Source organism: Aotus nancymaae, unplaced genomic scaffold (genome assembly GCF_030222135.1).
Source record: "Aotus nancymaae isolate 86718 unplaced genomic scaffold, 86718_ANA_hifiasm-v0.15.2.pri h1tg000108l, whole genome shotgun sequence".
In the NCBI taxonomy this organism is placed as follows: domain Eukaryota; kingdom Metazoa; phylum Chordata; class Mammalia; order Primates; family Aotidae; genus Aotus; species Aotus nancymaae.
In genome coordinates, this window is record NW_026988523.1 from 22,932,378 (window position 1) to 23,076,556 (window position 144,179).

Sequence of the window (144,179 nt, forward strand, 5' to 3'; positions counted from 1 at the left end):
AAATTTGGGGAAAAAAGCATGTAACATAATCTTCCTGAATACACACGCCATAATCCACACATTAAATTCTGTATGAATTTCTGCCAATAAAATCATTACATTTAGACAAAATATAACGTTTTGTTTCCTTCATATAAAAACCTGTGATCTCTTTTTAATTACCTAATTTTCCAAAATTTAGTCGTTCAACATAATTTATTGTAGATCAAAAAGATGAAAGCTCAGTGACATAGTTAACAAATAACTTAAAATTTTATGTACTATGTACATTTAGAAGAAAAGCCACTTATGGCTGTACTATATTGAAATACTATTTGTTCTAATTGTTGTTTCTATATATTTCTGCATAAATTTACTTGCATAAATGTAATGCTCTTTAAGTTATGCAGTGTCTTTCAATGAAAACTATTGTAATGCAAATTATTAGGATTCCATAGTTTAAACTGGTCAATTCTTACATATGTTTTGTTTTTACCATAATAGGCACTGATGCAATCACATAGTTAAACAGTAACATTTTTCTGAAGAAACTTTTCAAAGCATTACTACATGACAAAACAAATTTCACTAGAAAGTAACCAACTAACCCAAATGGTGTTTTTAACTTTTTAAAAAGTCATTAGTGATTCTTTCCCCAAAAAGAACATTTCTCTTAAAAGTAATTTTGATTCAGTGATTAAAATCAAAATATTAAACATTCTGGTGGATACGGAACTAGTACTGTATAGTTTAGCACTTTTTGAATTTAAATACAGTATAAAAGTAAGATGTAAATTAAAGTTTTCATGGTGCATTTAATTTAGCTTTAATAAGATATTTGGATCAGGAGTGGTAGCTCATGCCTGTAATCACAGTACTTCAGGAGGCCAAGGCTGGAGGATTGCTTGAGCTCAAGAGTTCGAAACTAGCCTGGGCAACATAGTGAGACCTCATCTCTACTAAAAACACAAAAGAACAAATTAACTGTGTGTGGTGGTTCATACCTGCAGTTTCAGCTACTCAGGAGGCTGAGGTGAAAAGATCATTTGAGCCTGGGAGGTTGAGGCGGTAATGAACCCTGATCATGATCATGCCACTAGCCTGGGTGACAAAACAGGATCCCATCTCTAAAAAAAATAAAATAAAATAAAATGTCATACCAATAAATAGCAAAAAACATATCTAAATATGATAGCAGCCGTGTTTAAGTACTAGGTAAAAGCATTTGACGTTTCTAATGACTGTTACAAAATTTAGAATTTTCTGAATTTTTCAGTCAATATAATGTAGTACAGGGAACACAGGAATAAAACTCGAGACTTCTGGTTGACTTGGCCAGTTCAGAGGTTACCTTATTCTGGAGTAAGAACACCAAATTACTGAAATAACTCTTAGATTTCTAAATTCAAGAAAAATAAAAGTATTGGCAAATTTAAAGACAGATATTAAAAATAGCTACCAATTTCTGATGACTATGAAATTTCTGAAATCCATTCTCATTTCTCTCAAGATATTCTCAATACTCCATTCTAGGTCAAAATGGAGAAAGGCACTGAAGATAGCATCTCTCTCTCATTCCTTGGCCTTGCTAGGCCAGACTGTTTTGTAGCAGCAAATGTGCTTCTGCTTTTAAAATAAGCTCCAAGCATGCATCTTGAACAGTGAGTCGTTATTAGTGGGACGCTATGGCTAAATGTTCAGCATCACAAATAATTCAGTAACTTGATCCCATCAGAAAATATACTACACACTAAATGGCACAATTTTCAAATTTCTGTGGAAATGTAAATGTGGCAGTTTGATTTTCATGAAGGTACATATGACCACAAGAATCATCAAATTGACTGTCATTAAGCTACACACAAACAGAACTGATAATATAATAGAAAATCATGATCCTCATTCCTGAAGAACACGTATCTTTAGAAAATTCAAGAAAGCTTCATGTCCACACACACATACACAAATACACACACACACACACACACACACACATTCTCACATGCAAAGATGCAGTTCACCAATATAGGAATGATGGAGTAAGGCTGTTTTGGGGGATTCAGACTTACCAAGCTTCTTTGACCTCCTACAAGAAGAAGTGATTTCTATGTAACGCTCTTGAAACATGTCATTTCCTTTTCTGGGCTTATTCTCCTCATCTCTCATTATGCTAAAACTCCCCAAATATGCCACTTTTTAAGTTAGAAAATCTCAATTTATCCTTATGCTTCCATTTTGGATATTACTGCTTCTAGACAGCCTTTTTCAAACCCTCAAATCCCCTGTGTGTATGCAGAGCACTAGACAATCCCTTAACATAGCAGTGATTACTTACATTTTAATGTCCTGCTTCCCACTGTGTTCTAGTACTGTGTCTTGAACACTAGACTGTAAGTGCTATAAAGGGTACAGTCCTGTATGCTTTGTTTATGTGCATATCAACAATGCCTAGTTTTATACCCAAGGAATAAATGACTGAAAAATCTCACTGAATACATTAGAAAGTCCAAGGCTAAAGCAACAGCAGGATAATGGTGAGTGAAACCAGTCTATCTAACGCTGTTAGCTAACCTAAAGCCTAAGACTTCTTATGAAGCTTATAAAACTAAATTTTTTAAAAGGTGAGGATAATCTGGATACTTTTAAAAGTTTCATTAAGTTTTGCACACAAAGAAACTGTATTACTCACATTTTATCAAGTAAAGAAATTAACCATTGAAAAGCGGTAAGTTCCAGTATCTTCACTTACGATAATGAAAATTTTTGTGTGCAATTTCCACACTGGGCCACTTAAAGGTCAAATAATATTTTTAAGAAGTGATTCAATGTTTTAAAACACAGGCTAGAAGGATTGTAAATCTACTTAAAATAAAAAAATATGTGCATGTGTATACATATGTGTTTATATATGTGGGTGGGGTTATTTATATATTTATGTTTTGTGAAAAATTAATTACATTAAGATGTAACTAATGAAAAACTGACTCTGAGTGTTTGAAGAGTTGATGTAGAAAATCTTAGTTCATATTCCAATATATTGACCACTGCTTTGCATATAATTTTACGGTAATGTTGACTCTGTTTAATGAATTATAAATCTTGGAAAATGTGCTGAGTCCTGCTGCTATTTAACCCTCTCCATGTTGCTAATAAACTTGACCTTCAATTTTAATCATGTAATTTACTACTGATTTTCACTTTTTGTTTAGGTATTTTATCTGTTTTTTAGTTTACACTTTTTTAGTTCATTTATATTTTAAAATATTTTTTACAGAGGAGCAAAAAGGCCACATCAATTATTTTTTAAAAGCTTATTTCCAAAAGTCACCTGAGATGTGCTAAATAATTTTACATATTTTACTATATTGACATGTAAAAGATAAAATTATCGTTCAGAAATTTCTGTTTTAAAACTATATTTTTGAAATACTTGAGATGTTTGACACTTCTTTTGACATTTTAAAGGATAGCAAATATCTAGTTATTGAAAATAATTTAAATTTTTTTGAAAAGTCACATAAAGTTAAGATTGTGAGTAACATAATAATTTAAAATCCCTTCCTTGACTGTCTCAAACACATTTGTATACACACATAAAAACACTTACATGCTCATACTTACACACCATCAACCACATCAAATATGTTATGACTATAAATAAATAATTTTAACAGATATCAAACTCTAAAAGTGATAACGAAAGAAATAACAAAATGTTTAAGCAAATGTAACACCATTTGATCATGCATCTTATGTTAATTACTTTTTGTGGTAATTATATGCATATATATTTTTAATCTAAAAAACAAAAGCAAACTTCTATTTTTTAGCATACACAATATATTTACTCATTTTTAACTTTGATTTTCTTGGGCATTTAAATGCATAGAAGTCCACCTCGGTTAAACTCTAAGAACTCATTTTAATTATTTTTTTAGGTAAATTGCCCGTTTTTCATCTTTCATCTGTTTAACTCAATTATGGTTAGCTAAGTTCAGTTGGCTAACTGAACTTAGCCTAACAACAGGCATTAAGTAGATTTTTTCAGGCCACTACCATGGTAAAGCTGACTTTGTCCTTTGAATTAATATTCATACTAAACAGATGATTTTATTTAATGCAGTGGTGCCGTAAGGAAGGTTGCTTGTCCTTCATTGTAAAGAGAAGAGAGAGAGAAAGAGAGAAATGAGGAGAATAAAGAAAGCTGAAAATACCTATAACACCATCACATTAGTAACATCATCACTTAAAGTTATCCAGAACTCACTTTGAAATACTTGGCAGTAGAATATTTGAAGGTAACAAGCTTCTGAAAGTTTCTTGAAGTACGTAAAATTTGAATGTAGATTCCTTATTCCTTACTTTTCCTACAGTAATTTCAAAAGCAACAGGTAAAATATTCCTGACCACTCAAAAGATACTTCTATTGCATAACGTCAACTTAGAATTCAACAGTAGGTAAAATTAAATTAAATTTTACAGTATCGAGATCATCCAAAACTATAAAAAGTCATACCCAAAGGCTTTCTGAAATAAAAATAGGCATAAAGACTATTAAAAATAAAAATCCTTTTAACATCATACCAGAAAGTAGGGTGTTCCATATTTTAAGTCCTCAAAGTTAAATTTAAACATGACTGCCACTGCTAGAAATTATGTTCTAGGAATTATGTCTGTGAACTATGGAGAAACTGGACACTGACAAAAATTTGCTTTCCTGGGTTATCCAGTAAATTATACTTAAAATTATTTTAAGGTGTTATTTGCTAATACCTGTATTTATTAACAGTCAAATTAATTTAGTACCTCATACATTTCAGGGATTATGACAAACACTGAAGAGAAACAGATGAGCAAGAAACTCATAGAATTTAAAAAGAACAAAAAAGAGATGCTTAAGCGAATTATACATGCAACAAAATAAAACTTCGGGATAATGGAAGTACCTAAACGGGTTTGCAAGTGAGGCATGAAGAAGCAATGAATAAATGTAAAGAGTTTTGAAAAAATAAAACAGTTCTTTTCAGGAACTGAAATATAATCTGTATGATTAAAGCATAAAAAAAGAGAAAATGCTGTACAGGAAGAAGCTGTAGACTTAAATTGTACTCAGATAATACAGAACTTGCTAAAGTTTGGTGGTGTTTTTAGGTTGATTGTTTTTTCATTCTGAGATTCAGGACAAGTCACTGAAGAGTATTTTAGCAGAGCATGATAGTAAGATTTATGTTTAATCTCTAACTCTCTGTGGTATAGGAACTGGGGTAAAAGGTAGATGTCCAAGACCAGCCAGAAATGATATACTGGAGAAATCAAAAGTATCAAGACACGGGAAGTAATACTGGTAGATTCACAGTTTGGATAGATTGGTGATATGGTCTGGCTCTGTGTACCCACTCAATTCTCATCTCATATTATAATTTTCATAATCCCCATGGGAGGAGCCCGTCCAGGGAGGAGCCCCTCAGGAGGTGATTGGATCATGGGGGCAGTTTACCCCATGCTGTTCTTAGGATAGTGAGTGAGTTCTCATGAGATCTGATGGTTTATAAAGGGCTCTTCACACTGCGCTCTTCACACCTCTCTCTCCTGGCACCATGTGGAGAAGGTCCTTACTTCTACTTCACCTTCAGCCATGATTGCAAATTCTGGTGTTATCTGCTTATAGGTGTTTTTCAAAAGCATGGATGTGGATGAGAAAACCTGTGAGAAGAATATAGTGTGAGAACAAAGGAGAAATACATGGAACTCAAAAAAAAAAAAAAAAAAAAAGGAAAGAGAAAAACAGGACAACTAACAAAGGGAGAAAATTAAAATTAACCCTGTAAATGAGAAAAAGCTAAATTGCCTTAGAGTTTAAAAAAGAATTAGCCTTTAAATCCAAGAAAGTTACAAAAAACATTTAGTCAATTGTGTCATTGTGATAGGTTTGCAAAAATGTCTGCAATTATTCCCTTTTCATATCCAGAATTCTTTTCCATATAATTTTTGCAGCTTCTCCCATCAAGAGGTGGATTCTACATTTTCACTCCTTGAATATGGGCTTTCTGACTTGCTTGACCAATAGAACACGGAAAAACACCAGCATGCCAGTTCTAAGACCAGACCTCAAAAGCTGTGCTTCTTTCCTTCCTTCTTTCTCTTCTGCCTACACCCTAAGAACAAGCCCAATCAACCCAACTCCAAATAATTGAGCTATCTTAAATTGGAACTGACCATAAATACCTGTAAATGAGTGCTTGGATTAACCATAAACAAGAAGAACCACCCAGTTGACATGAAGATGTGTAAGAAGTAATAAATAACTGCTGCTCTACTTTTGATAATAGTTACAATATTGTACTTTATTGAGCTTCAGGATGATGAGGAAGAAAATTGGCCATTTAAAATATAATTTTTAGCATTTTTGCTAACATACAAAAAGAATATTCTGGTGCTAACAAAAAAGAGATTGCTTTTGTAAATTTCGGCTTTTTCCACATGCCTGAGTAACATCCAAGCGAAAATGTCAAATATGAAGTGTGATATATGTTCTAGATTCTGCAGGATAGCTCTGTTGAGATCTGCTTATAGGTGTTTTGCAAATGCATGGATGTGGATGAGAAAATCTATAAGGAGAACATAGGGTGAGAAAGATGTAATGTTATTCATTAGCATTTTATTACTGTGGTATAAATGGAAGTCAGATTGTAATAGATTGGGATGAAAACGGGGGTTGGATAAATGCATGTAGGACAGAGCTGGGGCTTCTGAAGCACTCTTTAGAGAAAAAAACTTGAATCAGTGGAGATTTAGGAAGATTTTCTAGCAGTAAGAGTTCACTCTATGCTGTTTGCAGTGACTATAGAACCACCCCTATTGATGGATGGCAGATGCCAAGTTGGATGAGAGAAATGTGGTTTTATTTAGTTGATCAATAAAAATGTAACCTGCAAGTGCAGGATGAAAGGAGTTATTCACAAAGAATGGGTGTAGACGGAGAACTTAGCTTAAAGAAAGGGAGGAAGACAGATGACTTGAAATATTCACATAGTTATCAATAATTAAAAACAAAATCAAGATTCAGAACAGAATAAATAGGTCCCGGGATAAATCAGTTAGCAAATCCTTGTGCAAATATTCTGAAACAGGCACTCACTTAATCCTCTTAGCAAGATGAGAAATTGAGGCTCAGCTCTGTCAGTTATCTTTCCAAAGTTTGTACAACTAGGCAAAAGCTAGGATAACAACATAGAGAGTTTGTCTTACTCAAAATTCATTGGCAAGTTTGAAACCGTAATCTGTTTCTACCCAAGAGGTATATCACCAGTGCTTGTTATTATAAAATTTTTACTAAAACCAATTGAGTTCACTAATAAATGTTACTTCTCTGAACTTTTTTTCATATTATAAAGAACAATTTTAAGTGAATCTCCATAATTTTAACATTGAGCAGGCTGAATAACATTAATGAAATATATTATATATTGAAGTTTATGTATGTTTGTAATAGGAATTATACTTACATTCAATGGCAATATGGTTATTCATATTTAATTCGAACCCAATTTAAAATTGAATTTTTTGCCAAACTTACAACTTACAAAATTTTTCAGCCAATTAATTTTTCCAAACTCTACATGTTAGAAATGCCTTTCTTTTCTTTTCTGTCATTAGAGATTTCAGCTCTCATTGTATTCAGTTGACAGAACTAAAACTTTGCATGAGACTACCACCCTGATTAGAGGTGAAGTGACACTTCCAACTAGGGAGAAGATGACACTGATGTTTTCCTTCTATTTGCATTTTATTCAGAAAATCTCAGGACAGAGAAAAGACAACTCTGATTCAGGAAAGGGTTCAGACTGATTGAGTATTAGAATAAGTTTGCTCAACATCTCCTCCAGAGACGTAAGTTAGGTCATGAACCTTACTCATAAAGTAACAAAGAGTCCACGTTGTGCACCCCTAATATACAAGTGCAGCGGTTGTTCGTCTTAATAATGACGCTTCCTTAAAGGCCAAAAAGAGGCTGTATGTCAGGCAATGTTATGTGTCATTCATTCACGCCTTCGCAAATGCAATTGTGTAGGGCAAAATGGGTATAGAATTCTTCAGTCTTGTTTTAATGTGGAAATAGAAAGAGATTGACTTTCAGATAAAATATTTTGAGCCAAAAGCAAAGCATAGAGTATTGCATAGCAAATACAAATATTAAATCATGAAATAAGAAAAGAATGTTCAAAAAGAAATTAGAGTGTATGTGTTACAAAGTTTTCTTTAACTATAATCACTGGATTCTTCTGCTTATTAATCTCATATGGTTATTATGTGGTGTACAATTTTGTTTATTTCTTTAAAGGAAACTGGGGTATTAGAAATTTCAGGAAGAACTCTCTTTTATATGTCTGTTCCCATAGGGGTGATGCTTCTCAAAATCATTACAATTTCCTAATTGCTTTGTTTTATTACATTTTTAGTGCCTGGTACTTTCATATAGTTTCCTTGTTGTCATTTAGCAAAATTTTATCTTAGAGATTTCATTTCTTTTATCTCATGAATGTATATAAGTTACTGATAATAGATTATAGGAGAATAGTATTTTTGAGAAGTATTAGTGGATGTTTTATCGTAAAGAAACCAATGTGTATATATGTGACACCTCTATCTGGAATAAATAATGCATAATACCTCTGACAATTAGTTCATTAAGGAATCCTATTTAACTTGCTTAATCAATTTTTTCAAAATATTTAATCACGAAACCTCCATCTCCTCCACTGCCACAAGTTAACAACTTTCTGAAGGATATTTATCATGATATTATCGCAGGAAAAACCTAGTTAAAGGTATTCTTGCATCTAGAAATGATAGCTTAAAATGACGAGAATACTTCAAAATTCAGTGAATAGGAAAGGAATTTATAATTACTGACCCCTGCTATGTGCCAGATGCTGTGATGAGCATGTTTTATGCTATCATAATTAAGAAAAGGATGCTTTAAAAATCAATTCTGTCTTAGAATATATCAACTGGGAAAGAGTGCTACTCCCATTTATAAAACAAAAGAAAGCCTAGAAAAGCTGAAAACAACTTTTCTTAAGCCCATCAGAGAACTGAGGTCACAGGACAAACTGCCTTCCCAAAATATGGAGTGATGTTTTTAACTGTGGGTAGTAACAGGATCCGAGCATTTACTTACCTGGAAAATACATCATGAAATGCTATAAAAGCCAACAAGAATTGCCAAAGATATATTACCGGCTAATGTACAAGTGTGAAGCATCTGGCGCTGTGGATTGGGGGAGGGGCTTTCACACTGTCTGTCAGGGGTTTCCTTCAGGACCTCTGCTCAGTGCTTACATGAAACATGACATAGATTTCTGAGAATGCTTTCCCAAGGTGCTAGCTGGGGATAAGGAACAGCAGCCACTCCCCAAATCCTCCCAGACCTATCTCTGTGATTCCTCTGAAATCATTCGAATGGAGAAGGACAATTAAAAAGTACTTCATGAGCTCTGGTAGAAATTCATTGTATCTGATGAAGAAAAACAACAAAGTAAGTAAGTAAACAAACAAACGGTCTCTGCTCTGTAAAAGGAGCAGGATCTCCACCTTCAGGAAAAGAACCAGGCCAGCATTGCATCCGGAGGAGACGTGGAAATGCTGTGAAGGCCGAGGCCCTGAGATCCAGGCTCACAACCAGCCAAAAACTAAGGTTCCATCAGGTCACCAGGGAACATCCAAACCCCACCCCTTCATTACCACACCGATAAGCATCACCTGAAGTAGTAGTGGAATACATCCGGGAGGACTGCAAAATACATATCATTGTAAACAGTGCAAAGTGAAGACCACAAGGAAAGAGGGAAGACTCCAGGACAACTGGGATTAGACTCTGGGACAAACTCTTAAAAAATTATCTAATACTGTAAACCCAAGGTGTAACCAGGAGAATAGAGGCCTCTTAGGAACCACATCTATAAAAACTTTAAACACAGAACAACTCTGGCCAACACGAACCCTCACATCAAAGGCCTTGCAAAAGAAAAAGAGGCCGTGAATTTGAAGACATGTTCATAGACGTTGACTAAACTGAAATACAAATAGAAATCACATACACACAAACACACATACACACACGCACACGTGCACAGAAACACTATTGCTTTTGTACTACTTTGGCCAACCTGCTGAGGAAACTGTCAGACAAATCCAGAACTGAAATACTCTAAGAAAACGAATTTGGGCTTTTGAAAAATGTCATGTTGGGGAACTGTTTTAGATGGATGAACAACAGATTAAATAACCAAATGCAATAGATGAACTTTGATCATTGCATCCTGTTAGAAAGATTAGAGCGAGAGAAAAAGAAAGACAATGAAAAAAGAAAGAAGCTTGAAATTAACCAAATGCTATATGGGTATTGTATAATCTTAAAGTTTTTCTGTAAGGTTGATAATTCTTTAAATATAAAGAGAAGAGTGATTTATTTTCTTTTGTGTGTCATTCCTATACAACTTTTAGCAATATGTCAGTCTCACAGAATATCATAAATTATTGCTAAATGGATAAATGGATATTTGAGTGAATAATATAAAATACAGTTTGCTTCTGGGATCCCGTTCTAAAGAAGAAAAAAATGTTATACTGGATCATTCTTTTTCTATGCTGTCAAAAAATAACAGCATAATTTTTGAGAACACTTTTTCAATGAATGCCCAGATATTTCAAAATTTCAAAACTCAGTGTCATCTCAAATGACATAAACAAACCGATATCTTCTGGCTTTTAAGTCCAGAAACCATTATCTTTCTTTTCAGGTTTTCAGTAAAAGTGGACAATCATTAGCTGGAAATAATATTCAGGATATTTTTATATATACAATATTACGTAGAATTGGAAATGAACAAATGAACGATGGATTAATTAATACAGATTAGGACTAAGGAAGCGTTATTTTCAGTAAAATTTATACACCAAAAAAGAATGTAAAGATAATTATATACATTTCTCCTCTGGAAATCTAAACTAGTGTTTTAAAGAACCTGGATAGTTTTAGGTATTGGTTGGAGGCAAGCCCAAACCAGAAGTGGAGAAGGAGGGAGGACAAATGTGAACATGTTGAGTAGGAGGCGAAGGAGAGTGGGTGAAACCTAAAAGTGAGAAACAGAAGAAAATACTGTCAAAAGAGGAAAACAGATTTGTGTCTATTTTCCCCAGAATAGTCTTGTTCAAAGAAAGCCCCTTTAACTTCAATTATACTACTAGGATACTTACTACTTTCTAGAAAGTTATAAGAATTTTCAAAATGGTTGTCTAACTTATTCACCGTAAGAGATGAGACAATTTCAATGAACTTGATTAGATGCTACTCATTACACATATATTTTACAAAGTTCAGCTCATGTATGATTTTGTGCATAATAGAAAGGCTCCAGTATTTGTCATTCATTTTCAAGTATGACTTTTTCTTCCTTTTCTTAACCTTTTTGTTTAGCCTTCTCAATATCCTTTCTAAATTTTTTTTTTCCTTATTTGTGCATGTTTTGATTTTTCTGTCAGATTGCATGCAGTTAATCAGCTCTGATATCAATCAACCATTTACACATTAATATGTAATTTCATATTACATATAAATTTGATAGAGGGTTATGTGGTTGGGCAATTAAACTTGTTTAATGTGTTGAAATGGAACAGAATGTAATTTCTATATATACATATTCATTGTAAAGAATTATTGTAACTAAATAGTGATACAGTTCGTCCATGTCCCTATCCAAATCTCACTTTGAATTGTAGTTCCCATAATCCCCAAGCGTTGCCAGAAGAACCTCACAGGAGGTGATTAGATCATGAGAACAACATAGTTCTCCTGTGCTGTTCTTATGATAGGAATGTGTTCTCACGAGATCTGGTGGTTTTAAAAGGGGATTTTCCCCACTTACCTCTTCCCTTCTTTTTCTTGCTGCCATGTGAAGAAAGATAGGTTTGCCTCCCCTTCTTCCACGACTGTAAGTTTTCTGAGGCCTTCCCAGCCATGTGGAACTATGAGTCAATTAAACCTCTTTCCTTTATAAATTACCCACTCTCAGGGGGTTATTTATGGCAGTGTGACAACAGACTAATACAAATACCATTTATTTTGAAATGATATTTTAATGATATCAATAGCAACACAGTAAGCATGTTTATTTTACTTATTTTTTTCAATTTGGAAGGAGTTAATTTTATTTGAGTTTTTATTTGTGCCAACATCCTCATAACACTTTATAAATACATGCCCTCTACCTGCAGTTTTTAATGAGGACTGATTCTTTTTACAGCAATCACCTCAGAACATCAGTCCAAGGGATTGCATTTGGCACAACAAGCTGTTAAATTTTCCTATCATTTATATGTGTTTTTTAAAGCACTGCCTGTGGCTTTACTCTTCATTATTAAAAAGAAAGCACTCTCAGAATTTCAATTGGTTTCTTCTGCCTGAATACCAATTAAAACCTCTTTAATACAACAAAGGAAATGTACTTCGATTCATCACTCTTTTTTGTAACAATGTCTTGGTTCTAGTAAGTTTGTTTTTATAAACTAAAATATTTATTAGCGTATTATTCAATTGTGTAGAATTATATCTGGTCAGGAGGAAAAAATATTAGTCAAGCTATAGAAATTAGCTGTCCAACCAAGAAAGAATTCAGCAGCAAGTCCACCCTTTGTTCTAATTAGAATTGTATAAGCTGGCAGTGAGTCATGAACTTGAGCCTAAAGACATGGGGAAAATGCATTAGAACATGATTCTGTGTTGAAAAAGGGAGATAACAGGAAGGGCCTTGATCAGGAGCTCCATTGAAACACATCAAAATGTGGCAATTAAATAAGAAAGTAATAAAATAACAACAAAATAATGTTAGAAAAATGCTATTACCTTTGCCTTTAAAAAGTAGATCATGTTTTTAGGAAAACTGAAAAATAATAATGCCTAGCTAGTAATAGTTCAACTCAAAAACATTACTGAAAATCTTACATAATACTTAATGCAATATAAAAAATGAAAAACATATCAACATGTTTTTTAACACAATGATATACCTGATTGAATAAAAATGATATAATACAATTGTGTTATATGTATGGAGAAGATATAAACAAGTTTTTAAAAACCTCAGAAACAGCAATGAAAAGCTCTTTTATTTTAAATTTTCTAGACTCAAAAACTCTTAAAATCATTCTATATAAAGGTTAAATTTTCTAAAAATAATCCAAGAAAATGACTGTAATTCATATGTAAATAAGCATATCTTGCAGCAAAATCTATCAATGTAAAAAGCAAAAACTTTTTTCTCAGTGTCTGTAATTACTGGACTTTCGTGAATAATAGATGTTATAGATATTAAAAAACAAACTCTATATTAACTTGGAAAAATCTTTTAAACACAGCTATCTAGATTTTAACTTAAGCAAATAAATAGCACCATTTGTTGAGATCAGAAATCTTGGGAGAGAAACAGGTTTTGGAGCAGGTTTGAGGGGCATGAATATTTTGTTTTAGACATGCTACATTGTATTGCCCTTTAAACATGTAATAGAAGACCTGCAATAGGCTGATGAACATAAACTATAGAGCTCTGAGGAGAGGTCAGGTTTGAAGACACCTGTGTGGGATGCAACACTAGATACCAGGAATCAACAGCTATGAGACTGGACTCCATTTTCTAGAAAGTAGAGGAGATAATACAGAAAAGAAACTGATGGCTGAGGGATGAGCTCGGGCTATTCCACCATTTGTCAGGAAGTGGAGGAAGAGCCAGCAAAAGACACAGAACAAGGTGGAAAAGAATAGAACCATAAGGAAAACAAGACATGAAAAGGCTTTAAGAAAGAAGACAGCGTTAACTTTGTTAACTGCTGCTAAGATCTGTGGTAAGGACAAAATAGCAGAATGCTGCATTTGGAACATAAATGGTGGTGGCTTGACAAGAAGAAACTGCAGAGTGATGAGTACTGAAGCCAAACTGGAATGAGATGGAGCAAGATTAGTAGAAAAAAATGGAGTCTGTAGCTATGCTAAACTCATTAGAGTCACTTGTTTTGAAGGACAGTAGAAAAAAGAAGCAATGGCTGAAGGGTAATTTGAGATAAATTGAAAATTATTTAGATATGAGATAAGAAAGTAGGTTTCTGTGCTAACAAGAATGTTCCAAGTCCAAATAGGACAAGTTATGGTATTTTCAAAAGGAGTGAGAGAATTAATAAACACAGAAGAGAAGCCTGCTTATTAGAAAATATTTAGAGCTATATAAAGGTAGGTCATATTCTGTAAAGATAACTGTAACACTTACACAAATGGTCCTAGCTTTGGTACAAAAAAATCACGAGTTTCAATTGGAATAGCATGGACTTAGACCATTAGGTCTCAGGAGCAAAGTCTTACTACTGAAAACCAGCACAATCACCTATAACTAGCTCTCCAGCTAATCCACTCACAACTTCATCAAAACCTTAGGGGCAATTTGTAATAAACTACACTCTTTTCATTGTACTGTGAGTTATGTGTATGCAACTTGATAATGTAGATGTCATGAATTCCAACATATCTATTCAGGGAGGCTGTCATTATTTATTCTTTTGCTACTTTTTTAAATGAATCACAAAAAAAAATCCTTCATGATATTTTAAGGAAAGGTACCTAAACTGGCAGTCACAATTTGTTTGTTACTGATATTTTTCTTGGTTTCAAGAAGTACCTCAGTTGCCTCATTGAAAATTTCTCTTCCTGTTTGTAGTTTGTCAGTTAAAATACGATCACAATGCTTTCTAGAGAGTACAATAATTCTTTTAAAAACTGGAGGCTGAGGAGAGTGGATCATTTGAGCTCAGGAGTTTGAAACCAGCCTAGGCAACATGATGAAACTCAGTCTCTACAAATTAAAAAGAAAAATAGCTGGGGATGCTGGCCTGCACCCATAGTCCCAGCTATTCCAGAGGCTGAGGTGAAAGGATTAGCTGAGCATGGGAGGCCAAGGGTGCAGTGAGCAAAGACTGCTCCACTGCACTCCAGCCTGGGTGACAGAGTGAGACACGGTCTCAAAAAAAAAAAAAAAATTCCTGGATATTCAAACTCGATGCAGACACTTTTTTCATCTTTTACCCATCAATTCCTTTTGTGGTCCATAGTGTTCATCTTCTGCAACTAAACTTCTTTCTGTCTCATCATCCTCCGCATAGCAACCTGAACCCAGACATGTTCCTGGTGTCTTACAGGTACTTCCTAGAGATATTTGATGGGATAGTCTTAAAAATGAACAAGTAGGAAAATAAAAGCATAATACATGAACACATTTTATTTTTGCTGTTCACTGGGTCTTACTTTCCTGCCTTTGTTTGACATTTTGGAACACACCACAAGTTTTCTTATTACATTTAAGTATTAAAGAGCATTCTTATTTTTCAAGGATTAAGAATTCAAATTCAGTTTAATAAAAATTCAAGCCTTACTGACACCACCAAATGCTGGCAAGGATATGAAGCAACAGGAGCTCTTACTTACTGTTGGTGGGAATGCAAAATGGTACTCTCTTTGGGAGAAAGCTGGAAGTTTCTTACAAAATTAAACATACTCTATCATACAATGCACAAGTTGTAATCCTTGGTATTTACTCAAGTAAATGGAAATCTCAGGTCTACACAAAAATCTGTTTTTAGCAGCTTCATTCATAGTTGTCAAATTACAGAGGCAGTTCCTTGGTAAGTGAAAGGATGAATAAGCTCTGGTGTGTCCGGACCAAGGAATACTATTCCACACTAAAAACGAATGAGCTATCAAACCACAAAAGACATGAAGAAAACCTAAAAGCTATTATTCAGTGAAAGAAGTCCATCTGAATAAACTACTTACTGTATGATTTCAACTGTATGACATTCTTAAAAAATAAAACTATTGGGAGAATAAAAAGATCAGTGTTTGCCAGGACTAGGGATGAACAGGCATAGAGGATTATCAGGGCAATGAAATTACGGTAGTTCCTCTTTAAATGTGATTTTAGTTTCTACTGTTTCAGATACTCATGATCAACTACAGTCCAAAATTATTAAAAGAAAATTCCAGTAATAAGCAATTCATGAATTTTAAATGGCATATCATTCAGAGAAGCATGATAAAATCTCATGTCCTCCCCCTTCATCTTGCCCAGTCCTCCCTCTGTCCAGGGTATCCACGCTGTGTATGCTGCTGGCCTGTGCGTCACTTCGTAACCTACTCAGTTATCAGATGGACTATCGTGGTATCACCATGTTTGTGTTCAAGTAACCCTATTTTACTTAATAATGGCCCCAAAGCACAACAGCACTGTAACTTTATAAATTAAACTTTGTCATGATATATATGTGCAGAATAAAACACAGTATACATAGGTTTACACATAGTACACATATCTGTGGTTTCAAACATTCGCTGGGGATCTTAGAATGTATCTTGTGTGAATAAAGGGGGACTGTGCTACTCTGACACTAGAATGATGAATATATATCACTGCATGTTTGTTAAAACCAACAGAATGTGCAACAAAAGTGAGCCCTAATGTAAGCTATGAACTTTGGATGATAATGACATGTCAGTGTAGGTTTATCAGTTGTAACAAGTGTAACACTCTAGTTTGAAATTTTGATACTGGGTGAGGCTGCAGGGAGTGGGGGCAGTATATGTAGGAAATATATTATACTATAAATCTCGATAAAACATAAACATATTTTTTAAGAGGCTTATTTGGTTCATGGTTCTCTCTCTTTTTCCTAAAGATGGGGTCTCACTATATTGCCCAGGCTGGTCTGATCCTGAATTTCTGGACTCAAGGGATCTTCGTGCCTCAGCCTTCCAAAGTGCCAGGATTACAGGAAAGCCATCTCACCCGGCCCAGAAAACATTTTTAATTAAACTTTGAGGTAACTTTAAATTCACAAGGTGTTGTCAGAAATAGTTGAGATTCTCTGCATCTCCTGCTCAGTTTTTTCTAATGGTAGTAAGCTTTTAGAACTGTAGTTCCATGTTACAACCAGGATATCAATATTTATATTGCCAAACTTAAAACATTTCCATCATAAGTATTATTTGTAGATTATTAAAGGTTAGGAAATTTGTTCTTAGGTGAGATTAAATGGAAGTTCTTTCCATGATATTCTTAAGGATGTCACCTGCCCTGTTAGAGCCATGCCCACTCCTTTCCCATGTCTACCACCTCCTTAGCCCCTCACAACTACGAATCTATTCTTTATTTCTATTATTTTAAAACTTCAAGAATGTTAATGTAGATAGGTTCATATAGCATATAGACTTTTGAGACTGATTTTTATTTTATTCAGCATAATGTCCTTGAGATCTGTTCAAGTTGTTGTGTGTATCAATCACCATCCTTTTTGTTGTGGAGTAGTGTTCCATGGCATAGACGTACCAGTTGGTTTAGCCATTCAGCTGTTGGAGGACATTTGGGTTGCTTCCAGTTCGAGACTATTGAGAATAAAGCTATTATAAATATCAACAAATTTTAAGCCTTTACCCAAATTAAAAATTATTGTCCCGTAGCTCAGGTCCAATCTGGGAGCAGAAACCTACAGTGAGAAGGGGCTGTGGTCAATTTCCGTTGACTTTGTAGTTATGCTCCCTGTTTCACTTAGCCAGGAATCTTGGGTGGGGGCAATTAAAGAAGGGATAATAGAGACTGGAGGACACATTCTTATAGGTCACATAGTCTCTATAATCTGCTTTTGTATATTCTGCAGGGCAAATGCTGGGCTTCCTCAGGGTAGAAGAAACTCGGAGTCTTCAGAAAATTCCCAAGGTGGAGTCCCCAACTTGAATTTTTTTGATTTCAGAGATTAACTCCCCAGGAACTTTGCTTCAGACCGTACACCTGACACAGACCATCTCTGTGAGGGCCACATTCTCAGGGCATGCTGCTTTATGAGTAGTGTCCTTTCATGTTGATTCAAGGTCAGTTATCTATTGTTTGCTTTGGAACATGGGGAAAATTCATTTCTTCTATAAGACATTGGAAATAGTTGTCCATGTGCTAAAACTGTCTCTTCCTGTTTGTTAATAGAAGCAGTTATAGCCAGCCAGCCTGGGTATAACTTTTTTTTTTTTTTTAATGAGAGATGGCATAAATCTCAGTGCACACTCAGCTCCAGAGACATGTGTTAAGTCCTCCAAGTGATTCTTTGGAAGTCTACTGACCATCAGTAAGCCCAAGTTAGGCAGAAGAACACCCACTGTGCGGAAACAGAATTCGAACAACTTGCTTTAAAGGAATTATCTATGAAAGATTTATTATTTTGGTCCCCTACTTATCCTACACATAGAATGGTTTAAGTGACAGGCTACCGTTGACAGAAATAGATTTGTGAAACCCAATTTACAAGTCCTGAATCGATCATCTGGAATGTAGGATGCAGTGGTTGGCAACTATTATCCCCAGTTTTAGTGCTTCAAAGGTTTAAAGAAGAAAAGTTTTATTTAACAACCTATTTCATTAACATGCCTGATTTTACTTTTTCACCATATACTCTAAAAGTTATAGTTAAATGTCATTCTTCAGAATATAGCACCTTGTCCAGAAGGAGAGATTAGAAATTTGCTATCTTATTCAATGCATTACATACAGTTTGTTCAATGTTTAAAAAAGTTTCTCTCTAACTGAATTTCCCCTTACATAATTGAATAGTATTTTGTTTATATTTACCTTTGGTAAAGTTATAATTTAAAATAAATAATTGTATATATTCTGTCATGCTGGACATGCTATTAAAAACCTCCCAAATGGATTTGTGATAAAATTGACTTAATTTCTATATACAAAATGATATAATTACTTTCTATATATATGTGCATACTTTTTATATATTTAAACAGTAAAAGAATATAGGTATGCATAGTCAAATAATTGTATTTCTTTTTTTGAACACCCACATTATGATAGGTGAGAGCTAATTTTAAAAATATGATAAATAATCTACTGTCTGCATTTGCTGTCTGAAAGTCTGAGCTATTCTATTGAAATCATAGGAATTCACAGCAACCCGAGGTAGTCTTATATGGAATATAAAAATCTAAAAAGAAAGGTATTGGAATGTCAGTAGATGAGACGCAGGTGTTAGTGTTTTCTAATGACAGAGGGTTTTATTTTAATAGAATACTAAATAAAGTACAATTGCCTTCTTTTCTAGGTTATAGTCATGCCACAGATAATTTCTTTGTGTAAGAAAGTAGATAGAATTTGACCATTACTTTCCACCATATGTAGTAACATGGCCTGGGTGTGGTGGCTCACACCTGTAATCCCAGAACTTTGGGAAGCTGAGGCAGGCAGATCATGAGATTGAGACCATGCTGGCTAACATGGTAAAACCCCATCTCTATTAAAAATACAAAAATTAGCCAGGTATGGTGGCGGGTGCCTGTAGTCCCAGCTACAAGGGAAGCAGAGGCAGAAGAATCTCTCGAAACCGGGAGGCAGAGGTTGCAGTAAGCCGAGATAGTGCCACTGCACTCCAGCCTGGACAACAGAGTGAGACTCCATCTCAGAAAAAAAAAAAAATAGTCAGAAATGAATTTTTGATATCAGTGGAAGTTAATTTAGAAAAAGTGACTGTATATTTTTTAATACAGACACATTTGTTCAAATCATGAATAACCTCGAATTTATGACAAAGTAATAATTTCCCCTCAGTACTGTACAATACTCTTATGGTAGTCAAATCAGCTTTGATAGTGATGCTAAAATAATAGAGGTCATGGGGCTATAATTTTATCATTATGTTTACTAGAGCTGTGAATCTGTAAACAATCAACAGCTCTTTCTAGAAATTGTGTTTGTTCTCTTCTTGTAAATCTTACTTAAACTGACAGACATGTTTTTTACATTTTTTATTTGATTGTAAAACATCTTTATCCTGTCTCTTATTTGATGACTCTGTGCCCTAAAACAAGACTGAAAACTTTGAATAAAGTGTTGATGGTGCATAAACACTGTATTAGAGTTCTTCCAAGACACAGAATCTAGAGAAGATAGATAGATAGATAGATAGATAGATAGATAGATAGATAGATAGATATAGACAGACAGACAGACAGGTAGATAGATGATTAATAGATAGACAGACAGATAGATAGATAGATAGACAGACAGACAGACTGATTGACTAGATGATAGATGATTGATAGAAGACAGATAGATGATAGAAAGAAGATAGGTAGGTAGGTAGGTAGGTAGATAGATATGAGAGGGGATTTACTAGAGCAGTTGGCTCACATGTGATTATGGAGGCTGTCTGCGATCTGGAAACTTTGAAATGCTGGTAGCATGGCTCATTCAAAACCCAAATGCTTGCAAACCCAAGCAGCTGCTGGAGTAAGTCCTGGACTGCAAAGCCTAGACATCCTGGAGCTCTGATTTCCAAGGGCAAATGAAGGAGACTGTATCTTAGCTCCAGAAGAAAGACCAGTTTGACTTTTCTCTATTTGTGTTCTATCCAGGCCTCCAACCAAATGGATGTTGCTTGTCTGTACTGAGGGTGGATCTCTTTCACTTAGTGCACTCAGACTCACACTGCAATCTTCTCTGGAAACATCTTCATTATCCAATCAAATAATGAGAATATGTTTTACTTGTTCTCTAAGTATTCCTCAATCCAGTCACATTGACATCTAAAATTAACTACCACAGGTAATATAAAAGGTAAATATGGGTAATAGGTAAATATGTTGATTGAAGATGTCACAGGAAGTTGTAGTCCTAAGATAATATGATTTTTATCTATGTAGTATTTAAATAAATCTATTTGCCATTTCAATCTTAAGCAAATTTGCATTTCCAAAATTATTTTTAAAAAAACATACAGTCTCTCTGTATTTATGTCTTGTGAAATTTTTATGGTAGAATATAAATCAATATATGATTTTTACATCTATAAAGAGGAGATATATATAAGTTATCCCTTGGTATCCATGGAAGACTGGGAGTTCTGGGATCTCCCTTGGATACCAAAATCGGCGGGTACTAAAGTTCCTTATATAATAAAATGGCATAGCATTTGCACATAACCTATGCACATCCTTCTATATATTTTAAATAACCTCTAGATTACTTATAATACCTCATACAATTGAAATGTTATATAAATATGTGACATATTGTTTTTTATTTATATTATTTTTATTGTTGTATTGCTAGTTATCCTTTTTCAAATATTTTTAGTCTGTAGTTGGTTGAATCTGCAGACAGAGGACCCATGCATATGGAGGGTGGACTGTGTGTGTGTGTGTATGCGTGTACACACACACATAAAAAACATGGTCATACATGGTCAGAAAATGCAGGTGTGCATGTACGTACATATATATATATATATATATATATATACTTACTAATTCTGTGCCTTAATTTTTTTTCTTAGAGATGAGGGTCTCACTTTGTTTTCTAAGCTGGTCTCATGCCCTTGGCCTCTAGCTATTCTACTGCCAGGGATTTCAAAGTGCTGGGATAACAGACGTGAGATACTACATCCAGACTCACCTGTGACATTTTAATGATACTTCAGATTATCCATGCTTTCTTAACACAGAAATTTCTGTATTAAATAGTCAATCCTACAGTAGATGAGTCATCTAAATCCTGTTATCATAGATACTATGCAATCAAAGTTAACTTGCTTACATAATAATCAAATAATGAAAGCAAAATGAATTTAGCTATGTAACTGAATTTCCAAAAAACAAAAATAAAGATTCTCAAAATTAAAGCAAAAAAAAGAAACTAAAGAGAACTATTACATATTGATTTTAAAAAGTCAAATTATTAAGATTGCTCATTAGAAATATGTGTGCACTTAAAAACAGAGGCTCAAAAACTGATAAAAAATAATGTAAAAAAAGGCAAATCCACAATTATGGTGAGAAATTTCACAAATTTCTCTCAGTAAATGATAGATTAAGAAAACAAGACAAGTAAATATGAAGATAAGCCCCATAAAATCAATAAACATTTTGTGTGAGCCTTACTTAAAAGACTGCATCAAAAGCTTCAGAATACAAATATTTTTCAAATTCATACAGAATATATATTGAAAAATGAAATAGAAAATGAGACTTATTTTACCTAATAAAGTATATCTATCATCCCATAAAATACAACCAACAGGACTCTTAATGGTAAAAAATGGTGAGTATTTTATATAAGAACAGGAGCCATATGTGAGTTCCCATTTTTCTTGAATGTTTTAGAATAGTAAAAGGTTAGAATACTAAGGCAAGCTCTAAAACAAAACAAAACAAAAAGCTTTCTCAGTATTGAGGGAAAAATACAGTTGTTAATAGATAAAAATGTTTTATAGTCTACATAAAATCTACAAATAATTAAAATACATGAGGTTAGCAAACTTGTTAATTGTAAACTCTGCATAGATATCAATTATATTTCTTCACAGCAATGATAAACATTTCAAAATTGAAACTTTAGGAAGGACATTTATGAAACATCAAAATATAAAAGCACATAGGAATAAACTAAATGAAACCGTGTGTCTTGAAAAAAAGATAAATTGTTTTTCAGCATACTAACGAAGGCAAATGTAAAAGAAGAAACAGTCAGTGTTCATGATATGAAAGACTAAATCATAAACATGCAAATTTCCCAAAATTTATCAAATTTCACCTACTACTTATTCTCTTTTTTTAAATTTTATTTGGTTTGGAAACTAGACAGGCTTATCATAGATTGTATATAAAAGTACAAACTTTCAAGAATAGGCATGACACACTTGAAGACTAAGAGGGGAGAACTGCCATATTATATAAAAAGATACAGTTGAAAATTACAGAATTTGATATAACATTGTATTGCCACAAGATACATAGAAAAAGGAAACATAATAGAGAGCCCCCAAACAGCCATGCATGTATCAATACCAGATAAATGAGAACAATCACAGGTTGTTATGAGAAGCATTAAGACTGCTATGACAACTAGCTTCTACATTTTTAAAAATTGACCCTGTTGGTTATTTTTCTCTTTGTACTCTCCTAACAGTTCTCTGGCCTTCTCTACCTTTTGGTCTTCTGGGAAAGCTAACTTTATCAACTATCTTACATAGGCTTCCTTGCCCTTTGACTTCTGATTTGGTTCAGCTAGTGACAAGCACCAGCAGAAGATCAAAAGGTAAGAGACAAAGGCCTAAATATATTATCCTGGGCAGCAATAGCTTCATTGCCTCAGCAACGTCTGCCTCTCTGAGAACACAGTGTCTGTTCTGTGACCCTTTTTGTTTTACTCAAGTGAATACCCACCTCTTTCAGATTACAGGTGGCAATACTTCACACAAACTGCTGAAATCTGCCTGCCTGGATCTTCCTTATTTCTTTCTTTAACTCTATTCACATTTGCGGAAAAAGAATCTTAAAACCTTTCCCAAATCTACAACCTGACTGCATTTTTTTTTTTAATTTGACAGCTGAAAGATGTAAACCTCACTTCTTCTCTTTCTCTTGTGTCTCTTACTTGGAAAAGCTAATAAGAAAACCTAGGTGCTTCCTCCTTCGCTACTGGCAAGAATTCAAGCCATAAAAGACTGGCCCATGTGTGAAAAATCTTATTCCAGCTCCACCTCGACCACAGTAGAAACTCCAAACCTGTCTTTTTTTCCTACTTTCTGAGGTCATTTGAGACCTTTTAAGATACCTCTCTCGGTCTCTCCACAAACCTCATTGTGCAAGTCAGATATTTTTACACCCTCTTGGTATATATGTGGCATCATCAGGCTCAAATTCTAAACCACATTGTTGGTTAGGGTTTATCCTGACTTGGCAAAGTTGTCACAAGCAGAGGCACTGTGAACAGAATTCCTAGATAATGGTCGCCATCACTGAGGATGTTATTTTCTTGCTTTGACTTGCTGACGGGATCTTCTACCTGACGGCAAACATGTGCTTGGAGCTGCTACCTGCTGGCTAGCTTGTCTTTTGAGCTGTGCTGCTTTGTGTTTTGTTGTTGAGTCCTACTGAGCCTCTGTTATAGATTTAACTGACCTAAGTCAGAAATTTCTATATTTGGTATTTAAAGATAAATAGGATTAGAGCCCTTCTTAAAGTGACTTTGGGTCATGTGTCTCAGTCTGGACCTATCTCCGTATTTTAAAGGTTGTGACTGATACAATGCTCAGGAGAATGACTGTGTTCAATTGATTATATATCTTAACCAAGCGTTGACCCTTGATCTACAAAGCACTGAAAGGAAAGAAACTCGGTGGGAGATATGGACCCATCAGGTTGTTGCTTCTGAAAGAGATCTCATTAGGAAGTTAACAACAACAACAACAAAAAGAACAAGAGAAAAGGAAAATAAAGAAGCTATTATGTGGTGTGCTAAAGTCCACACTTTTGAGACCAAGGGGCTCACCAGGATTCTTAAATATCTGCGGATACTGCCATCCTTCTGCTGCAAGAAACATCCTGACACTCTCAGTTACAGAAAAGAAAACATGCATAGCATCCCCACGGCACAGCAAAGGAGATGACCCAGACCCAGTTACAGTTCAGGACCATTAAACTCTATAAAGCAATCATTTTCACGGAGGAGTTTGTTAACCTGATGGTATGAATTTCTCATTTTCAGGAGGAAGAAATTTATAAATATGAGCATGGTGGAGTACCCCTCCACACCGAAATACATCCAGTGACTAAAAATAAATAAATATTTAAAAAGAAAGACAAAAAGGAAACAGATACAGGGGAAAGAAACAAAATTTTTAAAAACTGAAATCGAGGTCCACAATATGATCCAATTAGAAATCCAACATTTATTACAACAATTTATACAACAGAGATGATGGGATAGAAGTCATTTGTTTATATCCCCTCACAACAAGAAGAATTCTTTATGTATCCACCAAAAAAAAAAAAAAAAAAAAAAAAATAGAATCTCTTTCTAGAAGCCTCAGGACTCAGGTAGGAGGCCGTGGAACCCAGGGGTAGTCCAAGACCTAAGAGGGTCATTTTGAGAGTGAAGACCTGCACCCAGGTGGCAGACCTGCAAATTGTGCTACTAGCTCAAGCCTGGAAATGACTCCATTCCCCAAAGGCTTGCCTCCAGCCATTTCTGACCTTGAAGCTGCAACTAAAACCATCTGCCAAGGGGCTGAGGAGAAATCATGCATACGAGTGCCTTGGTGGACAGGATTGTCTGCTCGATGACATTTGTCTTGGCAGTGTACCTGAAGTCACCCTGTGGCTTAGCTCAAGTCCCCTTGGCTATTGTACCAGGCTAGTATTGCTTGCACAAAAACTCAGAGGAAGACTTTCCTATATCTTGCAACCTGAGAGTTACCCATTTGTCTGAGCCCCAATGATGGGCTTGCCAAACCTCATCTCACAGTAAATCCTGAGGGGACCTAGTTTCAGCTCAGGTCCTTCTTGCTGCAGTCAGAAAACTGTGCAGGAAACTTCTGGGAGATGTGTCCCTATCGGAGCCATGAGGGCAGACTTGGTAGTCTTCATCCCACAGAAGATACTGCAGGGTCAGCCCAGGGTGCAGCTCCTCTCAATGAACTCTAGAAACTGTCCCACCTGTGCAGGGAACTGACAGGAGGCAGGACTATCAGAGCCACTGGGTCCCTGCCTGGATTTCCCACATAGCGTGGGTACCCCTCCCCTTGGGTCTTCTCCACCTCCATCAGGGATGAGGCATCATGACAACTTAAGCACTCTTGAAAGACTCATGGCAAACCTGGGCTTAGGACACCCTCTTGTGTTAAAACAACTGTAGTGGTCATGGGCTTAAGGAACGTATTCTGCTGAGAATTTCTGGGCAGGCCTGCTGAGGAAAGACAGGCACAAACAAAGCTAGACTGAGAAGACTGAAATAAAAACTCAACACCTTAACATGAAGACACTGACATATGTCCATAGGCATCAAAAACAAACAGGAAAATATGACTCAACAAAAGAAAAATATAAGGTATCAGTGACTGACCCTAAAGGGATAGAGATTTGTAATTTGCCAAAGAATTCAAAATATTTCTTTTAAAGAAGCTCAGTGAACTTCACAGAAACACAAAGAAACAACTGAAGTTTATCAGATAAATTAATCAGAAAGATTGAAATGATATAAAAAATAGCAATCCTAGAACTGAAAAATACAATGAATGAAATGAAGAAATGCAATTGGGAACAACAGCAGAATTAAGCAGAGGAAATTATCTGTGAACTCAAGAGAGGTTATTTGGAATTATACCGTAAAAGAGAGAAAAACAGAACAAAGGGAAATGGCAAAGCTTATGGGATTAATAAGATAATGTCAAAAGAGCAAGTGAATGTGTTAATGGAGTTCAAGAGGGAATAGAGAAAGAAAAAGGAGTAGTGAAGGAGTAGAAATTCATTTATTTTCTTTTTGTTTTTCCTAATAGAAGAAATTGTTACAGAATGGGAAAGAAATAGAAATATTCAGGTACAGGAAGGTCAAAAATCACCCATCAGATTAAATCCAAAACACTACCCCAAGACATATTATAATTAAATTGTCAAAGACAACAGAGGATCGTAAGGGCATCACAAGAAAGGAAGAAAATAACTAATAACAGACTTCCAATATTTCCAATAGTAGCCTTCTCAGCAGAAGCATATAGGGTAGGAAAGAGTGGATAATATATTTAAAGTGGGGGCAGTGGGGGAAGCCAACCAAGGATACTATGCCCAGAGGAACAGCCCTTTAGAAATAAAAAGAGGTACTTTCCCAGAAAAACAAAAAACTGAGGAAATGTGTTACCCCACTAGGACTGCCTTATGAGAGATGCTAAAGGGAGTTCTTTAAGCTGAAGGAAAATGATGCTAATGAGTAATATGAAAACACCTAAAGGTATAAAACTCACTAGTAAAAGTAAATATACAAGCGGAGCACAACTATAATTCCAGCACGTTGGGAGGCCGAGGCGGGTGGATCACTTGAGGTCAGGAGTTTGAGACCAGCTTGGCCAAAAGGATGAAACCCTGTATCTAATAAAAATGCAAAAATTAGCCAGGCATGATGGCGGGCACCTGTAATCCTAGCTACTCAGGAGGCTGAGGCAGGAGAATCACTGGCACCCAGGAGGTGGAGGTTACAGTGACCCGAGATCACACCACCGCACTCCAGTCTGGGTGACAGAATGAGACTCTGTCTCAAAAAAAAAAAAAAAGACACGGAGTGGCAAAATAAATGATAAATAAAAATTATATCCTGTCTACCAGAGATTCATTTCACCTGTATGGACACACGAACACACACAGAATGACAGTAAAGGATCAAAAAATAGATTTAATACAAACCAAAACCGAAAGAGCAGGAGTAGCTATACTCACATAAAATCGAAAAATGTTAATGCAAAAGTTGTAACTTAAAAAGACAAAGAAGGTCATTATATAATAAGAAAGGAATAAAATTTGCAGGAGGATTTACAGTATCAGTAAGAGCATGTTGTAAATATATATGCACCCAAAGAGCATCTGATATACGAGCAACTATATGAAGCAAATATTAGTAAATATGAAGGAGAGAAAGACTTAGACTACAATGAAATAATAGGAGACTTCAACATCCCACTTTCAGCAATAAACAGATTATTTAGACAGAAAATAATAAAAAATAAAAATCATGGGATTTAAATTGTACTCTAGACTAAGTAAACCTAACAGACAGTTACAGAATATTCCACCAAAGAACTGCTTATTACACTTTCTCCTAAGTTTCATAAGGAACATTCTCTAGGATAGATTATATAGTAGGCCACAAAACAGGTTTTAAAAGATTTAAGAAGATTGAAATAATTTCAAGCATTTTTTCTGACCACATTGATATAAATCTAAAAATAAATTAGAAATCTATAACAGGATGAATTTAGGACACTTCACAAATGCCTAGAAATTAAATGGCATTGTTCTTAATGACCACATGGGTTAATAAGGAAATTAAGGGGAAAATTAAGTATTTCTTGAAATAAATGAAAACGGGAGCACAGCATACCAAACCCTATGGAATACATCAAAAGTAAACTATAAGAGAGAAGCTATAGCAGTAAATACTTATGTCAAAAAGAAGATTTCAAATAAATAACCTATTGTTGCATCTCAGGAAATTAATAAGAAACAAGACAGACTAAACACAAAATTGGTAAAAGGAAGGAAACAGTAAAGTTCCTAGCAGAAATAAACAGAGAGTAGAAAAACAACTCAAAATCAACTAAATATTATTTATTTAAATACAAATCTTTTCTCAGATTAAGAAAAAAAAAACAGTAAAATCAAATATATAAAATCAGATATATACAACTAGTACCACAGAAGTACAAAGATTCATAAGAAACTATTCTGAACAATTATACGTGAACAAATTAGATAACCTAGAAGAAATGGATACATTTTTGGACACATACAACTTACCAAGATTGACTATGAGGAAATAGAAAATCTGAACACACTAGTAACAAGCAAGGAGATTGAAGCAGTAGTAATAAATAAACAAACAAATAATAAATGAATAAATAAGATAGTGTTCTATCAAAGAAAATCCCAAGTCCTACTGTGTTCATCTTTAAATTCTACCAAACATTTAAAGAAGAACTAATACAAATCCTGATCAAAGTATTCCAAAGTCAGAGTAGAAGGGAATACTTCTAAACTCTTTCTACCAGGCCACTATTACCCTGATACAAAAGCCAGACAATGACACAACAAAAACAAGGAAACTACAGTTCAATATCCCTAGCAAACACAGATGCAAAAATTCTCAACAAAATATTAGCAAACCTCACTCAATAGCACATCAAAAGATAATTCACCACGACCAAGTGGTATTCATCACAGAGTCATAAGGATGTTTTGACATATACAAATTAATAAATTGATACATCACATTAACAGAATGAAAAACAAAATGGTGTGATCATCTCAATAAACACAGAAAAAGAATTTGACAAAATCCAACATCCCTTGCTGATTGAAAACCTCCCAAAAATTAGGTATAGAAGAAATATATGTCGACACAATAAACTCCATGTGTGACAACCCAACAGCTAACATCATACTGAATAAGTAAAAGTTGAAAGCTTTTCTTTTAAGATCTGGAACAAGATAAGGATGCCCATTTTCACTATTTCTATTCAACCTGCTCCTGGAAGTTCTAGCCAGAGCAAATAAGCAACAGAAAGAAACAGAAGGCATTCAAATTTTTAAAAAGTAATTAAACTGTTCCCATTTGCAAATGACATGATTTTATATATAGGAAACCCTAAAGACCACAAGAGAGCACTGTTAGAACTAACGAACAAATTCAGTAAGGTTGCAGGACAGAAAAAAACAGAAGAATCTGTAGCATTTCTATATGCTAATAGCAAACTCTCTGAAAAATATCAAGAAAACAATTCAATTTAAGATAGATATAAAAATGCAATACTTAAAATGAATTTAACCAAGGAGGGGAAAGATCTCTGCAATGAAAACCAGAAAACATTGATGAAAGAAACTGAAGAAGACACAAATAAAGGTAAAGATATCCTGTGTTCATGAATTGGCAGAATTAATATTGCTAAAATGTATATGCTATCCAAAGCAATCTACAAATTTAATGCAATCCCTATCAACATGTCAAATACATTTATCATGGAAATACAAAGAAAATTCTAAAATTGGCATGGAAACACAAAATACCTCAAGGAACCAGCAATCTTGAGCAAAAAGAACAAAGGTGGAGATGTCACACTACCTGACCTTAAAATATCCTACAAAACTGTAAGTAACCAAATTAGCATGGTACTGGCATAAAAAAGCACACAGACAAATCGAACAAAAGAAAACATCCATAAATAAATCCATGCACTTACAGCTCACTGATTTTCAACAACAGTGCCAAGAACACACATTAGGGAAAGCTGATCTCTTCAATAAATGGTGTTGGAAAAACTGAATATTCACTTGCAGAAGAATGAAATTAGATACATATCTTTTGTCATATAAAAAAATCAACTCTAAATCAATCAAAGAGCTTATATAAGACTGAAACTATAAAGCTACTAGAAAACCTCAGGGAAAAACTTCATGACCTTGGTCTGGGCAAGGACTTCTTTTAATGACACCTCTAAAGCATAGGAAACAAAAGCAAAAATAGACAAATGGGATGGCATCAAACTTAAAATCATTTGCACATCAAAGGAAATTAAGAGTGAAAAAATAACTTGAGAGACTATATTAATATTTACAAGCTATACATCTGATAAAGAGTTCACATCAAAAATATATGAGGAGTTCAACTCACTAACAAAAACAAATAACCTGATTTAAAAATGGGCATAAGGCCTAAGCAGACATTTTTCAAAAAATGACATTACAAATGGCCAAAAGGCATATGAGAAAATGCTGAAAAGCAGCACTCGTTACCAGTGAAGTGCAAATCAAACCCACAGTGAGAAACTATCTCACTCCAGTTAAAATGTCTGTTGTCAAAAATGACAAAAGATAACAAGTGTTTGTGAGGATGTGGAGAAAAGGAGTATGTGGAGAAAAGGCATCCCTGGTACATTGTTGGTGGGAATTTAAATTAGTGAAATCAGTCAGGCACAGAAAGACTAACACTACATGATCTCCCTGTATTAGTCTGCTTTCATGCTGATAAAGTCATACCCAAGACTGGGCAATTTACAGAGTAAAGAGGTTTAACTGAACTCATAGTTCCATGTGGCTGAGGAGGCCTCACAATCATGGCGAAAAGCAAGGAGAAGCAACTCACACCTTAACGTGGATGGCAGCAGGCAAAGAGGAGCTCCTGCAGAGAAACTTCCATTTTAAAACCACCAGATCTCATCAGACTCATTCACTTATCAACAGAGCTGCACAGGAAGGACTCACCTCTATAATCCAATCACCTCCCACTGGGTTCCTCCCATGACATCTGGGAATTGTGGGAGTTACAATTCAAGATGAGATTTGGGTGGGGACACAGCCAAACCATATCACTACCTCATATATGGAATCTAAAAAGGTGATCTCATAGAAGTTGAGAGTAGAATAATGGTTACCAGAGGCTGGATATGGGATAGCGGGGATAAGGGGAGGTTGTTCAATGGATACAATCTACAGTTAGACAGGAGAAGTAACTTCTGGCTTTTTATTCCACAATTGAGTGAGTATATTTACCAATAATGTATTGTATGTTTCAAAATAGAAGAGAGGCTTTTGAATGTTCTCATCACAAAGAAATCATAAATGTTAAATAAATATGTAACGGGTATGTGAATTACTCTAATTATTACACATATTAGACCCCATAAATATGTATAATTATTATGTGTCAATCAGCAATAAAATAAATCTTAAAAGAATTTGTATAACAAAAAGATAAAAGGTTGCTGCTGGTTGCTGGCTTTTTCTCTCTTACAATGTAGGTTGTATATTTAATGTCAAAATCTGCTGAAGTGCATCAGCTTGCAAACCTTCATGGACTTAATCAATATACTTGGATAAGTTATACCTGGGGACTCCATAAACTTAGACAATGTAATGTCTATTAATCTTAGGGGAGTTGCAGCATATAAAATAGAGGACAAATATCTATGCCTTACCTGAACTACTCCCTTGCCTGAGTTCCCCATAGTCATCTCACCCACTGCCCTTAAATATCCCATAGTGGATATCAACACTCTGATCCAATGAGTGATAAAGTGAAAATACATTAAGTCTTTGGATCTTATAAACTGGGATGAGAAAATGGGATCCAGGCATAATTCCCTAAATTAAAAAAGCTAATATGCCCAATGTAAATTAAAACAGGGCTTTTAAGAATTGAATTGTATTATATAAAGCCCAGATAAAGAAGGAGTAATTGTTCCCCACACTCCTCCTCTATTTAACAATCCAGTTGGCCTATTCTTAATCTTGGAAATAATCAATGATACTTCATGGTGGATTACTGAAATCCTAATACTAGTCTTCTATATACTAAGGCCCTCATATCCAATATTGCGAAAATTACTAACTCAATCCACTTGTGAGATATTTTGCTATTATTAGTTTGGCTAATATTTTGTGTTCAGTGTCTGTATCAACAGCCTCTCAGCAGCAGATTGCTTTCACCTCTGACGGGACACAGCACACATTTACTTGAGGTCCTTGAACAACCTTGCCCAACTCACAGTCTTTTCAAGTAAGAACTTAACTACACGCAGTTCTCCCTGGGAGCACAGGTATGACATTACACTGAAGACATCCTCCCCTAGAAACATTCATTTGGCATTTTCATTCAGGACACATACATACTTATAAAGAAGTATGTAAAATGGGGATCAGCCAGTGTCCCACACATAGTGCAAGACCTCTGCCTACGTTAAATTTCTGAAAGTTGTTTGGTAAACTGAGGGTGCCTCCACGCTGACAGTGTCAGGAAGCAGTTATTGATCCTCTTAGCACCCACGATGGTAAAACAGGGTCCTGAATGTTTAAGTTTTTTGGGGTTCTGGAGGCAACATGTTCCTCATTTACACTGTTGCTTGCAAACTGTCCCAACTTGAAGCTTGAATGGGCTCTTTCCAACAAAGGGCTCTAGAATCTGCCTAAATTGTGATACAACAGACCACTCTTCTAGTGCCCCCAAGAGACTTTTTGCCACAGAGGGATAGCACCTGCTGTTATGGATTGTAAATACACATTTATGGCCATAAGTCATTCATACATTTCTTATTCAAGTAACTACCTTCATTGATCCTGCATTATACAGCATTAGAGTGGCAATCACTAGTCACATGCTGAGCTCTCTCCTGGCATAAGAGGATATTACAAGTTTGAGACCATGGCCCTTCATGCTGAGTTACCTATTATGTTTTGATTCATAGAAACAGCACCCTACAAGCTCTACAAACTCAGCATGGCTCCTGAGGCCTCCTTACTACCAGTTGTACCTAATCCTGAGCCTTCCAGCATTTCTCACCTGTAAGAAGGGGTGGCCTCCCCTGTCCTGAGTCTCTTGTTAGATGCCACGGTTCTAGAAAAGGACATCTCTTTCCCAGATTATTTAGCTACTTAGGTAACAGTTTGGGATTAACTGCCTGTACAGCAATAGGATTTTGCATACTTTAAGACTGGAATTGCCATCATGATGGGGTTTGCTGGATAGTTATTGCTTTTCATTTCTTAACAGGGATGTCCCTGAATAAGGACAGCACCCAAGGCTCAGCACAATTGGCCAAATTCAGACAGAAATCTTAGTACTGGATGTCCTGGCCAATTTACGAATCAGTTTCACTCATACGTTGTTACAGAGTAAAAGAGTAAAGAATTTTAGACATTTCTTACCTCATAGATTCTCAAATAATAAATCAAGGTAACATGATTTTGCATATACTAAGAACACAATACAGGCCATCACCAGGACACCCCTTATACACTTTATCGGTTCAGACATTATTAATAGTGGCTATGTCACTCATTTCACTTACCAAAACGTGCCATGCTGGGCTCTTGAACAAGCCATTCAACAGAACTTTCATCTTCCTTATGGGTTTCAGGTTGCAGGCTTTATAGAGCAATAAATTTGCTTATTTAAATAGGTTTAAATTTAATTAAACTATGGCTCACTTTAGTCATCAGTCAGCAATAGGAGAGAATAGTAATAAGGAATCCGACTCAACTTCGTGGTGTTGGCTTGCTGACACATTTCATGCCTCATACCCCTTTTCTTCCCCTTGTGTTTTTCAGATTTCTTAAATGAGTAAATGTGTAAATGGGTTGTAGCAAATGCAACTCAAGTAAATTAATATGCACTGCTTTCAGGGTTAGCGCTGAAAAATCTGTCACTTTTGATCCTCCTTGGTCTTCCCTTTACTTCACCTGATGTGAACAAATATACTGACATTGAAAATAAATTTTGAAGATAGCAGAATAATAAAATTGAAAGTTTCTGGGTTTCATATATAGTTGCTTGGAGGAGAGTCATCACCAATCAGAAACACTTCTAGTTCGTGAGTAGGGAATTAATGTTATAGCTTCTATTCATTAGATAGGTTAGGATTTGCTTGTTATGGCAGCTAGCATCATCTTAAAAATCATTTCATCACTTCATTTATATGAAACTTAAAATCAATCAAATCAAAGTAATTCACAGTTTTTGCAATAATTGTATAGGGGATCAATTATAAAGAAATCAAAGGCATGATTAACCCAAGTGTCAGGTTAACTGTTGCTGCCTACGTCAGGTGGATAAAAGGATATGACTAAAAAATAGCACATAGGCTGTCAATTTATTTCTACTTAAACTGTACATACTTCAAATATACTCTTTTATAAGCATGCCATAGTTCTCAATAAACATTGGTAGTGAATTTATATAAGATATAAATATGTAAGTAAAGTATAAAAGAAAATAGTTGAAAAATTAAAGCATTTGTTTATTAGGAATTTGGCATTGAGATAAAACTATAAATGCAGAAGCATTGTAATATAATGGAAATAACAGCTTCTGAAGGCAAAATATCTCACAGCTGACGATACTGCTACAACACGACCAAAAAGCTGACATCTGTGAGTGGGACCTAAGGCAGTGCAGGATTCCTCAGCAGGTCGAAACTTTGATACTCGTGTCATAAGATACTAGTATTACAATTATCTGTGGTAAGGGAAGATGCTATGTGGAATTCATGACCATGTCATATGGAAAAAAAAAATTGTGGACTCTTGGGACTCTGAAGTAAAATCCTGCAGTTTTTATTGCATAATTATATTTTTTCTTTTTCTACGAGTAACTCCTGGTATGCTATTAGGGTGTGACAGTGATAGATCACCTAAAGATGAAACCACAAGGAAGCATGTAGTCAAAACTGTTCATCGTGAGTTTTGGGAGGACCATCAAATCAAACTAATATGCAGATCCATCAGAAAACCATCATGAGATGGAAAAGATACATCTAGGATCAGACACAAGTGGAGTCAGAAGGCACCAATAAACTGCATGAGCACCTACCCTAGATGCCCAGGTCATCCACCACAGAATAAGCACATAAACAATCAAGTAAAGAAAATGGCTTGGTTATCAACAGCCAGCCTTTGCCAGTAGCTACGTAGTATCTGCACAGTGTGTAGCTAAAGCATAAGGCACCACTCCTAAAAAATGATACACTGAGAAACACCAAACTTGCTAGTAACGGAGACCAAGCTGAGTCTCCAGTATGGCATCAGCCTTTAAGGAGACCAGCCAGACACCTGATGACTATATTTGACAAGCTGACTATATTTGACACCACCAAAGAAGCAAATATTCATTTTACCTTAATTGAAACAGACACATGCTTACGGTATGTGTTTGCTTTTTAAACCCATAGACCCACAGTCAGTACTATTATCTGAGGGCTAACGTGTAATCCATTGACGTGGAATTCTGTATATTCAATATTTCAAAATACTGCATTGGTTTAAGGGAACTACTTTACAATAAAGGAGATACAGTAGTGGATGCACGCTCATGGATTTTACTGTTTTAACTTACACAGTATCACTTGAAAGCTGCTGGCCTCAGGATAACGATGTGGCCTACAGAAGAAACAGTGGATGTGGCAACTCGGAGGTTTTAGCCTCATGAATGGGTCCCCATCATTTAGAACGCAGCACACATTTTACATCAATGACAATACCATGCTGTTATGTACACAAAAGTAGAATATGTGGTGCTTAGAACCTGAGCAGTGTAAGAAGAGTGGCCTAACTTACTATCAGTCTCAAGGACCAACTTAAAGGATTTATACTGCTCATTTTTGGAACTTTGAACTCTCTTTATTTAGAAGTCTTGCCTTGTAGTAGGTGAAACACTGGACTTCTATTGTCAATATGATGTATAGATACCATTATATAATGCAGACAGAAAAGACCTGAATAAGTTATCATGAGTAGGGTTTAGTCATCTGGTCTAATCGGGAGATAGAAGCTACACAGTAAGTTAAGCAGAATAGTTTTAGTATGTGTTATTAACTGTGATAACATAGTAACTACAAGGTATAAAGAAACTATAATAGCCCAGAGTTCCGAGAAAATAATCAAAAAAGGACAAATACAGAAGTGGCTCTTAGCTTACTGTACAGTGTACCAGAGAGCAGAATTTTTCTCTTATTTGATCAGATCAGAGTTGGTCATGAGCTGTACAAGTAACAGGCCACCCTGAACAATGCAAATTGAAGAGCAGCTGATTAACAGCTGGGGGCATGAGTGTACAGCAGAGTCTGGGCGCTGGTGGAGGGAGGAAGCCTTTAGAGCATGCAGGGCACGTGGGGCTTGCAGAAAGCCTTCAGGTGCCGGCCAGGGCAGGAGGCCTTCGGATCACATGGATCACACAGGGACTTTGGTTTCTGTCTCAAGAGAGCTACCTAAAATGTATTGCCAGGCTAAGGCTGCAAGGTTGAAGAGGGAGAATATTCCGTGTTCATTGCTTAAACTTCATCTAAAAAATCCACTTTTCTAAAAATCCCCACAAAATACTGTGATCAAAATTAAGTAAACATTATATAATGAAATAAGACAATGACTACTCCAAGAAACATTAGTGTTAAGGAATGTCACGTGGTTTGAATTCTCTACCAGCACGAAAGGAGTGAGCCCTGAGTTTTCGTCTCAGTTCTCTGGATGTGGGACAGGAAGGCAGGGAAAGTATTGGGGTTTGAAAACCATTGGCAATAATAAAAATGGAGTCACACACTTTAATATTCTCCTCCACCAAATAAAAATTATTATAAATCTTACCAAACTGAAATAATAGCTCTTATAGGCATGCCCTATATAACATATTTACAGGTATGAAATACCTTGTTTATTTCCAATTCCAACAAAATCAAACCTTCCCTAAACTTATTCCTTTTAATGGGAATAATGTCTTCTGCTATGCTTTTATTAATAATAGCTTTATTAGTTTAAAAACATGCACTTAACATTCAACATCTAAGAAAAATTTCATAGGACAATGCTCGATGTAGTTTTCTAAGAAAATAACCTTCTGATAAAAAAGAACTAAGGTTAAAAAATTGAAATCTGAAGCAGTACTCTAGAATCCAATAGTTCAAAATAAATAACCTAAAGATTTATCTGACTTCAACACATTCATGCAGGAGAATGTCAGGGAATATCAGATTCAAAGAAGGTGTATTTCTGGTTATTGATAGAGGATGATGAGTTTACTTTCAAGACTTTAATTCTTTTCTGTGAATCTATACAGATGCGCCCAACCCAATTTAGAGTTCAACACACACAGCATGCAATTACCTTTTGAGCATCAAATCCCAAATAACTTTTGAATTTTATACATGTCAGCATCCTTACTTGGCATTTTATGAGAAACATTAAGATTTTACATTTGAAAAGTGATTCATGTAAGTGATTTTTGAAGATGTTTTATATTTTTAAGTAAAAAGGAAGGAAACTTTCTACTTAGAACTTTTTTTAAAAAGGTAATTATTCTTTGGGAGGCCGAGGCGGGTGGATCACGAGGTCGAGATCGAGACCATCCTGGTCAACATGGTGAAACCCCGTCTCTACTAAAAATACAAAAAATTAGCTGGGCATGGTGGCACGTGCCTGTAATCCCAGCCACTCAGGAGGCTGAGGCAGGAGAATTGCCTGAACCCAGGAGGTGGAGGTTGCAGTGAGCCGAGATCGCGCCATTGCACTCCAGCCTGGGTAACAAGAGCGAAACTCCGTCTCAAAAATAAAAAATAAAAAGGTAATTATTGACTTAGGGTAGAGACTAATTAATGTTTACTTGGTATTTTGGAACTATTCCTCTCACTAAATTAACCCTATATGACTCAACAACAGTATCAGAAATAAAACTTAACTTGGCACTATGTGTTTATATGTATAAAGGATAAAATATATCTGATAAATAATGATCCAAAGCATGTGTCTCCCAATGAAATGAAATAAAACATTTCAAAGGTAAGCAATTGTTTCAAGTGGGATTTCTTTGAAAAGAGCCAAGTAAAGGGAATGTTAAGCTCTCCATAGTATGTAAACTCTAGGAGGAAGTTTCTCTTATATTTATTTCTCCTCCTCATCACCTCATTAGATAGAGCATTGCCAAGTTGGTAATCAATATATATTAACACATGATTAATGAGAAACAGATTATTTCACAAATGAAATCACAATCATCACAATCTCCATTATTGGAAGCTGCAGAGGAAGCAAACAGAATCAACGTGAGTAAGACGAGATGATGACATTTGATATATTTCTGGTCAAAAATTAGCATTCAGTTATTACTTGAAAATACTGGTTCAGAAGATATGTCCAATTAGATATTTATGGAAGGGAGTTTGAATACGAGTCAGGATTAAAATTATTTTACTGAATAGTTAAGAAGGCACAGTTTATTTGCAGATGAAATCATCTAGTGTTGTGTGAAGACGTGGAGTGGTAAACTGGTAACAGGAGAGGTACGGTGACTTAACTGAGTAGTGCAGCTTTTCTGTCCATTTCCATATTATCCTATCACCTAAGCCACACTTACTGAGACTACTGACCATCCCCAAAGTTCATGACTTTGTATTAGAAGCAGCAGTAAAGAAGCAACAATGAAAACCATGTAGTGTCAAAATCACTGGCTTAATAATCTGGTTTAAAGCATAAAACATGTTCACAAACAGCTACAGTAGAAGGCAGAGAAACACTTTCACCTGCAGAGAGAAATCAGTGTCCAAAAGAGATGTAGATCTATACAGAAATACTATTATTCTCAACAATGCTCCAAATTATAAAATACTACTATTTTAAGCGTTAATGTAGTGAGTGTCCTGGAAAATCTTTTAGAGTTCATATTTGTAAAAAGCAGAAAAAGTTTTCCTGTGCAAGAATCCTGTTAAATGGTATTTAATTTTCTGACATCATTTGTAAATTAAGTAGTTGGAATCTTTTTTTCCTTAATAATGGAAAACATAGAAAAAGGTGTTTCTATACAATTTAAGCAAAACAAAAGGTAAAAAAGGATGCATGGATGCATTTGTAATTACATATTATGAATTCTAAGTTTTAAAGATAAGACTTGTACTCAAATATTAGCTATTTGGGTACATAAAAAATAATCAAATAGTATTAATGATGTCATCAATTTCTAGTCATGGTATTTTTATAGAAAAAAATTTCTTCCTTTACTAGAATCCCTGCCATCATCTGGCTTCTAACATTATGTATGTAGCCTCATTTTTCATTACTTTTACTTAATAAAACTATCCTTCATTTAGATTATTGCTGCTCTCCAACATGCCACGTTTATCTGCTTCTGTGCCTTTTTTGGTACATATACTTTTATGTGATTAAAATACTCTGCCTCTTTACAACCTGAAAAATCTTACTTATCCTTTACAAAACCTCACTCAGATGCCATGTATCATATCAGGAGTTCTAAGCCTTCATTAGACAATTCTTCTCGCTGTTCTTTTCTATATAGGCTTTAGTTTAATTCTGCTAGTGTAGCTCTTCATATTTATATTCTTAGACTATTATTGAACCTGAAGTATAATTTATATATTTAGTGAATTTTAGTCATATGTAACTTTTGAAATGTAAACTCATCCTTTGTCCTCTTGGTAAAATACTCTGTCAGGAGGTTGGCTGTGCTGGGAAAAAGATCTGGGCTGCCCGGTGTTAGAGTTAACCAATTAAAACAGCAAAAGCCATAAATGAAATATTTAAGCCTTTAATCACTTTCTGTAATGATATAAACACAAGTCCAATCTGGAGAAAGCACTAACTCCTCATGTTCCATCTCTCACCATGTAACTGCTGCCTGTTGGGGGTGGTCAGGTAGATCAGTGCAGAGTTTGGGGTCATCTGACTGCAGAACAAGGTTGGAACAAAAGGTTCCAATCTCTTTTTGGACCATGAAGTTGGGGGTGGATGGTGAGTGTAATGGAGGAATGTCTATGAGTGGAAAGTGCTGCGTGCTGACTCACTGAGTCAGAGTGGGGAAAGGTGTCTTCAAGATATCCTTCTTTTTTCATAAGGAAGCCCTGGCAGAGGAGCCTGAAGAGACCTCTGTCTAGAACCTCAGATAAAAAGGCTTAGAGATGAAGGCACCAGGGTAGGAATACAAATATAGGGAAGCTGGGCTGGCCTGAGGGCCTGAATCTTTGATTCCAACTTCCTCCAGAGACTAGTATGCATCAGCTGTGCAATAGTTCTGTTGCAGAGAGGGCAGCTTTCCCCTTGAGGCTTGCCAGGTAAAGCTTTAAAATGGACCATGATTGGGCCTGAAAGTTCACATATAGGTCTTTAATCAGGAGCTGAATTTCTATGCTCTTATTAATATATTCTAATGTTATACATGGTAATAAGAGATTTTTTTGCAGTTTTCCTAAGGGGTAATAAACTTTAGTAAAATTTTTTTTAATTTTTAAAAAGAGCTGACAATACTAAGTGTTGGTGACAATGTATGGTAATGGAAACCCTTTCACATACACATTACCTCCATTTTGAAAACTGACAGCTTCTACTAAAGTTGAACAAATGCATATATCATATATGCTTAAATAAAAGCATTTTCTAAAGTATATATTAAATTCAGTCATGATTTTGATTCTTTTCAATGTGAACTGCTACAGAAAAAAGACTAAGTTATTTAGGCAAGATATAGACAATACAGAGATAGAAAATAGCAACAGTAAGAGTATACTGGTGAGAATAACATGCTGTGAGAAGAAATAGGCTATATGCAAGCAGCAAAGAAGAAAAGCATCATAAATGGTTACAAAATATAAACTATTTGGATGAGATAAGAGATGGCAATCACAGATAACAATTGTCTTTGTTGAAAATAGAGACGTATTAATTGGGAGTGGAATGAAAGGAGAAAAAAATGCTACAATTCACCATTTACACATACATCATAATAGCATGTTGGGATTTTATGAGTTTAGAAGGATCTCATTTATTTTTTTATTTATTATTTAGGAAATGGAAAATCACCCAATAAAAACAGTATTTTAAATTATAGTTTTATATATTAAAAATATAATTTGTATAATTTATCAAAATATGTTTTGGTGTGAAAGTAATAAAAAGTTCTAAATAATTGTAATTAATTTTGCTCAACTATTTAAAAAAACATGATTTTGTTGAGAGAGATACATTTTAATGTGATATCAAACTTGGTAACATTGATGCAATAGTCCTGCAATTCCTCACATTTAAGTATAAAGGAATGGGAAAAAGAGGACAGAAAATGACGTTTATATGTCTTTGCCATGTTTCTTACAGATCCTTCCCACAAATTCCAGTATTTGGAATTACTCTAATAAAAATTTGAGGACAGTTTTTTTTTTTTTTGACACGGAGTTTCGCTCTTGTTACCCAGGCTGGAGTGCAATGGCGCAATCTCTGCTCACTGCAACCTCCACCTCCTGGGTTCAGGCAATTCTCCTGCCTCAGTCTCCTGAGTAGCTGGGATTACAGGCATGTGCCACCACGCCTAGCTAATTTTTTGTATTTTTAGTAGAGACAGGGTTTCACCATGTTGACCAGGATGGTCTCGATCTCGACCTCGTGATCCACCCGCCTCAGCCTCCCGAAGTGCTGGGATTACAGGCGTGAGCCACCGTGCCCGGCCGAGGACAATTTTTATAGAGAAAACTGAAAGTATTTTCTACCTTTTTCTATGGAACCGGGCATTTCACTACAGCAACAGAATGATTGTCAAATTGAGGAAAATGTAGAAGAGAAAACTGTTCAATGGAAAATAACCTAATGATTCCTGTACTAATGTGCAAATGCTTTGAGAATAGAAATGCTTTGAGTCCACAGGTCTTATTCTGACTTCTTTTTTAGCTTACTTGGTCAATAAAAGCATCAAAACTGGAATCTTTTGAACTACTACTACAACAGAGGGGATAACCATGCAAATCAAGTAGGAGGTCATAAAATAGCAATATAAGCATAAGAGGCCTTCAACTGTTTCTGAATGTCTTGTCCCACATCCCCTCATTTGCAGTAAGGTCAGAAAGGAAAGACTATTAAATGGTGCAATCTGGCTCTTTATTCTCCCATACATGAACTAGTAGAAAATTGTACTGAAGTTTGTGGGTTAATAATGTGCTGTGGGAATAGTTATTTGTCACACATTTGTCATGGAAGAGTTATTCCTTTAAGAACCATTCAGTTTATAATTGCAACCACATTCAGCTCAATTCCTTCAAAGCAGTGACTGATCACTGGTAATAAGTCAGCACTTCTGGAGTGCCATTAACTCTTTGGCTATCATGGCATTTTATGCATGAGCATTAACAGTTCACTACATAGGACCCCAGTGTTCCAAAAGAAGCAAAGTGGAATACACTGGAAAGAAATAGTTGTCTTAGTTCATTTGGTGCTGCTATAACAGAATACCTGAGGTTGGATAATTTATTTTTAAAAAGAGGTTTATTTGGATAATGATTCTGGCAACTGGAAAATGTTCAAAATTTGGCAGCTGCATTTGGCAAAAGCCTCCAGCTGCTTCAACTCATAATAGAGCGTGGAAAGAGAGAAGCGGGTATGTGCAAAGAAATTACATGGCAAGAGAGGAAATAAGAGAGAGAAACTGAGGAAGCCAGATTTGTAATACCCTGCTCTCATGAGAACTAATTCGTTTTTGCAAGAGTAAGCACTCACTCACCCCTATATATGGGTATTAATCGATTCATACAGGATCTGCCTCCACAACCCAAACACTTCCCGCTAGGTCCCACCTTTCAACACTGCTATGTGGGAGGTCAAATTTCATCACAATTTTCACAGGAACGAATCACATCCAAACGTGACTGGTGCTAATCACATAGCACCAATAATAAATATCTTGTTTTACTTTAACAATATATATATTTGTCAACTGTAATATAAAAATATTTTTCTAAAGAAAATTTTTTAACTTAAAAGAAGCTTTTTATATATACTTTAAGTTCTGAGGTACATGTGCAGAATGTGCAGGTTACACGTGCCATGGTGATATGCTGCACCCATCAACCTGTCGTCTACATTAGGTATTTCTCCTAATGCTATCCCTCCCCTAGCCCCCCACCCACTGACAGGGCATGGTATGTGATGATCCCCTCCCTGTGTCCATGTGTTCTCATTGTTCAACTCCCACTTATCAGTGAGAACATGCAGCGTTTGGTTTTCTGTTCCTGTATTAGTTTGCTGAGAACGATGGTTTCCAGCTTCATTCATGGCCCTGCAAAGGACAGGAAGTCACCATTTTTATGGCTGCATAGTATTCCATGGTGTGTATGTGCCACATTTTCTTTATCCAGTCTATCACTGACAGGCATTTGGGTTGGTTCCAAGTCTTTGTTATTGTCAACAGTGCTGCAATAAATATACGTGTACATGTATCTTTATAGTAGAATGATTTCTAATCCTTTGGGTATATACCCAGTAATGGGATTTCTGGGTCAAATGGTATTTCTAGCTTTAGATCCTTGAGGAATCACCACACTGTCTTTCACAATGATTGAACTAATTTACACTCCCATCAACAGTGTAAAAGCATTCCTATTTCTCCACATCCTCTCCAGCATCTGCTGTCTCCTGAGTTTTTAATGATCACCATTCTAACTGGCATGAGATGGTATCTAAATGTGGTTTTGATTTCCTCTTTTTCAATTGTTTGGAATAGTTTCAGAAAAAATGGTACCAGCTCTTCTTTGTATCTCTAGTACAATTCAGTGGTGAGTCTGTCTGGTCCTGGACTTTTTTTGGTTGGTAGGCTGTTAACTGTTGCCTCAATTTGAGAACTTGTCATTTGTCTATTCAGGGATTTGACTTCTTTCCTGTTCAGTCTTGGGATGGTGTATGTTTCTAGGAATTTATCCATTTCTTCTGGATTTTCTAGTTAACTTGCATAGAGGCGTTTATACTATTTTCTGATGGTAGTTTGTATTTCTGTGAGATTGGTGGTGATATCCCCTTTATCATTTTTATTGGCTCTATTTGATTCTTCTCTGTTTTCTTATTTTTCTGGCTAACAGTTAACCTATTTTGTTGATCTTCTAAAAAAAAACAGCTCCTGGATTTACTGATTTTTTAAAGGGTTTTTTCATGTCTCTATCTCCTTCAGTTCTGCTCTGATCTTAGTTATTTCTCGTCTTCTGTTAGCTCTTGAATTTGTTTGTTCTTGCTTCTCTGGGTCTTTTAATTGTGATGTCAGGGTATCGATTTCAGATCTTGCCTGCTTTCTCTTGTGGGCATTTAGTGCTATAAATTTCTCCTAGACACTGCTTTGAATGAGTCCCAGAGATTCTGGTACATTGTGTCTTCATTCTCATTGGTTTCAAACAACATCTTTATTTCTGCCTTAATTTCGTTATTAACCCCATAGTCATTCAGGAGCAGGTTGTTCAGTTTCCATGCAGTTGTGTGGTTTTGAATGAGTTTCCTAATCCTGAGTTCTAATTTGATTGCACTGTGGTCTGAGAGACTGTTCATTATGATTTCCATTCTATTGCATTTGCTGAGGAGTGTTTTAATTCTAATTCTGTGAATAATTCTAGAATAAGTGTGATGTGGTGCTGAGAAGAATGTATATTCTGTTGATTTGGAGTGGAATGCTCTGTAGATATCTGTTAGGTCTGACTGGTCCAGAACTAAGTTCAAGTCCTGGATATTCTTGTTAATTTTCTGTCTCATTGATCTAATGTTGAAAGTGGGGTGTAAAAGTCTCCAACTATCATTGTGTGGGAGTCTAAGTCTCTTTGTAGATCTCTAAGAACCTGCTTTATGAATCTGGATGCTCCTGTATTGGGTGCATATATATTTAGAATACTTCACTCTTCTTGTTGCATTGATCCTTTTACCATTGTGTAATGCCCTTCTTTGTCTCTTTTGATCTTTGTTGGTTTAAAGTCTATTTTATCAGAGACTAGTATTGCAACAGGAGCTTTTTTTGCTTTTCATTTGCTTGGTAAATATACCTCCATCCCTTTATTTTCAGCCTATGTTTGTCTTTGTATGTGAGATAGGTCTCCTGTATACAGCACACCGATAGGTCCTGACTTTCCAATTTGCCAGTCTGTGTCTTTAAATTGGGGCTTTTAGCCCATTTACATTTAAGGTTAACATTGTGATGTGTGAATTCGATCCTATCATTATGATGCTAGCTGGTTGTTTTGCCCGTTAGTTGATGTAGTTTCTTCCTAGCGTTGATGGCCTTTCCAATTTGATATATTTGTGCATTGACTGATATCATTGCCCGTTAGTTGATGTAGTTTCTTCCTAGCGTTGATGGCCTTTCCAATTTGATATATTTGTGCATTGACTGATATCAGTTGTTCCTTTTCACATTTAGTGCTTCCTTCAGGAGCTCTTGTAGGGCAGCCCTGGTGGTGACAAAATCTCTCAGCATTTGTTTTTGGCTTGATATGAAATTCTGGGTTGAAAATTATTTTCTTTACAAATGTTGAATATTGGTTCCCTTTCTTTTCTGGCTTGTAGGGTTTCCACAGAGAGATCTACTCTTTGTCTGATGGGCTTCCCTTTGTGGGTAACCTGACCTTTCATATTGGCTGCCATTAACATTTTTTCCTTCATTTCAACCTTGATGAATCTGATGATTATGTGTCTTGGGGTTGCTCTTCTCAAGGAATATCTTTGTGGTGTTCTCTGAAATTTTTTGAATTTGAATGTAGGCTTGCATTGCTAGGTTGGGGAAATTCTCCTGGATAACATCGTGAGGAGTGTTTTCCAACTTGGTTCCATTCTCCCTGTCATTTTCAGGAACACCAATCAAACATAGATTTGGTCTTTTCACATACTTCCATATTTCCTAGAGGCTTTGGTCATTTCTTTTCACTAATTTTTCTCTAATCTTGTCTTCTCTCTTTACTTCATTGAGTTGATCTTCAGTCTCTGATATCCTTTGAACAGATATTTCTTCAAGTAAGATATGTAAATGTTCAGCAAACATATTAAAAGATGTTCAACATCACCAATCATTGGGAAAATGCAAATAAAAAACACAAGCAATGCAAATCAAAACCACAATGCGATACCATCTCATCGTACCCATTAGAATGACTACTATTTAAAAAGAGAGAATGGCAACTGCTGGTCAGGATGTGGAGATATTGAAATCCATGTACATTGTTGGTGGGAATGTAAAATGGTGAAACAGTTTGGTAGTTTCTCTAAAAGTTAAAAATAGTATTACCTTCTGATTCAGGAATCCTCTTCTGAGCTTGATTGATTTGGCTATTGATACTTGTGTATGCTTAACAAAGTTCTTGTGCTGTGTTTTCCAACTCCATCAGGTCATTTATATTCTTCTCTAAACTGGTCATTCTAGTTAGCAATTAGTCTGATTGTTTTTCAGGGTTCTTAGCTTCCTTGCATTGGACAGGAACATGCTCCTTTTAAGTCAGAGGAGTTTGTTATTACCCACATTCTGAAGACTACTTCTGTCAACTCATCAAACTCATCTCCATCCAGTTTTGCTCCCTTGCTGATGAGGAGTTGTGATTCTTTGGAGGAGAAGAGGCATTCTGGTTTTTGGAATTTTCAGCCTTTTTGCACTGGTTTCTTCCTATCTTCATGGATTTATTTACCTTTGGTCTTTGATATGGTGACCTTTGGATGAGTTCTGAGTGGACCTTCTTTTTGTTGATGTTAAAGCTATTCCTTAAAAGAAGCATATTGTCTCTATTTTACATGAACATATTTTCTTGGCTCTTACAAATATTTTTATCATGTTTTAAAATTTTTTATTTTCTATTTCTTTAAGACAAACATTAAATTTGAACAGAAATGAAAATCTACAACTATTAAATATATGAACTCTGCATTGATTCATGAACAGATTGCCCGGAATGTGTGATAATCAAATACTTCATACACTTATAAAATATTACATTTTATTGGAAGCCTGAGAGTCTAGGAATACGCTGGTTAAGCAGGTATAGGAAGATTTTCAATGGCAGTTCTTTTCAGGTTTTTTTCCTGGCTCATTACTAGTGAATTCATTTTTTAGGACTTTGTTGTACTAAATTTCAACCCATTGAGAACAACAAGCATGGATTATCAAGTTCTGTTTTTGCCTCTTAGTTAAGCCACTTTTAGATTTTGAACAGATGCCTATGATTATCATTTTCTACCCCTCATCTTTTCAGTAAAATTCTTAGCTGATAATGAATATTTATTAAAATATTTTTACTTTGTTATCTTATTAAATCTCTTAAAATTTTATTTCTCATTCTACCATTTTATCTTTTTTTTTTGTATTTCATATATTTTTGTTTTTGTTCAAACTAGATAGGCATAAAATTTCTGATGTCCTAATTACCTATTTTTATATCTTTCATATGTTTCTTTAAACAAAATTTATTTTTCTCCTAGGTTTTTGGGTATTTAGCATACCTTATTCTAAGACCTTGATTTACATTATTTTAAATATATTTGATATTATTGTAATTTTATTTAACTTTAACCTTTTTTTAATCTTTTATTTTCAATTATGCATTTATTTACAACCAATTCAAAAATGGGAACAGAGCTTTGAATAGATATTTCTCCAAGGAAGATATACAAATGTTCAGCAAACATATTAAAAGATGTTCAACACCACTAATCACTGGGAAAATGCAAATAAAAACATAAGCAATGCAAATCAAAACCACAATGAGCTACCATCTCATACCCATTAGAATGGCTACTATTGAAAAAGAAGGGAGAACTGCAAGCTGCTGGCCAGGATGTGGAGATACTGAAATCCATGTACACTACTGGTGAGAATGTAAAATGGTGAAACGGTTTGGTAGTTTTCCTAAAAATTAAAAATAGATTACCTTCTGTTTCAGCAGCCCTCTTCTGAATTTGTATCTAAATGATTTGCAAGCAGTCTTGAAATGACATTTGTACAACCATGCTCATAACAGCATATTCACCATAGCCAAGAGGTGGAAGGAAAAGTTGTATATACATGCAATGTAATACTATTTGCCTTAAAAGAAACAAAGTTCTGACACATGCTACAACATAGATGAACTTGAGGACACTATATTAAGTAAAATAAGTCAATTACAAAAGAAAAATTCTGCATAATTCACTGACATAAAATATCTAGAGTAGTCAATATCATAGAGACAAAAGTAGAATGGTAGTCACCAGGGGCTGAGAAAAAGGAGTCATGGGAAGCTAGTGTTTAAAAAGCATAGATTTCAGTTTTGTAACATGAAAAAGTTCTGGAGATTGGTTACCAAACTATGTGAATATAAATAGATCTACTGAACTGTATAATTAAAAATGGTTAAGATGATCAATTTTCTGTTATGTGTGTTTTGCCATAATTTTAAAAGTATTTAAATTTTTTTTTAAAATATGGTAAGAATTAATTCAACTATATCAATAATGCTTTTAAACTAGAACAATTTAAATGTAACAGTTAAAAGACACAGATTGTCAGAGTGGCTTAAAAATAAACAAGACAAAAATGTACATTGCTTATAAAAATTCTGCTTTAAGTATAAAGACTCAAATTAAACGTGAAGAGAGAGAAAAGCATACACCATGCTAACACTAATCACAAAATATTGAAGTAGCTATATTAATTTCAGTACTTGAGATCAAGGAAACTACATGAGGCGAAAATGATAGAACTGAAAGTCAAAAGAGATGAATTGACCGATGTAGTTGGAAACTTAAGTTTTGTTGCAATAGTTAATATAGTATTAGCCAACCAATCTAACTGACATTTATAAAATATTTCAACAAGGAAAGAATACAGATTTCAGGATACTGAATATAGTTTCAATATTCTCAAGGTCAGATAAAACATTTACCAATACAGAATATACTAGGCAATTGTACACACCTAGTAGAATTAAAAGAATAGAAATTGGGGAGGATCCAAGATGGCCGCTTAGGAGGAAGTCGGGATTGCAGCTCCGAGAGAAGGTGCAGGGTGTGAGTGGACGCCGCATTTCCAGACGGACTTTTACTGCCCACAGACCAGGAGATACACAGGAGGAAAAGCCCCACGGGTCGCCAGCACCGCTGGTTTGAGCGGAGTGGCCGCTCAGCCTACGCCCTGGGGCGGGGGGCAGTGGCTTCTTGCGCAGAGCGAGAGAGACAGAGTTCCCTCTGAGCCAGAAAGGGGAGCTGAAGCAGGGAACCAAGCCAGGAGACCCCCGGGCAAGGAAGCGCCACGAATCTCAGAGCCGCTGCTTCAGCTGATGCAGCGGCACACAGGGCAGCAGATTTTAACTGCCCACAGACCAGGAGAATCACAGGTGGAGAAGCTCCACGGGTTCCCAGCGCCGCTGGTTGGCCTGGAGCAGCCGCTCGGCCTGCACCGGGGGTGGGGAGCAGCGGCTCCTTGAACAAAGTGAATGAGACTGTGCCCCCTCTGGGCCAGCAAGGGGAGCTGTGGCAAGGAGGCAAGCCAAGAGATTACCGGACAAAGAGGGCCCCTCTGGAAACACGGCTGAACTCGGGACGGTCCAGCTCTGTGGGGGAGGGGCGTCCTCCATCGGGAAACACTCTGCAGCTCCCGGGGAAATTTTCCGTAACCAAGACAACCCGCCACTACAGAGACTCCGTCACTACAGGGGCGGGCCAGCATAGCGGAAGCAGTTCTAGCTACACCCACAGGACTGCAGGGAAGCTCACACGGAAGCTGGGCGGAGCACACAGCAGCTCAGCGAAGCCTCTGCAGGCTGAGTGTGACTAGACTGCCACCTTGTGGGCAGGGAAAACGGTAGCAACACAGCTGAAAAGCATAAACTGCTAACCCCCTGGGACAGAACACCTGGGGAGAAGAAAAGGGGGTTCATGAGTTCAGATGCTGCAGACTTAAAATTACCCAAATCAGAAAGACAGCAACTACAAAATCAATAGGGGGATAAATCCACAAAGATGGGAAGAAACCAGCGCAAAAAGGATGAAAACACCCAAAACCAGAACACCTCTCCCCCTACAAGACAGCATAACTCCTCACCAGCACGGGAACAAGACTGGACGGAGAATGAGTGTGATGAAATGACAGAATCAGCTTTCAGAAAATGGATAATAAGAAACTTCTGTGAGCTAAAAGAACATGTTCTAACCCAATGCAAAGAAACTAAGAACCTTGAAAATAGACTTGATGAAATGCTAACGAGAATGGACAACTTAGAGAGGAATATGAGTGAATTGATGGAGCTGAAAAACACAACACGAGAACTTCGCGAAGCATGTACAAGTTTCAACAGCAGAATTGACCAAGCAGAAGAAAGGATATCAGAAGTTGAAGATCAACTCAATGAAATAAAACGAGAAGGGAAGATTAGAGAAAACAAGGTAAAAAGGAATGAACAGAGTCAACAAGAAATATGGGACTACGTGAAAAGACCTAATCTACGTTTGATAGGTGTACCTGAATGTGACGAAGAGAATGCATCCAAGCTGGAAAATACTCTTCAGGATATTATCCAGGAAAACTTCCCCAACCTAGCAAGGCAGGCCAATATTCAAGTCCAGGAAATACAGAGAACACCACAAAGATATTCCTCTAGAAGAGCAACCCCAAGGCACATAATCATCAGATTCACCAGGGTCGAAATGAAGGAGAAAATACTAAGGGCAGCCAGAGAGAAAGGTCGGGTTACCCACAAAGGGAAACCCATCAGACTCACAGCAGATCTCTCAGCAGAAACCCTACAGGCCAGAAGAGAGTGGGGGCCGATATTCAACATCCTTAAAGAAAAGAACTTTCAACCCAGAATTTCATATCCAGCCAAACTAAGCTTCATAAGTGAAGGAAAAATAAAATCCTTTGTGAACAAGCAAGTACTCACAGATTTCATCACCACCAGACCAGCTTTACAAGAGCTCCTGAAGGAGACACTACACATAGAAAAAAACAAACAGCACCAGCCACTCCAAAAACGCACGAAATGGTAAAGAGCAGCAACACAATGAAGAATCGGCATCAACCAATGGGCAAAACAGCCAGCTAGCTTCAAAATGACAGGACCAAACTCACACATAACAATATTAACCCTAAATGTAAATGGACTAAATGCCCCCATCAAAAGACATAGACTGGCAAATTGGATAAAAAGCCAAAACCCATCAGTGTGCTGTATCCAGGAAACCCACCTCACATGCAAGGATACACAAAGGCTCAAAATAAAGGGATGGAGGAAGATTTATCAAGCAAATGGAGAGCAAAAAAAAGCAGGAGTTGCAATTCTCATCTCTGATAAAATAGACTTTAAAGCAACAAAGATCAAAAGAGACAAAGAAGGACATTACATAATGGTAAAAGGATCAATACAACAAGAAGAGCTAACGATCCTAAATATATATGCACCTAATACAGGAGCACCCAGATACATAAGGCAAGTTCTTAAAGACTTGCAAAGAGACTTAGACTCCCACACATTAATAGTGGGAGACTTCAACACACCATTGTCAATATTAGACAGATCAACGAGACAGAAAATTAATAAGGATATCCAGGACTTGAACTCAGACCTGGAACAAGCAAACCTAATAGACATTTACAGAACTCTCCAGCCCAAATCCACAGAATATACATTCTTCTCAGCACCACATCACACCTACTCTAAAATTGACCACATAATTGGAAGTAAATCACTCCTCAGCAAATGCAAAAGAACGGAGACCATAACAAACAGTCTCTCAGACCACAGTGCAATCAAGTTAGAACTCAGAATTCAGAAGCCAACCCAGAACCGCACATCCTCATGGAAATTGAACAACTTTCTCCTGAATGTTGACTGGATAAACACTGAAATGAAGGCAGAAATAAAGATGTTCTTCGAAACCAACGAGAACGAAGACACCACATACCAGAATCTCTGGGACACATTTAAAGCAGTCTCTAGAGGAAAATATATAGCAATAAGTGCCCACATGAGAAGAAATGAGAGAACTAAAATTGACACCCTATCATCAAAATTGAAAGAGCTAGAGGAGCAAGATAAAAAAAAACTCAAAACCTAGCAGAAGACAAGAAATAACTAAGATCAAAGCAGAAATGAAGGAGATAGAGACATGAAAAACCCTACAAAAAATCAATAAATCCAGAAGCTGGTTTTTTGAAAAGATCAACAAAATAGACAGACCACTAGCCAAACTAATAAAAAAGAAAAGAGAGAATAACCAAATAGATGCAATAAAAAATGATAAAGGGGATATCACCACAGATGCCACAGAAATTCAAACCATCATCAGAGATTATTACAAACAACTCTATGCACATAAATTAGAAAACCTGGAAGAAATGGATAAATTCCTGGATAGTAGCCTCCTCCCATGCCTAAACCAGGAAGAAGTCGAAACCCTGAATAGACCAATAACAAGGTCTGAAGTCAAGGCAGCAATTAAGAGCCTACCACCCAAAAAAAGCCCAGGCCCAGATGGTTTCACAGCCGAATTCTACCAGACATACAAAGAGGAACTGGTACCATTCCTACTGAAACTATTCCAAATAATCCAAAAAGAGGGAATCCTTCCCAAATCATTTTATGAGACCAACATCATCCTAATACCAAAACCTGGCAGAGACTCAACAAGAAAAGAAAACTACAGGCCAATATCCATGATGAACATAGATGCAAAAATCTTCAATAAAATACTGGCAAGCCGACTACAACAGCACATCAAAAAGCTTATCCACCATGATCAAGTAGGATTCATCCCGGGGATGCAAGGCTGGTTCAATATACGCAAGTCTATAAATGTAATTCACCACATAAACAGAACCAAAAACAAAAACCACATGATTATCTCAATTGATGCAGAGAAGGCCTTCGACAAAATTCAACAGCCCTTTATGCTAAAAACTCTCAATAAACTAGGTATCGACGGAACGTATCTCAAAATAATAAAAGCTATTTATGACAAACCGACAGCCAATATCATACTGAATGGGCAAACACTGGAAGCATTCCCTTTGAAATCTGGCACTAGACAAGGATGCCCTCTCTCACCACTCCTATTCAATATAGTACTGGAAGTTCTAGCCAGAGCAATCAGGCAAGAAAAAGAAATAAAGGGTATTCAATTAGGAAAGGAGGAAGTCAAATTGTCACTATTTGCAGACGACATGATTGTATATCTAGAAGACCCTATCACCTCAGCCCAAAATCTCCTGAAACTGATAAGCAACTTCAGCAAAGTCTCAGGATACAAAATCAATGTGCAAAAATCACAAGCATTCCTATACACCAATAACAGACTTAAAGAGAGCCAAATCAAGAATGAACTGCCATTCACAATTGCTACAAAGAGAATAAAATACCTAGGAATACAACTAACAAGGAACGTAAAGGACCTCTTCAAGGAGAACTACAAATCACTGCTAAACGAAATAAGAGAGGACACAAACAGATGGAGAAACATTCCATGTTCATGGTTAGGAAGAATTAATATCGTGAAAATGGCCATACTGCCCAAAGTAATTTACAGATTCAACGCTATCCCCATCAAGCTACCAATGACCTTCCTCACAGAACTGGAATAAACCACCTTAAACTTCATATGGAACCAAAAGAGAGCCCGCATAGCCAAGTCAATTCTAAGCAAAAAGAACAAAGCAGGAGGCATCACACTACCGGACATCAAACTCTACTACAAGGCTACAGTAATCAAAACAGCATGGTACTGGTACCAAAACAGAGATATAGACCAATGGAACAGAACAGAGGCGTCGGAGGCGACACAACATATCTACAACCACTTGATCTTTGACAAACCTGAAAAAAACAATCAATGGGGAAAGGATTCCCTGTTCAATAAGTGGTGTTGGGAAAACTGGCTAGCCATATGCAGAAAGCAGAAACTGGACCCCTTCCTGACACCTTACACTAAAATTGACTCCAGATGGATTAAAGACTTAAACATAAGATGTAACACCATAAAAACACTAGAAGGAAACCTAGGCAAAACCATTCAGGACATAGGCGTAGGCAAGGACTTTATGACCAAAACACCAAAAGCATTGGCAACAAAAGCCAAAATAGACAAATGGGACCTAATCAAACTCCACAGCTTTTGCACGGCAAAAGAAACAGTCAATAGAGTGAATCGGCAACCAACAGAATGGGAAAAAATTTTTGCAGCTTACCCATCTGACAAAGGGCTGATATCCAGAATTTACAATGAACTAAAAAAGATTTACAAGAAAAAAACAAACAAGCCCATTCAAAAATGGGCGAAGGATATGAACAGATGCTTTACAAAAGAAGACATACATGAGGCCAACAAACATATGAAAAAATGCTCATCATCACTGGTCATTAGAGAAATGCAAACCAAAACTACATTGAGATACCATCTCACGCCAGTTAGAATGGCGATCATTAAAAAATCTGGAGACAACAGATGCTGGAGAGGATGTGGAGAAATAGGAACACTTTTACACTGTTGGTGGGAGTGTAAATTAGTTCAACCACTGTGGAAAACAGTGTGGCGATTCCTCAAGGACCTAGAAATAGAAATTCCATTTGACCCAGCAATCCCATTACTGGGCATATATCCAAAGGATTATAAATCGTTCTACTATAAGGACACATGCACACGAATGTTCATTGCAGCACAGTTTACAATAGCAAAGACCTGGAACCAGTCCAAATGCCCATCGATGATAGACTGGACAGGAAAAATGTGGCACATATACACCATGGAATATTATGCAGCCATTAAAAACGAGGAGTTCACATCCTTCGTAGGGACATGGATGAACCTGGAAAACATCATTCTCAGCAAACTGACACAAGAACACAAAATCAAACACCACATGTTCTCACTCATAGGCGGGTGTTGAACAAGGAGAACACATGGACACAGGGAGGGGAGCACTATACACTGGGGTCTGTTGGGGGGGAGGGGGGATAGTGGGGGGGGTGGGGAGTTGGGGAGGGATAGCATGGGGAGAAATGCCAGATATAGGTGAAGGGGAGGGAGGCAGCAAATCATACTGCCACGTGTGCACCTATGCAACAACCTTGCATGTTATTCACATGTACCCCAAAACCTAAAATGCAATTAAAAAAAAAAAAATGCCATAAAAAAAAAATAGAAATTATACAAACTATGTTTTCAAACCACAGTATAATTAAAGTAGGAATCAATAAGAGCTAGAAAATCTCCAAATACATGAAGATTAAATAACACACTCCTAAAATCATGGATTGAAAGGAATTTCCAAGAGAAGGTTAGAATTATTTTGAACCGGCCAGGCATGGTGGCTCACACCTGTAATCCCAGCATTTTGGGAGGCCTCGGAGGGTGGATGACAAGGTCAGAAGTTCAAGACCAGCCTGGCCAATATGGTAAAACCCCATCTCTACTAAAAATACAAACAAATTAACCAGGCATGGTGGTGCACACCTGTAATCCCAGCTACTCGGGAGGCTGAGGCAGGAGAACTGCTTGAAACTGGGAGGCAGAGGTTACAGATCACACCACTGCGCTCCAACCTGGCAACAGACAGAGACTCCATCTGAAAAAAAAAAAAATTACTTTGAACCAATGCAAATAAAAATTCAACTTATGACAACTTGTGGGATGCAGTAAAAACTGCTTAGAGGCAATTTATAGCATTTCATGCATATAACAGAAAAGAAGAAATACGGAATGAATCATGTAGGTGTACACCCTAGGAAACTAGAAAAAAAAGCAATTTTAGATGAAAGCAGATAAAGATTATAGAAAAATAAACTTGAAAACAGAAAAACAACAGAGAAAATTTTAAAAATTCAAAAGCTAGTTCTTTAAAAAATGAATAAACTTAATAAAACTCTAGCCATACAAACTAAGAAAAAAATACAAGTCACAAATTATTAGTGTCAGAAATGAAAAAGGAGTCATTAGGCTTCATGAAAATTAAAATAAGAAAATAATACTATGATAACTGTATGTCCACAAATTTGGATACAGATAAAATGGTACAATTTCTTGAAAGATATAAACTACAAAAACTTACATAAGGACAAATTGACAATCTTACTAGACCTTTTTTTTTTATTAATTGAAGCAATAGTTAATAACATTTTTTTTTTTTTTTTGAGACACAGTCTTGCTCTGTTGCCCAGGCGTCTCCTGATTAGCTGGCACTACAGGCATGTGCCACCACACCCAGCTAATTTTTCTTTTCTTTTCTTTTCTTTTTTGTATTTTTAGTAGAGATGGGGTTTCACCATGTTAGCCAGGATGGTCTCCATCTCCTTACCCCATGGTGATCCGTCAGCCTCAGCCTCCCAAAGTGGAAGGATTACAGGTCTGAGGCACCGCACTCGGCCCTACATTTAAATTCTTTTTTTCTTTGACTCTCCAAAGTGACAATGGAAACCTCTACTTTAAAAAGGAACCAACCAAAATGTCCATCATCGATAAACTGGATAAAGAAAATGTGGCAGATATACACCATAGAATACTACACAGCCATAAAAAACGATGAGTTCGTGTCCTTCATAGGGACATGGATAAATCTGGAAACCATTATTCTCAGCACACTGACACAAGAATAGAAAACCAAACACCATATGTTATCACTCATAGGCGGGTGTTGAACAATTAGAACATGTGGACACAGGGAGGGGAGCATCAGATACTGTGGTCAGTGGCGGGGCTAGAGGAGGGGCAGTGAGGGTGAGGAGGGTGGGGAGGGACAATGAGGGGAAAAATACCAGATATAGGTGATGGAGGGATGAAGGCAACAAACCACCTTGCCATGTATGTACCTATGCAACAATCCTGCATGATCTGCACATGTACCCCAGAACCTAAATTATGATAAAAAGTAAAAAATAAAAAAAAAAATAAATAAATGAAGAAGAAGAAGAGGAAGAACTACTACCCCACAACTCCACTTTTTCAGTTCTTGCTTTTTGATATAATACAGATATTCCTGCATTTTGTATTACTTCGTAACATTTCAGAATGATTCCCTCTGAATGTGTGTAGAGGATAGAATTTAAGAAGCATGAGAACACAGTCTCTTCAATTTATCAACAAATAAAGGTGCTAGCTATTTTCCTCAGAGGATACATAAAGATAATGGGGGCATAATATTCTCCAAGTAGACAAATTATGCATAAGTTAATTGGGCTTTAAATATATTAACATAATGAAAAATTACATGCAGTTTTAAAAGCACGAAAAATCCACTAAAAGCATAATATTTTGTAATAGCGTAGATAAATTCAAGACATGAACACACAAGTTGGAACAGGGATTTTCTGATTTTGTACATCTTTGAGATTCTTTCCAAGATTTCATATTACATGGTATACAGTGTAACTGATGATTGCTCACAAAATAAATTTAGGGAAAAAAAGTAAATTTATCAAGATTTCAGATGAATAATAATGATAATACTGCTTCCTAGGATCAATATTTTCTAGAATTATCCTGCCAAAATTCTACTCTAAGAACTAAATTTGTGGTAAGTACCACATTGTGAAAATAAAACCTCTAAACTAAATAAATATACTTCACTAATGTTTATTCAAAAATAATATTTTGAAATTAAATACTATATTTCAGTTGGTTAAGAGAAAAATACCTGCTTTTAAATGTTTTTACAAGAAGTAATTGAAAGATGTGCCACAAAATTTATAAGGCGACAAATTTGAGATATTATCATATTAATTGGTACTAATTATAAAGAGTTTTACATAGTAATTCAGGAAATAAAACTTTAGAGAATTTCAGAATGGTTAAAAAAATAGGAATTTAAAATGCAAGAAAAAGTAAAGTATGATAAAGGGAAAGCAGCAATCTGTAATTGTTTTTTCCTTCTCTCATTTTAATTTCAACATAATCTAGAAAGAATCAGAGAGAAGTCTGAAATAGAAGAATAAAACCATCTGCTGGAATAAAACTATTCCAGGAGAACATAATTAGCTCCACAAGGGCAGGGGCTTCAACTTATTTTGCTCACTTATGTATCCCATGGGCTGGAGGCATGGTTCTTATATTTATTTTTTGTTTCTGGTCCTGATTAAATTCTTAAACTGTACTGAGAACCAAAACCCCATAATACTTTAGCTTATGCAGTATATATGAATATATGCATTTATAGCTTTACAAAAAAAATTTTATGCATTTAAAAATATCAATTTATTAATTCATTGAAAATAACAATAAACCTATAACATGCTCATATAAACAACATTTTAATGAAATATATTGTAGCTTAGAAAGCCAAACAAACAGTGAGAAGAGTGACATTGTTTTATATTTTCTTAAGTATGTTAGCAACATAGGACTAAATAAAAGATGAAAATACAAACTGTTTCCCTATGTTTTGCTGCTTCTGAATTCAATCTGCCCTGATATATTACTTTGGTAGAAATATACACAAAGAATCTATATTCATACAGATATGTAGCTGGAAAAGGAAGAAGTCCCTAATAAACTTTATAATAATCTTGATAATCATCAATTTGAATTTACAGCAAAATCAGCAAGTATTAGTTCTTAAAAGTTACAATGTGAGAAGTGAAACCATTCTAACTTTCCTTACTATGTTACATTTAAAACTATTAGCATATCTCAAAATTTTATTCATATATAATTTTGACATCATACCTTCATCTTTTAGAAATTGATTCAGTGAATATGAAGATAGTTCAAATGTTGAGATCATTTTCATTATGTAAAATGAAAAAAATCACGTGCTAATATCAACCTCAATCTTATTAGAAAAGTCTTTATTAGGAAGATATCATGCAAATTTTCTAATATTTAAATTTTGTCTTAAAATGCAAATTGTATTATTGACAACAAATACAGTAGGTTGTTTCATTTGGCAGTAACAGGGTCAGATTGTTTATTTTTGAGATTATATCTGCCAAATACCCAAGGTTTAAAAACTATAGTTTTCTTTACCTGTTCTTTGAGGAGGGAACAGTGTTTCATGAACATGGGCTAATCTCCTAACAATAGCAATCACACAAAAGTCCTCTCTGAAGATACTCATCCAACTTTGGTGTTTAGCAGGAGTTCATCATGTTTTTTTCCCCCTTTTATCACCCAGAATATAAAAAGATAAAGTGTTTGTGGGTGGAGCTTTATTAAAATTATTTATTTGTGATTCATCAAACACATTATTTTTAAAAGCTGGGGTTTTCTTTCTGTTTATTTTCTCTTTTTTTTTTTTCTGTGTATGTTCACATAGCAAAGAATATATTGACTCCTAGTATAGTTTGGTGCCATTGAATGATGCCAAACCCCTAACTGCAGCAATTTTACCTACCATCAGTGCAAAAGTCAAAACAGTTGTTCCAGGATAACTTATGAGATTCAAAAAAATTAGTCAAAATTTTTGTGTTTATTTCCAAGCACTTATTAAAAACAAATTTTTAATGGATTAATTGGTGCTAATATTAGATGAATGTAAATATAGCAAGTCCAGCTATGCTTGTAGGTTATTCATTTGTAAGACAAAAATACTACTCTACAGACTGGGTACTAACTCAATCTTCATGTTTACAGTAGATCTTCAATTCCATGAGTTACTGTATTGTTAGAAAGTAGAAGTGCTATGAGTTTGTTCATTCACTTTGCATCTAGCAGGCACTCAAGGTTTTGTATTACAGCTATTCTAAGTGTTCTTCCAGGCAATGCAAGATACTTTTCCCCGTAAGATGCTTCAGTGGATTTTTCATTTTTAGTTTGAAAAGCTATAACAAACAATTTTTGTTTTTAAATAGTTTATCATCTCGACAGTTACAATACTCAATTCTCTTAATTCATGAATTGATGAGATTTATATCAATACGATCTACAAATTAACTTGGCAATATTATTCAAAACTGTTCTTTTGGATAAAACACAATATACTAAATTATTAGCACTCTAAAGCTTAAAAAGATAGCTTTCATCAGTTAACTTTCTTATTTAAAATTCTGCCCAGTATCTTTAGAATAAATTCCAAAAATAGATTGTCTTACATATGTCAGAGAATACTCTGATATGTCAGTTCCTTTGTTTTTCAGTCTCTTTAGGAATAGATAGAACAACTGTGGATTGAAGAAATCAACTCTTCTAATCCCAATTTTAGTCATCAACCAATTCTTAAATATGCAAAATGCATAAATGAAAGTATTTTAATAATAAGCAAATTCCAAAATAACATATGTAGATACATTTTTCAAATTTAGAAAAGTTTTCTACTTTTTAAATAACCTTCTTGTAAAATAAATTAACAAAACTTACTTTCTTGTTTTTTATATAGGGATAAAATCAACTTAATAATTTCAAAATAATTCATGGGAAGATAATGAGGTTACAAAGATTATAGTAGTTACAAAAAAAAGAAAGAACATAGTAAAAGTTCTAAGAACCAATTGAGTTAATTCCAAAAAATGTACAGATTTATACTCTAAAGCTACTACCTTAGAAAACTACAGAAACAAAAAAATACAAAAATACATTCCGTTAGCAGTCAGAGCAATGACATCATTACAGATCATATAGCCTCTGAAAAAAATCTTCTGTACACTTATGATAGCAACAGCAAAGGACAACATATTTGCATTGCTATGGATATAATTGTGACATTACAAATCACTTAAATAGTTTGGGAACCACCAAGGGATTCTTGATAACTTTCGGAAAACCACCAGCCTAAAAATGTGCCAGATAAGTATTTGCACCAAGAAACAATTAAATAAATAAAGAAAAAAATACCTGAGTAGATAGATTTGTGTGTATATTTTGCAATTATATTTGTAATTAGTAGATATATTCGTGTGTATATTTTGCAATTAGTAGATATATTCGTGTGTATATTTTGCAATTATATTTGTGTGCATACTTTGTAATTTTCTTATTTACTTAAATTATGGAGTTTTACATGTACATTTTCAAAATTATATATTTTTATACATTTCTTCTATAGGAGCAACATCTACTATCTTACACTTTCCTTTTGTACCAAATAAAGCATCAATATTATACAGATTTGCTGTCTCTCATTTTCATTTTTTTAAATTTAAAGTCATGTAAGAGAGAAGTAAAATAGTTGTAAACGTAAGTCAGTAGCTTGAATGCATTATTTTTTACTTTCTACAGTCTTAACAGTGAGGAGTAATTCATATCCTTGAGTTTTCAAAGTATTTGCACAGAGCTCCTAAATGTGGTAGGATGAACACATACAGTCATTTATTTGGTGATTTAGTGCTGTTAACACCTAATAAGGGACTTTGGATTCTGATAACTTATTCTTCTATGACAAAATAATCACATGGGTTCTTAATGTGAAAGCATCCACACACACAGTTTGTCTTGACTACTTTGACTGCAGTGAAGGGTCAATTCCATTCAGGAGATTCATGAGGCCAAAGCTCTGTCTAGTTCCAGGAAGCAGCACAGTGCCAGCCACATTACTACTATCAGTCAGTATTTTCACACCAATGTACATATTTTAAACTCATTAAATTACAAAGTAATCGTTCTTCCATAGGATGGGCTAAAGTAGATTACTCCTTACTCCTTTCCTTTTTTGTGTCCATCTCTTTAGATATAGTGTGCTTGATCTTTGGAAAACACTTAAAAGGATGCCATAGAATAATTGCAAGCAACATTGTTAATCAACATATTTAAATCAAAATGGCTTGTATTTTTGTTACTAAAAGAAGAAAAAACATTTTTTGATAAAAAGAGTTTTCTGTTTAGTATTTAACAGCAAAAAATAATTTAGTATTAGACCTGAAAACATATAAGTAATTATATAAAGACAATTTTGTACTTGCTAATCTTTTGTTAGGAGAAAACTAATCATAATATTCTCTAAAGTAGGAGCAAGTGATTTAAATATTGAATTAGTTAATTTTCATGTCAGGAGTTAACATTTAAAAAGTAACATCAGGCAAATATAAAATTAGATGTCTGTGAGACAAAGAATATTGGGTTATCATTTGGGTATTAGTAACTATCTCTGTGACCTTGGGCGTGTTATTTGTGACAGACAGTCTTATGATCAATAACATTTTTGACACAGAGATAAGAAATATTTGTTTCTTATTCACACAGATAATTGGATTTTACTTGATGAGGTTGCATATCCCCTGAAATATTAGGTAAATAAACGTCAGACTGGAATTTAACCTCTGAATGTCATGCTTTAATTGTTTATTAAAGGAGGAAAAAATGACTATTTTTGAAGATTCTCATGATAATCAAAATTGGCTTGTGAATTAATTATATAACACTTAAACATTCTAACATGGTATTAATTACTGAGAAGATATAGAAATATATGGCATGTATCACACATATGACCAAACTCCTGGTTAATTGCCCAACTTTTCAGATTCTAGAAATCAGTTAACCTAATTGACCGAAATAATTAAAGTAAAATATTATTTTGCATAAGCTGTATGCATATTTAAATAATTAAAGTAAAATATTATTTTGCATAAGCTGTATACCGTTTTCCAAAAGCTGTATATAAAACAAAGGGAAATGTTACCCTGTTGCCATTTATCCTATAGTTAGAAACAAAGCTCTTATTTTTGAGAAGACACACTAAGACCTACTTATGTAGATTTTTAAAGTAAAAATTAAACAAGGAAAGAAGAGGTATTCTGTAGATAAAAACAAACTTGGCTAAATAGAACAGAATGTGGCAAGAACCACAGAGAACAACCCCAACAAGCATATCTAATTAATATTTTGAATAATACCCAAATCGGATTATAAAGATATTTAGCATCCAGAATTCCCAAAAGCTATTTGGAAAGGCTTATGATCTACATAGCGTGGCTCGTGAATATTTTCCAAAGTAAGATGTAAAAGAGGAATGTCAGGGGCATCTCTTCACAACCCAGCCTAATCAGTAGTCTCTTACCAGGAGACAACAGTCAATTTCTTTTGCTGAAAAATATTGTGTGTTCAAAAACGTGTGAAATTTTGTGTTTCATTTATGATAATGTATGGAATAATTTCTATTTAATATATGACAGTGAGAAACCATATTATTCTAAACAATAAAGTAATAGATTTGAAATGGCCTTTTATACACAGTGTCTCCCCAACATAACAAAAATATATATAAAACCTGTAGAGATTATATCATCATATAAGACATGATTATTAATGTGTAGAGAGCATTATTTCTAGTCCTTGCAATCAGCTACAAAAAAGCTGCAAGAAAAATATTGCCAGATTTTCTCCACGTCTATACCACCACTTACAATTGCCAATTCATTTTAGTTTTATTCACTCTTGTAGGTGTTAACAGTACCTCACTGTGGATGAAATTTTGCATTTCCATAACAAATAATATTTTGAGCATTTTTAGTATGTTCATGAGAATTTTACATAGTTCATTTAGTGAAATATCTGTTCAAATGCTTTATCCACTTACTATTGGAATGTCTGGCTTATTACTGAGTTGTGAAGTTACTTAGACATTCTGCACACAGCCCATTGTTAGCTCTATGCCTTGTAATGTTTCTTCTCGTGAGCTCTGGGCACCGTCATGCTTCCTCTCGTGAGCTCTGGGCGCCGTCATGCTTCCTCTCGTGAGCTCTGGGGGCCGTGATGCTTCCTCTCGTGAGCTCTGGGCGCCGTGATGCTTCCTCTCGTGAGCTCTGGGCGCCGTGATGCTTCGTCTCGTGAGCTCTGGGCGCCGTGATGCTTCGTCTCGTGAGCTCTGGGCGCCGTGATGCTTCGTCTCGTGAGCTCTGGGCGCCGTGATGCTTCGTCTCGTGAGCTCTGGGCGCCGTGATGCTTCGTCTCGTGAGCTCTGGGCGCCGTGATGCTTCGTCTCGTGAGCTCTGGGCGCCGTGATGCTTCGTCTCGTGAGCTCTGGGCGCCGTGATGCTTCGTCTCGTGAGCTCTGGGCGCCGTGATGCTTCCTCTCGTGAGCTCTGTGCGCCGTGATGCTTCGTCTCGTGAGCTCTGTGCACTGTGATGCTTCCTCTCGTGAGCTCTATGTGCTGTAATGCTTCCTCTTGTGGACTGTACCTTGTTCTTTCCCTCATGGTGACTCTTGAGAATAAATTTTAATTTTGATGAATTTTAAATTATAAAGATTTTGTGATTCAGGTTTTTGTATACTAAGTAAGAATCATTGCCAAACCCAAGGTCACAAATAATTTCTCCATATTCTACAATCTGGTTTGAATTTAGTATATACTGTTATACATATTTTTCTTCTTGTCTAATGTGATTTGAAGCTATAAATTTTCTTCAAAATGCTTGTTTAACTACATTACATGTTGTATTGTGTATTCATTTTCTTTGAGTTCAAAATATTTTAATTGTTCTTATCTTATTTCTATCTAAATATTTGTAGATTTTTAAAATGTATTTTATGTTAATATTTAATAGTTGTATAAATTTATGGGGTATGTGTGATATTTCAATACATGCATACAATGTGTAAAGATCAAATCCAGGTATTTAGGACATCTATCACTTCAAACATTTATCATTTCTCTATGTTGTTCACATTTCAAATCTACTTTTATTTTGAAATATACAATGTATCATTTTTAACTGTAGTCACCCTACTGTACAATTGAACACTAGAACTTATTTCTTCCATCTAACTTTATGTTTCTACTCATTAACCAACCTCTCGTCATTCCCCTACTTCGCCGCCTCTGGTAACCACCATTCTACTCTAGCTCCCTGAAGTCAAGTTTTTTGGTTCTCCTATATGAGTGAGAACACTCAGTATTTTTCTGTCTGCATCTGGCTTATTTCACTTAATAACCTCCAATTTCATCCATGTTGCCGCAAATGACAAGATTTCCTTCTTTTTTATGGCCAAATTGCATTCAATTGTGCATTTTCTTATCCATTTATACATTGATCGAAGCTTATGCTGACCTATAATATCTTCCCTATTGTGAACAGTGTTGCACTAAACATGAATGCTCAGGAATGTCTTTGATATACTGATTTCTTTACTTTTGGATAAATATCCATAGTGAAATTGTTACATTGTTTTATTTTTAGTTTTCTGAGAATTTCTATACTATTTTCCATAATAGCTGTACTAATTTTACATTTCCATGAAGTGTTCTCTTTTCTCCACACCCTCACCACATTTGTTATTTTTTGTGTTTTTGGTAATAGCTATTCTAACAGGGTAAGCTATCTCACTGTGGTTTGATTGATTTGCACTTCCCTGATGATTTGTGAAGTCAAATCTGTGTTTGATATACCTATTACCCATTTGTATGTTTTCTTTTGAGAAATATGTATTTTTGTCCGTGGGGCTCTTGGGATTTAGAGATGGCGGTTCTGGTACGTGGAATCCAACCACTGTATGGATTCCAGGCAGCTCCTTTACTAGTCTCAGGGCCCACAGGGGCCATAGGCCCTCCCTTGTAGCTGAGACTGCAGTAGCCTGTGGTGGAAATGTGTGACTGTGGACCACTGGGGATCTCTCAACATTTCCCTGTACTAAGGAGTTTTCCCTGACTTCAAGCTGATTCCAGCCAGACCAGCTGCTTCTCTTTCCTCTAATTCTGTGCCTAAGAGTTTCCCTGTTGACTTCACTGCTGAATTCGAGCGAACTCTCTTAGACATTCCATCTAACGTGTGATTATCTCCTGACTGTTTTTGTCTTTCTTTGAGGAGAAGGCAAGTAAGTGCTGGGTGCCTCTAATTTGCCCTCTTAAAGACTCTGGTATATATATTTTTAATATATTTTTTCTTTTATTTAATTAAAGTTTAACTCTGTTGTGATTAACAAAATACGTTGCATAGTTTGTTATTATTTAATTTATTCAGAGTTCATATGACATATGTGATATACCATATGGTCTATGTTGCTGAATATTTTGTAAACACTTGAAAAGAACTAAATTCTGCTGATAGTTACAAGACTGCCCTATTATTTGACAGCATTTGAATCTTCTATCCTTACTGAGAGGTGTTTAAATTTGCAACTATAATATTGAATTTATCCATTTTTTTCAATTTTACGAAGGTTTGTTTTATGTGAAGCTATTTGTCTTTACCAGATCTCATACTTCTTATGTATGAAGATTCATGGCCTTTAAAAATTTCTTTATCTCTGCATCTCTTATTAAACAGATGTTGGGTTTCTCATATTTTAAAAAGAATTGTCCTTAATTTTCAAAGCCCCTCCTCACTTTACCATTCTATTTTCCATTTTTGGATAATTTTCTCAGATATTTATTTTAATTTAAACTTGTTTTATTATTTTAGGGGTTATATTTGATTTAATGTTTAACTGCAAATCTTAACTTCCATGATTCTGTATTTTTTCTCTTCTGGTAAGTATGTTTTATTTTTAAATATGCTCATTAATTTTAACTATTTTTTTAGAGATTAAATTGGTATTTGAAAATTTAATTAATTAAACACACTTTTTAAAAAATTCTCACATATAAATATATAAAGGTCTATATCTAGTGTTGTTAGTGGTGGCTATGTTTCACTCATTAAAAATTACATTTTCTGTGTATTTTGCAATAGTTTATTTTTATTTTGATAGCCCCTCAAGGAGTGTTTTTTGTGTTAAATGCTCTTTGTGCTTAATGAAATTCATTGTTCTCTCTTCTTCACCTATTGGTTCAGTAATGCTTTTAAGTTTTGCTGCAGTTTATATAATATTTCTCTTTGTTTATAGTGGGGAAACACTTCATATTAGTAAAACTATTCAAGAAACATATTAGTTACACATCTTTTTCTCTGATATGGTTATAGATTTGAGTAGATTCTAAAATACTAACTACAATTTTAGAAGTAGAAGTGAAAAATGTGCATCTCAAGTTTTGAGAATAAATTTAAATTGTGGGAACAATGCAGTACAGTGTGTCATCAATATGCACACATTTCCTGGAGAACTGACTACTCAAAAATATTTTTATAGTCAATATGGGGCTAAACATTTACGCAAGCTTAATTTAATAAAAGTGTATTTTTTAAACAATAGAGAAAATAAACATTTTGTTCTTTTTGTTCATGTGACTGCTTTATTGTTACTGTTGTTATTTTTTTTCAATAGAGAAGTTCCACTACTAAGTTTGTAATTAAACCAAACCAGAAAACCAAAAAACAAATTACTTTGTAGTAGTGCGTGTGATGACTTGGAGGCTTCAGCATGGCAGAGAGGCTAGATCTAATAAGGTCAATTATTGGATAATTTGAATACATCTAAGGAAATAATTGTACCATGTATACAATTTTAGAATAATTTGATTGGGCCTTGTTGATGTTTTTATTTTAAGACCTAAAATTGTACTTAATTTTTACAGCATATTTATTTATGTCAGACCTGAATCCCAAAGGAAGCATTAAATTACATTAGTCTGACGTAAATAAGGCAGCTTTAAAAGTAAACATACTTAGTTCAGAAAATAATTCAATAAACACAAAACTCACAAATAATTGTAATCTCCTATTCATGATAAATGACACTATTATCTCACTGAAATCTAGGGAATTTACTTCATTTTGAGAATCAAAGGATAATTTAACTTTTATGTATATATGTATGATTTGAATAGTATAAATGAGCCCTCTGATGTTTAGACGATTGGAACCAGTTTTTCCTAGTTAATTTTATTCTAAAACTTCTATCACTGTGTTAAAATTGTCACATAATTTTGTATCTTAAAATTGAGAAATAAAGTTTAATAGTGTAAATATTTCCCTTATGACTTATTATAAGCTCAACATTAGTTCCTTCTACTGAATAATTAGGAGACTTAATCAGTCAAAATTAGTTCAAGGTAATTAATCATTACACAACAGAAGCAATCAGGAGTCAGAATTAGTTTCCAAGCTGGTGAGAAAAAATTTTGATTTGAATTAGGGAACAAATAGATATGAAATACTTGAATCAAGCTCAGGAGCATACAAGATTGAAAGCAAATTTTCAAACCACATCCAAAGAAAAACATAAGAAACAAGTAAACCATTATTATGAGCTCAGTTCAAGGTATTTGTGGAGCAAGAAATGACAGTGGTTCAGATATACAGGCTGGTTGACAGAAAACAATCAACATATAAAGATAACTGATAAAATTGCCTGAAATTAACACGTGTTTGATAGTAACTTTACCTTTCACATCACCAAAAATTACTCTCTATAGAGACAGGCAGGGTGGCTTACGCCTGTAATCCCAGAGTGCTTTGGGATGGCAATGTGGGAGAATCCTTGGAGGCTGGGAGTTTGAGACCATGTTAGTAAACATAATGAGACCCTATCTCTACCAAAATTTTAAAAAAATATTAGACATGCCTGGTGATATGCACCTGTAGTCCTAGCTACTCAGGGAGCTGAAGCAGGAGGATCCCTTAGGCCCGGAATTTCTAGGTTACATTGTGTCACGATTGTGCCACTGCATTCCAGCATAGGTGACAGAGTGAGACTCTTGTGTCTAAAATAAATAAATGAATAACTAAATAAAAATTAAAAGTACTCTTCACGTATCAAGCTTCTTCATAAATTTGTTAAGCAAACTTTTTTTGTTGCCCTTAAATTTGTTACAAGGATACAACACTGAAGATGACTATTATTACTCATTTTTTATTCTGGGCTACAATTAATGTACACAACTCAGACTTCTTGAAATTGTAATCAAATAACTGCTTAATACCTTTAACATTTTAAGATTCCTTATAAGACTACATTGTAAAAAATGAGTTTTAAATAACTTGTGATTCCTTGATCTCAATTCACCATTCAATGGATCATGAATATAAGTTAAACTTCAGCAAATGGAGATCTAAACAAAAATAAAACTTATTCTGTGAGACACAATATAACTGCAACAAGACAAATTTGGGATGAGGCTTGCTGTGTATTTTCTTTAATTAAAAGATTAACTTTGACAGTGGAATCTTTTTCAAAGTAGTTATTACTGTTGTCTGTGAAAGATGTTATATCTGTATACAATGTTTTCTTAAACACTTCATCTCAGCTACATATTTGAAAATTATATGTTTTATGGCCCATAAATATGGCATAATAACAATGCAGCACATGTTACTATAAGGCTTACTGTGCATGAAACACAATTCTAGATACCATACATGTTGTAGCTCACTAAATGCTCTGAACCACTATATGGGTTCTTGTTGTATTAAGTGACAAATAGATATAAACTACTTAGAACAATGGCTGGCAGAAGAAAAGAGAAATAAAGAGGGAGGGAGAAGATGAGAGGGAGAGAGAGAGAGGAGGAAAAAAAATTAGAAGATGGAAAATATGCCATAGACCATAAATCAGTTTTTTTTTAATTTTTATGTTCCCAATTTCTGCTAGTTTCTTAGAGCTTTCCAGTTCATGTTAACCTGTGTTAGCAATTCTCTTACTGGTACTTGACTTATATTTTGTACTTATTTTTATTCTTTACCCGACTCTGCTAATCCTGCTCTACATCAACATAGCAACCAGTCTATTGGCTATAGACTCAAAAAAAGGGGAAGATAATAATCGTGTTTTATAATGTTATTTTCTCAGAAACTTATAAATGAACTTTTTAAGCATTCATATAACCTCGATTGTCAACTCTCCATAAAATTATTGTACACTAAGTGGTAATTCAAAGCCTTCGGTATTCAATATGAAATGTACAGCAGGAGTTGATTTTATGTAATTATTTAAAATGTTTGACTATTGTCTAATATGATGCATTAAATATTCTTATGGTGTATTCTCCCATGGTAATGGCCACTAATTACATTAAGGTATTTTTGTTGAGTGTTTCTATGTTTAATGTATTTTAAACTAGCATATAGCTCGCATGTCTATAGATGTATTGGACTGGCAGTTTAACACATATGGTATTACTGTCATGTGAAAGTATGACACACTTTATTTCTGTTAACAAAGAAGGCCTTAAAAAACAATTTAAATCAAGTTAAAGTATAGATAGAGCAGAAAAATTCTCACATACAGATAATCTATACTCTTGCATAATGTTTAATTTATAAAAGTTATGTTTTAGACAGCTAAGCAGAACAAGAAGCTATCTGACGACAACTAATATTTGATATTTTAAAATAAAACACAAACAATAATAACAAAGCAAAATCCTTGTCTAGCTATTGCTTGTACTGTGACAATAAAAGCAAAAGAAAACAAATGAGAACAAAATAAACCTGGATATATTTTTATCTGTATAATGAATGCATCGCATATATGCTAAAAAAGTAATAACATATCCATTATTTATGAAAGCAGACTAGTGTTACATAACTAGAATGTAAAAAATATATAACTTAACCTAGTACATTATGGAATAATAACTTATTCAATTTCCTACTCTGTTGGAACTAAAATATGTAGCTTAGTAGATAGCAACTTTCAGTTTCCAGCCCTCCTACAAATCCAAAATTTTACCTATTCAATTTATCCTGAAAAGGAATAATATGCTGACTAACATTGCAAGGTGAGATATTATCAATTCCTTTAAAAACTATAATCAATATTCCAAATATTATTTTGTTTTAGAAAAAAATATTGACCATATTTAAACAAGAAAACAAACAACTAAGACCAAAGGCAATTTTATGAAATTTCTACATTATGTGTGGTTATATGCGTGAGATTGAAGGACATCAGCCTGGCCTAAAGTTCTTACACTAGTAGGAGGAAAATACTGGAATTCCATTTTTCTGTCATTGCTGCTAAAGTAAAATCACATTAATTAGAAATGTAGATGGAACATAAATTCTCATTTCTTAAGTGTGGGCTACACACTTAAGACTTTCTTCCAAAGAGTACACTTTGGAAAGGGTTGTAAAGGAGTATCTTTGAAATGGATAAATCTTACAAACACCACCTCAGCCAAAAATTCAAGGTCAATACCGACACGAGTCATGTTGATAACAGGTACTTTTCATACAAAATGATGATGAAAGTGGTACTTGGCTACCGTGGACTTTCTTCTAACACCACATAATTCCACTCTAATTATGAGAAAAGCATCAGATTTATTCCAGTTAAAGGGTATTGTCCAAATTTCTGATGAGTACTCCTCAATACTTGGTATTTGATGACTGTCAAGGTCATCAAATACCAAGAAACTGTCACAATCAGGAGAAACCTAGCGAGACTACATCCAATGTGCTATCTTGGATAGAATCCTAGAACAGAGCAACAACAAAAAATAAGTAAAAGTTAAGAGATCTTAATAAAGTCGGAGCTTAGTATACAGTAATGCATTAGTATTGGTTTCTTAATTATGACCAATGTATCAAACTAATGTAAAATATTAATATTAGGGAAAACTGAGAGTGGGGTATAAGGGAAAATTAATATTTAAAAAAATTTTCTAAACATAAAACTATGTTAAAAGTAATTTAAAAAGTTAATTAAAAGGAAAAAAGAAGAAAACATAGAAAACGTAGTAGAAATTGAAGTATAAAGTGAGATTTTAAAACAACACTAATATTTAAATAATCTAACAAAAATAAACCCCTGCATTATTTTAAAAATAATAAGCAAATGAGGAGTTTTTATTGGAGAGTGAACAGAAGCAAGGACACTTGTTGGGAATATACACAGAGGAGGAGAATTTTCTGGGTTTTTGGTTTTGTTTTTTTGTTTTGTGTTATTTTTGCATCTTTCAAGCATGGGCTTACCAGCAGTTGGCTGTGGCAGATAGCAAAAGTGACACTAGTAAAAAAAAAAATCTTTCTAGCTTGAGGAAAATTAAAATACCTATATAATCCTATAATTTACTAAAAAAAAATATAAAGAAACGAACAAACATAAAAGTAAGTATACAGAAAGAATTAAACATGTTTCTACAAAAATGGTGTTATTATCTTCAAGCAACAAGCCATCTCAATCATCTCAATCGTATTAAACTATCCTAAATAATGGAAAGAAAGAAAAAAAGGCCTACATCCTAGTTCATTCAGCATCGCTCTTATAAGGGCAATATAGTAGAGAAAGGCTATAAGTCCATTTCATTTATTAATAAACAATGTAAAATACTAAACAAAATATTAGCAATGAAATGCAACTTTACAAAAGGTAATAAAAGATACACTGGATTATTTACTTAGAGTATGAGAATATGAGAAAACACCTAAATCTAATTCATTAAAATGTTAGAAATACAATATTAATTTGAGCCTTTCAATAAATATAAAAGAAATACAGAGCTCATTATATATTTATAATAAAAATTAAATAAATTGGAAATAAAAGACAGCCATCTCCTGGAGAATTGTATATATTAGAAAAACTCTACACACACCATCTTAGTTGAGTAGAAAACATTCCTTAAAATTAAGAAACAAGGCAGGAATACCACTATAAGCATATTCCATTGTTGGAGTCAGTCTCATAAGACAACAGTAAGAAATTAAAGTATTTTTAATTGGAATGCAGAGAAACAAAATCTGGAATATTACTCTAAAAACAACAATGGCATTTTTAATATCACAACATAACACTAAAAAATATAATTTAAAAAATTCAATTTGCAATAAAATAGAGCAAGTACCTAGAAATACATTTATAAAAATATGTAAATCTTCCCTATGAAAAATTGTAAAGTTTGATCGTGAGATTTTTTTTTTTTGAGATGGAGTTTCACTCTTGTTACCCAGGCTGGAGTGCAATGGCACAATCTCAGCTCACCGCAACCTCCGCCTCCTGGGTTCAGGCAATTCTCCTGCCTCAGCCTCCTGAGTAGCTGTATTGTGAAATATTTTTAAAAGCCAAACATAGAAAAGCCAAACATGGATACCCAACATTATAGGGGATGAAAGAATAGATTTTGATGCCACAATGCAGATACAGAAAATTAATTTTGGAGTTCCTAAAGTCTGATTTTTTTTTTATTTTTTCTAAGATTTTGTATCTTTTGTTTTCTTTGGTATAAATAAAATCTGCCTTTTGGATTGTGGATTTAATAAAATGATAGTAATGTTTGTAAATCAAAGCTCATTGTTAAATAATGTTGAAGGTTCCTTGGCCACTGACTTGACATGAGTTTCTAATTTATGCTGAAGATATATCTTTGCTAATGTTGAGGTTGTTTTGGTAAACACAAGCCTCAAGTGACTATAAGCATTTCTGTAATGGAAGCACATAGATTTTTGGTAAATTTTTAGATGATGTGCTTAACAAACTAAATACTGAGCTGCTCCAAGTCACTTCCTTACCTTCACTGTCACTAGCAGCAGTGTGTCCTCATGCAGAACCCTGGGAACGTGGAGAATCCATACCAGGACATGCCACATCTCTTCTTGCTCAGCTTGGCTAGCTGGCTTCCATTAAATGTCTCTATTGCTGGCTAAACTATAGTGGAGATAGTGTATGTATATATATGTGATTTCTCTCACCAGAGTAAGACACTGCAAATATTAAATGATAGTGTATTATAATAGGAAATGATACTTACAAAATGATTAAATACAGAGTGGGAATTTTGATCAGTTATGTAATTATGTTTTATGATAATGTTTAAGTGAATTAACTTTTAATAGAAATATGAAGTCAAGTATACTTTTGTTTGAAAACAAACTGTGCCCACTTTTGAATGGGCTATGAACAGACACTTTACAAAAGAAGACATACATGAGGCCAAGAAACATGAAAAAATGCTCATCATCACTGGTCATTAGAGAAATGCAAATCAAAACCACATTGAGATAACATCTCATGCCAGTTAGAATGACAATCATTAAAAAATCTGGAGATAATTGATGCTGGAGAGGATATGGAGAAATAGGAACACTTTTACACTGTTGGCGGGAGTGTAAATTAGTGCAACCATTGTGGAAGACAGTGTGGCCATTCCTCAAGGACCTAGAAATAGAAATTCCATTTGACCCAGCAATCCCATTACTGGGTATATACCCAAAGGATTATAAATCATTCTACTATAAGGACACATGCACACGAATGTTCACTGCAGCACTCTTTACAATAGCAAAGACCTGGAACCAACTCAAATGCCCATTGATGATAGACTGGACAAGGAAAATGTGGCACATATACACCATGGAATATTATGCAGCCATCAAAAACAATGAGTTCATGTCCTTTGTAGGGACATGGATGAACCTGGAAACCATCCTTCTCAGCAAACTGACACAAGAACAGAAAATCAGACACCACATGTTCTCACTCATAGGTGGGTGTTGAACAATGAGAACACATGGACACAGGGAGGGGAGCATCACACTCTGGGATCTGTCGGGGGGAAATAGGGGAGGGAGAGCAGGTGGTGGGGAGTTTGGGAGAGATAGCATGGGGAGAAATGCCAGATATAGGTGATGGGGAGGAAGGCAGCAAATCACACTGCCATGTGTGTACCTATGCAACAATCTTGCATGCTCCTCACATGTAACCCAAAACCTAAAATGCAATTTAAAAAAAGTTCCAAACTCATAAAAAAAAAGAAAGAAAGAAAAAAGAAAACAAACTGTGCCCAAAAGAATTCCTTATGACAATGTAAGTGACTGGTGCAATTTTATCACTCACTGATCTTTCTTGACAAACTATAATTGCCAATCAGCTGCTGATTTTTACATGAGAGCACTGTGTCAGTATAGAACTGTGGTCTCTACAAGGACTGTCGTATTAAGCAACGACAAAATCAGACAAAAGCACCATTAACCCAAGAGGTTTGCTAAGAAACTTTCTGGAGTAGATAATGTAAAACAGCAAGATGAATTTAGAATACAGAATTAAGTTTGTTGTCTTTAAGAACATATAATTTCATTTCCATTTTCATAGGTCTTTTGAAAAGAAGATACCAACAGCTTTCAGTTATCCAGTCTAGGGCATTTTCACTTGGCCGTTTGTATCGGTGCTGGGTATATAAACATATGTTTGCAGGGAGCAAGTCTTGGTTAATTCTGTATCACAGACCAGTGGCTAAGCCTTTGAAAAAAAGAATATAAAACCATTCCTAGCATCTTCATGGATGTTAAATAAAGGAAGACCTCCCACTCACATTATCTACTGCTGAAATCATATAGGCTAGACGTACACTAGGAAGATAGATAAAAGTTCCATTACAACTCAAAATATAGTCTGTGCAACAGCATGAAACTTTTAAGAGAGCTGAGTATAGTGGCAGATTATGTAATAAAATCATTATCACAGTCAAGGTAAAACTATTATGATTATTACTTGAATTTTGCACTCACCACACATAGCTACTTCACCTGGGTCTGGAAGAACCAATACTTTTAAAATTGATTAATGCCTAAAAATTTTAGCATGTAGTAAAAGATGTCCCTGTTTTTGACAGCATTTCTCAATGGATCTACAACTCTAGCCACTAAATTTAAATGTTAAACACTAAATTTAAGTGCTTTTAATCAGGTTTCCCGAATATTCAAAAATGCAGAATTTCTTCCACTTGTAAACTATTTTAAAAAATAAAACAAAATCAAATTAACTCCAGGTACTTTATTTTCACATAAAACTTATATATTTTTAAAATACTGGCTTGAAAATAGTTTAATAGTATCCTAAACTGGGCTCACATAATCACAAATGTATTAAACTTTGGACAAAAAATCATACTGTTTAAATTTAGAAATATTTTATTCATGCATTTATTCATTTTACAAAATGTTAATTGAAAGCCTATTGTTTCATTCATTTATTCATTTTATAAGATATTCATTGAAACTCAGAAATTAAAATAAGTTCCTAAACCCCATACGAATGAACAGACCCTCTCTTGGCCAAGGAAACCTCCAAAGAAAAATTAAAAACTGAGTTCCTGGCCATGATGGAACAAGAGACTGGATACACTTCAGCGTGCCCCTTTCTTAGTAAACTTCAACCAGAATTTTTACCTAAAGAGTAAGCAACTCTTCTTCTGGAGAAGAAGAAACAAACAGGTTATTCTTTTTTTTTATTTTATATATATATACATATATATATATATATATATATAATTGCACTTTAGGTTCTGGGGTACATGTGCAAGACAGGCAGGATTGTTGCATAGGTAAATACATGGCAATGTGGTTTGCTGCCTCCATCCTCCCATCACCTATATCTGGCATTTCTCCCCATGTTATCCCTCCCCAACCTCCCTACACCACGCTGTCTGTCCCCTATTCCCCACCCAACAGACCCCAGTGTGTGATGATCCCCTCCCTCTGCCCATGTGTTCTCATTGTTCAACACCTGCCTATGAATGAGACCATGCGGTGTTTCATTTTCTGTTCTTGTGTCAGTTTGCTGAGAAGGATGGTTTCCAGATTCATCCATGTCCCTACAAAGGACATGAACTCATCATTTTCTGTGGCAGCATAGTATTCCATGGTGTATATGTGCCACATTTTCCTTGTCCAGTCTATCATCGATGGGCATTTGTGTTGGTTCCAGGTCTTTGCTATTGTAAACAGTGCCGCAATGAACATATGTGTGCATGTGTCTTTATAACAGAATGATTTCTAATCCTTCGGATATATACCCAATAATGGGATTGCTGGGTCAAATGGAATTTCTATGTCTAGGTCCTTGAGGAATGGCCACACTGTCTTCCACAATGGTTGAACTAATTTACACTCCCACCAAGAGTGTAAAAGTGTTCCTATTTCTCCACATCCTCTCCAGCATCTGTTGTCTCCAGATTTTTTAATGATTGCCATCCTAACTGGCATGAGATGTTATCTCAATGTGGTTTTGATTTGCATTTCTCTAATGAGCAGAGATGCGCATTTTTTCATACATTTATTGGCCTCATATATATCTTCTTTTGAAAAGTGTCTGTTCATGTCCTTTGCCCACTTTTGAATGGGTTTGTATTTTTTCTTATAAATCTGTTTTAATTCTTTGTAGATTCTGGATATTAGCCCTTTGTCAGATGGGTAGATTGCAAGAACAAGTTATTCTTTTATCACCCTTAGACAATCATCTGAGACTGCCAAGGGGCTCTCCCTTCCTCTTTATAGTCTTGATGTGACAGCTTACCAGTTTCATGATGCATCCCTTCAAAAAACTAGCCACTGTCTCCACTTTCGACCAACTCTCTGGGGATGTACAAGGAGAGTTTATGTGTCTTCTGCTTCACCTGTTCACATCAGAAGACTGAAAACTTCCCTCTTTGATCATGCTAACATTGCCATCTTTGAAAATGTGACTGATGAAGAGGCATGAAGCTCAGTTGCACATGCACATATTTCTTCTTTCATAAGTATTCATAAATCCTATAGCTTATTGAACTTGTATAATGAGCCAACCATTTCAACATAAATTCCTGTTTCTTTTACCCCTCCCTCAAAGTGAATGCTCTTGGCTTCTGCTAGAGGCTGTAATCCCCAGCTTTCAGGATGTCCAGCCTATGGGCTGCAACCCTTTTTGAGAAATAAAGCCTTTTCCCAAATTTGTAAACCTTGAGATTGTTCAATTGACAAGACCTTATTATGTGCTCAGGATTGCATTAGACATCGGTGTTAAAATAATGTCTTATATTGGTGTAGATGATAAGACATTTTATCGCAAATGTCTTTACTTTGTAAGCGAGATGGCTTATATAAAAACAAATACATGGAAAAGCATGTAAATGAATTTTACTGTGTGTGTATATGGGAAATAATGCCTTCACATGGAAACACAGGGCAAAAAGAAGTCCCAGTGGCATTGATCCTTAATTACTTCAGCAGTATAGCAGCATAGCTACTAAAATTAGAAAGAAGTGTGCTAAGAGATTTTAGGCAGAAATATGATTTCGAGGGTTCCGTGTACTATACACAGAATTCAGTATTCATGACTGCTTTTTCTGCATAACATCTTGAGAGTCAAGTGATCCTTAAGTCAATTTCATCTTGGACTAGAGAATTTGAAACACATTAAAGTAACAGACAGCATAACTTAAAATCCTCAAAATCATATGTAAATACAAACACGTATGAGGCTACTGAAGAGTATATATACATGCTATGGAAAATAGAGGAATATTATTGACTATGACATTTTCAAATAAGTACTAGTATACTCAAGCCTTCACAAGTATTTCTTTGTATGTACGATACGGAGTGTGAGCCAAAACAGCAGAGTCCCTGCCTTTGAAAATTAACTTGGAGATGCAACCAAATGATCACACAAATATGCTTAAACTTAAATACAGGTGCCCCTTGAGCAACACTGGTTTGAAATATGTGGTTCCACGTACACGTGGATTTTCTGCTGCCTCTACCATGCCTGACACAGTAAAAGCAACCCCTCCTCCTCCTTCTCCTCCTCAGCATACTCAACGTGAGGATGAGGAAGATGAAGTTCTTATGATAATCTTCCTCCACTTCATGAATAGTAAACATATTTTTTCTTTGCTATGATTTTCTTAATATTTTCTTTAGCATTCTGTATTGTAAGAGTATATTGTATAATACATACACAAAATATGTGTTAATTGACTATGATATTAGTAAGGCTTTGGTTAATAGTGGGCTTTTAGTAATTACGTTTTGAAAAGCTAAAAAATGTAGATTTTCAACTACACAGGGGCTAGCGCCTCTAACTCTGTCATTGTTCAAAGGTCAACTATAACTGAAGTGTTATGTACAAAAAATATTGGCTGTCATGACAAACAATAATAATATGTCTTATTTAGATTAGTCAAATGGAAAGATCTCTTTAAGGAGTAGTAGTTAAAGTGAAAACTAAAGGATAGATAGGAGGTAACCAGAAGAAGTAATAAAGCAAATTATGTCTCAACCTGGCATAAAATGTTATTAAACAGATAACACTAAGAATATATTCAAATTAACCACCTAAAATGAAATTTACATGTAGATTAATGAAAACTATACTTTTGACTTCTATAGAGACCACACATTTCTGGTCAATTAAATTTGAGACTGAATTTCTTAGGTTCAACACCCTGACACAGGACTGAATTTGAGAAGTTCTTCACTAAACAGTATAATAGCTTCTTCCCTTCTGTTGTCTTTCATTAAAGATCTATTAAATTCCTGAAGAGCCAAGGGTATTGCTAAATGTGGAGGAAATGTTCCCTGAATTTATAGACTTCTCACTTTTTAGCACGGGAGACAACCAGAAAAATGTAAGGGTGTTAACTCTGAAGTGCCAATTATATATGGTCAGTAAAATAAGCAAGTCCAAATAAAGTTCTTGGGTTAGCAAGAAAGTTTAGAGCTGAAGTTACAGTTGATAACGAGTATTGCAGTGGAAGACAGGAAAACAAATGCTATGCCCTCTTCAGATGGTGTTAGACAGAGGTATGATATATGGACACAAAAGAAGCCACTTACTGAATCCCTGTTTATTTTCTGGCAAAAATTCTATGCATAATCCTTCAGCCCTGAACATAGCTAATTGCACGAGGCAGGGTTTCTCAGATAAATAAAACCTATATTAGCGAGCGAGAGAGAGAGACTGATTATGAGGGACTGAATTACATGATCGTGGAGACGGAAAAGGTGCACAATCTGCTGCGTGTAAACTGCAGATTCAGTCAGTGGTGTAGTTCCAGCTCAAGCCCCCAGGCCTGTCAACCAGCAGAACCAATGATATAAATCCCAGTCCAAGTCTGAAAGCGCGAGAACCAGAAGCGTTGATGTCCAAGTGCAGGAGAAGACGGATGTTCTGACTCAAACAGAAGGCACACTCACCCTTTCTCCACATTTTTGTTATACTTAGACCCTCAGCAAATTGGATGGAGCTCACCCACCCTGATAGTGACAATCATCTTTATTCAGTTTATGGATTCAAACGCTAATATCTTACTGAAACGTACTCACGGAGATACCCAGAAATCGTTTAGCAGCTCTATGAGCACTTCTTAGCACAGTCAAGTTGACACATAAATTAACCATTCTAGTAATTACAAAAACTTTACCTGTCAGGGCTAATGTGGAAAGCTGTCTCTCCACACTAAACTTGCTGAATAGCCAGTGCATTGCAGTCTCTGAAAGGAATGGCAATCAGCGACTCTGGCTTCCTTGGCCAGCCATGTTTTGATGCTTATCTATATTCCTAACCAAACTACCTTCATTCAGAAGCGTCTTCATCAAAGTGCCTTGGCCTAGTCCTTCCCCAGACCCCTCTGATGAGAATCCTTATGGAAATTCTCATATTGAATTTTGAAGACAATTTTCTCCATCCTGATTCAGTAATCAGTACTTTTCTGCTTCTAGACTTCCCCTTTTCTCTTCTCCGGGCTCCCAAGTCTATCAAATGTCAGGAGACACAAGTCTATCAAATTTTTGGTGCTCTCTCAGCAGTGAGACATTCCGTGCATCTGCACGAATATATCTCAGTATCATCTTATGCATTGCATGTGAATGAGACAAAACATTATGGGAGCTGGTGCTTTCTCCTTCTACTTAGAACATGGATTTAAGCATTTACTCACTGCCTTAATCCACTACTCCAACACCTGGAAGCTCTGCTTTTCCAGGTCACCTCAGTTCTTGATACATAGATAGGTCTATAGATATATTGATGTATCAGAATAGATACATATCATAAATAGGTTTATATCCATATAACTATTTATTGATATATTTATATTGATGTATCTTTCTCTATCTGTATCTATTTATAGATATTTAGAGATAGAAATAGAGATGTATATTGAGATATATAATAGATATCAAAATACAGATATATAGATATATAAGATAAAAATCATCAAATGGATGGTCTGTTGAGTTAACACAGGATCACAGTTTTATTCCAGAGTATTCTGTCTTTGTTTTAGTATTTTAATTATGTATGCTAATTTTATTGTTGACAACTTTAAAAGCAACAATTTAATTATAAAAAATATTAGAATATCTTATCAGGTAAAGATAAATGGTTAATACAAACTGAGACATCATGATGTCAAAAATTTAAGGTAGAGGGTGTGTGTGTGTTCTAGAATAATAAAATAGATTACTTAAGGAAAAAATAATAGCTATAAATAGACATAATTTTACCCATTTCCATTGTAGTTACAAGTGTGAATAGCTTTTAATTCAAGAGGCAAAGAAACTTTACTGAGTTTCTTTGTAAAGTTCCAAACTGAGTAAACTTTGGAAGGCATTTGTATTAATTCAAAGCAGTATCTTCTAAAGTGTGCTCTCTTTCTCTCTATATATTTTAATATAAATGGTGTGTATATAAATGTATGTTATATATAAATATATATATAAATGTATGTTATATATAAATATATATAATATATAAATCATATACACCATTTAATGGTGTATATGATATATATATTATTTATATACACCATTTATATTAAAATATATATAGAGAGAGCATACTTTAATATTCTAAACTATGTTTTAGAATATTGAGAGAGAGAGCTTTCATTTCATTGAGTGATTTGAAGTAGTTTCATGGAGAAGGGTATTTTCATATAAATGGTGTATATTATATATATATACATATATATTTATATGTATAATATATAGTATATAGTATATATACATATAAATGGTGTATATATAATATGTGTATATATAATATATATACACCATTTATATTAAAACATATTTTATTTATATTTATATTAAAATATATATTATATTTTATGTGTATATATTATATACACCATTTATATTAAAATACCCTTCTCCATGAAACTACTTCAAATCCCTCAATGAAATGAAAGCTCTCTCTCTCTCAATATTCTAAAACATAGTTTAGAGTCACCTTTTTATTGTATTTCTCATCCAACAGGAAAATAGCATGTATTATAGACATATATATTGATACACACATATACAGATCATATACATATATAATATCTTGCTAACCCAAGAACTTTATTTGGAACTGCTTATTTTACTGACCATATATAAGCAGCACTTCAGAGTTAACACCCTTACATTTTTCTGGTTGTCTCCCATCCTAAAAAGTGAGAACTCTATAAATTCAGGGAACATTTCCTCCACATTTAGCAATATTCTTGGCTCTTCAGGAATTTAATAGGTCCTTAATGAAAGAAAACAGAAGGGAAGCTATTACATTGTTTAGTGAAGAACTTCTCAAATTTAGTCCTGTGTCAGGGTGTTGAACCTAAGAAATTCAGTCTCAAATTTAATTGACCAGAAATGTGTGGTCTCTATAGAAGTTAAAAGTATTGTTTTCATTAATCTACATGTAAATTTCATTTTAGGTAGTTAATTTGAATATATTCTTAGTGTTATTTATTTAATAACATTTTATGCCAGGTTGAGACATAATTTGCTTTATTACTTCTTCTGGTTACCATATATATGTATATGATCTGTATATGTGAATATGTGACACACATATTCTGTATATGTGTATATGTGTGTTACATATTCAGACACATATATAACATGTATATATATGTATACATGTATTATTTATATACATACACATATAGATTCAGATACATATATAAAGTACATATATTGGGGAAAGAAAGTTTATCTTTTCTCTTAATTTTTATTCATACAATGAGGATAGTAATTTCAAATTAATAGAACCATACAGAGATGAATGAGTAATGTAATGTACTTTGTGCCAAGAACTCATTATCAATATTTAGATAGGTAGTAAGAAAATCAGTATATTGAGAGATGTCTGCACTCCAGGGTTACTGCAGCACTACTGACAACAGCTAAGATATGGGATCAACCTAGGTGTCTGTCGACGGACAAATGGATAAAGAAAATGTAGTATATACAAACAATGCAATATTATTCAACCATAAAAAGGAATGGAATCCTGTCAGTTGCAACAACATGGACGGAACTGCAGAATATTATGTGAAGTGAAATAAGTCAGGCCTAGAAAAACAAATAATGTATGCTCTCACTCATACGCAGAAGCTAAAAATGTTGATCTCATGGAGACAGACAGTAGAATGATGGTTACCAAAGAATGGCAAGGTTAGTGGAGAGGGTGGGGGAATAAAGAGCGTTTGATTAATAAGTACAAAAATATAGTTAGATAGAAATAAGGTCTAGTGTTTGATAGCATAATAGGATAATTATAAATAGCAATAATTTAGTTTACATTTTAGAATAACTAGAAGAATAAAATCGAAATGTTTCTAACACAACGAAATGATAAATGTTTACAGTAATGGATACTGCAATCACCTTGATTTGATTATTACACATCATATGCTTGTTTCAAAGTATCATATGTATAACATAAATATGTGCAACTATTGTGTATCCATAAAAACTAAAAATTAAAAAATATATAGAATGGATAGATATGTATCTGTTTTTATCAATTTATATATATATAATACATGCTATTTTTTATTGGATGAAAAATGCAATAAACAGGTGAAACAAAATTATGTGTTAGAATATTAAGAGAGATTTCATTTCACTGAAAAATTGAGTCATTTCATAAAGAAGAGTATTTTAACATAAACTTTGAAATAAATGAGGCCTTTAACTGCCAAAATACTCAGAAAGGGAACTGATTGATAAGAAAACAGCATGAACAAAGGAATAAATGCTTCTGGTATGATGAAATAATAGCAATGTGGCAATGTTTCCTTGCTTTAAGACTTTTCTTATTAAGTGATTTAATATGGAAACTGCCACATAATTAAATTTAGATAAGTAGTTAAATACATAAATAAATATAAAGTGGAATGATAATCTAGATTTGAGTGGTTATTCCCTTCACTAAATTAGATAGAATAGCAATATACAACTCATATTCAAAGTGTTATTAATTTACATTGTTTTGGTAGCTGTGAAATTTAGCTTAGGGAAAATATATGCCTTAAAAGGTGCTTTTGCTAAATGGAAGTTTTTGCTATGGATGTCAACACTTATTTTTTAAAGAGCAAGTATTTGAATACTCATACAAGTGACTATTAGACACCTGCTTTGTTTCTGTGCTACACTTGTTCTTTGTTTCTCATGTACTTATTTTAACAGTATTTGCTTTCCATTTTACGATATTCATCACTTCATTTATTCTAATCATCAATAACTATTATTTCAAAATGAAAATAAGAAAATGAGTCTTTAAAAAACAAGCACATTTCTATTTATCCAGGTTTGGAAAATCATGGTTATAAAGCATTGCTTGTTATTAAATTGTTATTTTAAAAATATTATTTCATGCCTAGAAGTAATAGCTTTCATTAGCATATGCTTTCTGATGCAGTACAAAATTCAATATTCCAGGAAAATTATATCTTAACAAAATTGGCTGAGTTTCCTATTTCAAAAAATGATTCCTGGTATGTGGCTTTCAACAGTCATTATTTTTTTAGAGGGCTCCTGCCATAAATGTATTGACAATAATCTCAGAACTCAATGTGTGGCAAAGCACATGGTTAAGCATTAGCATTCTATTCAGGAAAGAAAAAAATCCCCCAAAACCTTTCCGAGATACGTGTCAGGGAGTGGTTAGGCAGGACTACCAGCTAGAAATAAAATGACAGCAAATCAATGGCAGGGGAACAACTCTAAAGCAACCATTTCTTTTTAACTTCTAAGTTTAAGCAAAGTATCAGCAAGTTTTAACACTCAAGGCCCTCCTCAGGGAGGACTGGACTGGCACAATTTCTGACCTCAGAAATAAATGTAAACTCACACATCTGTTTTAACATAGGTCTGATTATGAGGAATATAGATACAGCATTTTAAAATGAGGGAGGGTGATATATTTGGGTACCTGTCACCTCTAAATCTCATGTTGACATTTAATCCTCAATGTGGGAGGTGGGTCTCAGTAGGAGGTATTTGGGTCAGAGAGACAGATCACTCATAAAAGACTTGGTGTCATTCTTACGGCCATGGAAGAGTGAGTCTTTACTCCATGAACTTCCAGATCGAACTGTTAAAAACAGCCTGGCACCTTCCTCTCTGCTCTCCTCTTTCCTCTTTTGCCGTGTTATGCCTGTATCCCTTCATTTTCTATTGTGAACAGAAGCTTCTAGAAGCCCTTACCAGAAGAAGATGCTGGTTCCATACTTCTTGTAAACCACATAAAACTCTTCTCTTTATAAATTACCCCGGTTCAGGTATTATTTTATAGCAACACAAAAACAGGAAGATAAGGGAGGGTAATTAGGTAGTTGAGCTCATTATAGAACTGTGGGAATGTAATTACATGTAAGATGTTTTTTACTTTTTCCGGGGGGGGGGGAGGGAGAGAGAGAGGGAGAGAGAGAGAGAGAGAGAGAGAGAGAGAGAGAGAGAGAGAGAGAGAGTGTGTGTGTGTGTGTGTGTGGTGTGAGAGAGAGACAGAGAGAGGGACACAGAGAGAGAAACTGAGCTAGTCCCTTTCCCTGAATGAGTGCCCCTCCACCCCCAACTCCCTTCCCAAACACTACTCTGGGTTTCACTAGTACAAGCCCTTCCAGACCACTTTCCAGTTAATCTGCTTAATCCACTGAGCTCTAGGAAAGTTTGCAGACTGAAGGGAGGAAAGAGAAGAAGGTGTTAATTTTACTCTTATTTCACCTCTAACTCTCTGCTGATTGCTTTTCTAAAGAAGCTATTCCAGCTATTCCAAATGACATCAGTAGAAGGTAAATGCTCTTACAAATATAAAACAAACAAGTCTACCGTGTTGTTAAGGTTTCATAAGGTCTGCTTGCCGTATTAGAACACAGTCTTCTCAGAATGTCAGATCAACTACACTCTCCTTCAGCCAAGTGCATTTCTACTTTCTGGCACCCTGCCACAGCTGAGTTGCTTTTCATTTATCAAACACTGCAGCACAGCACTCTAACCAGGAAACTGCTCCTCATTTCTGCCCAAATCTCTTTATCATGGAATTGGGTTCATTTCAAAAAGTTTATCATTTTGAGAAGGAACTGCAATGCAAGAACAATGCCATTTATCAGCTTAGGCAAGGAGACTGCTAGGAAATGATAAATTTCCTGCATGTGGCTTTAGTTTATCACTAGTTTATTTTAACTTCTTGCACTTGCTGGATACACTTGTATGACAGGTAAACTTTAAGTGCCTCATGCCCTTCTCTCCTGATAAATATGCTTCATAATGTAGATGTGTATTTATAAAGTTGTCTTTCACCAGAGAATGCACAAGAGCCAAACTGTAAGAATTATAGAATGTTTTTAAATACATGATCTTAAGAATCACGTAGTCTAATATTCTAATCTATAAAAAAAAAAACTCCCTGAAACCTTGAGTGGTCAAATAAGTAATGTAAAATCATGGAGCCAGTTTATGACAGAGCCAGGAACTGAACCCAGAATAAGACACTTTCTCTCATTCCATGTAAGTAAATTAATATGGTATGATAGTTTATTAAAATACACTGTATTAGTCAGGGTTCTCTAGAGGGATAGAATATATATATATATGTATATGTATATGTGTATATATATATATAAGTTTATAAGTATTAACTCATATATATGAGTTAATAAGTTAATATATATGTTTATAAGCATTAAACTCATATATATAAATATGAGTTTATATATATATATAAGTTTATAAGTATTAACTCACATGATCACAAGGTCCCACAATAGGCCATCTGCAGGCTGAGGATCAAAGAGAGCCAGTCCGAGTTCCAAAACTAAAGAACATGGGGTCCGATGTTCCAGGGCAGGAAGTATCCAGCATGGGGAAACATGTAGTCTAGGAGCCTACGCCAGCCTCCCTTTTCACATTTTTCTGCCTGCTTATATTCCAGCTGCGCTGGCAGCTGATTAGATTGTGCCCACTCAGATTAAGGCTGAGTCTGCCTTCATCAGCCCACTGACTTGAATGTTAATCACCTTGGCAACACCATTACAGAAACCGAGGATCAATACTTTGCATCCTCCAACCCTGACAATCAAGCTGAAATTCATTGTTACCCATCACAGACATCTACTGAAACTCCACTTGATATCAAACCCTAGTTAGGGAACAAAGGTATATGAATAAGGAAAATAGATTAATGCTTTATGGAGATTTTTGTTGTAGCAAGTAAGATACCAAATAGTTGTAAAAATTGTATTTCTGATAGTCATTTTCAAAGTGCAATGAAAAACCATAATCACGTTCTCTTGGAAAATACGAGGAAGTAGACACTAGTGGCAGGTGGTCAAGGAAAGATTCTTTGAACATGTGATGAGATAAAATTTACACATGACGTTTTTTGAAATGAAAAGTTCTGAGCTATGTGCTCTTAGCCCTCCCATCCTGACAGTGGGATAACTATCCCATGTTAATACTTTATTTGAACATCAATAAGTCAAATACTTTCAAAAACACTGATCTCTAGGATGTTACTTTCTGGCTGTGGACTCTAGTGCCTCCACTGACTTAAAATGTCTTTTTGCTAATAATTCTTGAACATCTCTGGGACCTCCTCTCAAACTTGAAAGGCATAGTTATTGATTGTGCAATATCATCACTTCAATTTCAACAGACTCTTCAACATTTCATATGCCAAACAGATTTTATAATGTATAGTAAATTATAAAGAATCAAGAGAAGAGATTTCTGAAAAAGTGAAACAAAAAGGGAGATACATTTTTACCAGCCATTGGTACTAACAATGAGCTGATACAAGGTGAGCAATGATACAAAGTAGAAGGTTCAGGAACAGCCCAATACCCTTGTGGAACTTTGAATCATGACAGAGGTGAAAAGAAAAATCAGAGAGGACAGGGAAGCCTAGTCAATAAATAATATTTTAAAAATCTTTATCTTTACAGCAGCAATCTAAACTTTAAGTTACTGAAGATAAATCAATAAAAAATGCCATACTGACATTCAAAGAAAAAAAAAAAGAATAAGGAAAAAAAAGCAGGTTAGAACTGTGGGCAATTTCAAAAAGTGTCACGTACAAATAGTTGGATTACCAGAAGAAGAGAAAACTGAGAAAAAATTTTAAAATAATGACTAAGAACTTTCCAAAATTAAGGACAGACATCATAGCATGGATCCATGAAGCTAAGAGAACACCGAGTAAGACAAATTTAAAAACAAACATACAAACAAGAAGATACAACTATACATATTCAAATTTATAATTAATAAAGCTTCTAATTTCATAATTCTTTGATGTTTAACTGGGGACAACTTTTGTGCTTTGCCTTTCTCCTTCATCTGCTGTCTCATATCTGGGTAAGCAAAGAAAGCCTGAGCTCTCCTTTTTTTTAGTGCCAATGGGTGATTCAAATTCCCTGTCTCTTCTCATGCCCTGAACGTTCAAACCACCCCCACACCCTAAGCACCATAAAAACGCTAAATCAGTCTCTTTTTTCCAATTTCTCAAGCCTTTTTAGGACCAGCTCCACCGGCCACTATCTTATCCCGAGAGCGTTCATTACGTTAATAATGATCTTTGTCATACTTTCGTAGTGAGCGTGTGGCATCATCAGTCTTGGTATCTGAACAAAATTTTGGATATGAATTAATCCCATAATTCCTGGGTCACCTTAATAAAAATATAGAAAAGCAAAGACAGAAAAAATCTTGAAAGGAGTTGGAAAGCGAGGTATGGGATAAAGCACCTTATGCTGAAACTTGGATTCTAAATAAGGTGACGTCTTCTCAGAAACTATTCAAAGAAGCAAGGACAGCTTAATACAAAAATGTTGAAAGAAAAAACCACCACCAATCTAGAATTCTACATCCAGTTAAATTATTTCAAAAATTTTTTTTTAAAAACTTACTTTGACAAAGCAAAAATCTAGCAAATGTACCACCAACTGATTTTCCCTGTAGAAAATTTTAAAATATCATCAGTAAGAAGGAAAATGATATATATTAGTAATTCCGATCTACATAAAGCAAGAGCACTGAAGAATGAATAAATGGAGGTAAAATAAAATGTTTTCTTTTTTAAATTGATCTAAAATATAGTTAATTATTTAAAGTAATAATAGTAATAATAAATGAATTGGGTAATATGGTAGCACCAAAAAGTATGAGAAAACTCAAAAGCAAGAAGTAAAAGTAAACACGCACACACACAAAACGAATGAGGTATGCCAAAAGAACCTGAAATAACTTCCATCAACCAAAAGGGGAACAATTTCCTCAAAAGAAAATCAGGTGGTATTGGATTATAACCCAGACTGTAAAATAAATATCTATGAGTTCATATTATCATAAATAAATGATTGAATAAATACTGCAGATGTGTAAGTCCATTTGTGCTGTTATGGCATACTACAACACACTAGATAATTTATAAAGAACAGAAATGCATTTTGTCACCCTTCTGAAGGTTAGAAAGTCCTGGGTCAAAAAGTATCAGCATGTTCACTGTCTGGTAACAGCTCAGTCCCTGCTTCCAAGTTGATACCTTCTTACTGCATCCTCCTAAGGGAAGTAATATTATGTCCTCACATGGCAGAAGGTGGAAGGTTTTATCACCTAAATTTTCACCCTCATGACCGAATCACTTCTCAAAGACCTTACCGCATTGCCCATTAAGATCTAACACCTGAATTTTGGAAGGGACACATTAAAACCGTAGCAGAGGAAAAAGAATCTCCTAGGCAAAGATTTCCAAATAATTTATGTAATACTCTGCTTTCAAGGAGGTGGAGCATAAAGTGTCACCTTTTAAGAGTAGGTTGCATATAGTGACTTCCTTTCAAAAGTAGTTATGGAAAGGAGATAAATAACTTTCCAGTGGAGAAACCCTATTCAGGTGTTAGAACTTAAATCTTAAACAGTTTTTCAAAACAAAAAAATACACAAAACAATACATCATTGCTGTGTTTTGAATCTGTCACCCAGAATTCATGTGCTGAAAACTTAATCTCCAATGAGACAGTGTTGGGAGGAAGGGCCTAATGAAAAGTACTTAGGTCATGAGGGCCATAAAAAAAGGCTTAAAGGAATGGCTGTGTTCTCCTGTGCTTTCTCCTTTCTTTTACTTTCATGTGATGTTGTAGCAAGAAGGTCCTCCCAAGATGCCAGCACTTATCTTGCACTTCCCAGCCTCAAGAACTGTTAAGTATACAGGTGATGAAAATGGCACAGACCTCTGTGGTCTTGCTCACTCAACACCATAAACTCTAATTATGGGGGAAAAAAAACAAACCAGAACAAAATCAAAAAAATGAACACATTTCACTTGAGACAAACTCTACAAAATGCCTAGCCAGTATTCCTTAAAACTGTCAAGGTCATCAAATACAAGGAGAAAGTCTGAGAAATGATCAAAGTTGAGAAAAGCCTGAGAAGCATGGCAACTAAATGTAATCTGGTAAACTGGATGAAATTCTGGAACAGAAAAAAGCCACTAAGTAAAAGGTAAAGGAATCTAAATAAAAACGGACTTCAGTTTATAACAATGTATCAATGTCAGTTACATTATGATGTGGTTTCGCTGTGTCCCCACCCGAGTCTTATCTTGAATTTCCCATAATCCCCATGTCACAGGAGGGACCCAGTGGGGGATGATGCGGATCATGGGGGCAGTTACCTCCATGATGTTCTTATGAGAGAGAGAGAGTGAGTTCTCACAAGATCTGATGGTTTTATAAGGGGCTTTTCCCCTTTTGCCCGGAACTCCTCCCTGCTGCCACCATGTAAAGAAGGATGTGTTTCCCCCTCCACCATGATTATACATTTCCTGAGGCTTCCCCTGCCCTGCAAAACAGCAAGCCAATTAAACTTCTCTATTTGTAAATTGCCCAGTTTCTGGTATGATTTTTTTAGCAGTGTGAGAATGGACTAATACATATTAATAATAACAAGTATACCACACTAATGCAAGATGTTAGTAATAAGGGAAACTATGTGTGCCTAGGGTGGGGGGGGCAGGTAACATGGTGCTCTTGTACTATATTTGCAACTTTTCTGTAAATATAAAACTGTTCTAAAATTTAAAAGTTAGTGTAAAAATAAAAATGTTCTTAAGAAGAACAGGTAAATATATTTTAGTAGATCTCATAAAAAATATTGTATAAAGCAGTGAAAAATAGATGAATAAATGATAGCTACCCTCAACAGAATATATGAAATATATTCTTATGGAAAAATAAGAAACAGTTTTGTACAAAGTTCAAAAATATCTAAAATCAAAAATATATATATTTTAGATATATATACAAAATAAATAGACAAAAATCAGGATAATAATACTCCCAAAATTCTGGTAATGATTATCTCTGATGGAAGGATGCAAGCTTCCACTACAGAGGAAGGAAGACACTTGGATAAAAGCAGTTTTTAATTTTCCTATAATCGATGTTATCATTTAATAAAAGAACACATTATACATATTGACATAAATGAATAAAAGAGGTAATGTATGGAGTTACAATGAAAGCACACTATAAACAAAATTATTATAAATCAGTGTACCTGGGGTCAACAGCAATAACAAAACAAAACCCTAGTTACACTTAAATGAATATTAACTATATTTATCTCAATTCCATACTTTACCTTTAGTTATATTAACACTGGTTTCAGTATATTTCTAATGATGTGCTTATGTCTATTTTTTGCTTTTATTATTAACTGACACACAATGATTGTACATACATATGGGGTACAGTGTGATATATATATACACACACACACACACACTGTATACTAATCAAATCAGAGTAATCAGCATATTCATCACTTCACACGTTTTCAATTATTTGTGTTGGGAACATCAAAATCTGCTCTTCCAAGTATTTCAAAATATATAATAAACTGTTGTTAGTTACAGCCATTCTACAGTCCTGTAGAAGGCTAGAACTTTTTTTCTCCCATCTAGCTGTACTTTTGTATCTTTTGACCAACCTTTAGCTTTCTCTTCCTCCTACTTTTCCTTGCCTCTAATAACCACTCTTTTATTCTCCACTTCTATGAGGTCAAATTCTTTTAGCTTCCACATCTAAATAAGAACATGTTACTTACCTTTCTGTAAATGGCTTATTTCACTTAACCTAATGTCCTCCAGACTCATCCATGTTTCCATGAATGACAGAATTTTCTTACTTTGTATGGTGAAATAGTGTTCCATGGTGTATATATACCATGGACACTTAGGTTGATTTCCATATCTTGGCTCTTGTGAAGAGTATTGTTGCAACAAATGTAGACTTCACATGCTAATGCAGATTCACTTACTAAAGTGCATATAGATTTCACATACAAATGTAGATTCACACACTAAACTGTAGACTTTACATACTAATTTCTTTGACATACTAATTTCCTTTTTTTGGAAGTAGTATGGTATTGGATTCAGTAGTGGTATTGCTGGATTATATATTAGTTCTTCTTTTAGTTTCTTGAGGAAACTTCATTCTGTTTTCTGTAATGACTGTACTAATCACATTCTCACCAACAATGTATACGAATACTTCTTTCGTCACATCCTTGCCAGAACTTGTTAATTTCTGTTTTTGATAACAGTCATTTGAACTGGAAGAAAATACTACTATCTCACTGTGGTTTTGATTTACAATTTTCTGATGATTAGTGATGCTGAATATTTTTATGTATACCTATTGTCTATTTGTATGTCTTCTTTTGAGAGATTTCTATTCAGTTCATTTATTCATTTCCAGTTGGATTATTTATTGTTTTATGTTTTTGCTATTGAGTTGTTTGAGTTTCATGACTATTCTGGGTATTAATTCCTTAAACACTTGCAAGCATTATGTCAGAACAAAAAAGCAAAAATAATATCAAAGAAAATTTGTTTCCAAAATATATTTTTATATCACTGAATGAATTACATTGTTGCAAAATGTTAATAGGATACACCAAAAGTGAAAACAATACTTAGTATTCTCAATGAACCAGCATCTGACTGCAAACAACAGAAACCTACTCTCTTAATAAGAAACAAAAATCATTGTTGCTTGGAAGCTTTCAGAAGTATCAGAGGTATCTTCAGAGGCTGGAGTTCCAGATTATTTCATCAGAACCAGTGTATTTTACGACTGGTCACTGATGGCAACAATAACTCCCCCAATAGGTGTAATCTTTCACTGTGACACTTAAGCCTCAGAAAACTGGATGACCCCAAAAGCTATGTCCCTCCAGGAGAGATTCTGTTTAGTGCCTTCTTTAGTTGGTATCTCTGGTTTCTATATTGAGCTTTAGGTAAAGCCTAGGTTAGCTCTCTGGGGTCAAGAGGCACGGAGACTGGAAAACAGAGCTCTACTTTAGAGAAAAACTGGGAAAGCTTCCAGTTTAGAGATACATGAATTCACATGATAAAAACATCACATCATAAAGATATTCACATCATAAAAATTATGGCTGTGCTTAAAGAAGACTTGAAACCAACAATGAAAAAATAGGTAGTTGGGTATATTCTCATTACAGTGACTCTGGCGAAACTGATATCTCTTTACAGTTGCTTACGTAAACATTGGCATGGTTGAAGACACTTAAATCATGTTATTTGTGTACTTCAGTTAACCCAAATGATATCAGATAATTAAGAAATGAATTCAAAGAATTAGGGCCAGAATCCATTCCTGTGTCATATCATATGGTGAGTGATTTTTCCTAAGAATACTGACTCTAACCAACCATCTTAATGGAGAAGGCTGATGTACTAGAAACTTATACAATTAGTCTTGATTGATTCCAGAAAATAAGTCAAAGTTTCATAAATGCTCAAAACAATTGCATTTCTCATAATAGAGCTCTCCACAGAGTTCTGCCTCTAAAGACTGCTTTTAGAATTTCGCTTGATAACTTTTGTAATCTAATGAGTAATTAAGTGGCAGACAGTATCTTACATAAACACTGCTTGTGCAGATCTGTGTAAGACTGGAGAAAAAAGAAAAGAGTATTTGGATTTGGGTTGTGACTAAAACCAAAACTTAAGATAGTTGTATTGTTGTTTTAGTCTTTTGACACAAAGGAAGCATAAAAGGGGAAAACAGGCTGCCTGGCTGAACCAGGAGACTGTTTGTTAAAACAGTTGCCCAAGTACTATGGTCTGAATATTTGTTTCTCCCCCAAATTCACATGCTGAAATCCTCAGCTCCAAGGTGATAGTATGAGGAAGTGAGGCTTTTGGGAAATGATAAGGTCATGAGGCTGTAGCCCTCATGAATGGGACCAGTACCCTTATAAAACAGACCCTAGAGAAACCTCTAGCCTTTCCGTCATGTGAAGAAACAGTGAGAAGGCACTATCAATGAACTGGAAAGTGGGCTCTCACCAGACACTGAATCTGCTTGTGCCTTGATTTTGGACATTCTAGCCTCTAGAATTGTGAGAAATAAAATTCTCTTGTTTATAAGCCACCCAGTTTATGGTACAGCAGACCCTCCACATCTGCATCCCTAAATTCAACCAACCTCGAATTGAAAATATATTTTTTAAATGTGCCTGTACTGAACATGTATAAACTTTTTTGGTCATTATTATCATAACTATTTACATGGCATTTACATTGTATTAGGTATTATAAGAAATCTAGACATGTTTTAATTTATGTAGGAAGATGTACACAGATCATACAAAATACTCCACCATTTTATATAAGTAACATGAACATCCATAAATTTTGGTATTCATAGATGTTCCTAGAACCATTCCCCCATGGACACCAAGGAACAACTGTATTTTTGTCATAGCATCCGAGATAGAATAAGATACTGAGATAACTTGAAAGGTGTAACACATCTCCCGTGGGCATTTAAATCTAAGTAAAGAGGTAGGAAAACAGAATGTCATTTATAGTATTTTTTATTATCTATGTTGGCAAGATATAATAAAAATGTTTGCCCACTAACAAGCAGAAATGTGAAGAAATAGGATTATTCTGTAAATCTGGGGTCTGGCAGAAACGGAAAACCAGATGCTTTTAGATTCCAAAGAGCTACTGAGAGGCCTGAATAAGATTTTGAAAGACCAAAACACAGAAAATATTTCAATCAAATAATAATTCCTTGCGAAGCTTAAATTAGGTGATTTTCTCAACTAATGTCTTATGATCCTTTAAAATAAATACCATTAAAAGGCAAAAGGAAAAGATGGAGAGGGGGAGAGAAGAGCAATGGTCAGGTGGTCAGGTGAGCAGAAGAAATGGTCAGGTGGTCAGGTGAGCAGAAGAAAAGAGAGAGAAAGACAAAGGCACAATCATAAGAGTAAAACATAATTGAGAAATTTGTAGAAGAAATGTTAATATAGAATATGGGACTGAGAAAAAACGTTATATTTGTTGTAGCTAAAAATCTAAAGCAATCTATATTTCTACCAACTAATTTTGGTTAACTATACAAAGGAATACTATTCAGCAACAGAAAGAAGCAAACAACTGATAGATGCAACTACATTGATGAATCTGAAATATATTATGCTGTTAGTATGCCAGACACAAAAGAGTACATTATATATGATTCCACTTAAATTCTAGAAGGTTATTTAAATATAGTGACAAAAAAATCTATCAGGGACTACTTGTGTTTGGAGTGATGAAATTCTGACTGCACAAAATAAGCGCAAAAATGTTTTGGGGATGTGAAGAGACTATTCTGTATCTAGAGTATGATATTGGCCATGTCAGTTTAAACTTTGATAAAATTTATCGTTTACCTTAAAAAGAGTACATTTTATTTCATCTTTTAAAATGTATTGACTACATTTAAAAAGGCATTTTCTTATTCTGGATATTAAACCTTCTTCAGACTCTGTGCTTACTAAAGCTGAAAGGATGCAGCAATTGTTTCTCTTCTCTGAAGCAAGAACAACTTCTAGTTACCTCTCCAAACCAGGGTTAAGGGAAGTGGAGGAAAAAGAGAGGGTATAATCAGGGAGCAAGGAGAAAAATAAAATTCTTTTTCTTAAAGACAAGAATCAGAGGCTACTCCAGGAATTTCTGCTCCACCAAGGTTGAGGTCTTTACATTGTTTTCCCAGAGAAATTTCACAATGATTTTGGATGAATAACTCTTCTGTGTGTGCTGTATTTTTATTTTTGGAACATTCCACTTTACTTTCTCTTTCTCCGTGTGTGTGTGTGTGTCTGTGCATGCCCGTGTGTGGAGGATTGAGGTCTACTACAAATAACTTGTTATTAATTCATAGCAGCCAGACCTAACCCTAACATAGATGACAGCACAATATCTACAACTTTTGGCCTTTGAGCAAAATGCAAAAATTGGGTGGAACTTTGATTTACCTGCTTTGGTGAGAAAGAGAATGTAATAATATATTTGGGAAGAGAACAAATAATTGGTGAAAGAAAAGCAGTCTGTGGCCAAAAAAAAAAAAAAAAGAAATTGTGCTTATCATTGTCTATCTCCTTTCCTTTCATTTACACAGAGCTAAAATACATTTTTTCAGTTTGTTTTTACTGAGTGGGGCAAAAATAGTTGGTTCTGGACAATGGAAAGTTGGCAGAAATGATATAAGTACATTTTAGTCTTAACTTCAAAAACAACTCATACAATCTTCTATGTATTCTCTTGGAGCCTATCTGTTAACTAAATTTCAACCCAAGATGAAGGAGTTCAAGCAAACTAGACTCTCTGCTCAGAATCTCTTAAGAGTGAAATCTATGGGTCGGCCATGCTGGACCTCTTTCAGGAGCTTGCGGTGCTCTTCTAAACTCAAGTATTTATCAGCAAAACTCAGCTTCTTACAGGCTCCTCAGGTCCCAGTAGCTCCCATTCTTGCCATGTGGGGCTCTTTAAATACGGGAGTTTGCATCTTTAAAGTTTGTGGAAGATGATCAGCTGCTTATTGCCTCTGACTTATAGACCCCCTTTGACAGAGTCACCTAATTAGGTCAGGTACACTCAGGGTGGTCTCCAATTTGATTAACGCCAAGTAAATAGATTAATGACCTTAATTACATTGGAAAAACTCCTTCTTGTTTTCCATATGAAATGGAAGTATGGGAGTTAAATCCATCATATTCATATGAGTTCCACATACATTAAAGGAAAATGAATTATACAAGCATTGTGTACCATGGAGCAGAAATTTTAGGAGCCATTTAAAATTCTGCCTACCATACTAAATTTTTTTTTGAAATACTTACTGGATATTGAGAATGTCTTTTTTTTAATGTTTTGCTTTAATATATGACTTCAGGTCTGAGAAGAAATTCAGAATGAGCTGAATATAGTGATGTTAATTAAATAAAACCAAGTATATATAAGTAAGAGAATTGGTAAGGGCTTTCACATAAACCTTTAAAACCTCTCTGATATAAAAGTGTTCCCTGCTCTTCCAAAATACATGCATACACACACGCACAGCTGAATTTTCAAAGTAAACATAGAATGGACTCTCAAACAATAAAAACTATGAAGGAGGGATGCAAGCAAAAACTTACAGATTAATTTACAGATAACGATCAGTGTATATTTAGACTCTTCAAAAATGAATAAATGTACTAATGTGTAATAGTAATATATGATAAATAATATTATAGCAGGTCATCAACACATGATACATTTGTAAGTGCGAGCTAAGCTATGAGGATGCAAAGGCATAAGAATGAAATAATGCACCTCAGGGACTAGGAGGGGGATAGAATGGGGGTGAGGGATCAAAGACTACACATTGGGTGCAGTGTACAATCCTCAGATGGCAGACACACCAAAATCTCAGAAGTCATGACTAAAGAATGTATCCATGTAACCAAATATCACTTGTTCCCCAAATGCAATTTATATAAACAATTTACTATCAAATTGTAATATTTTTAACAAATATAGAAAATAAAAAGTTATATTTTAAACATTACTCTTATTTATAATGTTTATATGACATGAATTATTACTCTTTTGGGTACCGATATTATGCTAGATTCTTATAGTCCAATATTTGTTCATATATTGACTTACAGACGCTTAAATTCCTTGAACCATTTCAAAGCTTTCCCCAGGCTATTTGCCTTTTACATCCAGGGGTGAGGGCCTATATCATACTTTCTTTTTCCTTAGGCTGGCAAGTACACACAATTTTGTAAGCATAGGCAATGCACTCCATTCATGCAAATTAATGGAGTCTGTAACTGTCTTGTACAAGCTGAGCATTAATTTACAATCTAGTTTAATACTGCCCTTAAGATTTGCAGTATAAGATGATTTTAATAAAATTAGCAAAGAAAAACATGTTAGGAAGCCCTATGAAATTTATATTATCATATTTTTGACCCAGTTAAAATCACAGCATACTGAAAATCTCACACAATTTGCAGTGGTTTGGTAGTCTCTGAGCTTGTGTAAAAACTAACTTTTATCTTATTGGCCTGTTTTCTGATTTTCCAAATACACACATTCCTCCACATATACATATCAGACAATGCCTTATATTGACTTTGTGCTTATCTTACGATGAATAACCGATATTAACGACATATTTTATATATACATCTTAATGGCCACATGAATACTTTAGTTTTATTAATCTCTGCTATGGAAGATGAAATACATGAAATTTTAGTATAACAAAATATTAACACGTTAAAAGATACAGAGTAGAATTCTGGTTCTAAGAGCAACAAGGAATAAGTTGAAGGAGTTTATAGAAATTGTAAAATATTTTAGCTAATGTTTGTCTAGCATTTAAATAGTACGTGGCACTATGATGTTTTACTATTGATGTTTCATTTCTACCTTAAAACTATCCTATGAAATAGTTTCTTTAGATTTAGAAGTAATTGTAGGAGGCTAAGTACTTAAATCATGGAAGTAGCAAGAGATAATTGTGAGATGACTATTTTGCTCTGATCCTAAAGCTTGAGCCATTTACCATCATATGATAAATGATATTGTCACACAATATTTATTTTTGGTACTGTGTAGTGTAAGAATCCCTAAAAAATCTAAAATCACAAAATAACCTTTGGTAAAGCAGTTCGTGAGAATTTAATTTTTAAAAACTTTGATTTTTTAAATTTAGATCACATTTCAGGGAAATGTTTAAACTGTTTATATTGTTTTAATCACAATTTTTAAAAAAGTTTCACAAGGTTTTTCCTAGGTATCCTTTAGTATGCAGCAGAGACATGATTAAACTTCTAAGAAGCAAGACAGGAAGTAGACCCAGATGGTCACACTCCTGCCTCAGGACCTCGCCACTGGTGTTTACCTTCGCCCGAAAGGCACCTTCCTCATCTCGCTGTCTCGCTGCTTTCAAGTCTGTGCTCAAACATCCCTGTCTCCCCAGGCCCCGCTGTTCACAATGCTACCCCACATTAATACTCCCTAACCTCTCTCTCCTTTTGAATTTTTTCTATCACACATGTTAACATCAAATGTAGCAGTCAGCCCTCCATATCCACAGGTGTGGAATCTAAGGGTACTGGAAGGCAGACTCCAAGGGACTTAAGCATCCACAGATTTTACTGTGTTGAAAAGGGTCCTAGAACCAATCTCTGACAGATACCAAGGGACAACTATATATATTTTGCTTATTTTGTTCATTCTGTCTTTTTTACAGAAAATTATTTCCATTGGTGTCAGATGTTTGTCTCATTTTTTACTGTTTAATCACAGCAACTGGAATAAAAACTAGAGTATAATACTTACGCAGCGTACATTTGTTGAAAAAAAAAACAAGATAACAACAAAAAGAAGAAAAGAACTTTTCTCTTGTTCTTTATGATTTCTGTGCACATTTATAAACAATAAGGACACATGCTAAGAAATTTGTTTTTAGGTGATTTTGTCCTTGTGCAAACATCACAGAGTGTCCTTACCCTAGAAGGAAGAGCCTACTACACGCCTAGGATATATGATATGGAAGGACCCTGGCAACCAAGGGGAAACCCATAAATGTGCTTAGACAGAAAAGCGAAAAAATTTTAACTAGTATTTTTTTCAAGATAATTGTGAGTGTTCTGTGGAGAATGAGTTACAGTGGAGCAAAAGGGCAGGCCAGGAGGTGAGTAGGAAACAACTGTTTTATTCAAGGCTGTTTTTTAAGGATTAAGGTAGTAGCAGTGGAAATTAAGAAAAATGCACGCATTTGAGACACATTGGAAGTAAAGTCTACAGTACTTGCTGATGGATTATATAGGAACAAAGAAAGAAGGTAAATAAATAATAACCTTCAATTTTTAGGCCTGAGCAACTTCTAGATTTTAATATGCCCTTTAGGGAAAATCAGGAATGATGTTTAGTATACATTGTGTTTGAAATATCTATTAAATATCCTGGTGAAGATACAAAGTGGGCAATTACAGGCATCTGTAACTAAGATGCATGTTGAACTGTACCAGCTAGCAATCTTATTTGTTACTTTATTTCCATAGACTAGATCAGTGCCTTGCACATGGCTGAAGATCGATAAACATCTGTTGAATCAAACGCTGTTCCTCCACCCTCCAATTTTGTACACAGAAAATCTTATCTCTGTTTATAATTTCTTCTCTTTAAAATATTTATAGATTTCCAGTGTTTCTGATTTTTTTCTTAACTGTTGGTAATAAAGTGATTAAAATCCAAATCCTTAGTTTTTCTCAATTTTTTGAAATGACTGGCAAGTATATTTTTCTGAACATGCGACAAAATAATGCTAATCCAGCCTAAACTCTTGTTTGAAAGCACATCATTTGCAAGCTCTGAAACTATGTTAATTAATGCTTGTTTTAAACCTTTAAAAATCAAAGACTGTACCTTCTTTGAGAGTTTCCTTTCAAGACAAATATTTGTTTTTCTCTTAGATATTTTTTTCTTTGTGGTTTTACTCTTTTAAATATAATAAAAGTTTAGTATAAATAACAAAAACACAACACAAAAGTTCTATTCTGCTTCAGGGTCTAAAATCCAATTATATTTTATTGTGAGGATTGGAATAAAGTAAAAGAAAAAGTAGAAAACACCAATACATCTTATAAGTAAAGTGAAGCAATTTCCCTGGAGACAAGAATAGCACGTATCTTCCAACCTCATCTATCTTAGCATTCAGAGTACTGCAAACTGGAGATTTAAATAAAACCAATATGCATTTCCATTTCTTGACATATTATTGAACCTAACTGGACTTCATTAAATATTGTTAGATGTATAATATTACTTCCTGCCCCCCTTCAGACTAGGTACTTATTCAAAATTGTCAAATAAACAAATACTCTCTCTGTCAAAGAGCCATTTATCAGCTTCTGATATTATGGGTCATGTATTTTTAGATTTGCAAATGTTTTGAGAAGGGCTTTCTAACTGACATAACATTACCACATTGTCCTATGCTCAGAACATAAAAGAAGTAGAACAAAATCAGAGGAAATTGGAGAAACAGACCTGGTGTCATGAATCTATGTACACATATTCTGTGTTTTCTACGATGCACTGTTGCTTGAAATAGTATACTGTTTTATTGGAATATTTTAAAACTGGTATATATATTAGCCCTGTTAGAGGTTTTAACAGGTTACCAAAGTGGCAAAGGCAGCCCTGTTATATTAATTATTCACTTTTACCTATTTTGACCAAACAGGCTGATCTGACATTGTTTATTATGTTATACAAATGAATTCCCATTTGAATTTACGAGAAAAAAGAAGGCTAACAAGTTCCTAGAATGTAAGCCAAAAAAAAAAAAAAAAGCACAAAACTATATAATTAGGGAAAAATATTGAAAGAATAAAACAAATTAAAAACATGTCAATTAGATTGCACAAGAAATTGTTCAATCATTGTGTTTCTCTTTTGCTATATCCAAACACAATTATCACCTAGAGTTAATAGTAAATACACGAATGTTCATTGCAGCACAGTTTACAATAGCAAAGACCTGGAACCAACCCAAATGCCCATCGATGATAGACTGGACAGGAAAAATGTGGCACATATACACCATGGAATATTATGCAGCCATCAAAAACGATGAGTTCGCGTCCTTTGTAGGGACATGGATGAACCTGGAAACCATCATTCTCAGCAAACTGACACAAGAACACAAAACCAAACACCACATGTTCTCACTCATAAGAGGGTGTTGAACAAGGAGAACACATGGACACAGGGAGGGGAGCACTATACACGGGGGTCTGTTGTGAGGGAGTGGGGGGGACAGCGGGGGGGGAGTTGGGGAGGGATAGCATGGGGAGAAATGCCAGATATGGGTGAGGGGGAGGGAGGCAGCAAATCACACTGCCATGAATGCACCTATGCAACAACTTTGCATGTTTTTCACATGTACCCCAAAACCTAAAATGCAATAAAAATAAATAAATAAATAAAAAATAAATAAATAAAGAAAGAAAGAAAGAAAGAAATTTGTTTCAAAACTCAATCATTGGTATTTATTTCTTCTCTTTAACTCCATCCATGTACACTGGTGTGCAGAGGCCCTGCCTTCAAAGACTGTCTTTCCTCTCTCTGCCTATCCCAATTCTTCCTATCCACATCATGCAGAAGTCCAGTTATCTCTACGATGCCTTTCTATTTCTTATCAACTTTCCATTCCTCAGTAACTACAGCACATTGCACTCTTTACACACTTTCAAAAAAAAAAAAAAAAAAAACTGGAATGAGAAGCCTTAAAATTATTTAACTTGTCCCTTAACAGTGGCATACATTCATTGTCCTCTATAACACCATTAATAAACATCCTACGTGGATATATTTTATGTGTGGCCCAAAAGAATTCTTCTTCCAATGTGGCCCAGGGAAGCCAAAAGATTGGATGTCCCTTGTTTAAGGTCTCCAAACCCATCTGAAACTTGCAAGGACCTCTGGATGGTACACATCACTGAAATTCACATTACATACAATTTTTTTTTTCATGGATTTATCAGGAAAGTAGTATTCGAAGGAGAGTCAAAGAGAAATACAAGAAGAGGTGTGGAAGCAAAATCATTTGCATAGGTTTTTCCCATTCATTTTATTCAAATGTGTATGTAATTGTACACTTAAAAATTAAGCTCCCTTTTCAGAGTTTGTTACCAAAAAGAAAAAGATTTATGGTGACAGTTTGAGGATTATAGTACCTTTATTTTATTTCTCCATTATCTTTATTTCCAGGACCATCAAGGTGGTGCCTCTATAACTCTGTAAGAACGACAGCATTACTGAGCCTAGGGTGCCCCCTAAAGCAGGTACAGCTTAGATCACAATATCAAGTTCTATGAAATGTCTGAAAAACTTCACAAGAACAAGTACAAATAAGCACAGACAGTGAAGACTACAATAAACATCTAACTCTTCAATGCCCAGACACTGAAGAACATCAATGGCATCAACACCATCCAGGAAAACATGATGTTAACAAATTAACCAGAGAAGGCACGAGGGACCAACCTTGGAGAAACAGAGATATCTAACCTTTCAAACAGAAAATTCAAAATAGCTGTGTTGAGAAAACTGGACTAAATTCAAGAAAACACAAATAAGAAATTCAGAATTGTATCCGATAAATTTAACAAACAGATTGAAATAATTGAAAACAATCAGAAATTCTGAAGCTAAAATGCAATTGCCATAATAAAGAATACATCAGCGTTCTTTAATAGTAGAATGAATTAAACAGAAAAAAGAAATAGTGAGCTTGAAGACAAGCTATTTTAAAAAAACACAGTCAGAGGAGACAAAAGGAAAAAAAAAAACTGCAGGATCTAGATAATGCCATCCAAAGGTCAAATCTAAGGGGTTTTAGTCTTAAAGAGGAGGTAGAGAAAGAGACAGGAGAAGAAAGTTTATTTAAAAGAATAATAGGAGAGAACTTAACAAACCTAGAGGAAGATATTAATATTCAAGTAGAAGAAGGTTATAGAACACCAAAGAGAGTCAACTCAAGGAGGACTACCTCAAGGCATTTAATAATTAAATAGCCAAAAGTCAAGGATAAAGCAAGGATCCTAAAAGCAGCAAGAGAAAAGAAATAAATAACACACACTGGAACTGCAGTACATCTAGAAGCAGATATTTCAACAGAAATCTTACAGAAATGATCGTATTTTATCATTGCTGATAAAGAGAACAAACTATACAAAATAAACAGCTAGTATTGTCAATATTACAGTCACAAGAAGGTAACAATTTAAATAAATCATGATTAGTCTGGTTAGCTGTGCTGCACGAATTAATAAATAATAGGAATACAACTTTGAAAGTATTTTGAGACCTTGCAGCTTCAATGCCCTTTTAGAATAAGAGAATTGGAAAGAGAAAATATTAGAAAAGAAATGCCAAAAACTGTTTTAAGAACTGCTAAAATACAATTATTAGAACCATGAAGCTCAGATTATCTCTAGCAGGGCAGAAAAACACCATTAAAATAACTAGGATGAAAACTTCTATGACATCATAATGAAACTCTCCAACAACAAAAGGGAAGAGAAAATTATAAAATTTTCTAGAGGAAAAATGAAGGAAGGCCAAATTATCTAACAATAGATTCTCTATCTCAACAATGAAAAACCAAAGAAATTAGAGACATTTTCAATGTGCTGAAAGAAAATCACTGTGAATCTAGAATTCAATTACTAGTGAAAATATCTTTTAAGAATGAGAGGGAAATAAAGACACTTTTCTGAAAGAAATCCAAAGTGAACAATTTTACTACCAACAAATTAGAACAAAAGAAAATTATAAAGAATACACTAAGTTGAAAGGAACAGGACTGATATGGTAAATTGAATAAAAATAAAGATTAAAGAATTTAAAAAGTAAATATGGGACAAATATGCACTGATATTAACTATAGTCAATAATAATAATGTCTTCAGGTGTTAAAATGAGACAGAGCTGAAATACACGACAACAGTGATATAATTTGGAACATAGAATGTGGAGCTAACATTTGTAAAGGCCATTTTATATTACAGAGAAGGATGTAAGTAGATTGATTAACTTCGGGTTCTAGTAAGTTATATCACTTTAATTTTATGGGATCTGAAAAGGAAGAGAAGCAGAACATGGAGCTTATCAGTTGATGTTATATTCCCCAGAATTCAGTTTTTCTGTTCACACTAGTGTTCCTTTTTGCTATTGTTGTTAGTGTTTTTACTTCGCATCTCTGCCCGAGACTTTCTTCAGCCAAACTATCCTTCTCACTCATCAATAACAAATGGAACAGTCAACGAATGAACCAGTTATCTTGTCTTTTGAGTGACAAAGCTCAGAGGCATTTTTAAACAGCATTTCCAACAGGTCCCAGGCATAACCAAGTTCAAGTCTCCTCAGTAGTGCTGTGCACAGTAGTAGTACACCACCTTCTTTGACTTTCTTCTCTTCCTGTGTCACTTCTTTGTTATCTTACCAGTTTTTCTGTATTATTTCCCACATAAACTACTAATACATTCTATTCTCAAGAAATGATTTTGGGAGAACCCAACCTATGGCAAATTTAACCAAGAACAGGAAAAAATGACATAAGAAATACTAAAATACCTAAAAGTGGTAAGAGAGGAAAAAGAACACAGACTTGATAGGAAAAAGTTGATAATACTATGGTAGATTTTACTCAAATATGTTTGTTAAGCACATCAAATAAAAAATTGAATATTTCAATCTAAAGGTATGTTACTACACAAGTAAACAACATAGTCTATACATATCTATAAAACTATAAAGAATATTATCAACTAACATTTCTTAATGAATATTTAAACCAGACCTTAGGCCATTTGTTGGTCCAAAAATTAAAATATCTTGATAAATTTCACAGGATTTTAATATTCTCAGATTATATTCTGTTATCCAGATGAAATATAATTAAATTAGAATTTAATAACAATGAGCTTCTAGGAAAATTTTAAGTATTTGGAAAGAAATGACACATTTTAAAATAATTTTTAGGCCAAAGAAGAGATAGCACAAGGAATTGAGTCATGGTAAATGGAAAACAACAAAAATGTAACATAATGTACTTTAGATGCTTACATGATAAAACAAGATATATTTTAAAAGAATAATCAAAGATTCTAACTCATAGAGATAGGGAAAAAAGAGAAAATTAACCCAAAATTTAAGGAAAGGAATAATAAAGGTAAGAAAGAGAATCAATGATATAATCAAAGTAAATTCATAGAGAAATGAAACAAAGCCAAAAGCTTATTAAAATTGATAAATTTTTAGTGAGAGAGAGAGAAAACAAATTACAATCAGGAATGAATAATTCTACAAACCACAAAAACTGAAAGTATAACAAAGGACTATTAGGAAAAATGTTATGCCGATAATTATGCCAATAATATTTTTCAGATGAACAAAGCAAACTAAATATGACTCAGAAATTAAGATGTATAAATAGCACTGCATCTATTAAATTCATTGTTAAAATTATTTCCAAAAACAAAATCAAAATATAGACTGCTTCACAAGTGAATTCTATCGAATATTTGCATAAGAAATAGTACTAATATTTAAAAAAAATCTTTCCAACTCATTTTAAGAGAAATATATAACACAGATACCAAAAGTTGATACAGAGATTGCCAAGAAAATTAAACTATAACTAGTATCACGCTTCAAATTAGAAATAAAAACGCTTCCATAATATTGATAGTGACAGGAGGCAGTCGGATGCCCAAGAAGATAGGGGCAGGTCCCTGGTGAAACTTTACCTCCAAGCTGAAGAAAGTTTAAAGCCTGCAAGCTATGCTAGAAGTATAATCCACAGACCAGATTGAGAACCTGTGTTTTCATTTGGTGTGCTGTCCTCTGATTGATTGACTCCCATGCTTCACCTATTTTACAAATGCCTACTCTTTCCTAATTGGTTTTCTTCTGAGCTGCAGCTGGAGATCACTGGCTGCTTCACAGGAATAATCATTCAGTTTAAAATGCAGACAATAACAACTAATGAGACTAGAATTTCATGACAAGTGTATGATAAGTTTTGAAACTTAATTTTTCTCTCTCTGGTCTTCATTTTGGTTAAAAACAAATCACGTTGGGACTGAGTTGTTTGCAAAATAAACTTTAGTTTTATACTTAATCTGATTATTTGCATAAAGTGCAACACAAATAATTATTTTTTACATAGGCCTTTAAAATTGGCTTTGATAGAACTCTCTTGCACAAGAATTTCAGATAAGACCTTTTAAAGCCGAGCCTAGCCATGGGTTTGTATCCTCCAACACTTATGAGTTGGGTAAATTCCTCTCTTCTGGAGATCCCAAGATAGCATGTGGCTCCTGAGCCTGTTAGAAAGTGACGTTCTTTACTTACCACGTGTTAAGAATCCTGTGCAGGGACTGTGTAGGCAAGTTATGAGGCCAGTTTTCCCAAGGGGCTTTTATTGATTCTGCAATTCAGGCTTGATTCCCTAAAGGAAAGCACATCATTCCAATCAAAGCCTTGGTAAAAGAACTGGTTTCTGTGCTTACATCTTGTTGTAAAAGAAAATGGATTCTATTGCACTAATGCAAATAACTATACTGCCATAGTTAATAATACTCACAAATAGTTTCCAAATTCTAGAGGAACCAGGCGAAAAAGAAACAAATATGCTGCAAATTTTGTTCACAGGAGTGTAACTTGCTCAATTGTTGAAAGCTGTATATAGCATCAAAGAAATTTTCTTGACTCTGAAAAACAAAGAAGAACCAGCAATGTTTTAAACAGTAAGTTAAAAAGATTACTTCAGTTTTCTGTTAGCTCAGTCCATTTAGTTAACTAGTGTTCTGCTTGATATTCATGAGCATTTTAGCTCTTCATGAATCCTGTACGTTTTTCCTTTATTCCAATGTCACGATCTTCAAAGATATCAGAAATCTGCATTTAAGAGCACTTGTCAAAGTCCTATAGCTGATTATAAACCATCTTTTAAAAAAGATCAAAACAAGACAATGATTATCTGTGAATAACAAAATATCTTTGGGTGGTCACAGTCAAAAACATGATTGAAAAAGAAATTTGGTTATTTTTGTGGTTTACAGTAACTTAACATAATAACTTCAGTTATGAATGTTAGCACATATTCAAACATTATAATTTTAGAAATCCCATACCATTTTATAAAATTTATTAATAGTATTTACTAAACTGTAACCTGAAAATGGTTAATCATTATTTTTATTTTAGATTCCATGTAACTAACATGTCAAATAATTCTGTGTACCCCTTTTTTGGACACTCCATCCCTTCTTACAATCTTTTACTAAAAATACATTTTACTTTCCTTACACACCGTGCATGTAAATCTATTTTCAGCAGTCTCTATTATAGGTTATAATGGTGACTCTTACCAATTTTTAATTTTAATGTAAAACCTGGTATGTTATTTTAATTATGTACTAGACACAGATACGGTCTGCATCTTTTAAGCATAGTTAAGGGCATGTTTATTTCCATATGTCCCCATGCCTTAGCAAACTGTAAAACAGGCAAGTTGAAAAATTTTCAAAAGTCAAAGAAGCAGTTTATGACCTTAAAGCATTTAGCAAACATATTATATGAACATAATTTAGATCACATGTTTACATTTTGAAGACATTTGTATTTTACCAATAATCTATAAAACTGTTTAAAACATGTGAACTAAAAGACATTACAGCTTTTATCTTCCTTAAAAATATTTCATGTAAGCACTTATATATCTTTAAGCCAATTAATTAGCTCTCTTTTATATAAACATCACAAACATAACACATATATAACTACACAGACAGAAGAAGTTTCAGTAGTTTTAAGGTTTTTCATCTGCCAAACTCCTAAGTGGATTATCGGCCTCAGGGTGAAACCCTTCAAGAAACAGAGCTAGAAAAATATGCAGTTTCTAAAGTCTAATAAGCAGATACGTCTGGAAGACAAAAACAGATTTTTAAGGATCTCTCTGCTTTTAATTCCTGGGGTTTCATGAGGAAACAGAGGTTTTGTTTGTTTGTTAGTTTGTTTTTCCCCAGATAGGGTCTGTGGTGGCTTTTCTGTTTATCCCAAGAAGTTATCTTAGGGCCTTTCATGTATGCATGAAGAGCGGCAAGACAAAATGGAGAAAAATAATTCAGTCAACTGAGAAGAAAAAAGAATTCTCTAGCAAAACAAGATCCAAGAAGAGAAAAGATATAGAGACCTTTTAAATGTACCTATAGCCTGGATATTCACTTTGAATCAAGCTGATTTTCAACAATATTGCCCTTAAAAAAAAAAAAAAATTCTTTTAAATCCCTAATTACCAAAGTTTAGCCACACCAAGTGGCCAGTATTTCTGGCTTTTGAACTTTACCAAAATAATCTCACAGGTAAAACCAACAAGCTTCAAAAAACCGTGCTGGGAAAAAATCACCTATCTAACTGAGCAAATCTCTTTAGGAAGGACAACTTTGACAGTATGCAAGTAACCTCTTTGTCTGCTTCCCCTTAAAAGAACCCAAGGGTCAAAAAGGAAACCAGAAGCCTGACATGGTGGCAAAAGGGTAAAGTTTTTTTTTTTTTTTTTTAACCATTCTGACTTTGCCTCTCTCTCTCTCCATGAAAAGTGGATGTAGGAATGGTAAAAATCACAGTTTATATCCTCTCTAGAGTTTTGATTAATGGACAGAGGATTTGTGAGATTCTGTCACAAGAAGGAAGACCTTAAAATAGAACATAGGCCTAGGATCCCATAAGCCTGCCCTTCAAGCCAGCCCTACAAACTGGTCAATAACAAACTTCGCTACAAATCTCTGAAGAAAAAAAGAAAATAAAGAAAAGAAAAGAAAAAAAATGGATGAGATCTCCATCTTGCATTTTTATTTATTTTTTAAGCCAAGCAGTTTAAAGTTTGGGGAAATCAAACTTTTCCCTGAGGAGAATGTCCTGTGGTAAAGAGTTGCAATTCTCCATCCATGAAGAGAGGACAGAGGAGAAAACAGAAAAAAGAAGGTTTTTTTTTTTTTTTTTTCAAAAGGAGTCCCAGTGTTTCAGGATACATGATGTATTTAAAGAGAAGTACAGACTGAAGGTGGTTGGTTACTCATCTGGAAAGAGGGTGAAAAGGCATCCCTTAAGTCTTTCCTCTTCCCAGTGAATACCCAGGATTGTGAGGAAGAGAAAAAAAAGGCATCTCCTTTTATTATTCTGCCTTTGTATCCCCAAGTCCTGGCAACCTCAGCAGGGTGCCACCCAGGGGTGCAATGCAGCTTTCGCTCATGTTACCAAGGAGGCCTGGGGGTAGGAATTATCTGCACTCCCCTGTGCACTGGCATACATGCCCTGCTGTTGAAGCAGGAGCGGCAGCAAGAAACAGACCTCTTGAACACCTAACTGGGAAGGAAGAGGTGTTTATTATTATTACAGCGGGAGCCAGGTGACAATTTGTCTAAATGACCAAGCTCCTCTAACAAAGAGAAATTCTGCCTTTATATAGGCTTACACTCTAGATATTACACATGAAAGAATCTTAGGTTCACAGCCTTAGAAATTACAAGTGAAACGTCTTGGGTTTACAGCTTTAGAAATCACATACATATGGAAGGGTCTTGGTTGATGGAGGAGTGGGGTGACGGTTTGATCTTAAGTAAAAACAATGTCTTCTGGAAAGATTCCCCCACACCACGTCTGCTATTTACAGGAAGGTGATTTAGGAGGCGCCAGTCGGTCAGCCTTTTCTTCTATTGAAATGCAGTGTGGAGGTCAAGGGGGAGGTGATCCCAGATGCCTGGGTCTCCTTCCTCAGTGTCAGTAACCCTATTTATGCCATGGACACAGGCATAACCTCCACCAGTGAAATGATGGAAGGAGGGCTGTAATCAGAAAGAATTAGTCATGCTCACCTGTGCTGTACCCCTTGACCTCCATTGTCGTCTGCCTCTGCATCCCTCAGACCCAGTTTTCCTTTCTAGGGCTAAAGCCATAGAAGCTTGGAATCGAGTTTGGGACAAAGAGGTGTTTCAGCAGGGTGTATAGATTCATTAAATTAAGTTCCAGGTGGCCCTTCTTATTATAAGCCAAATGCTGAGTTGAAGCTGTGGAACTGGGATCTCCTCAAAAAAGGGAGAGAAAAGGGACACCCATGAACTGGGGTCCTGGACCAGTAAGAGGCCTTCCAAAGTGAAACAATCTCTCGCATAAAAAAGCTCCCTGTATTTGCAGGGTTGTGTTAACACCTGAAATGGTGGAGAAAAGAGAAAAAATAAAGAAAGAAAGAAAACAGCTTAAGTGCAGGGAGGGGTAGGTGCCTAGGGGAAAAAGTCTCTTACTCTATGCAGATGAATTCCTTCAACAACAACAACAAAAAACAACTTTTATTTGCTATCTCCTTTCTGCTTCTAATACATGGAAATTGCATTGTTCTGAATTGCATATCTGATGGCTGGGTCAAATGCTCATTCTACTCAATAATATCACTGTAGTTCACAACATCACCCCCAGTATTGTAAAGGAAAACATAGGTGCTATCATGACCATGAAAGAAAGAAGGAAGATGCCACATTTGCTCATCATTTCTCAGATCCCAGACAAAGCCCCCAGAAAATAACACAGGGTTTTCCTCGACCACTCTGGGGAGCTCCATGGCTGGCAATGCCCCCTAACCCTGCCCGGGCCTTGCTTGGCCTCAGGCCTGCTGCTGGAGGTGCCCACCCACTCAGCCAGCCTGAGCTATAGCTTGTACCCACATCCAAGAAGAATGAGGATACAGTGACAACTCAAAGGGTGAGAAAGGGTGGAGAAGGATTTTATTGAGCCACAGAACAGCTCTCAACAGGGAGGGGATGTGGGGGTTGCTCTCCCACTTGCACAGTCGAGTGGTTTCTTTCCCAGTGTGGCTGAGTTTGGAGCTTTTATGGGCTCAGAATAAGGAAATAAGTGCTGATTGGTTTGTGAGTATGCAAAAAATATTAAAGCAAAGACACCACTCAAAGCTGGCTATGACAGTGTCAGAAAACATTTAGGGAAGTACAGGTATATATAAAATAGGTGAAAGTGGGGATCAACCAGAGAAAAGGTGTCAAACAAGAAGGCAGTTTCTCAATCTGGGTCATGCGTTTTATCTGCAGCTTGGCTTTCAGGTTCTAAACTGTCTTCCTCTTAGAGGTGGGGTTTCAATGCGGACCTGCCCTTATCTTCCTCCAATAAATGGTAATTGTCAAATGAAAACTATTTCTGTATTAATCCATTTGTGTTATAACAAAATATCACAGACTGAAAAATTTACAAATAACAGAGATTTATTTCACACATTTCTGGAGACTGAAACCCCACGATAAACTGCTGGTAGGATTAGTGTCTGGTGAGGGTCCAGTCTTAGCTTCCAATATGTTGCATTATTGCTGCATCTTCCACAGGGGAAGCCCACGTCCTCACAGGGAGAAAGGCTATAAAGAGCAAGAGAGTGCTCCTTTTAACCTCGAGCCCTTCTCTTAAATGGGTGTTATTTCCATTCGGGTGAACAGAGTGGAGACCTCATAATTAAATCAGCTCCCAAAGGTTACACCTTTTAATGCTGCTGCGTTGGGGATGGAGTTTCAACAAGAATTTTGAAGGGGACACCGTCATTCAAACCACTGCAATATTCCATCACAGTGAATATCTTTTCCTCTATTCTCAGCCCATCCAAATCTTACCTCTTTCTTTGTCTTCATTCTCAAGCATACTCTGCAAATTTATGATTTCCTTTCTTCTTAATCTGCTGTACTTACTACCTTTACACATAGTTGTGTCACTTTATTGCCTCCTACATTATATTTTTATCTCTATTCATGTAGATAAAGGTAAATTTTTTATTTATACAATACTTCTAAAAATTTTAAATACCTGAACACATTTTACTCCAACTAAATTATAATATTGAAAAATACATGTATCGTTGTATATATTCTAAAGCATGTAGCAGCAATGAGATACATAGAAATGACTAAATTTTCTTTTGTGAAGTTTAAAAATCTGTCAAAAATTACTTCACATCATGATTTATTTGAACAAATTATGCATAGCAGAAAAATATGTAAATCATTTATTTACAACTGCAGATAAATGCTAATATTTAACTGGGCATTTTGCCAACATTTAATATTTCAGAATTTACAGTTATTATGGATCTAAGAGCAAACTCTTTTTTGGTTACAAGAGTAAGCAGATCAACCCATGCTATTTTTCTTCATTCCATCTATGTGCCTTGTTGCATAAGCAAAAAAATACCCTATTTGGATGTCAGAGAAAGAACATGAATAAAAAGCCATTAGCTATAGCTGTTCCAAATGTATAATAGACTGGGATTATGAAACCAACAAAACATCTGTTTTTCCTGTGAGGATCTGACAAGTTCAACTTTAGTTGTGGTGGTCTGCTGTTAGATACAATTACAGTCTGTACTGATTCTGCATGCCATCTGTCAGGGTGAAACTGCATTAACTCATCATTTAATTCTGTGCCCTTTTCAATTTGTGCCCTTTAATGTTAACTTCACAAAATTGTTCTAGCCATTTAAAAAATACCATATATCCTCTTCATGTACTATGTAACAATGAGATGCATTCACTTGAGGGAGAAAAAAAATCTTTATGTATAATAAATGTGGCTTTTTTATTGACTCCCAGATATTTTTGACTTTTCACCAGTCTCACCAAAAGACAAAAGAATATTGACCTGCTCTAAGATCCAGTCACATACCTATTTCCAGAGTATTCCTAGAGAGGCAGTGTGTTTGCCTCCGTAGTCTACTTAGTTTCTGTCTGATTATATCATAAATGTATTAGCTCCCTCCTTTCTGTGTTCTTAAATGCTGTTACACTTACTAGTACACATCACATTAATCTTATGACAGATATGATATTGTTTTAGTGTAAATGTTTGTGAGTGACATGTTTTGTTTCTGTATGGAAACATAAGTTCCTAAAAGTCATTGGTCATCTTTGCCAGAGTCAGACAGAGAGCTTTGCTCTTAATAATCATATATTGATTAATGAAGAGTTATTTATAGAGGAAACCCAATTAATTCTTGGTAACTATAATGGGTTAATAACAAAAGGGTAAACAATTTGTCTAGATACAGATATATTTATGGGAATTGATAAATGAAGTCTAATAGCATAGCAATTTACAGGAACACAGGTGTTCAGGATATAATTTCACAGCAGAATGCTCCTCCTGAAATATTTTTTAAAAATAAATACTGTCCTGCCTAATAATATTGTGATATTCCATATTTATTATGATGATGCCTGAAAATACTCTAGACAGGACAAGAACACCAACCAAAGACAGAATAGGTGTCAGCTGATAACTTGCGTTTTGAATTTATTGAGTGCTTCACTGCTTTAGTGATGTGTAGAATTTATACCCATACTCAAGTCACTGTTACTTACTATGTTGAATACTAAAAATAGTGGCAGGCAAATTTATGTTGTTTTTATAGCATGCTAGATACAAATGTTCATAGCATTTTATTCATGAAATTAGGTACCTGTCACATAAATACATTTGACAAAGAAAATGTGTGAAACTATTGGCAGCCCTGCTAGCTAGTGACTTTACATGATTGAACTTATGTCACCACATGAGCTAAATAATGTTACTTTAGCTCCTCTTCATAGTAGTATATCTTCTTTAGTTGATAGTTACTTTCTTATATATATACCATTTTTGTCTTTATTAAGAAACCATATTAGGCTGATATTTTAAATAATTGTTCATTTAACTGTTTAATAAAAAATGACATATTGTTTAATAGAAAGCAGTTAAAGTGGACATTTATTTCTATTAAAAGTCTTGTTTTCTATTATCTCTATTAAATAAGTATCAATCAAATCAATGATGTATTAGATATCAATTGGTAATGAAGATGAAAAAATCTTGCATTGACAACATTTTTTTAAAGGGAGTATGTTAAAATGAGCATGTATCTTCATTACTAATATTTTTACTATCAAAATTAGTGTATTACCAATATTTTTGAAACCATCTATATAAATACTACCAGTTTTCAAGAGCAATTTCTGCAAACTTGCTATTAAACCTTGATTGTTCTACAAGAATGCACTCATTTTTCTACAACAAATCAAATACAGTTCTTCAAGATTTCACGTTTTCATCATGAAAATACTCTCCCTTTCTCTATGCATGTATATATGTAGACACACATTTGTATGTGTATGTGTGTGTGATGCATACACACAACATTACTGATTTTTCCTCATTATTATAACAAATGAGGAAGTTAATTTAAATCCTTATACTGGTAAAACATCATTCAGGGTGTGAAACTAATGGTTTTTGTTTTTTTAAGATGGTTGTCCCTCTGTCACCCAGGCTGGAGTGTAGTGAAGAGATCATGGCTCACCACAGCCTCTATCTCCTGGGCCCAAAGGATTTTCCCCATCTCAATCTCCCCAATATTAGCTTGGCTAATATTGTATTTTTAATTTCTTTTTGAAGAAACAGGATCTCACTAACTCAGGCATTACTCAAACTCCTGGGATCAAGTCGTCATCCTGCCTCTGCTTACCAAAGAGCTAGGATTATAGGCACGAGCCACTAAGCCCAGCTAAAATTATTATTTAAGTATATTGACAATGTACAATATAATTACATGTAATCTTATAAGATTTAGAAACTTTGAGCTTATAGTTAACAAATATATAATAATAATGGTCTAACATAAAAAAGTTTATAAAAGTCTCAAAGAAAAATAACTATCATAATACCTTGTGTTTTTATATGAAAAAATAATCTAAGAACAATATGCTTTACTTATTGTTTGACTCTACTGAACCAAACCAAAAAAAGATATAATTCAGATGCCATTAGAAAATAGTTTCAGTGTATGTTATGACTAATCCTTGTAAATATGTTTATATTTATAGATTTATAAATTTTTTATTCTCTCCAATTTAGAGTAGTGAATACTATGCTAGGATTGATAATTGTGTTCCTCAACTGCCACACAATTAAACAGTCAAACTGACAATTTTTAAAAAATGGCTAAACAAATAGAATATTTTGTCAACATATAATATAGTTCAGTAAACAAAGGTCAGAACTGAGATGGGAAAATTAATAATTTTGTTTATTAGTTTCTACATTGCAATTTTACTTTAAATCTACTTCCTGAATCAGTTCCCAAATAGAAATAACACCAGGAATAGAAAAGAAATTTTTATATTCACAAATTAATAAAAAATAATTTTTAATCAAATACTTTTATTTGACGTTCACTGCTCAATGACACTAAATTGCAGTTGAGTTAAACTTCAGTTCAACATGCAAACTTTGAAAAAAAAAAGTGGCTTAAATCTTATCTGATTATAGTTTGCTATAAGGGAAAATTCATTTATGAACCATCTAATGTCACATGGAAAATATTCTTCTATTATTTGATCTTCAATATTAAAAATTCATCTTTCTGTAATTACTTCTTGCCAAGAAATTGCAATGATATTCACATAATACCCAAAGTAGATTATATCCTATGGGCATAGGAAAGATTGCCAAGTGACTCAACTGGAGTGTTGCTTAGATGTTCCCCAACTTAATGAGGAATGAGTTCTGAATAAATGTGCATCATATGTTTCTATATTCCCAACAACCTTCCTCATCAGTATGTTAAGATTCAAAAATTCACATTGTGCTCTTAAAACAAATAAATTAGGTCCTTTGGTCATTTCTATTCATATTTGCTAACTTTCTAATATGTGACACTAAATTGAAAAGATCTAAATTATTTTAAGAAAACATTTCAGCCTTGAACAAAATTTAAAAATGAGACCTTGAAGTGTTATTTAGCATAAATTAAATATTATAAAAATATAATTTTAGAAATGTGGGTATTTTGAATCTGGCCATTATAGTTAATATGAACCTATATAATTTTGTTGTCACTGCTTTATTAAAATAAAACATGGAGATTGCAAAGGATGCTATAGGTAACTTTCAACACCAATTCTTCTGTGCTGTTTAACTTTCATTAGCCACATGGGTTTCTCATATGTGACTTAGCTGGAGGACAGGCACTATTCATTCTTAAGTCACACCTGTTTATGAGAAGTTAAATGAGAAACAGGTAAAGTGAAAAAATTTGTTAACATTTGTTTACCATCTACCATTTGCCATGCAATGTACAACAAAATTGTATATTCCCAACCTCATTTATTCTATGCAGCAAAAGAGGTAAGAATTAATATATACCTTATATAGGGACACAATTACATCATAAAACTCATGGTACATAGTAGCCAAGTTGAAATTCATACCACGCAGTATTAGCTTCCTAGTGCTGCAAATCAATATTACCCCAAAATTAAGTCTTAAACAATACATATTTATCTCACAGTTGTTCTGGGTCAGAAGTCTAGGCACAATTTAGCTACCTTCTTTGCATCCAGGTTTACTGGAGTAAGTGTTGACTGGAGTTCTAGTCTCATCTGAGGATTGACTGGGAAAAGGATCTGCTTCCAGACTCACATGGTTGGAGTCAGCACTGACTGAGGGCTTCAGTTTCTGGCTGGCTGTGGGTTGGAGTTTTCTCCTTCCTGCGGCAGCATACTACATGCCAGCTTGCTTCTCTAAAGCAGCTAATCAAAGATAATTTCCTAGCTAGGTGGGTTACAGTTGCATTTAAAATAATGATGTTCACATAATCTTCTTTACAATAGTCTATTGGATAGAGGCAAGTCACAGGGTGCATCTACATTCAAAGGAAGGAGATTACACAAGGGTGTGAACACCAAAAAGTGGGGATTATGAAGGCTATTCTTTACATGGTACTGGCCTGTCTAATTCCAATCCTGAGATACAAGCATATTATAAAGTTGTCTCACTTCAATGAGCCTCCAAATGAACTACTATTGGGACAAAGATCAGAGAGCCTGCCTATAAAGGTAAGATTGGAAGTGAGAGAAAGAGTCTTTCCTTCTGGAATGTATTTCACAATACATAGACAGACAATAATCTATTTTATTTTTGAATCAAATATATGAAGTAGCCAGAACACAAACACAAAAATAAATTCATTTTAATTCTCTTATTGTTAATGTATTTTACAATAATGTACTTATTGTAAAATACAGTAACAATAGAATTAAAATGAATGTAAATGGCTAAAGAGATGGATAAGAAAAGGAGTGAAGTTTATCAGAGAAAATTCAATTAAGGAAGATATTATTGCTATGTTTTTGGAAATGGGTAATGGTTCTAACTTCAAGAAAAAAAAAATCTAGATAAAGCAGTGGAGACAGAAATGATTTAAACTTTTATTTCTGTTCTTTTAAGTGATGAGAGTAAGTTTGCATTAAAAAAAATTCTCAGCAAACTGACACAAGAACAGAAAAGCAAACACCTCATGTTCTCACTCATAAGTGGGTGTTGAACAATGAGAACACATGGACACAGGGAGGGGAACATCATACACCAGGGCCTGTTGGGGGTGGGGGGATAGGGGAGGGAAGCTGGGGGTGGGGGGATAGGGGAGGGAAGCAGGGGGTGGGGGGATTGAGGAGGGATAACATTACGAGAAATACCTAATGTAGATGACGAGGGGTTGATGCAGCAAACCACCATGGGATGTGTATACCTATGTAACAATCCTGCACGATATGCACATGTACCCCAGAACTTAAAAGTATAGTAAAAAAGTTAATTTAAATTCTGTAGTAGTGAAAAGACTTGTAATTGAAAATTTACTTTGGTCTGTTTGTGGATGATAGGTACAAAACGGAGAAGAGTTAATATTTAGTTTTTAAACAAGAGAGACAGAAGGTAGAATATCACCAAGTTGCATAATATGTGAAAGTGCACTACTGTACTAAATGAGAGTAGTACAATAACTGGGTTTAATTCTAAGTTTCACCAAACTAGGAAGATGAAAGTAGTTAGGAGTACCAACTACAGAAGAAAATGTAATGAATTTAAAAGCATTCTGAAGAGAGTTGACGAAACTTTAATGTCCTCCAGAACAAGAACCTATCTTTGTCATTATGGCATAGTCAAAATCTTATATTGCCTGAAACAATCACATATATCCAACAGATATATGATGAATCTATATGGACACTTATCTCCTGCAAAGTGCCAGACTCCAGAACATTCTGGAAATGGATAAGTAGGCATGATGGCTCACACAATTTTAGAATTTAGTTTATCCCTGAAAGGGTTCAAACCTTGAAAAATATGTATGATATATAATGCCTATATACATGTAATCACTTGTATTTTATGTCGCTATAGAAATGCAGATATATAGATAATATACATACGTTATACACACACATACATATGCTTAAGTAAAACGTAAGTGAGAGAAAAAGGCTTCTAACTCTCAATTTGCATTTGGATTTTCTAATTTGACATGCATATTTCTTCTGCTTTATTGCTATTCCTTGCATGATTACTCCATTGCTTATTACATTTTATTGAGAAACTTTGCATGGACACAATAACATGGTTGTGCTGATTTCTGGAGAACATAGGAATAAAGTGTTGTGAAAGCTAAAAAAATGTTTTTCCTCAGTGTGTATCAATTCCGTTTTCTTTTGCTGTTGCTGGAGTTGGGTGTCTTTTGGTTGTTTTTTGTGTTGATGATCCCTAGTCTACAAATAAAGGTCAAAATTATATACAATGGGGTCGCATTTTCTCTGGACCCAAGTAGATAAAGAACCATTTATAAGGGAAGATCAGCTCTGCTCTAGATAAGCTAAGAAACTTAATGAAACAAATGGTAAAAGACACGTCTTTAGAATCTCAAGAGGAAAATCATAAATATGAATTTTATGGGTTAAAAATAATGACTCATAGCTGCTAAATGACATTTGTCTTACCAGCACTTGACAATTATTTATTCAGTGTTACCAGCTTTTGTGTTGCAGAATTATCAACTTTAGGAAAAATGAAGCCTAGATTTCTCAAAGGATCTGATATTAAGCTATATAAATAGATCATACCCCAACCCCACCATCCCACAGGGACTGAATCAGCAGCAATTACCATCCCAGTAAGTAGGTTCTAATTCAAGGATATACACTTTGACAGTTGTAATTTCATTATTATAAGCAAACTAATAGTTAATAATAATCCCAAATCTCCCCAACCCAACTAGGGGAGAAAATATAAACAACTCAAAGAATAAAGAGAGAGAATACTAATATGCGTGGGCGAAAGAGAGAGAATACTAACATGCGCGCGCGTGTGTGTGTAGAATATCAAAATAATACAGCATAATAGTATAATGGACATTTATGCATCTAAAATGCTAAAAAAGTAGAACATTCATAATATGTTTGCATCTACCAGTATGCAGTCAATCTACCTCTAAGTTACCTATTCTTCCTCTGAGGCCAACACTATTCTGACACGTCTGGAAAATACTTTTTATTGAATTGAATGTCATCAAAATAGTTCCATAATATATATATAATTTTGAGAATCTTGGCTTTTACATTCAATATTTTGCTTCTGTGATTCATTCATGCAGCATGCAACTGTGATTAATTCATATTTTTTCCTGTAAGATATTCTCTTCTGTGGACATACCAAATGGATTATTCTAATGATGGTTATCTGTTTCCAGTTTATTTACTACTACAAAAAATGCTGTTGATAACTTGTTTGCATATATCAAAACTAACCCTGTTGTAATAGGATTACAATGCTTATTAATAGAATATACAAAGAGTTTTTTTTAAGATAGTCGCAAACTAGCTTCTAATTTGGTTATATTCTTACATACTTCAACAATGTATAACAGTATTCATTGGTCCTTATCCTTGCCAACAATTGATATTCTAAGAATTCTTAATTTTTGTAAAATTGTGGTTGCAGAAATGTTTTTACATTGTGTATTATTTGTCTTATTCTCACATTGGTCTCATTTGATACATTTATAATTATTAGGAATTTTTTCACCCTTCCCACTTACTATTTGATTTTTTTCTTACTGGTGTGTATTGTTTTGTATAGTTTGGATACTAACTATTCATCATCTATAGAGATTACAAAGTCTTTCCTCAAATTTCAGCTTCTATTTCATTTTCTTTTGGTGTCTTTTGATGAAGGCATATATATATATAAATATATCTATACATTTATATATTATATATCATATATAAATAATACATACATATGATGTATAAATACATAATACATAATATATAATATATAAATAATACATAATATAAATATATAAAATACAAATATATGATACATAATAATACAGCATAATAGTATAATAGTATATACTATGCTGTATTATTTATATATTATATATAATATATAATAAAATATATACATATTATATCTAAATATATATTATATATATTATATATTTATATATACTCACTCTACTCATATATTTAGGCATAATAATATATAAATATTTGGCTGTATTAATACAACCAATTCTATAAATAATATTAATTTATTAATATATAAATATTTTGTATGACTATATATTAATATTATTATATTAATATATAAATGATACAGTATAATAGTATATTTAATAATAATCCCAAATAGTATTATGGACCCTCTTTCCAGTCAAATGAGATTTGCATTTTTATTAAAACTTGTCCTATAATTGTTTCCATTAAAAAAACCTAATCAAGTATCTGATTATTCCCTTCACTTGAGCCATTTACCAAGCTCTTTGCCTGATTTTCAAGTGACATTATTCTTCTGAGAATACATATAGGTTACTCTCTGATATTGACAACATTTTTTCAATTATTCTGATTAAATTTTCTCTTTACACTTCTAATTGACTTCTACCTCTTCAAATACTGAATTTCTCTAACAAGCTTTATCTTTTATTACTTTTTCTAGGAAATACCACATAATTCGTATTGTTCCAAAAAGTACTAACTGAAATATGATAGAAACCTATCATTCCATCTGTCATGTAAATCCGGTAATTTATTCTTTCAATACTTTTGTTATTGAAATACTCCTTTTCTTGGTAGTACAAGTGAGCTATCATAACATAAAAAGAAGTTCAAGCAATATAGAGAACTACAACAAAGAACGTAAACATCATCCTAAATCACATTATAATGTAGTAACACAATTATCACTGTGTGTGTTTATAGTTATGCATCACATAGTGATGTTTTAGTCAACAGTGGGCCTCATACAGCATGGTGGTCTCATAAGATTATAATGCTATGTTCTTTATGGTACCTTTTCTAAGTTTAGATATGTTTAGACACACAAACACCACTGTGTTACAATTCCCCACAGTATCCTGTACAGTAACGTGCTGTACAGGTTTGTAGCCTAGGAACAATTGGCTATACCATATAGCCAGGGTGTATTACTAGGCTATACTATCTAGGTTTGCAGAACTATACTCTTTAAAGTTCAATGATAAATTTGCCTAAGGACATGTTTTTCAGAATGGATACTGCTGTTATGAGATTCGTGACTATATACACGAAATGAAAACACCTTATGCACAAGTTACTTTTATCAATGTATATATAATTGGTATCTTTCAGAATCATTAAATGTAGAATGCCATAATCATTTTAACAGGTGCTTGAAAATCTCTTATAAATATTTATAATGATTGTCTTAACCAGCCTTCTAAGCATGAATAAATTTTCTCAAGTCTTTTATAATATGAATAAACTATGATAGTGGTGATTAAACTCTATGTACATATTATAATTTATTCTAATAAGTCCCCAGTAGTTATTTGGCTTGTCAAAAATAACTCCTTTTAGTTATGATACACATTTACCCATAATGAGTGAGTAAATACTTGGATTAACTAAAATACTTGTATTAACTTACACTCCCAGCAACACTGAATGAAGTATTTCTTCATTCTCTTTTCAAAAGTTGGCTACCATCAACTTCTAAATTACTTGAATTATTCATCAATTCAAAACATACAAACCAGAGATTAATTTCATTAGGTATGCTATGAAACTTAAATAGTACATATTTCCATGAATTTAACAACAATATCATGTATATTTTTTACATAAATGTTATTTTAATGTAAATTCTTAAGGCTTTTTCATTTAAAAAATATTCTTCATTTTATGCAATCTTTTATTTGTGTTTCTTGATACCTAATTCTGACATTTTTTCTGATATTTTACATAATCTATGTTGCATTAAGATCAGCTACATATATGGATTATGGATTCGAGTGAAGCAAAATCTTTGTAAATCTCACTCTACTCATTTATAAAATAGGGATTATTATCTCTTGATTTGACTAAATGGTTTAACCCACACAAAGTTTTTAGAGCAGGATCTGAAACAAATTAACTTATGTAACTGCAAAAAGGTGCTTGCAGTAAGAATGGTTTTCAAAACAAGTAATCGTGTAGCACCGAGGATATGTTGAGCATAGGGTTAAAATAGTCTTACATCTGGCACGTTCTTGTCGCATTTGTCAGATGTAATACCTGCTCAAATTGCTATTACATAGATACCACTTTAGATGTAGGATTTGAAATTGCCAGGTCAGTTTTTCAACCCCTAAATCCTGAACTCTGATGGCCACTTTCTTCAAGAAAAAATTACATAGATTCATTGAATGTGATGCAGACTATACATGAGCTTGGGCTATTCCATACAACTTTCTTTTCTTTGATTTGATTTCACTTGCAGACTTTTTCACTCATCCTCACAACATACCTATTAATAGCATAGGTCAATTATTCTATATTTAAATATTTAATTTCAGCTTTTGAAATGGAGTATATTTTAATTAAAAAATAAAAAGAGTTAAAATTTATAGAGCCTCTTACAAATATGGTTAATATCAAAAGGTTTTGGTCTGCTTCACTTACAAAATAGAGTGATTTATTTCATTGGCCTCAAGCAAAATTTACATCCTAACGTCCTATGTATGATAAATATAGTAATTATACATTGTGTACGAATAGAATATTTAGCATATTGTTAGCTAAAATAAACTAACTTTTCTTCTATTCACGAGCTACTTCTATAATGTTGATCAACTCAGCCGACACACAACTTGTAATGAAGCAGAGTTCTATGTCTGATGACCTCTCTCTACTTTGCCTGCAAGCCTGGCTGAGTCTGGAAGTAAGGTAACACACAGACAGACACCCATATTATCTATTAGAAACTAGAGCAAGGCACCACTTCCAAAAATGGAAAATTTCAATCAGCTTGGATAACAGCACAATGAAACAAAGTGTCATTTGGCTGCCATCCACTGGGCACTGAGCAAACCCATTAAGAGAGTAAGTAAATGGATCATCTCCCACTTAGCCGGCCCAAACCGGTAACATCTCATATAATATGATTCTTTCTTCTTGCTGCTTTTAATATTTCTTCTTTCTCTGTGCTCTCAGCAGTTTGAACACAATGTGCTCAGCTACCGTTGGGGTTTGTTTTTGCATTTATTTTGCTTTAGTACTGGGTTTCTTGGATAAGTAGGTTGATGTTTTCATCAATTTTGGAAAACTGTCAGCAAGTATCATTTCAGATATTGCTTTCTGCCCTACTCATCGTCTCCTCTCCTTCTGGGCCTCAAATTACATGCATGTTAGAGTAGTTGATACTGCCCTGCAGATGCCAAATGCTCTGTTTCATTGCTGTTTTTTCTCCTAATTGTAATTCAGTTTGGATAATTTTTGTTGACCTTTTTTACCAAATTCATTGATTCTTTTCCACCTACTTTTAGTGTATCTAACAAATTTTTCATTTCTGATGTTGCATTTTTCACTTTTAGCATTTCCTTATAATTCTTTCTTATAATTGTCATCTCTCTCTGATTAAACTTCCTATGTGATAATGGATGTTCACATTTTCAAGTAGGTCTGAGTTAGTTTCAGATCCCTGTCTTGGGGGAAAGAAAATGGATATCTGGAACTTATGGACCTTTTCTGGCTCTCCTGGTACACTTTCATTTCTGTTTTCCATCTTTATCAAGGGTCACATTTTCTTGCATCTTAGCATGTCTTCTGATTTAAAAAAAAAAAATGCCAGACACAGTATATATAAAAATGTCATACACACAGTATAGATCAGTAGTTGGAGTACATTTTTATAAAGGACTAAATTGTAAATACTTCGTGTTTCGCAGGACATAGAGCCTGGATTGTACACTGCAATTGTAGCACAAAAGCAGCTACAGATAATATGCAAAGGAATTGGTGACTGTGTTTTCAACAAAGCCCTATTTATAAACACTAAAATTGGAATCTGATGAAATTATGATGTCTCATGAAAATTCCTTTTAATTTTTAAGCATATAATCATGTAAAAATAATTTTTAGCCAACAGGCTTTACCGAAACGTTCCTCACGAGCCATAGTTTGTTCTTCCCTGACATATTTCAGTTAAGGGTGTCTCATCTTTTGCCTTCCCTGGGCCACACTGGAAGAGGAGGAATTGTCTTGAGCCACACACAAAATACACTAACAATAGTTGAGGATCTAAAACAAAATTGCAAAATAATGTCTTAATGTATTAAGAAAGTTTATGAATTTGTGTTGGGCCACATTCAAAGCTGTCCTGTGCCCCATTCAGACCTGTCCTGAGCCACAATGGGCCATGGTCTGAACAAGCTTGGATTAATAAAAATAATATTTACCCATATGAGAAAGCATGCTCTTTTTTTTCTCCCCTCAGGCTGCTAGTGTGGAGCTGAGGGAATTCAACATATATTTGAACTGAAACTTGATTTTGCTATAACTTGTTAGCGTTAGCATATTAATTGTGTCCTCAATCATGTCAGGGTCACCATCTGAGAGTGGGTCACTGCCTGTAGAAGTCTGACCTTCAGACCTTGACTCAAGGATGGATGAATGAATGCACTCTCACACCGTTATAGTGCTTCAAGTGGGCTAGGGATGGATGTTGGCTGCTTTCAGAGGCTGCAGTGTAACCAATCGACCAAGACTCCCTGTTTTTCTACACATTGAGTCCCTCAAGATTTTACAACAAAGGTTCTAAGTTAACACACTTGTGGATAATTAACATGGCTAAGAGAGTGGTTTGATGTCTAGTAAAAACTTTAGGTTCTGGGGACCAGAATAAATACTATTAACAGGTAATTCACCCAGGACTTCTGCCAAGATGGCCAAATAGAAACAGCTCCAGAGCGTAGTTCCCACCAAGAGCGATGCAGAAGGTGAGTGATCTCTGCATTTCCAATCTAGGTACCAGGTTCATCTCAAAGGGACTGGTTAGACAGTGGGTGTAGCCCACTTATACCTTATACAAAAATTAACTCCAGATGGATTAAAGATTTAAACATAAGACCTAACACCATAAAAACCCTAGAAGAAAACCTAGGCAAAACCATTCAGGTCATAGGCATAGGCAAGGACTTCATGACTAAAACACCAAAAGCAATGGCAACAAAAGCCAAAATAGACAAATGGATCTAATTAAACATAAGAGCTTCTGCATAGCAAAAGAAACTATCATTAGAGTGAACCAGTAACCAACGAAATGGGAAAAAAAGTTTTCAAGCTACCCATCTGGCAAAGGGCTAATATCCAGAATCTACAAAGAACTAAAACAGATGTACAAGAAAAAAAAACAACCCCATCAAAATGTGGGCAAAGGATATGAACAGACACTTTTCAGAGGAAGACATTTATGCAGCCAACAAACATATGAAAAAAAGCTCATCATCACTGGTCATTAGAGAAATGCAAATCAAACACTGAGATACCATCTCACACCAGTTAGAATTATGATCATTAAAAAATCTGGAGACAACAGATGCTGGAGAGGATGTGGAGAAATAGGAACACTTTTACACTGTTGATGGGAGTGTAAATTAGTTCAACCATTGTGGAAGACAGTGTGGCGATTCCTCAAGGATCTAGAAATAGAAATACAATTTGACCCAGCAATTCCATTACTGGGTATATACCCAAAGGATTAGAAATTGTTCTGCTATAAAGACACATGCACACGTATGTTTATTGTGGCACTGTTTATAATAGCAAACACTTGGAGCCAGCCCAAATGCCCATCAGTGATAGACTAAAGAAAATGTGGCACATATACACTATGGAATACTATGCAGCCATAAAAAGGGATGAGTTCATGTCCTTTGCAGGGACATGGATGAATCTGGAAATCATCATTCTCAGCAAACTGACTCAAGAACAGAAAAGCAAACACCACATGTTCTCACTCATAAGTGAGTATTGAACAATGAGAACACATGGACACAGGGAGAAGAACATCACACATTGGGGCCTGTTGTGGGGTGTGGGGACTAGGGAAGGGATAGCAGGGGGTGGGGGGATTGGGGAGGGATAGCATTAGGAGAAATATCTAATGTAGATGATGAGGGGGATAGATGCAGCAAACCATGACACATGTATACCTATGTAACAATCCTGCAAGGTCTGCACATATACCCCAGAAATTAAAGTATAATTTAAAAAAAAAAAAACAGGTAATTCACCTTTGATCTGCTCCAGAGAGACCACTCAGCACAAAATTTGCCTGAGGAAACAGAGTGGGGGCAAATGGGTTAGGGGTAGAACCTTTGATTAGTTCCTATCTCTTTCCTCTGCTAATGTTAATGAGGCGGCTGCCTTCGACCTGCCTCTATGGAAACTTTTGGCCTTCCAAAAGGTTTGAGATAGTAATTTATAAATTTCCCTAATTATTGTCTCTAATATTTTGCCAACCACCCCGAGTGAATAGCATCATTTAATGATTTCAAATATTTTGAAGATGGGATCAGAATGTTTCCTTAAGGTATCCGGAATTTTAGCATCAGTAAGATTTCAGAAACTTAGGTGTTTCTGCCCCACTGTAGCTTTCCAACCTATGGGATATTTTCTATTCTTCATGGCTTCATTGCAGCTTTTTGAATTGTTGGGGGTTTCTCCTGGCTTTCCATTTCTTTAGACTATGGAGAGTTTTAGACTATGAAGGGTCATTGCAGTGTACTCTCTGAAAGCCAAGTGTGCCTTACAGAGAGTTCTCTTCTCTCTCCTGAATCAACTTCATTTTCTGGTTAGTGCCTCTCCAGTCAGTGAAGCTGTGGGAAAGAGTACATGGGCATTGTAGACACACTCTTGAGGATGGAGACTTTAGACTTCTAATACATCATACCCGGTCACATGAATCTATTACAAACTTATTTGCTCTTTAGTTTCTCCTTACCCCCATCTAGTGTGAATCACTCTTACTCTCCATTCTGCCAGGGTGGAAGTTATAGTACATTTGTTTTTTTTCCTGATAAAAAAATCCTTTCTCTTTTTCTTTTACTGTCTCACTTTTAGTTTGTCCCATTTCTTCTTTTGTCTGGAGTGGGAGAAATTACCTACAACTTTCTATATCTTAACTGTAAGGCTGGTTGCCTCACTGGGAGCTTGGCCACGCCCATCCCTCTCTGCGCCTAGAAACTACATCATCAGCCCACGCCCACTTCTGCACTCGGCACTAGGCTTTGCACTCAGCACCTAGCCAGCCGTTGGAAAATCCTGCCAAAATGCAAAAGGAGCCTTGTAAATCTGCCCAATAGCATTGTGCATCCTGCTTACCTGCCAATGGCAGCTTGCCCCACCCATGTCCTGCTCTCCCACAGCCAATTGGAACGCCTCCATTCCCTATAAAACCCCAGGTCTGAGAGGAGTCCCTCCTGTCAGACTGCAGAACCTCGCCCGGGAGCTGAAAAAATTTGCGTTGGATCTTCTTGTGCTGGTCTCAGTTTCCTCATTTTAAACTCGGCAATAACCCTTACATTAACAATAGATGTAAGTACAAATTTAATGATTTTAATCAGAGAAATGTAATGCTAAGACTTTTATTTTAAGTCAATACAGGCCACAGTGTGAGGAAATGAATAAGGGGGCACTGAATTTAATGGAGAAAATTAAGATATGGTCCAAAGTTATGGAAATAAGAAAAGTAGATCAGAGATATATTCAAGATTCCTCAGTTTCTGTTGTCAATAATTCATATTCTGTTTTCAACAAAAAATTACAAGAGTTACTATAAAAAAAAATGAGCAATTCAGAAAAACACAAAAAAAACCCATCACATTCTTAAGAGACAAAGTATCAGAACCAGATCCATATTTGACACAGATTTTGCCATTAAAGGGAATTTAAAATAACTAATATTAAGATGGTAAAGGTTCTAATGCAAAAATTGGACAATACGCAAAAACAGATAGTAAATGTAATGGGAACCGGGAATTCCAAAAAGAATTACAAGTAAGTGTTTAAAGACTCTGTAATATAAATAAAGAGTGCATTTAATTGGGTTCATCGGTAGTCTGGACATGAACATGAAAAAAAATCAGAGAACTTGGTGATAGGTCAATAGAAACTCCCAGAAACAAAATGCAAAGACCAAAAAAGAAGAAAAATATGAAACAAAATACCAAGAACTGTAAACTCTATGACCATTATAAAAGTGAAATATGCATAATGTGAAAAGCAGAAGGAAAAGAAAGAGAAAGGAAGGAAAGAAGGAAGGAAGGAAGGAAAAGGAAAGGAAAGAAAAGAAAGAAAGAAAGAGAAAGAAAGAAAAAGAAGCAGAAGAAATATTTGAAATAGTGGCCAAGAATATTTTAAAATTAATAATGGCATCAAAACACAGAGCTGGAAAATTCAGGAAACATCTAGAAGAATAAATAACAATAACACAAATATAGATGTAGACCTCTTACATTCAAATTGCAGAAAACCAAAGATAAAAGGAAAATTTTACAAGAAGCCAGGGATGTGAGGAGCAAGTGGGGAGAGATGTTGGGAAAAACACCTCACTTATAGAGGAACAAAGAGAAGAATTACATTAGATTTCTCATAAGAAACCACGCAAGCAAGAATAGAGTGGAGTGATGTGTTTACAATGTTGAATGAAAAAACATGAAACTCTGTATTTCACAAAATTAACCTTCAAAAGTGAAGAAGAAACAATTTCTCAGGCAAACAACTACTGAAAATTTGTCACTAGTAGCCCATCCTTGAAAGGAATGTTAAAAGTTCTTCAGACAAGAAAAAGTGGCACAGCCCAGAAACTCAAAGAGTTCATTTATATAACATTCTGAAAAAGGCAAAACTTTAGGAATCGAAAACAAATCAGTGGTTTCCAGCAGCTGAATGTCAACAAAGTAGGAAAGGGAATGAGTATAAAGGGGCCCAGGGGAGCTTTCTGGGAAGGTGGAAGTGTTCTGTGTATTGATTGTAGTGGTAGTTACATAACTGTATGCATTTATCAGAATTCATATAATGTGAACCTAAAAAGGTTGAATTTTGCCATTTCTGCACATATAGTCTCAATAAATATATAAGATTGTTTTGTTAAACTCATACAAAACTTGTGAGCTTTCTAATATTTTGAAATAACTAATTATGTAAATATTAAATAGAACAAGCAACTCCAAAATCAAAACAAGATCTTAACTTTGTTTGAATGTATTCTCATTTATAAATATAACTTTTTCATGGAAACACTTGTGTTGGGGAGTGAAAATTTATTTATTCAGAAACCCAGATATTTTATCATTTAAGAACCAGACAGATTTTAAACATGTTTTCAACATATTTGTAAAAATTTTTAAATTTATTATAAACCTGTTCATAAATATTTACAATTGAGTAGGAATATGTCATACTATACTAAGTTGGGGCTTAAAAGACCAATATGCTTATTTTCTAGAAGACTGACTAAACTGAAATGGTTCTTCCAAGAGGAATTGGGGACATTTATTAATTCTTATTTCAAAATGTTAAATGTTTGATCTGCTATCCTAAGATCTTAAGCTATGCCAAACAGCACAATAAACTGATGTCATTAAACATTAAAAAGGAAAACATATTAGTTATATTTTTTCCTAAGTATTAAGTATGTATATCAACCCTATAATTAAAATTATTTTATCAAAAATGTGTTACGAGTTATTGAGAAAAACCCCAAAGCAAGTCAGACTTATTATTCTATCTTATGGATTAGAAAATTTACCAAAAGCCAGAAGATAAGTTGTCTTAAGTTACGTATTGATTCAATGCCAGAATAAGCTACTATTTCAAACCCTCAGGGATTGCTTATATCATTATGCAACAAAATCTTTTGCTTACAGTGTGCATATAATAGCTATAGATAATGTAACCTGTTAGGTACATATTAGTTTAAGAAAATATTCACTGTCAGAATAAATACTAATTTATTTAAATAATGAATAAATAAATCACTGCATTGAAATAGTTATCAAGGTATAGGATTTAAGAAATCTTAATTTCTCCTTTATATATATAAATATATATTTATAAATATATATATAAATATATATTTATAAATATATATATAAATATATATATTTATATATATATAAATATATATATATTTATATATATATATATATAAATTGAGTGTGGCGAGAAGCTGTCCTATTAGAAATTACAAAACAACAGCACGTAAAAGGCAATGCCCAGACTCAAACCCCAACAGAATCTTTGATACAGCTATTAACATGTCCACTTCAAGGATTACTATTTGGAATTTGCAGTAAATAAAACTATTTTAAGTATTTAAAATCATATGCAGAGGTGTAATTAACATACCAATAACTTTGTCATAGCAATATGAAAAAATGTCTTTAAAATCCAGATTGTATTTAACTAAGTAACATTTTTAAGTGAGGTGAAAGTTAGTAAACAACCAGAAAAGAAATTCAGATGCCAGTGCTTAAAGCTTACTTTTGTCCATGGATTGTTAAATGTCTATGAAGATAAAGAAAGACACAACATTGTATCCACTAGTGCCAAAAACAGGTTATTATCTGTAACTTTTGTAGCCTTGAAAAATTTTTGGCAATCTGAGTACTTGTCTTTAATAGTTTCCTAGTTGATTCTCCACATAGAATCTTCAAAACTATCCATCATTCTTCAAGCCAAACCCCGTCTCTCACCTAGTCACACAGAAAATGAGAATTCCTAATGGTGCCTCCCTCAATTTCCCCCACTAGAAAACCTAAGCATTAACCGTCATAGCCTATAGCTGGCTTTTGTTATCAAGTCTAAAACCTCAATGTTACAAATCTTCACTTAAGGCTTAATTCTAAGAGCGCTTAGCATAGACCCTACTGCATCACGATATAGAGTATGATTCTTCAGCATCTTGTTGTATAAAAACATAATTTCCTTTCACAATTAGAAACAACACAAACAAAATGTTCCATGACCCTGCTCTGTCAGTGTACTGCTATCTGCTCTCCTTCCTTCCCTTAGCCTTCCTGAAAGACTTGCTTCTGAAAGTCAGAGCTCTGTCACTCCAGTTTTATTGAGGTGTAACTGACAAATAAATATTGTGTAAACATTGTATATATTTAAGGTGTGCAACATATTTTGATATTTGAATGCAGATCTGGCTACTTATCACTTGCAGAGGTCAATTAACAAGACTGAGGTCTGGTAGAAAGAAAGTGATTTTATTAACCAAATCTAGTAATGGCGAAGTGGTTGATTCCTATCCAAAGCAACTGAGTTTTAGGGGGAAGAAAAGGGTTTAAAAAGGTAAATCTTAATATGGAAATCACGCATGAATTTTGCTGACTACGATGTCTGTGTGTCTTGTAAAAGTGACTGTCTTGGGTCCCAGTCCACCTGGAGGGCAGGCTGGCATAATCTCAACAATGGCTGGGTTGTTAACTAGCCCCCTTAAAGTATCTCTAGGATTTTCCAGCTAGGCCTGCAGGCTTGGTCTGTGTGTCTCAAGATTGCCCCTCCTAAGAAGGCACGTAATTACATACTAGCATACAGTCAGATAATTAAGAAGACTGAGGTATAGACAGTCTTGTTATACTATACTTGAAGGGAGTATAGACAGAAAGACCGGGATATGGAGTCTATTTTAAGGTGAAGGGAAAAAGCTTCTGCTGTTTGTTTCAATGTTGTATCTTAAAACTAAAGAAAAAGGGGAAAAAAAGTCTTAAAATGCATTTTGAAGCTAAGCTGCTCAGTTACATAATCACTGTGAAATGATTATCACAATCAAGATGGTTAACACATCTACCATCTCACATAGTTACTGTGTGTGTGTGTGTGAGAGAGAGAGAGAGAGAGAAAGAGAGAGAGAAACATTTAAGATTTATACTTTTAGTGAATTTCTAGTATGCGTAACAGTATTATTAGTTAAAGTCACCATGCTGTACCTCAGATCTCCAGAACTTATTCATCCTGCATAACTGAAATTTTGTGCCTTTTGACCAACATCTTCTCCAGAGTTTTTACTGTAACCAACATAAACAAATTATGACTATTATCATGCAAAACCCAGAAATCTCATTTTAAAAAAAATCTCATTAAAAAAAAAAAAAAAAAACCTAGAGAGCTTTCACAATTGAGAAGAGGTGGAGGCCCTGTGAAGTAAGTAGCAGGAATCACTTGCTCAGGACATCAGCTCTGCTCCTTGTCAACATGTGGCTATATGCCTCTGTTGGCCACTGTTACATGTTTCATTCCTCCTGGTGGAAATAAATTTTAAAAACATCTTTTTCTTTTGTGTCACCTGCATTGGTTACCTGGCCTCTGTACCTGTGCCTTGGCTGGTGAGGCACTGAGAAAAGAAACATTGCCTATTAGGCTGCTGTAATGAGAGCCGTGCCGCCAAACCAATTCTTAATATTGCAGATCATAAGAAAATTCTTTAAAAATAGAAAGGGAAAGATAATTGTACGCCTAGTCCATTCCGGCTTTTATCACAAAACGCTATAATTTTGGAAACTTATAAACAACAGAAATTTGTTTCTCGCAGCTCTGAAAACTGGCTGTTCCAAGATCGGGGTGTCAACAGATTTGGTATTTGGTGAAAGGCTGCTTTCTCAATGATGACACCGTTCCCCTCTGTCCTCATATTCCAAGAGGCAAACAAGCTCCCCTTATGAGAATACCAATTCCATTTCTGATGGTTCTGCCCTCATAAACCAATTACCTCCCAATAGCGATACCTCCCAACACCATCATTTTGGGGGCTAGGTTTTAATATATGAATTTTGGAGGATGCAAACATTCAGACCTGTTAACTTAAAAATCACACGATTTACAAATTAGAAAGGAGAGCTAGAATTTTTAAGAAGGGATTACAACCTGCAGGCAGGAAGCACAGCCACAGGCTGAGAATCCAAAAGCAAGCATTTCAAGGGAGAGGAGGGTGGAACAGTAATTTATGTTGAATGGGTTGGCCAAGTATAAATATTTAATAGGTTACAGGAGGAAATATGACTACTTATGAAGGTAGTTGTAACACACACATAGTAAATAAACATGTATGTTACAAATGACCCATGTTCACTTGTCAGTGGAGAAAACATTTAAAGGTATTAAAATGAGGCCCCATATGTCAAAAGGGGAAGCAGGGATATGAAGGCACTCACATGCACAACCTCTGTAAAACGGGCCAGAACCAGTCTATAGGCGGTAATCTCTTACCAGGAGAAAGTTACAGAAATTGATGTCTTGTTTAACCAAAGCTGTAGTTATGATTTATGAAAGAGGGATCTGTTAGTCAGTGTGTGGTGGGAGCAGCAATGGTTCTAATGTTGCTTATCTCAAAGCCAGCGCTTGTTCAGCTATTAGAGGAAAAAGAAGCAACGACAAAACAGCAGCAACAACGAAACCTTGTGGCAGTTAAAAAACAGTTTATTCTTTAAGCATAGAGGTGAATGACATCACCCTTGCCTAGCATCCCCTTAGCTCTCGTTTATAACTTGGTATCTTCCTGCCACAAAGAGTTCCTTCTGTGAGTCTTATGATCTCTATTTTAACATTAGTGCTGGTCAGTTGTGTTTCATTCACAAAAGGTGGGGAGGGTATGATGAGGTGTGTCCAACCTCCTGCCCCATCATGGCCAGGAACTCAGTTTCTAAGGTTTTTCTGGGGCCCCCATGGCCAACTGGTGTCTGATCTGTCAGTTGGGGATTTAGGATTTTATTTTTAGTTTACAGATCATAGATTAGTGCCCAGCCTTTTATCTCTGAATCTATTTGTCAGTAGCATTCCTTATTTCTAAGGGTACTACAAGATGGTTCCACTCTCTCATCCTGCTCAAACTGTTTCTTTTAGTGTTACCAAAGATCATTTGTAAAAGCAATGAACATTTCTCAGTCTTTATAACATTTTATCTTTTAGCAATATTGGTTAGAATTGGCTGACAACCACCTGCTTTAAACACACTTCCTCCTAGTGTCTTCACTGATTCCTTTTGCTTTTCCTACTCTGTGAACATATTTTTTTTTCAAAATCTTTTTTCCACATACTTCTTTAGGATTTTGATGCCTCAGTACTATGCTCTCTGTCCTTCTTACTTTGCATATAATATACTTTATATTCTTAGGTGGCTTATTTATTCTCATAATTTTACTAATGTCGATTCACTTAGCCAAATGATTCCCATATTTATTTCTAGTTGAAAATCTCTCCTATGATCATTATTTCTTTATTCAATTGCATGATCCTAAGTCTCATATTTCAGTCCTCGGCTAAAATTTCCTGTCCTCAAAGAAACATGTCCTCCTTTCTAATGTTCCCATCTGACTCGCTGTTACTGAATTATATATATATTTCACAGCCTTGATCACATATTATGATGCACATCTTTCTGTTCCCATACCATTTATGTGTTCATGAAAACCCTTTTATGTGAGACAAAATTACACCCTGTAAATCGTCTTATAATTAAACAAGAGCATTTGTAACCAGAGCACTAAAACAAATACACCAATGAAAACAATACAAAGAGTAGTATATTTAAGTACATAGGAGCATGTGGACCCAGCATCATAATCAGTTGGTTATTTTCAGCCTTAAAACTTGTGGCGTGATTTTTTCTCCTTTGAAATAGGTAACTGATGGCTTTTGTTTTCAATATATATCAGTTTTATTAAAAATTAAAATTGCAGGCTGGGCGTGGTGGCTCATGCCTGTAATCCAAGCACTTTGGGAGGCCGAGGCGGGTGGATCACCTGAGGTCAGGAGTTTGAGACCGGCCTGCCAACATGGTGAAACCTCATCTCTACTAAAAATACAAAAATTAGCCAGGTGTGGTGGTGGGTCCCTGTAATCCTAACTACTCAGGAGGCTGGGCAGGACAGGAAAATTGCTCGAACCCAGGAGGCAGGGGTTGCAGTGAGCTGAGATCATGCCACTGCACTCCAGCCTGGGGGACAGAGCAAGACTCCGTCTCAAAAAGAAAAAAAAATTAAAATTACAGTCCAGAAGCTAATTATCTCCATCAATATATTTTCTTAAACAGGAAAAAAGCTTTATAGATTTTTCTCTGGAGTCTAAATCAGCAACAAAACAATCAACCGCTTGCATCAAGGAAAAGAGCTTCCATAGCAGCTCAAGCATTTTCTTCCGGCTTTCCCTTAGATGGTGGGAAAGTTCACCTTTGTTTGCCTCTAAACGTTGGCACGGTGGTGGGGGATGGGCTACTTACAGACCAGTAAGACTATATGTTATATTGTTATCATTTAATTGTATGCCGATCACACATGATCTAAAAGCATTTATAAATAAAACCACATTTAGTATAGAAGAGCATACACTTTTCTATTTTTCTCATTTGTTTTTAATCGCTACCCAAGTAGGAAATTTCTCTTTTATTTACCAATATTTACTCAAGTTTCTTGTTCTTTTCTTAGACCACTAGGAGACATTGTACTTACATGAAGTAAATGAATAACTAAGATCTTACATTCTCTTTTTCAGGTAATGGTTTCCCCGCTTCTACTCTACTGTGACTACACAAATGAAAGTCCTCATCATTTCTAGCCCATGCCCACACAATAACGTTACCAGTAATCCCTTGGATTCCAATCTAGTTCTTTTAAAACAACATTCAATTTAACTGCACTGTTCTTGTAAAAACTGCAAACCAGGTGTTACAACTTCTTTAAAACCTCTTAAAGCATCCCGATCTACCTGCTGGGTAAAATGGATGTTTTCTTCCTACAAGATTGCCCATCATCTAAACAGTGTCTGTTTCTCAAGCTTCATGTTATGACATTCTGCTTTACAGTTATCTCTCTAGTAGAACTAAATTGGGGTAAGATTTGTGAAACTGCCCTGCCATTTCCCTCTCATCTCCTAGCCTCCATTAAATCTATTTGCACTTAACTCTTTAAGGTCTTCACCAGGAGGCCTCTACGGCCTGTCTGTTCGTCAGTTGACCTTCAATTATCTCAAAACTTCTGCTGTAAATATATCTACCATTGTGATTAGTACTTTCTATTGTAGAGAATAACACTGATCTATTCAGTAGTCTCTGCAATATTCAAACTATGGACTGAGTCTTATTAATTTTTGTATTCTCCTATGCAAAGTAATGACTCTCATAGATCCAGCAAACAGGGTATGTTTCATTAATTAACATGAATTAACAATATATTTTCTGAGGTGCCTTGCTGTTAAATCTATGTGTTATTCTTTGTTTACTCTTCTAAATTCAAAATTCACATTTCAATTGCCTTAAAGAAATACTTATCAGTAATTATCACCTCTAGTTCTATGCTCTTATCATCCCTTCTGCATTATTTTTTCCCCATATAGCCTCATAATTTCCCCACTCACTTCCTTACAAACTTTTTTTTGAGACAGAACTTGGCCCTGTCACCCAGGCTGAAGTGCAATGGTGCCATCTTGGCTCACTGCAACCTCTGCCTCCTTGCTTCAAGCAACTCTCATGCCTCAGCCACCCAAGTAGCTGGGATTACAGGTGCACATCACCATGCTGGGCGAATTTTTTGTATTTTTAGTAGAGATGAGTTTTTCACCATGTTGGCCAGGCTGATCTCGAACTCCTGGCCTCAAGTCATGTGCCTTCCTTAGACTCCCAAAGTGCTGTGATTACAGGTGTGGGCCACCATAACTGGCCCCAAACTTTTCAAAATTCTCCATAGCAGAAGAGACCAGTGTTATATATTAGCTGTACTAACCATGTTTGTGAAAATATACTCTTAAAAATTAATGGGAAGGAATAGAAGATAAAAGGCTTCCCTTAATTCTCCTTTAGGCCAGACTTTCTATAACCCCTTCCATCAGAATTCTGAAGTGTAATGTTGCATACTTGCCCAATTTCTTACACCCAATACTTGTGCAATAAATCCATCAGCATGCCAAGAAGATCTCAAACTTACGCAGGTCCAAAATATAACTTATCTATGTTTACTCCTCTCCTTACTGCCAGATGAACCTGCCTTCTTGTCATTACTCTTTCTCTTTCAGTGTTATTCTCCAAGGCACCCAGATGGAAACCTTAGACAATTCCCATGTTAGTTGTTTCTGATTAGCTCACAACCCATCTTGAATTTCTTGCCGATGAGGTACATACACGTAAACGCCTCCAGTCAAGTGGAGAACAAAGTATAGGTAAATATTTTGTATTGGATACTGAACAAGAGTGCAAATTTCAATTCGAAATTATCCTAGGAAATGAGATGATGTGTGGTGTGTGGAGGCTACTGTAAGATGTGCCTCTTTCTCTTTAAAGTTGTCTCATTTTTCCCAAGCATGGTCATCAGAGGTAATGATAAAGCAGGAGGCAGACAAAGGCCTAGGCAGACAGGGAAGGGTCCCCAGTGAACCCTCACCATCAATCCTAAAATAGCCTGAAGGCTGAAAGACCGGCTGCTGGTCCCAGGTGAAACCTGCAACCCAGGGGGAGAACTTCTGACCCCGTTTGCCAGCCTTTTCCCATGGATTCTTTCTGAATAATGCCTTTTAACCTATTGAATGTTGCATTTTCTGAAACTACCTATGGCTTGCCTGGGCTTGCCCACGTACACACTGGGGGGCTGGGGTGGAGCCACCCGGAATTCACACCTTCTGTAGCAGGGGAGCCTGGCCTCTTTGGCTCATGTGTGATGGCCATGGTCTTCAATTCGTGAGGTGGAAACCTGCTTGTAGAACACCAGCTCTTTGTTGAGAGTTCTACTTTTGCTTAACTAATTCCATCCTCCTCAGCCTTCAGTGTGTATGGATGCCTAATTCTCCCTGGTTGTGAGACAAGAACCTGGATTAGCTTAGCTAAGGAGCAAACAATTCTGCATTAGAAGGACCAAAAGAATGGCCAGTCGCTCTGTCAGCCTCAGTAAAAGCAGACTGTACACCATGGGAGAACATTATCTCTCAAGGAAGCAAGGCCACCCTCCAGCAATACATAGCTTAATAAACTCATAGCTTTAACATCTTCCATGAAGTATATAAAGAGAGTAAAAGAAAAGCTAAAAGATGTTCTTCATGATCATTTTACAAATTAGGACAATATAGAAGTTAGAGGAGAGAAAGTGCCTGTCCCCACACAAATAAATACTATATTCCTCTTTTAATCCAATGGTCTTAACAGTCAATCTTAACATTAACTAGTGTGTAGTTCCCTCCCAGAGGAAAAGGCTGGCAGGTTATACAAGTAATCATGGTCTGCCTACTTCATAAGATGAATTTTATAATAACTATGACTGTTCCTTTGTTTTTTCTTCTGGGAGTTGTAAGAAGAGCAATTCTGCTTTAGCTTGCAGAAGCCTCTGGAATAGAACAGGATATTAATGAACTTCATACTGCAATTGAACCAAAAAAGAAAATATCTTGTATTGTCTGCCAGATTATCTAATAACTCTCATCAAAACTTATACAATGATTCAAAACAGAAAAAGACCTGTAATCCCAGAGCTTTGGGAGGCTGAGGTGGGTGGATCACAAGGTCAGGAGTTTGAGACCAGCCTGGCCAATATGGAGAAATCCATCTCTATGAATCATAACAGAAGGGCCTGTAAGTCTCCCCTAGAAAGAAATTTTAATTTGTTTTCTCTGTAAGTTGGCATTAAATTTTAGGCCAGGAGGAATTTTTCAGCATAGGTAAATGAGGTCTACAAAACTTTGTAAGAACAAGAGAATTCTGTGTTTTCTCACATATGACATTATGGTCTTCAAATATTTATATATTTATGTGTGTATTTTAAGTTCTGGGGTACACGTGCAGATCTTGCAGGATTGTTACACAGGTATACACATGCCATGGGGGTTTGCTGCCTCCATCCGCCCATCACCGACATTAGGTATTTCTTCCAATGTTATCCCTCCCTGATCTTCCCAGCCCCTGCTATCTCTCCCCTAGCCCCCCACACCCCAACAGACCCAGTGTGTGATGTTCTCCTCCCTGTGTCCATGTGCTCTCATTGTTCAACATCCACCTATGAGTGAGAACATGCAGTGTTTGGTTTTCTGTTCTTGTGTCAGTTTGCTGAGACTGATGGTTTCCAGATTCTTCCATGTCCCTGCAAAGGACATGAACCCATCCTTTTTTATGGCTGCATAGTATTCCATGGTGTATATGTGCCTCATTTTCTTTATCCAGTCTATCGTTGATGGACATTTGCATTGGTTCCAGGTCTTTGCTATTGTAAATAGTGTCGCAAGCAATGAACATACATGTGCATGTGTCTTTATAACAGAATGATTTATAATCGTCTGGGTATATACCCAGTAATGGGATTGCTGGGTCAAATGATATTTCCATTTCTAGGTCCTTGAGGAATCACCACACTGTCTTCCACAATGGCTGAACTAATTTACACTCCCACCAACTCTGTAAAAGTGTTCCTACTTGTCCACATTCTCTCCAGCATCTGTTGTCTCCAGATTTTTTAATGATTGCCATTCTAACTGGCATGAGATGGTATCTTAATGTAGTTTTGACTTGCATTTCTCTAATGACCAGTGATGATGAGCTTTTTTTCATATGTTCGTTGGCTGCACAAATGTCTTCTTCTGAAAAGTGTCTTCATGTCCTTCACCCACTTTTTGATGGGGTTGTTTTGTTTTCTTGTAAATTTTAGTTCTTTGTAGATTCTGGATATTAACCCTTTGTGAGATGGGAAGATTACAAAAATTTTTTCCCATTCTAATGGTTGATGGTTCACTCTAAAGCTTGTTTATTTTGCTGTGCAAAAGCTCTTATGTTTAATTAGGTTCTATTTGTCTATTTTGGCTTTTGTTGCCATTGCTTTTGGTGTTTTAGTCAATGAAGTCCTTGCCTATGCCTATGTCCTGAATGGTATTGCCTAGGTTTTTTCTAGGGTTTTTATGGTGTTAGGTCTTACATTTAAATCTTTAATCCATCTAGAGTTAATTTTAGTGTAAGGTATCAGGAAGGGGTCCAGTTTCTGCTTTCTGCATATGGCTAGCCAGTTTTCCCAACACCATTTATTAAATAGGGAATCCTTTCCCCATTGCTTGTTTTTGTCAGGTTTGTCAAAGATCAGATGGTTGTAGATGTGTGGCAATACTTCTGAGGCCTCTGTTCTGTTCCATTGGTCTACATCTCTGTTTTGGTACCAGTACCATGCTCTTTTGATTACTGTAGCCTTGTAGTGTACTATAGTTTGAAGTCAGGTAGCATGATGCCTCCAGCTTTGTTCTTTTTGCTTAAGATTGTCTTGGCTATATGGGCTCTTTTTTGGTTCCATATGAAGTTTAAACTGTTTTTTTCCAGTTCTGTGAAGAAGGTCGATGGTAGCTTGATGGTGATAGCATTAAATCTATAAACTACTTCAGGCAGTATGGCTGTTTTCAAGATATTAATTTTTCCTAACCGTAAGCATGGGGATGCAAGGCTGGTTCAACACATGCAAATCTATAAAGGTAATCTATCACATAAACAGAACCAAAGACAAAAGCCACATGATTATCTCAATAGATGCAGAGAAGGCCTCCAACAAAATTCAACAGCCCTTTATGCTAAAAACTCTCAATGAACTAGGTTGAACATATCTCAAAATAATAAAAGCTATTTATGACAAACCCACAGCCAATATCATACTGAATGGGCAAAAACTGGAAGCATTCCCTTTGAAAACTGGCACTAGACAAGGATGCCTGCTCTCACTATTCCTATTCAACATAGTATTCAAAGTTTTAGCCAGAGCAATCAGACGAGAAAAAGAAATAAAGCGTATTCAATTAGGAAAGGAGGAAGTCAAATTGTCTCTATTTGCATATGACATGATTGTATATTTAGAAGACCCCATTGTCTCAGCCCAAAATCTCCTTAAGATGATAAGCAACTTCAGCAAAGTCTCAGGATACAAAATCATTGTGCAGAAATCACAAGCATTCCTATACACCAATAACAGACTAACAGCCAAATAATGAGGGAATTCCCATTCACAACTGCCACAAAGAGAATAAAATACCTGGAAATACAACTAACAAAGAAGGTGAAGGACCTCTTCAAGAACTACAAACCACTGCTCAAGGAAATAAGAGAGGACACAAACAGATGGAGAAACACTCCATGTTCATGGTCTTCAAATATTTTTATGGTGTTTCTTCCCTGTTCTAAAAAATACACACACATATGTATCTATTATGTATGTAGGTACACATACACACACACACACACACACACACACACGTAGACAAAACTACTAACATGTCTTGTTAAATTCTTGTGTAATTACCAAAGACAATTTACGTAAATATGAAAACTATCATAGTCATGGCAATAGTAATGAAAGAAAGCGGGTCATGTTTAGAACTTAATTTTACATATACCTAGTTCAATTCACTTCCCAATAATTCATTTGAGTCTTTTTGGGTAATTACTGGCTAAAATAAAAAAAAAAAAGAAACTATAAATGGCTGAACATAATATAAAATAAGACGTATGCTTGTATGTTTTACAAAACTTCTACAACTTCTACAGGATGAGTATCAATAGATAATGAAATTATGTGACTATTGACACCATACTAATAAATACCAGTTAATTTCAAGGCTTTACATTTATTCTCACATTTTTGAAGATATTGATGACATTTTATAGTATAACTGCTCATATTATTGTATTATAAGTAGGTCTATATAGTCACAATTTTTATAGGTTAAATAATATTTATAGGAGGCCACTGGTTTGGTCAAAGCTGTTGCACTAGCCCAAACAGACCAAACTAAAATGGAGTCATTCTTGCTAAAGTTCTACATCATCAAACCAAAAGTGAGCTGTTTATCTGACCTTCGAAGAAATCAGGAGAATGACAGACAGCACTCAAATTCCCAGTCTAGTTTCAGTTGACCTCTTAATAAAGTCTCCTCTGTTTTTAATCCCCATAAAAAAGTAACAGGAAGTAACCTGTTGTCAACAACCAATTATTTCCCTATTTTTTTGTCTCCCTGTTCCCATCTTACAAAGAAAGTAACTCTAAAATGAGCAATCCACTTGTTATTCTTTGTTTCTGCTTTCTCCAGCCCAACCTTTACCTATAAAACCACACTTCTTGGCTCAGCACATTGGAAAACTTATAGTGTATTGTAGAATAAAGTGTTGTCTGATTCTAGAATCGAAAAGAAAGCTAATTAGGATCTTTAAACTAAATTTGTTGTAATTTTATCTTTTGATAACAGCATTTCAACATCAGGAAACAGAATTTATTTGTTCGTTGTTTTTTACATTATCATGTGTGCATGTGTGTTTTTTAAACTATATTCCACTATGAATTTGTTTTTATTTCCCTAAAAGAGTAACTTTCATGTATTTGCTATTGTTGCTTTTATACCAGGGTATTCCATAAGAAAATTGCTTTTAATTCATAAACAGTTAATTTTATTCTATAAACATGGGATATTTTTGTTGCTGTTAATTCCATATACTTTGAGTAGTACATCTGCTTTTATGTCATCAATCTTAAGACTAAATCGCAGTTTCCTCCCAAGTGGGGTGAAATGGATTTGAATTGGACACTGAAAAAGAAAACTGCTGTGCTATTTGTTACAGCTGGCCAACTTTGTTCAATCGAAGCAACAGGGATGTGTTGAAAACCAGGCTGTTTCCACAGGTCATTATGAAGCTCATTCACGGAATTGCTATTGGAAAATTTCAAAGAATCTTCCCATGGAGCATGGATGTTTCAGTACAACCAAGGTGGTAATCTTCTGTATATCCACAGCTAAGCACAGCAAATTTGTCATCTAAAAGAAATCTTAGGGACTTAGACATAAGTTATAATGGTTATAAAGTTTTGGATGGTTATCTTCTAATTCCATTATTTGTTATTAAAGTGATATAGAGAAAACTTTACTTTTTAGTAATATTACATTATAGGAGATCAAATTTGTTTTTTGTTTTTGTTTTTTTTACAATCTTTAAGAGGGAGTAGGAAAAGAAGGAAGGAAGCATGAGTCACTATGAAAAAAGAATTCGATATTTAGAAATTCTTCTTTAAATGTTTCCTTATTGTGGTACCAGTAAAATAAGTACCGTTTTTTTTTACACTAACATTTGTTTTGTTTTAAAGGCTAAAATAATCAAAATATAAGTTCATAAAATAAAAAAAGAGTTTATGAGGCTATAGCAAAATCATAGGTTGCCAATTTGGGTGTGTCGACTGATACCAGTTGTGTTTCATTGGAGATATTTGAAACTCTCTCATAACATTCATGTAAATCTGTTTATTAAATATTGTTTTAGTTATGTTCAAAATTATATTCTATGAAGTCTAAAGCTATGTTCAATAATCATTTTTGAGAAATAAACTTAATAGGCAAGCATTTAGAAATTAATTGATAACATAAAATAAGCATTGTTTTTATAAAGCAAAATTATAGGCGAACTTGTTTATATGCTGCCTCTGTTTATTTTTTAGAA

General features: G+C 34.8%; 1 long non-coding RNA gene across 1 annotated transcript; it reads right to left on the reverse strand.

Annotated features, from left to right (window-relative positions):
* Nucleotides 1-990: 990 nt before the first annotated feature.
* LOC135272304 (uncharacterized) lies at nt 991-107,245 on the reverse strand. The gene is made up of 3 exons (XR_010340418.1): nt 107,125-107,245; nt 106,893-106,989; nt 991-1,106 (listed from the first exon to the last, which is right to left on the reverse strand). It is a non-coding gene; the product is annotated as an uncharacterized LOC135272304 (long non-coding RNA).
* Nucleotides 107,246-144,179: the final 36,934 nt, after the last annotated feature.